The 144179-nt window shown below is 41.5% G+C and overlaps 2 protein-coding genes and 2 long non-coding RNA genes across 8 annotated transcripts; 2 read left to right on the top strand and 2 right to left on the bottom strand.

Annotated features, from left to right (window-relative positions):
• Window positions 1-21507: 21507 nt before the first annotated feature.
• LOC121103651 (procollagen galactosyltransferase 2-like) lies at window positions 21508-21774 on the bottom strand. Its single transcript, XM_040634500.1, has one exon. It carries the CDS (start codon window positions 21772-21774, stop codon window positions 21508-21510), a length of 267 nt encoding a protein of 88 aa, XP_040490434.1.
• A 15993-nt stretch (window positions 21775-37767) lies between these two features.
• TSEN15 (tRNA splicing endonuclease subunit 15) lies at window positions 37768-101009 on the top strand. 4 transcript variants are annotated; one of them, XR_005836386.1, is made up of 6 exons: window positions 37768-37947; window positions 40145-40226; window positions 40493-40628; window positions 84751-84915; window positions 90322-90410; window positions 100690-100747. XR_005836386.1 is itself a non-coding variant. In XM_008701222.2 (5 exons), the coding sequence occupies exons 1-5, from the start codon at window positions 37822-37824 to the stop codon at window positions 62041-62043; spliced, it is 507 nt and encodes a 168-aa protein (XP_008699444.2). In that variant the 5' UTR covers window positions 37776-37821; the 3' UTR covers window positions 62044-63229. The 4 variants fall into 4 exon arrangements, 2 of the variants coding, with proteins under 2 accessions (XP_040492224.1, XP_008699444.2); XR_005836385.1 differs by lacking the exon at window positions 90322-90410 and having other exon boundaries at window positions 100690-101009; XM_008701222.2 differs by lacking the exons at window positions 84751-84915; window positions 90322-90410; window positions 100690-100747 and adding exons at window positions 61367-61508; window positions 62023-63229 and having other exon boundaries at window positions 37776-37947.
• Window positions 101010-101181: 172 nt separating this feature from the next.
• LOC121104012 lies at window positions 101182-118969 on the bottom strand. Its single transcript, XR_005836389.1, has 4 exons — window positions 118333-118969; window positions 113901-113970; window positions 101501-101741; window positions 101182-101321 (listed from the first exon to the last, which is right to left on the bottom strand). It is a non-coding gene; the product is annotated as an uncharacterized LOC121104012 (long non-coding RNA).
• LOC103672408 lies at window positions 111737-123810 on the top strand. 2 transcript variants are annotated; one of them, XR_005836388.1, is made up of 3 exons: window positions 111737-113542; window positions 115163-115236; window positions 123339-123810. It is a non-coding gene; the product is annotated as an uncharacterized LOC103672408 (long non-coding RNA). The 2 variants fall into 2 exon arrangements; XR_005836387.1 differs by lacking the exon at window positions 123339-123810 and adding an exon at window positions 116453-116505.
• Window positions 123811-144179: the final 20369 nt, after the last annotated feature.

Genomic DNA, 144179 nt, shown 5'->3' with positions numbered 1-144179 from the left:
ACTTCCAAGCCATTGCACTGCATGCATGACATTTTTGTGTGCCATTTCAATTGGCGTGGCCAGACTTCATCAGATCAAGATGCATTATTAGGTCTGCTAGGACAGAATGGGAGCTTGCTGCCAGGCCGAACTCATGTCGTCCTCAGACACATGGCCAGACGCTTGTGCTCTTCGGACACAGCAATTCTGATATAGTCTATTTCACATGAAAAAGGAAAAAAGGAGCGTCCCATAGGGTTCCAAGTATATTCGTTTCTATTCACTGCATTATCACACATGTTTCTTTTTTTTTTTTTTAAAGATTTTATTTATTTATTTATTCAACAGAGATAGAGACAGCCAGCGAGAGAGGGAACACAAGCAGGGGGAGTGGGAGAGGAAGAAGCAGGCTCATAGCGGAGGAGCCTGATGTGGGGCTCGATCCCGTAATGCCGGGATCACGCCCTGAGCCGAAGGCAGACGCTTAACCGCTGTGCCACCCAGGCGCCCCTATCACACATGTTTCTGATAGAAGAAAAGTCTAGTTTTGCCCAGCAGCTGATGAGAACTAAATCATTGTTAAGAAATTTTCATGTCTGAAGATGGGAAGTAGTTTCTAGAGACAAGTTTCAATCGTTGTTTCTCCTCCAAACCTCGCTTCCTTCTGATACCAGCGGCACAACAGGGCCTTTGGTTCTTTACCTGTGTGTCAAGTAGACCATAAGGACAAGAAAATATATACACGGAAGCTACTCTAAACCACGTTATTCCCCTAACCCCAAACTAAATGTATCCCCAGGTCAGCTTCCCCTTAACCAGATCCCAGGAGCACACATGGCTGCTCCAATACCACTCAAAATGGCGGCAAGTGTGTTGGTCTTAGCCAACTGCTGATGAACTATTTTCTTTTGCACATTTTACCAAAACAGATGTTGCATACACCGCAATGGGCCCCCTAGTAAGAGGACTGGAGCTCAAGCTTCATTAGCTCCACAGTCAGCTTGCATTTGGGCCTGGGTCAGGTCACTGCTCTGCCACTGATCAGATGGAAAATCTTCATTTGTCTGGACTTCATTTTTCCTCGGTCAGACGAGGCTACTAATAACATTAGGTGTCTCATGCAGTTGTTGTGATCTCTACGTGAATTTACTCATGGAAAGTCCTGTGGAAATACTTGGTACACAGTAAGTATCCAGTAAATATTAGCTCTCATTATTAAGTGAAGGGTATTAGAGTGCAGAGTACTATATAATATAATAAACTCTTCAGAAAAATCTTTCATATATCAACAATAAAGACATTAAGCAGACACAACTGTCATATATTAATTAAAAATGATTTTCCAAGGATAGCAAAGAGCCTTATCCTAAATTACCAAGTGTATTTGGAAAAAATGAAACTACTTTTAAAAATTATATGTTGAGGGGCGCCTGGCTGGCTCAGTCGGTGGAGCGTGTGATTCTTGATCACAGGGTTGTGAGTTCGAGCCCCATGTTGGGCGTAGAGATTACTTAAAAATAATTGTAAAAAAAAATCACATTTTGAGAGATTTAAATCATACAAACTGAACACCCCTTCTTCCCATCTCACTGTGTTTGAACTGGGGATGGGTGATATGTTCCACTATTGTATTATAGGGGGAAGAAGGATATACCTTTTCCAATATTAATTATTCTAACTGATGTGTTATATTGCCTTCCCTAGGAAGCATATGAAATTTCCGTTCCGGAAATCAAGGTTTCAAAATATTTCAGAAGCGAAATAAACAAAAGGGAAAACAAATCTTAACAATTATTTCATTCATAAGAATCTTTTTATTGCTAATAAAATCAAGGAATAGTGCAAACCTTTTGCAGACTACACACATTCTTTGCTGCACTTTAAAAATGTAGATATTTGCTAAAATATACGTGGAGTTACTGCACACAAGAATATTTAAGCGAGAAGACCTAAGATATTTTAGAGCCAAATCTGACACAGAGGCCCTTACAAAAATAAATATGTGATCTTTCAAAGTCATAAATTAGTATTCTGGAAGATGTTCCAGACAGCAGGGATCAGAATAAATTGAGAAGGAAGAAATATTTTCTGCCAGTAGCAAGCAGTAAAAATGCCAAAAGTAGAGGAGTGGAGGAAGCTTTTAAAAAATAAATAGAGATCACTGTGGAACCATACATCTGCTTAAAGCAAACGAGATTACAATTATTATTTTATTAGAGATTAGTTTTTGAAACATCTTGAATGTGAACACTTGAATTTGAACAACTAAGATCTTTTCTTATAGTCCCTGTGAATATGCCCCTCCCTTTGAAAATAACGGAGTCGGTTCTCTCTATTCTGATTTGTGGCTTCTCAGTATCAACTCGCTTCTCGGTTGCACCATATGGAGGTAGAGAAAATGTCATTGACCTAAAGAATCTAAATCATAAGGGGTGAAAAGCAGCGTTTGTGAAAGCTCAGGTATGAGACAGAAAAATCCTGGCAGTTATCTTATTTTTCATGAAGAAACCAGAGCTGAGCTTTGCCAAGCAGACAGCTATGAGCTCACTGGTCTGAAATAATTACTCATTGAGACTTTTCCCCAGGACAGAACTAATGCGTTTATGCAGGAAACATAACTTGAATATTGGTTTATGGGGTTTTTCTCTTTAAATCGGTAATCAGTACCCTTTGTACTTGGGCCTCACAAAGTTTTCAGTTACATTAATTGACAAAGTAGGAGATTAAAAAGAAAATAAATATGCAACCAAAGCAGATTGTTTTTAATTCACATTCTTTGTTTGGTGATCTCATTCCTGACTTAGGAGATAAAGAAATCAAAGCCTCCAACAATAGAAACTGACGGAATAGTCGTTAAGGGTTTAACATCCCACGGTTGAAACTCAGAAACTAAGCATAAACTGAAGCAAACCCAAAACAAATTGCTCTGTGTAGCCCAGAGCCAATCTGAGAAATGTTCTTTTTAATCAAGACGAGATGTACTATGATGTCAACTAAGGGACCAGGGACACCGAAAGTGGACTGTGTTCAAGTGATTATTGTGGGAAGATGCAGAGCAAGATCTAGAACTCCGATCTCTATTTTTGCAAATTTGTGCTTCATGCCTAAAGAAAACAAATTAAAGTACAGCAAATAATTCATCTAAAACTCAGTGATGTCATGGTAGCAGATCCTCCCAACACCCTTAACCTACGCTGCAAGAGATGAATCAGGTCTGATGATGTCCAGCACTCACTTGCTTTTTAGACTCTTTGGATGGCTGTGTAGAATGTCCTCATTTATTGTTAGAATTGCATGTTTTGTTTAGTTTTATTTTGTTATTTTCAAGTAAAGCACTGAAATTTTTTATGAGTACTGGCTCTCTAAATCCTGTTAGTGGATGGCATGTCCACTGATGACAATAGAGGGGGAAAAAGGTCTTTTGAGAACATTCCACTGTGAAATCAGGATGCAGAGGATGCTAAAGGAATTTGCTGACATTCTGATTTACCGACCTTTGACAACACTCAAAGGCTAGTAGTACAGATAATACTTGTTTCCACTAACTAGTGGCACTTCAACTGTGTAGCTAAATGGATCGATAAGAATTAAAATAAAAGCATGTTATAGGTTTGTTGATGATATTGAAAACTGACCATATTTCCCCCAAGAAGAAGCCCAAAGAAGAACGGAGTGCCATTCAGAAGGCAAAACAGACATCTGTCCAAAATAGACTAGCTATACCGGCCTTCTTTGCTCTCTTCCAACAAGTGAGATCTGTTCTTAGAAACCTGACTGCTTCCCTTTCTCTCCTCTTTCCTCCCCTCTCCACCATCTTGACAAGGTAGCTCCCCATCATTCAGACTTTGGCTCAAATATCACCTTCCTAAAAAGCCCTTACCACCTTGTATGAAGTACTCTCCTAGCCAAGTCTTCATATATACCCCATTACCCAGTTTCACTTTCTCCTTAACACCCGTTTTTTGAAATCATCTTGTTTCCTTATGTACTTGTTCTCCAGGACAACAAAGCTCCACGGGAGCAGGGTCTCTGTCACACGCAGCACCTTCAACAATGATGTTCGTTGTGTTCTTAGACTGTGTGCATCAGGCGTTTATGACATTCTTTTTTTTTTTTTTTTTTTAAAGATTTTATTTATTTGACAGAGATAGAGACAGCCAGCGAGAGAGGGAACAAGCAGGGGGAGTGGGAGAGGAAGAAGCAGGCTCATAGCAGAGGAGCCTGATGTGGGACTCGACCCCAGATCGCCGGGATCACGCCCTGAGCCGAAGGCAGACGCTTAACCGCTGTGCCACCCAGGCGCCCCCGTTTATGACATTCTTACTTGGAGTCTCTCATGAGCTCCTCTTAGATGGCATCTGAAAGTCAGATTGGGCTGGAAGATCCACTTCCTAGGTAAATCACTCACATGGCAGCAAGATGGTGCTGGCTGTTGGTTATGGGCCTTACTTCCTCCTCACATGGGCTTCTTCTTGGGACTCTTTCAGAGTCCTCATGGCAGGGAGCAGGCAATCCATGAGGCCATGACAGAAAAGGCAACCCCTCTTATGATTGGTCTTTGAGAGTCACACACTCAACAGCCACCTGTGCTTTTTGGTCACATGATTCAGCATGGGAGAAGACGACTGAAGGGCTGACCACCAGGAGGCAAGGATCATTTGGGGCCATCATGGAGTTTGGTTACCATCCTGCTGGTTCCAGTATACTATTAAAAACGCAGGCCTTTAGGAGTGCCTGGGTGGCTCAGTTGGTTAAGCATCTGCCTTCAGCTCAAGTCATGATCCCGGCCGGGGTCCTGGGATTAAGTCCTGCATCGGGCTTCCTGTTCAGCAGGGAGTCTGCTTCTCCCTCTCCTTCTGCGCCTCCTCCCCGATCATGCTCATTCTCTCTCTCTCACTCTCTCTCTCTCAAAAAAAAATAAAATCTTTAAGAAAAAAAGCAGGCATTTAAGTTAAGGTAACAAAATATCCATGCACCTCATATTTTTACATAAGACTTCAATTTAAACAGTACTTTTAAAGACATAATCACGGTTTTCTACTTTTCTATGGACCCTGAAAAAAGTATGAGTTTCTTCTCAGTGACAGAATTAAATGAAAAGAATCATAAAATAACAACTGCTGTCCCTCTCACTTTTCGTTTCACAACAGGTTACTGGGTTTTGTTTTACTGTCTGCTTGGTTGTGGGTGTGCCTCACTCAAGCTCTCTGAAATGTAAAAGCAAGAGGAAGGCCAAGTTCAAATTAAGCTGGGAAGAGTTCAAACAAGTCTGTGGAAGCAGGTCCCCAGACAGGATCTGCAGCCCATGTCTCTTCTAAGACAATGACATATGCGATTCTTCTACCAAAAATGAGCTCACTTGTTAACAGTTGATTGTTCAGGGGTCTGGAAACCATAGTGTCTTATTTTACCACCCAGGGTGAAATTAACTACAGACTGTAGCCATGTGTAACCTTGGTCTTTTCAGGGATCAAAGGCCAAGGAAGGCAAACAATTTTTTTTTTAAGTTGCTCAAAACGAGAATTAACCTGTCTGGATTCTGTCAAGTCCTTATCATTTTTTACAGGGGGATATGAAGAATAGCTTCTTCTAATTATTTCAGATAAGATACCTGAGTTTCTAGTACCACCAACTCTATCCATAAATAAACAGGAGCAATTCATCAATAAATTAGCAAAAACCTACCTAGAAAAATGCCTCTTGAAAAACTAAAAAGGAAAGAACGGGAGAAGAGAAAATGGCATGAAAGGCACCACATTGGTAAGAGTGGGAGTAAAAGCAGGGAGGATTAATTAGAATGAGAACTTCAAAAACCTGGGACAGAGAAATGGTTTCAGAAGGTGAAACGCAGACCATGGTTTATTTATCTTCTGCTCCTTTGACATCCAAAAGATTAAGTATTCCCTTTAGGGAAACTATTTGCTTTCTAGTTCAAAGCTACAGAATGTCAATGCAATTTATTTTCTAAAACTTGACGGCTGATACACAGATTAGGGGAAGCAGCACCAAATCTCAGATACCTTATTACATAGACAAGAGGAAAAGCTTCAAAATCCACTTGACTTCAGGGCAGAAATTGTTTGACCCTCTGTCCCTTAAAATCACATTTACTGTTATATCAGAAGAAAAGCTTATTAGGGCATTTTATGCTACTGGGCCCGAGCCCCAGTGTTACTAAGGTATCCTAGGAGAGATGTATCAACTTCAGAGGCTCAAAACAGCTGGCACTAAATTGTAGGGAACCGGGGCAGCTAGCTTACAGTTTGAGGGTATCAACTGAGTAGCCAAGATCAGAGACAGCTGAGAGAGGCATCCAAAGAACCATGCTTTCTTAAGATAATTCTGATCCAGCGGAAGGTTTTGCTTTTTTGTTTGCTGGCTATAGCTCCGAAAAGAGTTTGATTTTAGAGACTGAACCCCAAGAACGTTAAGTCAAAGAATCACCAGTGGGAACATTCTTAGAAAAAAAATTTTTTTTTCACCTTCTTGATTTTATCTTTCTGTAGCGTATATATTCAAAATCAGGAGACAAGGAATTCTGTCTCCCCTGGGTCCAGTCCACTCCCCTCACTTATTCTGGGGCCCTTATACTCTAGCAGCGGCAGGGAAGGACACGGCCCCACCCAGCTTCATGTTACAGGCGCTTTTCACGGGTACTCATGTTCCTGGCCTCAGAAGACATCAATGCAGAGCAATCTTCAGCATCTCTGCCACACAATGACACCACTGTGCAGTAAAACCTCTCCCTGGGGAAGAGCTAACACTTCCGTGCAATAATCCCATAGCCTGGTGAAACTTGGTCTCCAACCAGCAGGTTCTCCCAAGCTCCCAAGTTGTGCTTTAAAGCAACTTTCGTCACATGATAGACTGAGAAAAATACACAGGCTCGTAGGCCGGCCAGAAGCCTCTGCAAAAATAAATATTATTGTTTCCCATCACGACGGCAAATGTCAAACTCCCATTTTTGGCTTTTCCAAAATCGGGGGACATTCTAGGGCAGACTTGAACTTACTTATTTTTGCAAGCATGAGAAAAGGCAAATTTAATGAAACATTTGCAATATGGATACTTATGCCACAAATACTCCACCCCAAGCACCCACAGCACTGATTTTCCCCGCGTTCAGGCTGGGAGCAATCTCTTCTGACATAATTTTCTGGGTTCCTTTCCTTCTTATCGTGGTTCTTATTTTAGCTGTTGTTGTTCATAATGAGATGGTATTTTCTTTCAGATTAGAGGTTATATTAGTCAAAGTTCATATATATATGTATGTATGGTAGAGAGATTTTAAGGAATTGGCTCACAATTCCTAGCAATGGTGGAGATTGGCAAGTTCAAAGTTCCTGTGATGGGCCAGCAGGCTGGAGAATCAGGAAGGAGCCAATGTTGCAGTTCAAGTCCAAAGTCAGTTTAATAACAAGCACAATTCCTTCTTGGTCGCGGTGGTCAGTCTTTTGTTTATTCATACCTTCAACTGATTGGATGAGGCCCACCCACATTATGGAAGGCAACTGAAAGGCAACTTTTATTCAAAGTTCACTAATTTAAACGTAAATCTCATCTAAAAACAGCCTCTTGGAAACATCCAGAATAATGTCTGACCATCTATCCAGGCACCATGGTCCAGCCAGGTTGATATATAAAATTAGCCATCACAAAGGGCAAACACTTTTTTTAATTTTATAATTTCATGTAACGACAAACCATCAGTCTGTGCACCAAGGATATGAGACACAGATAAGTCAAAACTACTGAATAAGTAAAATATAAGTACAAATAAAGAAACGAAGACTCAAATGGCATCCCTAGTAGTTTGGCAACAGAGTAAGTTACTTCATTTTACGTGGTGTCAGTGGTAGAACTACAAATACCTAGCAGGCTGTACCTAGAAAAGCTCTTCAAGATGAGGCTATCCAGCACTTATTATATAGATGAAGAGACCAAGGCAACACAAAGAATTCATGAAAATTTGAAAATATGGCAGGGCATGGCACAGACAGCACAAAAAGAGCAAACAGCTAAGAGGCCAGATACGACTGCTATTGGAATGCCTTGTGTGGAATGTGCCAGAATACCTTCCTACTTATTTTCTGAGCTGACATACAAATTTACTCTCTGTTGTCTAAACACGCAACTTCTGGGCAGCACAGAGAGAGACACGACAAAAGGGTGTGTTGGTGGATTGTACCAAACTGACCTGTTATCAAAAACTGGCCTCGGTATATCCAACATAGAGATAATCCCATCACGGATAACTGAGAGTCCAAATACTGCCTTTATTTTGGTAAGATGCATGGGAAAAGGAGGGTTTGGCCTTTACCATGCCAACATCAGTGACGACTGGCCAGTGCACCTGGGGCTTCGGTGTTTCCCAGAGGGATCCTTAATAATCTACCTTTCATGGCGGGGGGGGGGGGGGGGGGGAGTCCCATCAATATTAGTGAGTTCCTATCCTTTCCTCTTCAGACAAATGCTGGCACTTCTCCTTCAGTTCACTAGGATTGGCACAGGCCTTAGGAAAAGCTATTAAGATTCAGCACCATTATCAAAGGGGACTCGGCAGAATCTAATTTTCTTTGGGAGACAGAAGACTGGCCCAGAAGTGGGGCTGTAACCTTCGGTCACCTGCTGGCACTGCTGGAAGCTGATGCCTAAGAAATGAGGATCCAGTGTGTCTTTGATGCCCAGGCGAGGTTTTGGAGCTGAGTCAAGACCACTGGACAGAGGCAGCACTGTTCATGCAAATCGAGAAACAAAAGCAGCGAAAATCCAAAGCCATTAAAAGTAACATCAGAAATTCAATACCCAGAGATGATTAGAAGCCCTGCACAGTATGAAACAGAATGCCTAAAAGCAAGGCCTGGCAACACACCAAAACACATACTGCGGGAAGGAATCCTGAGCGGCCGGAGCTTGGCAAGATGTGCCTAGAAGCCTTGATATATGCAGCTCCCTTCGCCAAGGGACAGCATCTGTGCGCCACGGGCAGGAAGCCCTGGGCTGCGGCTGTCTCTGCACCTGGTGCACACGGTCCCTTCGTGAGAAGCTCCAGTGCGTGTCCCTGCAAAGCCAGCCGTCTTGTTGCTGTCCCTTGGCAGCTCGGTCATCCCGTAGCAACTGTCCTCTGCAGGAGACCACGCTCTCAGTGAACACCTTTGGGCACACTATACAACAGGGTGAAATACAATGAGCTTCAGAGAAGACTTAGATTTTTTCTTTTTAGGCTACCCCAAAAAGATCTGAGTTGAGGCAGAGGGTCCAGAAAACACCAATTGTGCAGAGCTACGATTCGCGAATGTTCTCCGGATATGGTCACTCCCATGAAGGGCATACTACTGTCAGATCAGGAAGGGATTCCAGAAAACTTCGCATCCGAAGGTTCTCAAGCCTGGCAGCATGTTGCCGCCCCTTGGGAAGTGTTTGTTTGTTTGTTTGTTTGTTTGTTTGTTTTAAAGATTTTATTTATTAATTTGACGGAGAGAGACAGCCAGCGAGAGAGGGAACATAAGCAGGGGGAGTGGGAGAGGAAGAAGCAGGCTCCTATCGGAGGAGCCTGATGTGGGACTCGATCCCAGAACGCTGGGATCACGCCCTGAGCTGAAGGCAGATGCTTAACGACTGCACCACCCAGGCGCCCCGGGAAGTTTTTAAAATATGTCACTTGCCCCGATCCTACCCCAGAAATTCAGACTTGAATGGTCTGGGGGTGGGGCCTGGGCATCAGTGTCTTTTCAGACTTCAGCAAATGATTCTAATAAGCAGCCACATTTGAGAAGCACAATTCTAGCAAATTCCTCTTTTGTTACAGGAGAGGAAACTGAGGCCCAGAGAGAATAAAGGGCTTGTACAAAATGACACAGCATAAGCAACACCTCTAGCCCTTTCACGAGGCAACACAAGTAACAAAACAATGATATATGCCCACCGCGGGAAAAACGGACGAGGCTGCTCTTGGCTGGGGCAACTGTCCCGGAGACACCCAGGTACAGCAAGCCACACCTTCCTCCCAGATGACTGTTATTTCTCGGTGGGAAGCACTAAATGATAGAACACAGCTCACATCTTTGAGAAGAAAAAGGACTAAAAAAGAAAATGGATGCGTAATTTGAGAACTTTTACAATGGAATTTTTCATAGACCTATCACCAAAAGAACACAGTAAAACAAGGATGTGGAACAGCAGGAGTTTAGAAACTGAGTTGAGATCTTCCCCAGAGAAGGCTGCCTGTGGGTGCGCTTATGATAACGCAGCTCCACGATGTTCGCACGTAACTTTGCGCAGCAGCGCCCAACTCAGAACAATCCTCTGTACAGCGGACGAGAACTGTGTGAATTTCCAAAAAGTTAAATTTTAATTTCATAAGTAAGGAAGACCGCAGGCTTCGGGACTTTATAATATCATATAATTAAGGCCGAACGGCCAACTACTGGAAGCAGGCTAATTTCACAGATGGTTTATACATTTCACAAATGAGGGGAGGAGGTTTTCATGATGTGCCAAAGAAAAAAATCAAAGGTAAGAAAATTAATCACAAGCAACAAAGGAACCAAGCCTCGGGAATATGAGGACTGAAGTGGCTCAAATGACCACTTTTTATTGAAAGAAAATGCACTGATTTGATTTCCCTCCACTCTATTAAGAGATGTTCATCAGCAGACGTCTTTTCTTTTATGAAACGAAATGCTTGATGAGCTCAAGATGTGAGAGACACTGAACAAAGAGAAGGGGCTGAAGGAGTGTCATTTTATACTGAGCCCCAGGGCAAGGCACTCCGTAGAGTGGGTAGCGTGGGGCATTGCCTTTAAAACACAAAACAAAACATAACTTGTTTAAAAATAGCCACTGTTGGAGGGACTGAGACCACATGCACTTGACTCAATAAAAAACACAAAGGATGCGTACCTGGCAGAGCCTCTCCCTTGTAATCCTGTACTTTACTACTTCTCTTAATAAGAAAACCCTTTGGCCCTCTTGATTGCTTAAGCATCTGGATCCTGAGTTTCGAAGATTCCATAGTACGCCAACTTTCCAAGTTCTGAAAATCATATGGCCTGTGCCTTAGATGGATACACAGCCTTCAGTCCTTTCAGGAGGGCCCCCCGCTCCACCCAGGGCTTTCTGGGAGGGAGCTCAGCCCTTGTAATTCCCAAACCCACACATACATCCAAATCATTTATATACAGGTTTAAGATACAGATTCCAGGCCACTCCCACAGGGCATCTGATTGAACATGGTTGTAAAGGGGCCCAGAAATCCACGTAACTATTAAAATCCCTAGGTGTTGTGGCCCCTGAACCAGTATTTAGGAACCACTAGTTAAAGCCCAGCAGCCTTCAACCAAAGGTCTGCAGAACAGTGATGAGGGCCATGTCCACTCATGGTCAATGAACTTGACCCGTGGGGGTGAGTCACTTTTAGGCCACCTCAACTACTAATTTCAACATGGTCACCTGGATTTAGCCACAGAGACCATCAGTGATGGCCAAATAAGTAAAAGGATGCACATAATATTTTTTTAGTCCATTGCTTTATACATTCATAGTTTATCTCAATAAAGAAAAATTTCTAGGATGAAAATCAATGTGCCCAATTAATCTTAAAGTCTAGCAAGACTGAGAAAAGGCAAAAAGATTTATAATTTTCTAAAATATTTTAGTATGCCAGCTGTTTCAAGCCTTCCATGCCAACCCCATAGAATCCATCTCAAACCCCAGACATGGTCTGACTGAATGCTCTCCCCCCAACCCAGCCCATGCTTCCAGCAGAGGGAATGCAGTACTATGGGGGCTGCATTAAGCTTACTGTTCAATGGTGTAGTGATGACATGAAAATTCCTGATTCCACTTGGCAGTAACTTTCCACTATCTTGGCGGGTCTCAGCCATAATCACTGTGGTGTGTGGAGCTTGAACAGATTATGGGGCTGGCTGGAAACCAAGAAACTAAAAAAGCAGTCCAGTGGTCCAGCAAGGGACTCCATGTCGGGAACACCACAGCCCCAAAAGTCCACGACCACATTTCTCACAGACATCCCAGTTCCAGTCTTAGTCTCCAGAAAATGTTGCCTTTCCCAAGACCCTGAAAAGCAGAAATTTCTCCCTTAACATGACTTTTTAGGGAAAATGCCAATCAATGTAACTTCATTATATCCCCTTTCTCAGAATCATCTCTACTCCTACGAGAATAGGAAGCTTGCCATAGCCCACTCCCCTCCCCACCTCCGAAATATATATGATCACTCTTGAAAGAATGAGGAATGGAAAGAAAGAGTCCTACTTCCCTGTTGTCTAAAATGTAGGCACTTTTAGCTACCTTCATGATTTTCTTGTATTTGACTGCTGTCTTCGTCTGTTCTAACAGACTTAGGCTGCTATAAGAACACCCACAGACTGGGTGACTTATAAACAATAGGTTTTTCATAGCTCTGGGAGTTAGACATTCAAGATCAGGATACCAGCATGGTCAGGTTCCAGTGAAGACCAGAATGCAGTCTTCTCTCTGTGTCCTCACATGGTGGAAGGGGTAAGGAATCTCTCTGGAGCCTCTCATTCCAAGGGCATTAATCCCATTCATGAGAGCTCCACCCATATGACTTAAGCACCTCCCAAAGGCCCCGCTTCATAATACCACCATCTTTGGAGTTTAGGATTTCAACACATGAATTTTGAGGCAGGATGAGGGGAACGGGGGGGGGAGGGGGTACAAACATTGAGACCATGACAGCAGCCAAAGTGGCAAAAGTTGCATTTTAAGGAACCTCCTCTCTCTAGTCTGACAAGTCCTTCAATAGACATTTAAATAATTCGACCTAGAGGGTAAAGAATTCTTCCAATGCAGCCAATTTATTACTTAAACCAGGTACTCATGAGAATGCTTTAACAACAGACCCGGCCCCACACTCAGCCTTCCACCATATTCTTAGGGCATATGCAGCCCAGGATCATTACTTATGTTATTATTTATATTTCCAAAATGCACATCTTCTAAGGGGTCTTGAAACATTAATCAGAAATTCTTGTGGGGGGGTGGAAGGGGTTATCTTTCATTATGTTTGCAGAGGAAGAAATCCCATTGGCCAAACCAACAAGTCAGGGACAGTCTTCAGCTTGATGAATTTGACAAACAACTAAAGTAATAACAATTGTTGCCGCAGTTAAATGAGATGTGTAACGAAGTCATAAGTTCAGCCCTGGCAGGATGTCACGAAGTTATTATTGGAAGTCTAAGTCTGAAAAGATTACTGTATGGTGCTCCTAGAGAGGAAAAGAAATACCCTCCAGACAGATCTAAGGTTTAATTCATGCAAGAGACTTGGCTAATGCCCCCAACCACAAACACTGCATTTTCCTGGATCTGAACAGCTGCATGTTCCAAGGAATTAATTACAGCCGCTCTATTTACATTCTGCATGGCTTTTCAATTATTACCTATAATGGGATTCTTTTTTACTTTTATGAACATTAACACACAGCTTTTCTACCAGTGGAATGGAGAGCCGAGGGAAAAGTAATATGATCTTTTACCACTAGGTCATTCGCTGGCAGCTTGCCAAGCCTGCTCGTTCTAGAAAGCTCGAGTCTTAGGGCTCCTGACGCTTCTGAGTAAGGGTCATCACCCAAATTTCTACAAGGGCCAGGCAAGCCACATCAAAGAGCCAGACGGCGGGGGCTAATAAAAATTGCACAGAGGATGGGCCTGATGGGGATGTGACTGCCTGGACAAAGGCCAGGGGACAGTGGCTACTCGGCCCCAACAATCACTGTTGTGTACAAATGCAGGCCTGGCGAGGCAGGTGCTGGTGTCACAGGCTTGTTCAGTTTGTGAAAAGTTATACATTTATGATATAAGCACTTTGGGGATGCATATTACACTTCATTCAAAAAGTGTTGTTTTGTTTATAATGGGCTTAGGGCTACATTTTCTAGGGGCCGGAGACACAAGGACAAGAGAACAGGATGAATGTAATCAAGGAAGTGTTTAGAGTAACCATCTGGAACGGGTGTTGTGTTAAACTGGCTTTTACTGAGCCATCCAGGGCATGAGTATGGGCTGGCAGAGTTCTAAAAAGCTGGGATTAGAGACATAGATTTTAAAACATCACACTTATGCAGAACAGGACATATAAAACACTCATATTTGGATTAACATTAAAAGAATATATGTACATGCATAGAAAGTTTCTAGAAGAATGTACAAGAAGCTGCTAACATTGGTTGTCTCCGGAGGGTGGCATAGAGTAGAAGGGAGATTTACTTTTTATCGTGTTTCTAGTCATCCTGTTTGAATCTTTATTATAGGAGGATATTACTATTTCAGTTGAAAAGAGAAAAAAATCAGGAAAGTTCTTAAAATAATTAAATTACTATTAAATAAATCTAGAAGGTCCCTAAGGGATTTCAGAATTTTTAAAATCAGTAATTTTTGATATGTTCACAGCATAAGTGCAGTGAGATGAACAAGTCACTCCTTTGAGAATAAAGATGTCAAGACATATACAAGAGACACATTTCATAATTCCTGGTGAATAATAGCTATAATTTAAACACATGTAGTGAACCGTCTTCAGAATATAGTAACTGGGGAATAGGACAAACAGCCATATTATAGGTTAATCAATTTTTGAATGATTATTTATTTGAGAGAGAAAGAGTGGGGGAGGGGCAGAGGGAGAGGGGAGAGAGAGAGTCTTAAGCCGACTCCATGTTGATCACAGAGTCCCACTTAGGGTTCGATCCCATGACCCTGAGATCATGACCTGAGCCAAAACCAAGAGTCAGACACTTAACTGACTGCACCACCCAGGCACCCTGATCAATCTTTTTCAGACATTAACTCAACTGTATGCTCTGTTGTTACATTATTTAAAGAAATGTGCAGAAACAAGCCTTAGAATAGTCCTACTATTATCCCTACGTAAGCCTTATAATGGTTCTACTATACTGTGCCGAAGACTCGAAGACAGTGCCACACAGTGATATGACCCATGTGTACACTTAAGCGTGGAAAAAGGGCCGGAGCATAACCAGCAGCCTCCCCAGTTACAAAGCTCCCATTGTTCTTTCCTACGACCACCAGAGACAGTCAACGGAGAGGGCCACGAGAAGCCTGCTTCTGTACCTGGAGCCACAAAGGAGCTCAGTGGTAGGATCACCTGGAAAAAGTCACTGAAGACAAATCTGTAAAAACCAAACTCTGCTTAGAATAACTGGCATATGCCTTTAAACCATGAGTTATATTTGTTATAAAATAATCAAGGGGCATCTGGGTGGCTCAGTCGGTTAAGCACCCGACTCTTGATTTTGGATCAGGTCATGATCTCCGCGTTGGGCTCCATGCTCAGCATGGAGTCTCCTTGAAATCCTCTCTTTCCTTTCCCTCCCCTGACTCGTGCTAAATGAATGAAGGAAGGAAGGAAGGAACGAATGGACGAATGAATAAGTAAATAAATAAGTCTTAAAAAATAATCAACATTAAAACAGTCACACTGGGCTTAAAATCTAGAAATCTGTTATCCCAATACTTAGTCACTGTATAATATATGAGGGGAAAATCCTTTAATTGCCCTATGTTTTGGTTTCCCCATCCATGGACATCAGTTAATAAAATAGAACCAAGGGAATTTAGGCATCCTTTTATCAGTCATTTCGGTTTTTACCCAAAGGAAATACATAATTCTGAGGACCAATCATGCTTTGAAATTGGAGGGTGGCGACATGACTGATAGTTTTCTCCAACCATTTGGAAGAAGGTTGAGTTTAAAGATCAACTAAGTCTAAGACCAGTAATTAAAAAGGCTGAAAAACTGAAACTGTTTCACCAGTATGAACCCAAGATGCTGCAGCCACCATGCCTATGAATAGTGCTGCCTTATTCATTTGCTGCTTACAACACTTGATAAATTTCTTTCTTTTGCTATGTAGCTGTGATCATAGCAAGCGATCTGCATATTTATGTACAATTCACATAGTTAGTCTCACTCTGTACCTATGAAATCCACCAACACAAAGCTGAGTTCAGTAACTAGAAAGTGGCTAAGCTAAGTGATGAAATTATCAAGACAGCGGAAGGGAACCACTGAGTCCCTTGTGTCAGTCAAACAGAAGGGGCCATTCTTGTTTAGAAGAAACACTGGCACTCTTATCTTCCTAAGTTGGGTCAACTGACAGAAGCAAAAACTAGAACTAATTGGTCCTTTCTTGATCTTAAACAGACCATCTGTACTCAGTCTGGGACATTAGCTGCGTGGGTCACATCCTGGCTCCACCAGGCACTAGCCTTGTGACCTCAGGGAGGTTATTTAAATTCTCTGTGCCTCAATTGCCGTCTGTGTAAAGTGAGGAGAGTCATAGCACCACTCATCCAGGGTTGTTGTCAGGGTTAAATTAGTTATCTTATCAAAGTGTTTAGTTTTCATTAGTAAATGAATGTTAGTTTTCATTCTGCTAGTAATTTTTTTTTGTTGTTGGAAAGAAGATAGAGCGCCTTGTGAATATATTGTTTTGAAAATCTTCATTTGGAAAGAAAAAGGTAAAGGAGATGGGACCAAAAGGAAAAGATGGATAGGAAATAGCAACTATTGTCTATTTAGTAGCATTTACATAAAAGACATAGTCCATACATTATTTCATTTGTTTAAAAACTTGTTTTAAAAAAACTCTTGGAGGTAGGTGTTATTACTGGTTATTTCCAGATGAAGGAGCTGGGCTTGGTTAGAGGTTCCCTGATGTGCCCACAATCACACAGGAGATTCAAACCCTAGCATACCTGACTGTAAGCTTGGATACTCCCTCCTTGGTACTACTAAACCACCAGGCTGGGGAAAAAAATAAGAAAAGGAAGGTGGAAAAGTGAGGAAAACAGACTAATGGAGAGAAAGGGACCAAAGTATCATCTAGTTTTTCACCCAGGAGCTGAAACTTCTATCCATAGCGATAACATAAGCATCGAAAGTCAAGACTGTAATGATAAAATATAACATTGTTCTCCTTGCTGGTGCTGAAAACTATCACTAATAGTAGTTTGAAACATTTTATAAACACACTTACATTAGTGTGTCTAGTTAAACATTCACCAAAATGCCACTGGTTGAGCATGAAAAGTGGAGAAAAATCCAAGGTAATCCCCCAAACACTGCAGCAATGAAGCAGTGTGCACAAATGTCGGGATCGGCACCCCAGAACAAGTAGAAACCCACCGATATTTATGTCGATGTCAACAGCAAACCATCTCTTGATTTAGAAAGCCATGCAATGGGGGCGCCTGGGTGGTGCAGTCCTTAAGCGTCTGCCTTCGGCTCAGGGCGTGATCCTGGCGTTCTGGGATCGAGCCCCACACCAGGCTCCTCCGCTGAGAGCCTGCTTCTTCCTCTCCCACTCCCCCTGCTTGTGTTCCCTCTCTCGCTGGCTGTCACTATCTCTGTCAAATAAATAAATAAAATCTTAAAAAAAAAAAAAAAAAAGAAAACCATACAATGGTTCCCAATGTAGTATGCTACTTTTCAAAACTCTACCAAATGAAATGCCCAATCGTTCTATAATTACATGGCAGTTACTGCCTTCTGACTACACAGACTCTGAATCCCCACTGTCTTCCCACAGGCAACAGTAGGCTCCAAGAGACAAACTGAATGCGTCTTCGGGGTCAAATGTTTTTCCTTGTGCCCTGCTCCGTTTTTCATTGCAACTTGGCACTGCTCCCCTTAATCACAGGTTGGGGAAGGGAGATGAGGTCAGCCTTCTCTCCGTTGCTAAGGCCACCGTTCATGGCTCCATTGAAGTAAAGTGCACCCACTGCACCCAAACGCTTCCCTTCATCTCGGCACAGCAGTGATTCCCATCAACTCAGTGCAAGTTTTAATTAGAACACAAAGAACATCTTAGTTCCTTATCACCATAATGATATTTGAAGGAAAACTATCTGCTTGATGGGGTTTTGAGATCAGACAGGTAAATGTGACAGGTATTCCCTCTGCCTGGTACAAAGTATTCTAAAACATAAACTTTCTTTAATTCAATCGAATCCAAATAAACTTAATGCTAACTGAGATAACTGTACTCATTCTCTGACAGTAAAAGTTTTGGGGGCAATTTATTGGTACTGACTACAAATGCAGTCCAGAACTTTCAGTGAGAAAAAACACATTACACCAATGGGAAGTCTGAATGTGCTCAATGAACCACACCTCTTACTCATACAGGAAAGAAGTCTTATCAGATGTTCCTCTAGCCAGTATCAGAGGTAAGCAGATGAATGAGAAGGATGAGTGTGCACAGAGCTCGGGAGACAAGATTAAATGGAAACTAGCAGCCCAGGCACTATATGCCACCTGGTTCTGTCGTGTAAAGTTCTGGGTAGCTAATGCCATTTTTGACATTGACCATCTTTGACATTAGTGTATGCTGGATTTGCAGAGTAGATACTAGTCAGTTTGGCGTCTCAGAATGTTGAGGAGAGCTTGAAACTGCCAGACTAAAAGGAAATACTTGGCAGGAGCTCTTCAAAGCTGTAGCATCCTAAATTGAGTTACCGCTTCCTCCTGGAGGGTAATATCCCATAACCTTCACAGCCAAATACTGGCCTAGTGCCAGTCTCAAAGTTAGCAGCTCCGGTGGTACAATGCAATGAGTTTGGAGATTCGCACTCAGTAAACCTGCCACCTGACAGGAAACTCTGGTTAATGTCCCAATGTCTTTTTCCCCCCTCACTGTTCCCTCTTTCTGGAACCCTTCTTACTTCCCAGGTTTTAGTGGATTCCTACTTGTCTTGCCAAACTGGGTTCCAGCTAAGTGTCACCTCTCCTCAAGAAGGCTTCCATGACCACATAACTACTCCACTCTGATCTAGAAGTCCTTTTGTCACTCCCTAAACCCTATAAATGCCATTCGGATCACCTTACACTGCCCAGTAAAAGGAGCCATATTTGTCTGTGAGAAGCCACACCTTACTCAACTTTTTTTTCAGCTGGACCCTAGCATAGTGTCTTGATCTCACAAAAGCTGGTCATTAGGAGTGTGGGCTTGCACAACCTCTCTGTGCCTCAGTTTTCTCATCTGTAAAAGGGTATGATCACAGTACATACCTGATAGTGAATGTAAAGTGCTTAGAATAACTGTGAGCTCTTATTATTAAGCGTTTGTGAAATTAATAAGTGTAATCTTAAGTCAGTTACTTTAGATACAATGTCTTCTATAAAACGGAGATAAGTTTATTTCTTTACAGAGTGGTAGTAAGGATCAATTGAGATGACATAATTAATGAAAGTACTTTGAGAGCTGTAGAGGACTATTTTTAAACTGCCCTTTTGGTTATTATTACCTAATAAATGATATAAGGCTTCTAAACCAAAACTCAAAGAGGAGTCTTTAGTGGCTAATGCAGTGGTTGCCCAAGGCCTATTCAAACCTTGGGTTTTTTTCCTTAACTTTGCAACACTGGCCATAAGGGACAAGGTACAGTTGCATGGACTATTAACAAGGTTAAGGGAAAATAGTTCCCAAAAGTCAATGAAGAATTGGAATAGTAGCCATCTGGAAAGAACATCAACATCCACAAAATATGGGACATCCAGAGGGCTTAGGATGCATAATCACTGCTGCTTGATTCTGATCATATCATAACATCCATGGAATTCAAGAGCTGGAAAGAATTTTTGAAATCATTTCTTCCAATTCCTTCCTTTTACTGATGAGACAACTGATGTCTGTGGACCCCAAGCAACTGGCTCAAAGCCACATATCAAGCAAGTGGCGAACAACTTTCCTCCTAATTTGTAGCCTATAGGTTTATACAAATTTTGTTTGTAATATGTTGCCACCACTATTTTTATAGGGCGGACTTTAGGGACAAAGTTGGGTTCTGATCCCAGTTTTACATTTTTTAATTCTGTGACTTCAAGGGAGTTATTGAACTGACGAAGTCTCAGGTGCTTCATTAGTAAAATAGGGATCCTAGTATGTCTTTTAAAAGTTCACCCTATGATAGAAGAGAGGAATGTCTGTACATCAGGTAGCAAAACCTGGGCCTTGTACCTGCTTCAGCCTTCACTGACTTCCTATGGTAACTTAAAACCAAACAATGTTCTTTTAAACCAAACAATGCATAAAGACCAAGACCATATTGTAAAACATCACTCTTGAAGAAAGCACCTAAGAACTGACATTTGTGAAATTTTCTTTGGTATTGAAGTGGTTAAAAAAAAATCCTTCTTCCTTCTGGTTTCAAACCTGGCTGCACCCCCGTTCTCCCTTTCCACATACCGTGCCTTTCACCGTGGCTGCCGTCACGTATGACGGGGTAATAGTAAAGCAGTGTATAGCACAGTGCGGCACTATATCTCATGTTTGCTTTCTCACCTCCGCACTTCCCCACCAGGTACCGTTAGGCTGCCAGTTCCAGCTCCTGCTCTATCCTCCCTTCTCTCGTTCTGCCCAACCGCGGCTTTAAGGATGCGTCTTGTCTGAGGACGGCTCCGTTTATCAACGCAAGATAGAAACTGCTCCGGAGTGACCTGGGCTCTGTCTTCCTCAGAGGACCAGCGTCCTCTTGTCCACGTTCCCGGTTGCCTATCTCCCGGGGCCAGCGTCTGCCTCTTCCTCCACAGGCCTCTTAGCGGCTCCCCTGACTACCAACGTTTCGCCCTCTGATACCCGCCTTTCTAAAAGGTGTGAGACTAGACCGAGTTCTCAAAGTTGGTGCGGGGGCAGCCACTCGCACTGATGTCCTGACCATCCCCGCAACAAACACACTACCAGGTGCGGGGCTCTAGACGGGGCAACAAAACTTGGTTGTCTGCCTTCTCGAAGGCAGCTCCGTCCCCAGGACACAGTACCCCCAGGGCACTCCGCGTGGTTTGCATCTGCGGCGAGGAATGAGCCCCAGGAGGATGCACCGGCGCGGACAGCCTGGAGCAGGCGGGGGCGACTGGGCCCACCATGGTTCCGCGGCTGGGAAGACAGCGTGGCCCCACCTAACTTCCAACTCTGAGTCCATATCCCCTCTCCACCCCCGAGCCCCCACCCCACCATCCCCGGGAGAACCCGGAGCCACTATTCTAGCCTCTGAGCTGGGAGAGCGGGAGCCGGGCACCGGGAAGCCAGGGAGTCTCACTGTCGGCCACCTCGCCACTCCGGAGCCCCCTGGCCAGCCACAGTTAGGCTTCACGCCGCGTCTGGAGGACTAGGCAGCGATGGGCACCCCTATTCCCTCACTCCAGGGCTAGGGTAAGAGGCGGGAAAAAGGAAACCTCGCGAGTTGGAAGGGGCGCAGCTAGCCCTCTTGCGGGGTCCCCACAAGCCCTTCTCGGGGAAGGGGACGAGGCCACCGCGATCCACACCCCCACGCACGCCCCGGAGCTCGGCGCGGACTGGCCATCCCCATGGGCACCTCAGGCGCACCCAGCCCGGCGCGTCCTTCCCCAACGCGACCTCCGCATCCCGTCCGCCCGGGAGCGGCGCGGTCTGCCGGAGGTGTGCTCACCGTGCGCCCCGCGCGCCCCACGGTCCGGGGCCGGGCGGCCGCCGCCTCGCGCTCTTACCAGATGGCCATCCTGCTCTTGGGGTAGTCCAGCCGCTCCAGGCAGCCGAGGAAGTGCGGCAGCGCGTGCGCAGCGTTGCGGGCGAGGATGGCCACTAGCACCGTGGGTCTCTGCACCGGCGACTCGGGAAAAACCTGCGTCTCCTCTGCGTCGTGCTCCGAGTCGGGCTCCGCGGCAAAGCGCGCCCGGCAGCCGCGGCGGAGCAGAGCGGCGGACAGGAGCAGCAGCGAGCAGGCGAGGGTGGCGGAGCGGCGCGCAGCCATGTTCGGGGCCGCGGCGGGCGGCGGGCGACGGGCGGCCCGAGGGCGCAGAGGCCGGCTGCGAGGGCCGTACGGCGGACGCGGCTTCCCGGGCCGGCTGGCGCGCGCGCACTGGCACCGGGCCCTGCAGCCCGGGAGCCTCCCGCCGCCACCGCACCGCCCAGGCCCTGACGCGGGGAGCGCACCGAGGACTTGCCGCCGCCGCGCTCGCCTGGGGCTCCGGCTCGCCGACAGCCGCGGGGCGGGGGGGGTGCTGTCCGTCCCGAGTCCCGCGGAAAGTTCCTCTAGTCCAGGCTCAGCTTGTCCAGCTGAGGTCTGTGGCTTCCCCCGGAGCCGTGAGGTGTGGCCGTCGCTGCCAATGGGCGTGTGAGTGTGTGTGTGTGTGTGTGTGTGTGTGTGTACATAACGGTGCAACTCCGAGAAAATTTATTCTGCTTTTGCAAACCGCAGTCTAAAGTCCTTCACAGTGATGCAATGTATCCAGTTTTGCATAATGCACCTATTGACTAGACGGGTAGAGTTCTAAAATGGAAAGTCACCCAGCTATCCATGACCACGGTAAACATTTTTTTTTAAACTTCCACAAAGGCAGAGTGTTTGCATTTCCCTATACACTCAATTTCTCTTGAAGTTCATCCTTGACTGAGTAGACCCCCATTACACCAAGCTCGGAGACTTGGAGAATTTGAGAGCCAGACTGAACCCTTGCAGTTAAAGGAAGCCCCTTATGGGACACTGTTCTGAAGCCCTCCTCCTCTCCCTTTCCCCACTAGGGTCCTGAGCTTCCTGACAGGATGGCATAAAAGACAAGCTTCATCTAAATGGTTTTATTTTTCCTTAATGACTCAAACTAACAAAGAGTAACAAATACAGGGAAAATTCATACCTGTTGGAGTAGAAGAGGGAGAGATAAGGAAGAAGAGAAGAAGGGCTGAAGGAAGAGCACAATTAGCACATAGAATGAAATTGCTAGGATATTCTGCCACAGGATATTTACTCTTGAACATAATATAGAAAGCTAGCAATGAAATCTGGAGTTCCTTCTTTGTGGGATTGTGTAGCCTTTGATCTATCTATGTGCAGGTTGGGTTGGTACCACTGCATACTCATGATCTCCAACCCCAATTCGCCCTCAGCCCTGTCCCACAGATTTCTACTTCTTTTGTGTCCCTCCTTCTCTGCAACTATTAGAAGTCGTCATCACTCTCTTCCACCCCCTTACCTCCTCAGAAGAATATCACCTCCTTTACTATACTCCCTCAACAGCCTGTCTCTAATATCCTTACCAGTGCCCTCCTTACTTGCGGGCACCTATTGCCAACAGAGCTTTTGACCCCATCCTCTCTGTTCTCGTCTATGACTTTGCTTTGCTCCATCTTTATCTTTACTCTACCAAATCTGCAACTGGTTCCTCTCCACCAGTTCCTCCCCCTAAAGATAAAAACGTAGTCCTCTCCTGCCCTTGAATAAAAACATTTGTTGTTTTCATCCTGTGTCTCCTTCTAGCAATCCCCTCTGTCTTGGCCAAGCTCCTTCAAAAAGGGGTCTATGTTTGCTTTATCCACTTCTTCATCTCCCACCTCTCCTTCTTTACAGAGGCTGTTCTGGAAAAGCCACAGATGACCTCATCATTGGAAGATTCAGTGACCCCTCTTCAGTTCTCACCATTCTGGACCTCTGTTTCTACTTGTGTTTGAGCTCCTTCACCAGGTGCCCCTTCACAATGTGCTACTCTTCTAGCACCGTATAGTCTCTCAGCATAATTGCATCTTCCAAATCTATGCCTCCTGCTCTAACCTCTTCTCTAACATTTAAACTTTTATATCCAGTGGCCTACACACATTTCCTTCTCCTCCATCCTCCTTTGGAAACTGCCATTGCTATCCTGCGTATAAGCCACAGGGACTGTTGGACAGGGCCCTTTCCCTGGGATGAGGTGGGATTGATGGACAGTTGCTGGCATCCCTGGAGCCTAGTATTGGCAGAGTGTATTCAGTTTTCTGAATGTTCTCCTTGCTGATTACAAAAAGAACCTGTTAATCAGTTATGGCCTGGCAAAGAAAATGAGATTTTCCCTGGTCGTGGCAGATTGGTAAAATACACATTCTGAGAATGCATATTTTATTAATCATAACAGCAGGTGTAAAATATGGAAACAGTAGTTTATATGTGTGAAATGTAGTATAGATTTCACTAGTCTGTAGACAAAGCTTGGTGCAGAAGTAGATTCAAAACCACAATGACATATCACCTCACACCTATTAGAAGGACTATGATCAAAAAGACAATAGGTAACAAATGCTGTCAAGGATGTGGAGAAAAGGAAACACTTAGTATACTGTTGGTGGGAATGTAAATCGAGATAGCCATTATGGAATACAGTATGGAGGTTTCTCAAAAAATTAAAAACAGATCATATGATCTAGTGATTCCCCTTCTGGTTTTAGATGTGAAGGAAATGAAATGACAGTCTCAAAAACATATCTGCAGCCACATGTTCATTGCAGCATTATCTATAATAGCCAAGACATGAAAACCTAAATGTCTTTTGGTGGATGAATGAATAAAGAAAATGTGGCATACACACACACACACACACACACACACACACACACACACATATATATAAAGAGAAGGAAATCCCTTCATCTGTGACAACATGGGTGAACTTTGAGGGCGTTATGCTAAGAGAAATAAATCAAACAGAGAAATCTGTTATATGGATATAAAAGCCAAACTCACAGAAACAGAGAGTAGAATGGTGGTTGCCACAATTGGGGAATGGGGGGAATGGGTGAAGTTGGTCAAATGGCACAACCTTCTGTTTATAAGATGAATAAGTTCTGGGGATGTAACGTACAGCATGGTGACTATAGTTAAGAATACTATATCATACGCTTGAAAGTTGCCAATAGAATAGATCTTAATACAAGGTTGGTTTAACGTTTTAAAAATCAATGAAAAGATTTTACAAAATCCAATATGCAGTCTCAGCCATGTAGGAATAAAGCAGAACTCACCAATCTGATAAAGGCCATACGCAAAAACCTAACATCATACTTAATGGTGAAAGAATGAAAGTTTTCTTCCTAAGATCAACAACAAGACAAGAATGTCCTAACTTAACATTTCCATTCAATATTGTAGTGGATGTTTTAGATTGGTCAATAAAGTAGGAAGGGAGGGAGGGAGGGGGAGAGAAGGGAGGGAAAGAGGGAGGGAGTGAGGAAGGAGGGAGGGAAGGAAGGAGAAGGGGAGGGAAGAGAGGAGGCAGGAATAGAGGAAGGGATGGAAGCAAACGGAAGGGACATTTGAAACAAGCTAAGTATGTTGGCAGGCATATTTTAACATGAATCTGTAGGGTGGATTTAGTCCTTTTATGCCAATGGCTCCAAATTCAATGATTTATTGAAATGGATTTTACTAACAGGATAAAGAATATGTTGAAAGTGGAAAAAGAAAGAAAAAACTATCACAAATCCACTACCCCACCACAACCTCTGTTAAACATTTTGGGAAAGTTTTAATATGGTATTTTCAATTTGGATATTTTAAGTGTGGGTTTGTTCTCATTCCTGCTAGTGAAATTCAACACTTATATGTTGATAGCAAATGTGAATACATACCTAGAGACAGAGATGGGATGTTTTTTGGACCAAGAATTGCTTTTGATGCCTTTTCACATTTACAAAGCCACGTATTACTTAACACTGTATATACACAGCTCTTTACATATTTTATATACAGAAATTATCAATTTATTATCCCTTTTAATCTAATTCTTAGAGACAGCTTAAAATAAAATATTTAATAAACATGGAATATATACCTTATCTATTTAATATATTATATATTTAAATACTACAAATAAAATCAAAGTCCATATACCCAGCACCCATCTTGAGGAACAGAACATGAGCAATCTACTTTGACACCCTCTGGGTGTCCCTTCCTGTCACAATACTCTGCTCTACTCCCCAGAGACAAGCACTAGACTGAATTTTGTATTAAGCAGTCTCTTAGTTTTATTTAGAACTTTACCTCCAGTGATGGTAAATTTTATGTGTCAATCTGCTAGGCTCAGTTACCCAGTACTTACGTCAAACCAACCCAGATGCTGATGTGAGGTATTTTTTTGGATGCGACTAATAACTAAAACAGTAAACTTCGAGTAAAACAGATTACCTTTCATCGAGTGGGGGCCTTCATTCAATCAGTTGAAGGCCTTAAGAGAAAAGACTGAGGTCCCTTAGGAAGGAAAGAACACAGCCTCCAGGCTGCCTTTGAACTCAGGACTGCAGCATCAACTATTCCCTGGGTATGAAGCCTGCCAGCCCGCCCTTCGACTTTTGGATTTGCCAGCCCCCACAGTTGCATGAGCCAGCTCCTTAATATCAAGCTCTCGCTCTCGCTCTCTCTCTCTCTGAGCGTGTGTGTGTGTGTACGTGTGTGTACACACACACACACATCCTATTGATTCTGCTCCTCTGGATAACCGTGGTTGATACACTTCCTAAATACGTATTAGTGTTGCCTAGCTTTGATTTTTTTCCCAATTACTATACAATTTGCTACTTAACGTATGCAATAATGGCTTTTAGTGTATTTACAGAGTTATGCAACATCACCATAATCAATTTTAGAACATCTTCATCACCCCAAAAAGAAATCTCATATTTATTAGTAGTCAATCCCCATTTCCTAGCCCTAGGAACACTTAACCCTAGCCCTAGGGAACAGCTAATCTACTCTCTCCCTATAGATTTGCCTATTCCAGACATTTCATGTAAATGGAATTATACAACATGTGGTCCTTCGTGCCTGTCTTCTATCCCTTAGCATAATGTTTTCAAGTTCTATCCATGTTGTAACACACATATCCAGTACTTCATTCCTTTTTATTGCTGAGTGATATTCCATTGTATGGACAAACTACATTTTATTTATACATTCATCAAATAATGGACCTTTGGGCTGTTTCTACTTTTGGGCTATCATGAATAATGCTGCTGTGACTGTCCATGTACAAGTTGCATTTAAATTTTACGTATATCAAATCACATTTTATGTATTATTCTGTGACTAATATTTTGACTGTACATTAGGGTTTTTTGAGATTCATCCAAGTTGTTGATTGAAGCTAGGGTTCATTATTTTGACATAGTAATATGTGAAATGATTGTATGATAATAGATGTATCTATTCTACTGTTGATAGATATTTGGGTTGTCTTAGTTTTTTCTGTTCCAACCAATATGTCCATAAATATTCTTGTACATGTCTCCTGGTCCACAGAAGATAATTTTTTTTTACCATAACCTTCTGGGAGAAATCTACTTGATATCATGGTATAGTACAAATATATATCTGAGACAGTGTTCCTAAAGCAATACTTAGTAACAGTTATTCTAACCACATGCACTGCACACTGATACTTTCTCTTCTATTTTAAGTAACTCATTTTTTTTTAAAGATTTATTTATTTATTTATTTATTTATTTGACAGAGACAGCCAGCGAGAGAGGGAACACAGCAGGGGGAGTGGAAGAGGAAGAAGCAGGCTCCCAGTGGAGGAGCCCGATGTGGGACTCGATCCCGGAATCGATCGCCCTGAGCCGAAGGCAGACGCTTTAACGACTGCGCTACCCAGGAGCCCCCTAAGTAACTCATTTTTAAAAACTGGGCCCAAGTCACTCAATTTATTTCACAACCTCTAAGGATCCTAGCCCTCCATTTGAAAAATACTACTTTAGGCTACGTACGAGGGCATAGGATTACCAAGTCATGGGATTTGTGCATCTTTCCTTTGCTCTACTTTTCGGCTAACTCTTGGCATTTGTTACCAATCTCATGGGTATTTTATGGTATCTTCTTGTCTCAATTTACATTTTCTCCTTCTACCAATGTGGTTGAGTACCAATTCATGTTTGCTAGCCGTTTATATCCTTTTTAAAATTTATTCCCATTTTTTCTATAGACTGTTTTGTTTCATTTCTTAATTGATTTTTAGGAGTTCTTTATATATTCTGGATGTGAATCCTTTCTTTCACTTATGTGTCACAGATGCCTTCTCCAAGTCGATGGCTTTTTTTGCCACACTATCTTTGTGTCAGAAATTCTTAATTGAAATACAGTCAAATGTAACAAACCTTTTTCATATAGTTGGTATTTTTTTGTTGTTGTTTTACTTAGGAAATCCTTTTCTATCTTGGAGGTCATAAAAATTCTTTTACATTTTCTCCTAAAATCTTTACTTATTTGGATTTCGCTCTAAGCCTTTAAGATATCTGGAATTGATTGTGTTTATAGTGAAATTAGGAATATAGTGCAATTAGGAATCCCCTATTATATATATATATATGTATAAAACTTCTTCAACTCCTCCCCACATCCACATCATCTCTGTCCATATTTGTATGACTCTGTATTTGGTTCCATTGGTTTATCTATCACATATCTGTACCAACATCACATACTCTTAATTATAGGTCTTTATAAAAGTTCCCTCTGCTTGAGAGGAGTTAAGATGGCGGAGGAGTAGGGGACCCCTTTTTCAGCCGGTCCCCTGAGTCGAGCTGGATAGGTACCAGACCAGCCTAAATAACCACGGAATCAGCCTGAGACGCAGGATGATGCATCTGGATCTCTACAAATGAACATCTCCAGCGCTGAGTATTGAGGTACGAAGAGGGGAGCTGTAAACTGTGCACGGATATCGGAAGATAAACGGAAGGGGGAGGGAGCCGCCGCGTTTGGGCTCCGGGAAGCGGCAGCCACCTGCACGGGGGGGCGGACTCACAGGGCACCGCGAGCGGACTGCGAGCGGGACTGAGACCGGTGAGCCTGAAGCGCGCCACCAGGCATCTCCCGGAACACCGGAATCCGGTGTGCTCACGGGATCAGACTGAGCCGGGAACTCCCGGAGCGCGCGGCGGCTGGCGGCTGGCGGGCCACCTGCACGGGGGAGCGGGCGGACTCGCGGTCGGCACCCGCGAAACAGCAGACTGAGACCCTGAACCGGGTGCGCGCGCCACCAGGCTTCTCACGAAACTCCGGAATCGAGGTGTGCTCACCGGGCATAGACTGAGACCGGGAGACCCGGGAGCGCGCGGGGCGGCCGGTGGCTGGCGGCATTAGAAACACAAAGGACAGAGACGCGCCGGCCCTGGAAGTGAGGGCAGGGGCGCCCGGGTGTGGGCGCACATCCCGGGCGCTGCAGGGTTGAGCAGCACCAACAGTAACAAGATTAAAGTGGCCAGAACATCAGTGGGAGAACGGGCCGCAATCCTCTGTTCTGCGACAATGCAGCCTCTGCTGCTCTGACTCTCAGAAGAGGCATAGCCGACCACCAGGGAAAGCCGCAGAAGACAAAAGCCTGGAAATACCGGCTCAGAGGTGCCCATCCCCATCCTCCCTCGCGGGGACACGGAGACTCCTAACCAAACAGGGTTGCCTGAGTATCGGCGCGGCAGGCCCCTCCCCAGAACACAGAAGGCAGGCTGAAAAATCAAAAGCCCACAACCCAGGCGCCTGGGTGCGCAGTCATTGTCTCCGGCGGGGCGTGATCCCGGCGTTCCGGAAAGGAGTCCCTCATCGGGCTCCTCCGCTGGGAGCCTGCTTCTTCCTCTCTCACTCCCCTGCTTCTGTTTCGTTCTTGCTGACTGTCTGTCTCCCTCTCTCAGATAAGTAAATAAATAAAATCTTTAAAGAAGAAGCCCACATCTCTAAGATCCCTATAAAACAAGGCAGCCGGCCTGGGACCCAGTCAATAATTTTGGGCTCTGGAAACCCCGCAACCTCTCTTCATCAGAATGACAAGAAGGAGAAGCCCCCCAGCAAAGAAAAGACAGTGAGTCAGTGGCCTCTGCCACAGAAGTAGTAGGATGTAACAAATTATCAGAAATGGAATTCAGAGTAACAATGGTCAAGATAATGAGTAGACTTGAAAAAGTATTCAGGAAAATATTACTGAGAATATACAATCCCTAAGGGCGGAAATGAGAGCGGAATTTGACAGAAATTAAAAATTCTATGAGCCAAATGCAGGCAAAACTAGAGCTCTGACGGCCAGGGTCACGGAGAGCGGAGGAAAGGGTTAGTGAATTGGAGGATGGGTTAATAGAGGAAAAATAAAATAGAAGATGGTCTTAAAAATCACGCCCCGAATGTTGGCTACGGGAGATTACTGACTCACAAGCGATCAATGTTAGAATCATCGGCTATCCCAGTGGGAGAAAAAAGGAGTCTAGAAGAGATTTTGAACAAATTGTAGCTGAAAACTTCCCTAATCTGCAAAGGAAACAAAAATTCGTGTCCAAGAGGCAGAGGAGGACCCCTCCCAAGCTCACCATGACAGACCTACACCACGTCCGTCATAGTGCAATTCGCAAATATGAGATCCAAGGAAACAGTATTGAAGCGGCGGGCAAAGAAATTTCTCACGTACCAAGCCAAAGGCATCAGAATTACATCAGACCTGTCTACACAGACCTGGAATGAGAGAAAGGGTTGGGGAGCATTTTTAAGAGCTCTTTCAGAGAAAAACATCAGCCAAGGATCCTTTATCCAGCAAGGCTGTCATTCAGAATTGATGGAGAAATAAAGACATTTCAGAATCGACAGTCACTAGCCAATTTCGTAACCACGAAACCAGCCCTACAGGAGGTATTGCAGGGGTTCTATAAAGTAGAAAGGCCCCAAGAGTGATACAAAACAAGAAAGTCACAGCCAATACAAACAAAGACTTTACTGACAACATGGCGTTAAAAGCATATCTCTCAGTACTCAGCCTGAACATTAATGGTTTAAATTCTGGCTTCAAAGCGCTCCAAGGGTTGCAGTGGATAAAAGAAATGACCCATCCATTTGCTGTCTACAAGAGACTCATTTCGAACCCAAAGATGCATTCAGACTGAGAGTAAGGGGATGGGTACCATCTTTCACGCAAATGGACCTCAAAGAAAGCTGGGGTAGCAATTCTCATATCAGATAATGGATTTTAAACTACAGACTATAGTTAGAGATGCAGAAGGGCACTATATTATTCTTAAAGGAAGTATTCAACAAGTGGATATGACAATTATAAATATATATCTAATAAGCAGGGTGAGCAGCAATGAACACAAGCCAACTCTTAACCAGAATAAAGAGACATATAGATAAAAATACATTAATAGTAGGGGACCTCAACACTCCACTCTCAGAAATAGACAGAACACCCTGGCAAAAACTAAGCAAAGAATCAAAGGCTTTGAATGCCATACTCGCGAGTTGGACCTCTTAATATATTAGAACCCTACACCCAGAACCAAAGAATACTCATTCTATTCTAATGCCCATGGAACATTTTCAAGAATAGACCATGTTCTGGGACACAAAACAGGTCTCAACCGATACCAAAAGATTGAAATTATCCCCTGCATATTCTCAGACCACGCTCTGAAATTGGAACTCAACCACAAGGAAAAATTTGGAAGAAACTCAAACACTTGGAGACTAAGAACCATCCTGCTCAGGAATGACTCGATAAACCAGGAAATCAAATCAAATTAAACAATTTATGGAGACCAATGAGAATGAAAATACAACAGTCCAAAACCTATGGATACTGCAAAGGCAGTCTAAGGGAAATACATAGCCATCACAACTCACCTCAAAAGAATAGAAAAATCTAAAATGCAGTTTTATATTCTCACCTCAAGAAGCTGGAACAGCAACAGAGGGACAGGCCTAATCCGCACAAGGAAGCAGTTGACCAAAATTAAAGCTGAAATCAATCAAGAAGCAGAAACCAGAAGTACAGTAGAGCAGATCAACAGGACTAGAAGCTGGTTCTTGGAGAGAATCAATAAAATTGACAGACCACTGGCAAGACTTATCCAAAAGAAAGAGAAAGGACCCAGATTATTAAAATTATGAATGAAAAAGGAGAGGTCACTGACGAACACCATTGAAATTGGAAGGATTATTAGAAATTTTTATCAACAGCTATATGCCAATAAACTAAGCAATCTGGAAGAGATGGAATCCTTCCTGGAAACCTATAAACTACCAAGATTGAAAAAGGAAGAAATTGATTTCTTAAACAGGCCAATTAATTATGAAGAAATTGAGTCAGTGATAAACAACCTTCCAAATAACAAAACTCTCTGGCCGGACGGTTTTCCTGGGGAATTCTACCAAACATTCAAAGAAGAAATAATACCTATTCTCCTAAAGCTATTTCAAAAATAGAAACAGAAGGAAAGCTACCAAACTCATTCTATGAGGCCAATATTACCTTGATCCCCAAAACCAGGCAAGACCCCTCAAAAAGGAGAATACAGACCGATTTCCTAATGAATATGGACGCCTAAAATCCTCAACAAGATACTTGCTAATAGAATCCAACAGTTCATTAAAAGGGATATTCACCACGATCAAGTGGGATTCATACCTGGGATGCAAGCGTGGTTCAATATTCGCAAATCAATCAGCGTGATACATCATATCAACAAGAAAAGACTCAAGAACCATATGATCCTCTCAATCATCGAAAAGCATTTGACAAAATACAGCATCGCTTTCCTGATTAAAACCCTTCAGAGTGTAGGAATAGAGGTACATTTCTCAATCTCATAAAAGCCATCTATGAAAAGCCTACTGCAAATATTATTCTCAATGGGGAAAAGCTGGAAGCCTTTCCCTTAAGATCCAGGAACACGACAGGATGCCCACTCTCGCCACTATTATTCAACATAGTACTAGAAGTCCTTGCAACAGCAATCAGACAACAAAAGGGATCAAGGTATTCAATCGCAAGAGAAGAATCAAAATGTCTTTCGCAGAGACATGATACTCTATATAGGAAAACCCAAAGAAGCCACTCCCAAACTATTAGAAGTTATAAGAGCAATTCAGTAACGTGGCGGGATACAAATCAAGTAGAAATCAGTTGCATTTCTGCCACGAATAACAAGAGCGAAGAAAGAGAAATCAGGGAATCCATCCATTTACAATAGCACCAAAAACCATACGTTACCTTGGAATTAACTTAACCAGAGGCGTAAAGGACCTTTATTCTAGAAACTATAAATCACTCTTAAAAGACATTGAGGAAGACATAAAAAGATGGAAAGATATTCCATGCTCATGGATCGGAAGAATTAACATAGTTAAAATGTCCATGCTACCCAGAGCAATCTACACTTTCAATGCTATCCGATCAAAATACGAAACGTTTTCAAAGAACTGGAACAAATAGTCCTTAAATTTGTATGGAACCAGAAAAGACCCGAATCTCAAAGGAACTGTTGAAAAGGAAAAACAAAGCTGGGGGCATCACAATGCAGTTTGAGAACTGTACTACAAAGCTGTGATCACAAAGACAGCATGGTACTGGCACAAAAACAGACACATAGACCAATGGAACAGAATAGAGAGCCCAGACATGGACCCTCAGCTCTTTGGGCAACTAATATTTGATAAAGCAGGAAGAAACATCCGGTGGGAAAAAGACAGTCTCTTCAATAAATGGTGCTGGAAAATTGGACAGCTACATGCAAAAGAATGAAACTTGACCACTATCTCACCACCATACACAAAAATAAACTCCAAATGGATGAAAGACCTCGATGTGAGACAGGAATCCATCAAAATTCTAGAGGAGAACATAGGCAGACAACCTCTATGACATCAGCCAAAGCAACCTTTTTCATGACACATCCCCAAAGGCAAGAGAAACAAAGATAAAATGAATTTATGGGACTTCATCAAGATTAAAAGTTTCTGCACATCCAAGGGAAACAGTCAGAAAAACAAGAGGCAGCCACGGAATGGGAGAATATTTTGCAAATGACACTACAGATAAAGGACTGGTATCCAAGATCTACAAAGAACTTCTCAAACTCAATACATGAGAAACAAATAAACAAATCAAAAATGGGCAGAAGATATGAACAGACACTTTTCCAATGAAGACATACAAATGGCTAACAGACACATGAAAAAATGTTCAAAATCATTGGCATCAAGGAAATTCAAATCAAACCACACTGAGATCCACCGCCAGTTAGAATGGCAAAAATAGACAAGGCAAGAAACAACAATTGTTGGAGAGGATGTGGGAGAAGGGGATCCTCTCCCATTGTTGGTGGGAATAGCAAGTTGGTACAGCCACTCTGGAAAACCGTGTGGAGGTCCTTAAAAAGTTAAAAATTGAGCTACCCTATGATCCAGCCATTGCACTACTGGGTGTTTACCCCAAAGATACAGAGCGTAGTGAAGAGAAGGGCCATATGCACCCGATGTTCATAGCAGCAATGTCCACAATAGCTAAATCGTGGAAGGAGCCGAGATGCCCTGCAACAGATGACTGGATTAAGGTTGTGGTCCATATATACAATGGAATATTACTCAGCAATCAGAAAGAATGAGTTCTCAACATTTGCTACAACATGGACGGCACTGGAGGAGATAATGCTTAGTGAAATAAGTCAAGCAGAGAAAGACAACTATCATATGATTTCTCTCATCTATGGAACATAAGAACTAGAATGATCAGTAGGGAAGAAAGGGATAAAGAAAGGGGTAATCAGAAGGGGGAATGAAACATGAGAGACTATGGACTATGAGAAACAAACTGAGGGGCTACAGAGGGGAGGGGGTGGGGAATGGGATAGACCGGTGATGGGTAGTAAGGAGGGCACATATTGCATGGTGCACTGGGTGTTATACACAACTAATGAATCATCGAGCCTTACATCGAAAACCGGGGATGTACTGTATGGTGACTAACATAATATAATAAAAAATCATTATTAATAAAAAAATAAAAATAAAAAAAAATAAAACTAAATAAACAAATTTACCTGGCAAAAAAAAAAAAAAAAAAGTTCCCTCTGCTTGTTCATCAGAAGGGTCTTCGTTATTATTGGCCCTTTTATGCTCACATTTCAGAATCAGCTTATCAGATATACGGGAAATCCCTGTTGGGATTGTGATTAGAGTTGCTAGAATTTATAGATCAATTTGGGGGGAATTACCATCTTTACAATACTGAATCTTTCTCTCCAGCAGCATAATACGTCTGTCCATTTATTTAGGTCTTCTCTAATGATCTTCAATAACATTTATAATCTAAAAAGTGTTGCTCCTCTTTATCCTTGGTACCTTATTTTTGTTGTTGTTTTTTTCCAAATGGAAGCAGTATTTTAAAAATAAAAATACTATATCCTGATTTTGTAAGTGAGGGGTTTAGATTGTACTCATAAATTTATGAGAAATTGGAGATAATACTTTGGATTACTCTAAATTCTTTTCTTTATAGTAGAGGTCCCTCATATATGCTCATACACATGAATGGTAAAATATCATAACATTCTAAATATTTTACTAAAGGTATAAACATCTCACATATTCTCAAATTACAGAGAATGGGAAATTGTATGCTTTACATGCAAAAGAGGGAACAAAATAAATATGAGCATTCTTACAACCAATGTATTAAAAGTTGATCCAGAATGCTAGCCTCCATTTTTCAGCTTGAGATCGTTGTCTTATACGATGTTATGTAAAAAGCCTTTTCTTTTTAAAACACTGAAAATTCACATCACAATCCAGAGTTCATTTTTTCCCTTGAGACTCTAGTTGAATTAAAATGTCTCTGCCTCGACATTACAGGGTTTTTTAATAGGAATAAAATGGTCTGGCTTAGATATCAAAATGGGAAATCAGTAAAGCAAGTGCCAGATTGCATTGAATTTGATTGCATCCAGTATACTCAGGAGAATTTTATTTGTTGTTACTTACCTAGCTTTTTTCCTAAGCACTTAATTTCTCTAAAATAGTGAAATATTAAAGCATTTATAAAAGGAGAAATTCTTCAGTTCGTGAGAAGCTGAAACTCTAACCAGTTCTCTGGTGGATTTCACTCTAGATGGCCACAATACTCATTTTGATTCTATACTTTAAACACTAAGTTTAAGTTTTCCCAAATCCTTTGTTTTCTATCTTAGGCATTCCCAATCGCCAAGAATTATTTATGTTTTCATTGTTTGAAATGGAAGCCAAGATACAGTCTACTTTCAGTCTTGAACTCTTTGTACTGGACAATGACATTAAAAGTCAGACACATTTAATATTCATGCTTAAATGTATCATGCATTTTCTAAGGTATAGAACTTCATTTATTTGCCAAAGGGTAGCATTAGCCTGTTTCTTTCTTAGTCTATGGTTCTTTCTGCATCCTTCTGGATTCCTCAACTCCCTTTCTTCCTTAAGCTTAAGCTGAAAATCTTCCCCTAAAGATGTTTGAGCCTTGTTCACATAGCACCTAATTCCACTGGATCTCCTTACTGATTTATAAAATTTTCCCCTATACTCATATTAGGAACAAACTGTTGTTAATGCTTCTATAAATACCATCATTGGAACTGATTGGGATCTTTAGAAGTCAGAGGGATTTATTTACTTCTAATTACTTGAATTAGTGTCGCTGTTCAGTGCTTCATGGAGCCTACTAATTTCAGTGTCATCTGCTTCTTTGGGGGTTAGCAGCTGCTTTGTGGAAATAAACTTTAATGGCCTCATTCAAATGAAATACATTCTGGGGCAGTTTACGAATCTTCATGTGTGGTTTTCCCTCACATTAGGAATAGATGCGCTTCTTTTGCCTGTATGGAAGGCACTGCTTTCTTTTTTCTTTTTCTTTTCTTCTTTCTTTCTTTCTTTCTTTCTTTCTTTCTTTCTTTCTTTCTTTTTCTTTCTCCTCCCACACTTCCTCCCTTTCTCTCTCTCTCTGATGCCTTCAAGCTTTTCATGTGGCTTTTAACAAGTTGACCTCAGTGTGGACTTCGCCATGTTTCTTTTGCTTGCTATTCATGTAACATTTTGTACCTGCAAATTTCTCTTTCATCAAATTTGGGGCAATTTTTTATTTCTTCAATTTTTTTTTCTGTCCCATTGTCCTTCTTTTCTCCTTCTGGTTTTCCATTTACATGTATGTTGGATTGTTTGATGTCATGCAGCAGGTCTCTGAGGTTCTGTCCATTTTTAAAAATGGTTTTTCTGTTTGTTGTTTACCTTGGATGATTTCTTGGAAGATTACTCTACCTTCAAGTTCACTTAATTTTTCCTCTGTAATTTCCATTTGGCTGTTAAATCCACCCAGTGAAGGTTTTTTTTTTTTTTCTGAAATTTTAATTTTTCAGAATTTCCATTTGCTCTTTTTCCTTTTTCTCTTATGAGATTTTTGTCTCCTGAGGTTTTCATTTACTGAAAACATGTTTTGTTTTACTTTACTGAGGAAAGTTCTAATAGTTTAAAATCCTTATCTGTCAGTTTCAACATGTGATTCATCTCAGGGTCAGACTAAAAAAAATGTGACCCATTTTCTTGATATTTTGAATCATATCTAAGTTGTAGAGGTTCTGGATTCTATTGCATAAATGCTTCAAATGTTCTTCTCTGCCTCTCGGAAACTTCTCATCCTTGGTTTCCAGGTCACATGCTCACGAGGATTTGCAACTTATTTTCTGACCGCTCATTCAGCAAATCGTGTTTACTCTTGCTCCTCTACTCCTGAAACGTGGGTCCCGCCTAAAAACATGGTTCTTGGCAGTCTGGTCTTTCTTCTCTTTCTTCTCTCCACTTTCTTCTACAGAGATCTCATCGACTTCCACACTTTAAAATTCACCTGACAGGGAACAGAACGAGGCTTTTCCTGTTATCAGGTTGAAGACCCAGGCGCCTTCAGTATTTCCCACTTTCTCAACAGGGCTGCAAGTAGCATCTACGGGAGGAGAATTAAGGGCTTCGGGCCTAAGGATACTCTTGAACTCTCCCCCTCTCCCCTTCTCTGCCCAGATTTGAATAAACTGGAAATGGGAGCGCGTTGGCTGAGGTTCTAGCTGCATCTGCCAGAGGGAGGAGCTCATCTCGCTTTCCTCGCGGTGTGTGCCTCCCTCCGCGCGCAGGCGGCGCGCGCCCGGGAAGCGGAACCCGGACGCGCGCGCCCCTGCTTCTGGCCGGGCGCGGGGCGCGGTGCACCACCCGCTCGCCGCCCTGCCCGGCATGGAGGAGCGCGGTGATTCCGAGCCCACCCCGGGCTGCAGCGGTCTGGGCCCGGGCGGCGTTCGCAGCGGCGGCGGCGCCCACCCATGGGCCCCGGAGGACGCCTGGATGGGCACCCACCCAAAGGTCAGCAGGCGCGAGAGGAGTAGGGCGCCCATCCGGGGCCCCTTCCCCGGGTGGAAGGCCGCCGCCGTCCCCTCGGCCCTTGCCTCCCTGCGGGGCCGGGTTGCAGAGTTTGCGCGCGAACCTCCCGGAAGGGGACCCGCGTGCACACTGCCCGTGGCGGGCAGGCTTGGTTTTGTTTGTTTAAAGGAGTTGAACTATTGTTCTGACCCCCTCTCATCCTCCCGCCCCAGACACACACCCACCCAAGCCTTTCCAGAGCAAGACGTTAAACCCAGCTCCTCTCCGGGCAGAGCCCAATAATAATCATTCCACCAATTCTGAGTTTTGCTGTGTGGGGCCCCTTCTGAGGATGGTCTCATTTAATTCTCGCTGTAACCGAGTAACCACAGTACCCACAGCAAAAAACAGCTTGCGGGCCATGGATAGGTAGAAAGATCAAGGCTTAGGCACAGCCACGTTTGCACTTAGCCTTGAGCCCAGAGTGTGCGTTGTGATTTTGCTGAAGTGCGATTTCCTGATTTTTCTAATTTCTTGTAAAGTTTGCATAGATTCTTCCCCAAAGCAGAGCTGCTGAACATTTGGGTGTGGTGTGTTTTTTTGTTGTTTTGTTTTGTTTTGTTTTGTTTTGTTTTGTTTTGTTTTGTAAAGCAGCAAAGAGGTAGAGTACCTTTGCTTGCTTCTGCTTGGCAAATTGCTGCCTTGGACCAGTAACTTCCCAAGCAATGAATGGACAGTGAATGGAGATGGGTGTTTTGTAGGAATCTCAGAGACTGGTCTAGTTATTTTAGTACAATAGTCTTCTGCTGGGAAGCAGTATTTCATAGATCATTATCTAGAAACAGCCAAGAAAATGAAAGGAGTTAACCCCTTTTCATGTTCTCTCTTGATTTTATCCTCCTCCTCTATCCCCTTATTTCCTGTCAAGGTGAGAAAAAGAAACAGGGATATGTCATTCGGTGCCATAAAAAGAAGAACCATAACACTGTTAAGGAGCATGAACCCAAAAGTTCTGCCTGAGGCTTTGACTGCTCGAGTTTGAAAACTCTGTTAGATCACCAGCTTTGTAGTTTTTTGTTTTTGGAAGTTTTAAGATCTCATTGTTCTTCAGTTTCTTCATCTGTAAAATACGGTAATAATAGTACTTACCGTAGAGGGTTGTGACAGGATTAAATCAGTTAATATTTATAAAGCACTTGATATATAGTAAGCACTATATAATTTATAAAAAATATATAGTAATGAACATTAATTTCATTGTTTTATTTTCATGCTTAGAAATCCTCACTATTTCTTTATGGGTAAAATTCAGACTTTTAGCTTAGCTATCAAGACCTTGCAACCTGGTCTCCAATTACCAATTAATTTCAGTGTCATTTTCAAACATTTGAGATGTGAGGGGGACAACTAATAGTACCCCTGTTCTCCTGAACCTGTCCATACTGATGATGAAGCTAGTGGGAGAATACGACTGCAGGTCTGTACCCATGCAGGTCTGCTAATGCCTCACCTCTGCATTAGGCCTCCTTACCCAGTGAATCACTGGGATAGCTAGAAAACCTCAGGCTTCCCTTGCAGGGGTAGTCCACTGAAGAATGTTCTCCAGTGCTGACCAGCAAGTCTGAAAGAAGTTGGGAGCGGCATTTTAGCGGACTTTCTTCATAGGCAAACAGAGACCATGGAAATAGTGGCTCTCATTAACGTGCTGCCGCAGAAATCCTATTAAAAGATGTCTCTACTCCCAGTAGATAGATTTCTTTATAGGCCTTTGAATACATGTGGCCTATTCCCACCTATGCGTGATTACTCACACTGTTATCCTGTCTTCTCTATTTACTCAGATCATATCCACCCTTCAGGGCCCGATCTGTATCCGCCTCTGCCATGAAACACTCACCAACCAACCCATCCCAGTAGAGCTCCTCTGACTTGTGTCATGTTTTTGTTTTTTTTTTTCACACACTGGTTTTTAATTACTGTTATGGGTTATTTGCCTAACAATTGCAAGTGTGCGTGTGTTTGCCTTAAAAATTGCCAAGTATTTTTTAGAGACGGGGATCAGGTAATAACTGCTTTCTATCTCCCACTGTATCTAGAAGAGAGTCTTCTACTTTTTATATATATTTTATGAGTAGTTGATTGAGTGAAAGAAAATATTAAGAGATTCTTCCTTCTCTGACAATTACATTTTTATTTTCAGTATTTAGAAATGATGGAATTAGATATAGGAGATGCCAGCCAAGTTTATATAGCATTCTTGGTTTACCTGGACCTCATGGAGAGTAAGTTATTTTATTGTTTTATTGTTGGGGTTATGGCGGGGGCATGGGGAGTTGGGTTGGGATATGGCATTTAAACATTTTCTATTTTGTCAGTTTTGTAATTTCTTCATTTACATTGGGAATTACAGGGTAACAGAAAATACTAGAAAAGTAAAGAGAAGATAACATTATGGGTGATGTTTGCTCAGTGGAGTATTAGGTAGAATTTATAATTTTGTCTTTTACTTTTGATAAACATCATTGTCCGTTAAATGATGCACTTTCAGGTAAAAGTTGGCATGAAGTAAATTGTGTTGGATTACCAGACCTCCAGCTCATCTGCCTTGTCGGGACTGAGATAGAAGGAGAAGGATTACAGACCGTGGTGCCTACACCCATCAGTGCTTCCCTCAGCCATAACAGGTGGGCAGGTGATTTTGGTCTTTAACAGGTTAGTTCCTTTCCACTAGGAATCATTAAATTCGAGGTAGTAATATATTTTTAAAGGAATATAGGGTACAGGGATCCTAACTTTACTCTTGGTAATTTGAGGAATAAGTTAAATATGAGCATTTAACAAGTATTTAGCACTACTGTATTGTCAGTACTTTTTCAGGAAAGGAATATATATGATAGAAATACTATCATAAAGAGAACAGAAAATGTTTTCGTTCTTACAAGGAGGCAAGACCATTATACTTGAATTGTGAATTGTGAATTGATACAAATTATACCAATTATGTTTGTTGGTGAAGAGTGTGCTTAACTTGCAAATTGAAATCAAAGAAAGTGTCATGGGATCTTTTTAAAAAACCTTTGCTACACAGAATTGGATTAAACATATCTTTATTTCATGACATGTTCTCCAAATCAACCTCACAAAACAAAACTAGATTCTTGACGGTAACTTACATCTAACTGTGCGGGTCCCCTCCTTCTTTGCTTCCACTGTCCTGAGGTAACTCATCCTGAATCCCATACTCATTGGAAATTTTTAAATTTTAGATCTTTTTAACTTTATAAAGAGCATATAATCTTTTGACCTGACTTTATACACTCAGTATTATATTGTTGAGATTTATCCATTATGTATTCGGTTTTGGCTGCCATATCATATTCCATCGTATGATTGTACCCTAGTTTTCACATCTACTTTCCTGTCAGTGGAGATCTATCACCATACGTAGTTACAGAATTTGTTTTATGATGATGAGAACTTTTAAGATCTACTTTCTTAGTCACTTTCAAATATACAATACAGTGTTATTAACTGTAGTTGCCATGCTGTACTGTATGCCATTGCATTGCCATAATTTATTTATTTTATAACTGGAAGTTTGTGCCTTTTGACTCCTTTAACCCATTTGCCCACTCCCCACCCCCTGCTACAACCACATGGAACCATCAAGAGTATCATTCCTCTGCCTAAAGCCTTTCAGTGACACCATCTACACAGCAGCAACTTTTAGTGTTCTTTGTGGAAAGCCAGGACTCAGTAGACATGCTTCAGGGGCAGGGAACCGCCTACATGCACAGATGGTGCCTCGCACGAGAGGGCCTGTTCTAAGCGGGTCTGACATCCGGCTGGTGCTGCTCGCCACGACTTCGACCCTGGTGAAGAGACTTTTTTTGTATATCTCTAAATCACTCAAAGGTACTCTCAGAGCTAGCTGTAGCCCTATTCAAAGAGTCACCCATAAACTAATACCTTCTTTTTCTCACACAATATAACAATGTAACCTGTCCAAAAAGTTTCTGCATAATTAAGACAAACCACGAATGAGCACATTTTATATTTCTACTTCCCTGATTACAAATGATTTGAGCCATTTGAGTTCCTTTTCTGTGAATTGCCTGTTTCTGTCCATGTTTTTTTGTTAGCTTGTTTTTCCTTGAGTCACAGAAGTTATTTATATACTATGAATTAATCTTTGTCAGGGCTACAGCTAGCTGTAGCTGTATTTTGCCTTTGTAGACAATGTTATAGTATTTCAAAGTACATTCCTAAGTGTACTCTCATTTCATCAGCACTAAAATTCTGAATGGCTTATAGGCTTACTTCTTTTATGTAATTTCACATAAAATGTGAAAAAATGTATCTTTATTTATACTCTACTGTTTCCAAAAGATTATACAGGATTAAGTGAATTGCATCAAAGTCTCATAGTAGATAACAAAGTATCATGGCTATTAGAGTTCTGTTTCTTTCTTTCTATTTCTATTGGTGTTTTTAAATCTTTTTTTTATTGAAGTGTAGTTAACATACAGTATTATTGAAGTTTCAGGGGTACAACATAGTGATTCGAGAGTTATATACATTACAAAATGTTCACCACAATAAGTGTAGTTACCATGTGTCACCATACAAAGTAATTATGATATTGTTGACTATATTCTCTATGTTGTACTTTTCATCCCCCATAATTTATTTATTTTATTATCGGAAGTTTGTACCTCTTAATCCCCTTCACCTATTTCGCCTTTCCCCCAACCCTCCTCTCTCTGGCAACCATCAGTTTCTTCTCTATTTATAAGTCTATTTCTGGGTTTATGTTTATTTGTTTGTTGTTTTGTTTTTTAGATTCCACATTTTAGTGAAATCATGGTATTTATCTTTTTCTGGCTTATTTCACTTAGCTTAATATCTTCTAGGATCACCCATATTGTTATGAATACCAAGATTTCATTCTTTTGCTGAGTAATGTTTCATCATATATATTTTATACATATATATAAATATGTGTATTTAAAAACATATGTTTATATATGTATATATGTGTGTGTGTGTGTATTTTAAAAGATTTTATTTATTTGAGAGAGAGAAAGAGAGAGCACGAGCAGGGGGAAAGGGCAGGGGTAGAGGGAAAAGCAGACTCCCTGCTGAGCAGGGAGCCCGATGCTGGGCTCGATGCCTGGACCCCAAGATTATGACCTGAGCCGAAGGCAGATGCTTAACCGACTGAGCCACCCAGGCGCCCCAGTTGTGCATTTTTTTTGTTAAGTCAGGCTTATTGAGGTAAAATTTATATACAGTAAAAAATCACTCATTTTACGGATACAGACATGTGAGTTTTTAGTAAGTGTGTAGTCATGGAACCAATACACAATTCCCCCAAAACTTCGCTCATGCTCCTCTGTCATCAATTCCTATAGTTTTGTCTTTTCCAGAGTGTCATATCAATAGAATCATAGGCTTTGTGTCATGCCTCTCTCCCTTAGCATGATGCTTTGGAGACTCTTCCGTGTTGTTGCATTTATCAGTAGTGTGCCCCTTTTCGTTGCTGAGTAGTATTCCATTGTGTGGATGTGCCACAGTGTGTTTAACCAATCACCAGTTGTTGGACATTTGGATTGTTTCTGGTTTTTGGCTTTTATGGGTGAAAGCTGTAAACATTCTCTTTAGGTTTTTGTGTAGACATATGCCTGCGATTCTCTTGAGTGAATGAATATTTAGGCACTGAATTACTAACTAGTTCATACGATAAATGTATTTTTAACTTTATAAGAAACTGCCAGACTATTTTCCAAAGCTGCTGTGCTATTTTCTGTGCCCACCAGCAAAGTATAGATGTTCTAGTTGCTCCACAGCTTAGCAACATTTTGGATGATCAGTTTATTTAATTTCAGCCATTCAGTTAAGTACATGGAGTTATCTCACTGTGGCTTTAAATTTGTATTTCCCTAATGACTAATGAGGTTGAGCAGCTTCTCATCTACCCGTTTGCCACCTGGACCTCTTCTTTGGTCAAGTATCAGTTCAAATCTATTGTTTATATTTTAAAGACTGTGTTGTGTTCTTAATAAATTGTAAGAGTTCTTTATGTGTTCTAGACACAATTCCTTTATCAAATATTCTTTTGAAAATAATTTCTTTCAGTCTATGACTTGTCTTAATGTCTTTGGAAGAACAGAAGTTTTTGATTGATGTTCAGTTTATCATTTTTTCTTTCACAGTTTGTAGTTTTGTGTTTTATGTAAGAAATGTGTGCTTAACCCACAGTCATAAAATTTGCTCCTATGTTTTCTTTTCAAAGTTGTACAGTTCTGGTTTTTACTTTTAGGTCTGTGATTAATTGGAGTTGAGTTTTATATATGGTGTGAGCAAAGAGGTTCAGGGCTCTTTTTCCTTTTTTTCTTTTTGCAAATGCATTCCAGTTGTTCCAGCGTAAATTAATTGCTGTGACACCTTGTTGAAAATCACTTGACCATGTGTGTACGTCTGTTTCTGAACGCTCTAGTCTATACTCTTGAACTGGGTGTCTGTCCTTTTGTCAGTGTCATACTATCTTGATTACTATAACTTTGTAGGAAGACTTGAAATCAGGTAGTGTAAGTCCTCCAACTTTGTTCTTTTTCAAAGTTTTTTTGGGGGGGCTATACTAAGTCCTTTTATTTTCCATATAAAATTTAAAATCAGCTCTATCTCTACAAATAGTTTGTAGAGTTATTTGTGTCTCACAAATTTTGCCTGTTAAAATTTTTTTTTGTTATAAGTCTCCATTAGTCTGTAGTAGAGATTGGCAAACCTTTTCCATAAAGCTCTGGATAGCAAAGATTTTTGGTTTTGCAGGCTTTTTGTCTCTATCATAACTCAGCTCTGCCATGTTAGTATGAAAGCAGCCATAGACAGTACATAAACATATGGGTGTGGCTATGTTCTTATAACTTTATTGATAAAAAATAGAGGGCATTTCAGATTTGGCTCACACACCGGTAGTTTACTAACCCTCGATGTATGGGTTCTGCCTCTTACAATTTTCCTGTTAAAGAACCTGGGCCATTTGACCTGCATCCTCTCCTGTAGTCTGGGTTTGCCAACCGCTCATTCACGGTGCATTGCAACGTGTTTCTCTCTCCTCTGCCTTTTCTGCAAATTGGCAGCTGGAACCAGAGGGTTGATAGATTTAATTTGATCACATTAGTAAGACCTTCATGTAGCTGGTGGTCTGTTCTTTGATCCATAGGCATATAATGTCTGGTTACCTCTCTCTGTGTATTCTTGGTAACCATTGATACTTAATGCCTAGCATTTACTGGTGGTTTTAACCTTTGTTACCGTTATTGTTCTGGCTTGTGATTCCAGTTCACTTCCCTTGGACTACAGCACAGTATTAGTATTATAGGCTTTGGTCATCTATTGTCCCCAGGACCTCTTACTGCTGACTTCCCCTTTGACTCTCACTCAGGAAAGCATGGTGGAATGTGAGTAGATGAGAATGATGATATATTATAGGGAATACTAATTTTATATTAAAACATAACCTTGCCAACTTTGGTACTTTATTGTTAGAAACGAATTACTTGTCACACACTGCAGCGTCTACTTGAATATAGCACTAGTGAATCACTGTCCTGTCCTGTGCTGCTTAGTGCCTTGATATATGGGCTGTGTGTGTGTGTGAATGCTCTGTTTCCCTCAAAAGCATTAAATAACATTGTTATTACTAGGGAATCTGGGTAGTATACAAAGAGTGAGAGCCAGAGGAGTTGGTAGTTTGCTGGTGGTGAAAGCTCATGTTGTTTACAAAAGACATACAGCATGTAAGGCATAAGAGCTGTCTTCTTTATTTAATCCTAAATTTTGGAGTCTGTTGTTTGTAAAACTGGACTAAACTGTATCATTTATGGAGGTAACTACAACTTAGCTATAAAATATTTCCCCGGTGATGACAATAAACAATCTCCCTGTATCTATTAAAGTTACTTCAGTAGCTGTCTTGCTGCTTGACTACTGAGTGTCCAAGTAGCATATATATTTGCATGGCTTTTTTCCCCATTATTTATTTTATGGTGTGTATATATTTGCTGACTCCTTAAAAGGTAACAGTTCTAGGCAGCATGTAATGATTTATCTGTGTGAGTTTCTAAGAATGCCTCAACAGTTTTTGTATCCATTTCCCACATGTTTTTCCAGGCTTTGGACCTAATTTAATTTACATAGTTTCTGGCAAGTGTGCAGGGTGAATGTGTATTTGAATGGAAGTTAGTGAATGCATTACTCTGAGCAAAAAGTATGTTCTGTGACCAGTGATATCTGTAAAGCAGTTATACATAATATATGTTCATAGTTAAAACACTTTGACATATATTTCAAGTCTCAGAAGGTCTTGTGTCTAATAGTCCCTTGTGAAAATATTGATTTAATACTAATTGCTGATCTCCAGTGGGAGAATAGAATTGGTAAAGAGCCCATATATGACTATCTAGTAGGAAAATTATGCTGATGGAGTAGGAGGTTGTGTTTCTTGAAGGGAAGGACACATCTCCTTTTTCTCTCATCTAAAAACACTTCTTAAAGCTAATGTAAAATGATTTTTAGCTTACATTTTAAAATACTATATTAAGTTATATATTTATATGGAATATGCATATGGAAAGTACTCTAGATTATTTCTTACTAAAGTTAATCTAGGAATCCATGCAGCAAGTTCGGTAAATGACTGTAAATGTTATGAGTACACTTTCCCCAGACAGAGCAATGGTATAAAATTATATTAATAAATTCATTGAGGTCAAAGAGATCTGATGAATTTAAAGATGAGACAACCAGAGGAATCCTAACGAAAGCCAGAGGACTTTTTCAACGCAGGGTAGCAAATGATGTCAGATAGTTTGATTAGTTTCTTTTTGGCCATTGATATTTGTTGAATGCCCCTAAATGGGAGAAGTATATTATAACAAAGTTAGGATAATAGTATTACAGGTTTCTGTAATAGTATTATAGGTAGTTGTAAATAGGAAAATATCTTAAGTAACTCACACAAGGGCACATAGCAAATTAGGAGGAAAAATTTTTTCATGTGTGGGTTTTGTTTTTTTTTTTTTTTAAAGTAACCTCTGTGCCCAGTGTGGGGTTTGAACTCACAACCCTGACATCAAGAGTCACATGCTCCACTGACGTTGAGCTGGCCAGGCACCTCTGTTTTTCTGTTTTTAACTATGAGGTTTTTTTCCTGGTAGAGCCTATGTCGTCTCTTGATTTCATTGTCAGTTTAGTTTCTTCAGTAATATATGAAAGATGTGCTGAAAACTAAAACCACAGTTGCCATATTTTAAGCTTATCTGTGTTTATAGATGTTACAAGTTTCAAAAAAAGCTGAGCGAAGTGTTTTGTGCAATTATGAAATCCAAGGACAGTTAAGATACTGTTTCTTGAAATGATCTATGAATCTCCTATGTTACAAAGGATCATAATTCCTTGCTTAGTGATACAAGTGAATCATTCATTCTTTTGAGACCTGACTAAATTATAAAGTCCTCTCCTCTTGGTGCCAGAGGATAGTGGATGGCTTGTGTGAGCATGGAGCCTCTCCAGCGGCCGTTGTATCCTCCCACTCCCACAAATTAGTAGCATTTATTGTGATTTATGGTGATTGATAACCTCTCTAAAATGGGAACCCTCAGCCTTTTTATCTCAGAGAAAATTTTTCTGAATGTTCTCTTTCTTAGCATCTTCCAATCTGAATATTACTCTAGAAACTTAGAAAAAGGCTCCAACATTCTGTATATCAAATTGGTCATCTGCTAGTTCAGCAGCCATAAGGCCAACAGTCTAAGAACTTTAGTCATTTGGTTTCAGGATCCTACAGTTAAGGAGAATTTATGTGGTAAGAAGTGAAAACAGTTCATTACACATAGAAATGAGTGTCAGAGCCAAAGTTAGGATTCATAGTCTGTGATTTTTTTTAATTTAAATTTTTTAGTGAACGTACAGTACAATATTGGTTTCAGGAGTAAAATTCAATGATTCATCACTTACATATAACACTCAGTGCTCATCACAAGTGCCCTCCTTACTACCCATCATCCATCTAGCCTATCCCCCACCCACCTACCTCCAGCAACCCTGTTTGTTCTCTGTTGTTAAGAGTCATTTATGGCAGGTTGCCTGGGTGGGTTAGTCCGTTAAGTGTCTTGTGTTCAGCTCAGGTCATGATCCCAGGGTCCCGGGATCAAGTCCCACATTGGGCTTCTTGCTCAGTGGGGAGCCTCTTCTCCCTCTGCCTGCCTCCCCCGCTTGTGCTCGCTCGCTCTCTGACAAATAAATAAAATCTTAAAAAAAAAAAAAAAGAGTCACCTATGGCTTGTTTCCCTCTCCTTTTTTTCTTTTCCTCCTTCCCATATGTTCTCCTGTTTTCTTTCTTAAATTCCGCATATGAGTCTAATTTTTAAAATCTGATGCTCGGCTTATTAAGCCATATCGACCTGTTTCCTACACCATTTTCAAAAGAATACGCTCTCTCTTCCTCCTACATTGAATCAAAAAAGCTGCAGTCCTTTTTTCTTTGTCAGAACTAATGTAGCGTTTAAATATTCTGTTTTAAAACTATTAATAGTAATTTTCCCTTTTTAAAGAACATGATTACTTTTAAAATATTAGCTGTTCATGTGTTATCACAGCAGTAACCCAGATAATAAAAATGGACTGATTGTTTATCTTTAAATATGTTATATCAGTGTTCTTACAGGGAGAAGAAAAAGAACCCATATTTTAAAACACTAAGATGTGTAGGGAAAATTAAAATTTTATTTATTGTTCTTATACCAAAATAATATGCCTATCAGTAAAAATGTTAAAAATGTATATAATTATACTTTTTATTTAAGCATTAAATATAATGAATATAAATATAATTATAGACTATCTAGAGGCAAAGTAGCAGCATGTTTTGGTTTTAGAGGTAGATAAAAAGGCAAATTGCAGATTACTCCAATATTTTCTAGGTTTCCCATTCATTTATTGGGTGCCTGTTGTGTACTGGACTTATGGGGTACAAAGCATCACAGTCCTTGCCCCCATGATGCTCACAGTCTAGAGCTGAGACAGACAGGCATTTATGTCCAGTGGGATAAATGGAACGAGAAGTAGGTACAGGGCACTGAGGAAGACTGCAGAGGGGGGAGATCCGACCTCGGCTGCTAGTGTGGGAGGCGGGGGAGACTGAGAAAGCTTCCTGAAGGACAAGTCGTTTGAAATATCTGTGGGCGTCCCATATGGAATGGGGGTGGAAGTGGATGTTCCTGACAGAATCAATAGCATGAGCAAGGTACTGAAGGCTGAGAGAGCCTGAAAATTGCAAATGGTTCATTATGACTCGGTATTAGTAACAGCAGAGGGAGTACCTGTGTGCAACTCGTGAGAAAGCCCTAGGACAGGGTGTGCGTGCTTGCCTCTGTGTGTGTGTGTGTGTGTGTGAGAGAGAGAGAGAGAGAGAGAGAGATGGGAACGGGAGAACGAGGAAGAAGAGAGGGAAGGAGGGACGGACGTAGAAAGAATATGAGGAAGTAGCCACCATCCCGGTGGGCAGCTGTAGATGAGGAGAGGCAGAATGGAATAAGGAATTCAAAGATAAGAGGAAGAGGAAGAGTTGTGCTGCTTTGATGTCTTTGAGGGACAAGGTATATCCTGAAACAAAGGTGGGGAGACTATGTGAATAGGAATAGTAGGAATTAGAATACTTGTGTCCATTTTCTCTAAAGACTCCAATTCAAATACACAAGTCTGAGAATGTAGGAAATGATCAGCTATTAGTGCAAGAGCACAACTCGGGGGTTTGAGGAGGTTAAGTCACTCTCCAGCGCTTGCCATTTCTTTGCCTCCTTTGCTGACTATTTTCAGGTTTCTAGCCTCTAAATGTTAAAGTGTGCTAAGGCACAGATCTCTGAGCTTTTTTCTCTTCTTCATACTCCCTAGACAGCCTCATCTGGTTCCATGGTTTTAAGTATCATAGATATACTGAGGACCCCAAATTTATGTCTCTACCTCAATCTCTCTTTGAGCCTGAGACTCATATTTGACTGCCTATTTGACATTTCCACTGAGATCTAAGAGGTATCTCAAATAATAGGTCAAAAAGAACTCTTGATTTGCCCCCTAAACTGGTCCTTCTGCAGTTTTCCCCGTGTCAGTCAGTGGGAACTCTATTCATTCTGAAACTCAGGCCAAAACCCTTGGAGTCAGTTTGTATATAGATTTATGGAACAATTTATTTTAGATTTATGGAACAATTGAGCAGATAGTACAGAGAATTCCCATATAAGCCCCAGCCCAACGCTGTTTTTAGTGTTTATTAGTGTTCTTATTAACATTGTGCATTAGTGTAGTACATTTGTTATAATTAATGAACCAGTATTGATACATTATTTTAACTAAAGCCCATAGTTTACATTAGGGTTCATTCTTTGTTGTACAATTCTATTTGTTTTGACAAATTCATAATGTCATGTATCCACCATGATGTACAGAATAGTTTCAGCACCCTAAAAATCCCTATGCTCCATGTATTCATCTCTCTGCCCTTACCCTGAACCCGCAGCAGCCCCTGAACTTTTCACTTTCTATACAGTCTTGCCTTTTCCAGAATGTTATATAGTGGAGATCGTACCGTATGAAGCCTTGGCTTCTTCCACTTAGCAGTGTGCATCCTCATCACCATGCATTGTTAGTTTTTTGAGTTTTAGCTGCGCTAATAGGTGCATAAGCAGCGTCTCAGTTTTTTAAATTTGCAGTTTCCTAATGACATATGATGTTGAGCATCTTTTCATATGTTTATGTGCCATCTGTATATCTTCTTTGGTGAGGTGACTGTTCAGATCTTTTGCCCATTTTTTATTTAGGATTTTTTTTTTCTTTTTGTTGAGCTTTAAGGGTTTATGTGTTTTGGATACAAGTTCTTTTACCAAATATGTGTTCTGCAAATATTTTCTCCCCCACTGTGGCTTGTCTTTTTATTCTCTTAATAGTGTCTTTTGCAGAACAGAAGTTTTTCATTATAATAGAGTCCAACTAAAAAATTTTTTCTTTCATGGATCACATTTTTGGTGTTGTATCTAAAAACTCATCACCAAACCCAAGGTCACTTAGATTCTCTCCCATGTCGTCTTCTCCAAGTTTTATGGTTTAGTGTTTTACATTTAGATCTGGGATGATCTTTGAGTTAATTTTGGTGAAAAGTGTAAAGAGTGTGTCTAGATTCATTTTTTTCCCTATGTTGATATTTGGTTGTTCCAGCACCATTTGTTGAAAAGACAATTCTTTCTCTATTGATCTGCTTTAGCTCCTTTGTCAAAGATCAGTTGACTGTTTTTGTGGGCGTCGGTTCTGGGCTCTCTATTCTGGCCCATTAATCTGTTTGTCTGTTCTTTCACCAATACCACATCGTCTTAATTACTATAGCTTTGTAAGTCTGGAAGTCAGGTAATGTCAGTCCTTTCACTTTGTTCTTCTCTCCTGTTGTGTTATTCTGGGTCTTTTGCCTTTCCATATAAACTTTAGAATCAGTTTGTCCATATCCACAAAATAACTTGTGAGAGCTTTGTTTGGGATTGTGCTTAATCTGTAGATCTCATTGGGAAGAATTAGCATCGTAACAATATTGAGCCTTCCTATCCAGGATTGTGGACTGTCTATTTATTGAGATCTCCTCTGATTTTTTTCATCAGAGTTTTTTAGTTTTCCTTATACAGATCCTGTACATATTCTTGTTAGGTTTATGCCTAAGTATTTCATTTTTTTATGCAAATGTAAATGGTGTTGTCTTTTTTATTTCATATTACAATTGTTCATTGCTGGTATATAAGAAAGCCCTTGACTTTTGTATAATAAGTCTGTATCCTGTAACCTTGCTATATAATCTCTTATTAGTTTTAGTCCACCCAGTGCTCATACCCCAAATTAATACATCAACAAATTCTGGCAGTTCTTTCTTAAAAGTATATCCAAAATCTGTCATTTCTCACCACTTCTGCTATACTGTCATTACTCTGGTATAAGCTCTATCGTCTCACTCCCTGTATAATTGCAGCCTATGAAGTAGTCCTCCTTTATAACACTTACCACATTTATTGCTACTCAATATATTATATATTTGGTTGTCTTTGATTGTTTCCTATCTTCTTTCCTCCACTAGAAAATAACCTCCATGAAAGCAGGAACTTTGTTCTTTTTATTGCTCTTGTCCCAGTGTCTGGCTTGGTACCTAGTACTTGGTCTTAAATAAGTATTTGTTGAATGAATGAATGAACTGTCTTAGACTACTCAGTTCCTACAGCAGAGACTTGCTAAATAACATTTTAAAGACATAAGGATATGCTACAAGCAACCTTCCGAGAGTTTCAAAGGAAAATTAGGTGTCTGCAAAATCCATCCACTTGCAAGATTTATCACTATTTCCCACACTTGACACTGTAACTGTATGTGCATCTGCAGATAGAGAACACTCAGGTCTGAAGAGGCACTCCGCCAAGGCTATGAATAGCCTCCTTACCTTTTAGTTCAAGTCTTTTTCATCTATATCCTCCCCACCTATCCCTCCAACCACTTCCCAACCCTTCTTTTTCCTTAGTGTCTTGGGCAAAGAACTTGTATTAATGGTGGAGTAAAGGGTTACCAGAACTAATTGCGTTCCCTTTGTAGGACATTTTTAAAGATGTTCTTAGTTGTAAGATTTAATCCTGAAGTGCTATGTATTTTTTTGAAGAATACTCTAGTATTTCGTGTAATCAAAAAATATTTCTTCTCTCTAAAGGTATATTCTTTATTACAAATGCATTTAATGACCATTATTTTATTTGAAGACTGAAGTCTAATAACTGGTAAAATAACTTCTGTCATTTGGCCTCCCTGCCTATCAAAGTGTGTGTCCTCATACTACCTCTGTTGGAAATCTCTTGCTGGTGAAACCCCCAGTTCCAGCAGTGTCTTGCAACTGACACAGCATTTTTTTCCTTAGCCTCAAAAAAAAAAAAAAAAAAAATGCTTGCAGTTTATTTTAGCAGAATGGCTTCCCACCGGGGTGAATGGCCACACAGGCACTTAATTATTCACTAATCCAACCCTGGAACTTTAGCGGCCTTGATTTTTTTTTTTTTTTTAAACTAGGAAGGCATTGGCATGATTCACAAGGAAGTGGTCTATTATCCTTGAAACTTTTCTTTAGGATTGAGTCTGTAGATGAATAAGGCTCCTTGATACCTTGGGCACCGGTTTCATTTTGCATTGTGTTCAGAGTTGCATTATGACGTGCTGTTCCCGTCGACCCTCCTGAGGCAGATGAAGCAGTGTTTCATCGCCGGGTCTACAGTACGTACCAGTTTGGCCACATTGAAGAGGACAGAAAGAGAGACTGCTTTCTCTGGGTTGAAATTAATAATAATTTTAACCCATGATGCATTTTAACAACATTTAAGTTAAAAATAATGTTTTCAACTTGCTTGTCCTCTGTACAAATCTTCAGAGATTACTTAGTCTCTGTTATAGGATCGTCACCAAAAAATGAATGCTAAGATTTATGGAAGGCATTTATGTAGCTTGGAGGGAGGCAGTAGCCAGGTGATGTTTCCTATGTGTTTGCCTCAGGCTTTTTCAAATGAGCTTCAGAATTATTCTGTGTTCGGGATGTTGAGCTTCTCTCTGAACAGTTATGAGGAGGAAAACCTGTTACAAACATTAACTTCTATTACTGCTGATCAACAACTATGATTATTACTGATTTCTTTCTTTAGGCTTTTCCTTTGAAATATAATAAACTTGAGAACCTGAACTTCTTATGATGAATACATAGGTTATGTTTTTCACATATGGATTTCTATCAAATATGAACTATAAATAGTTTTATTATCTAAGTTATTTTAGATTTGGGTGATAAAGCATCTCTACAAAATATTTCCAAGGAACTGAGCTTTGAAAAGTTTTACATGAGGTTTCTGAATTAAGACTTCAAGCTGTAAGCTTGTTAGAAGTTAAGCGAGATTATAGTATTTCAGTGGCACTTCATTGTTCTCAGCATATTTACAATTGAGTGTGATTTTTAAAGTAGAACTTTGGAACTTTTGGTTGTGTTCTTACTGTTAGATTGAGAAAGCACAATCTGTTGACTGAAAGGCAAACTAAACGTTTTTAGGAGTTTATCCGTGTCCTGTAAAGGAAACAAACAAGAAAGTCTTGAATAGGGAAAGGTGATGGCATTACTTTAAACATATGTTAAAAATAGGCCAGAAAAGATCCTGAGCAGGACTCTTTGTAAGACTTCCTTAGTGTGCTTTCAGTAGCAGAAGCAGATAAACTATTTTATTGTGTAATTACTGAGAAAATTCACTGGTAGTTTTCCCCCCACACGCAACCAAATAGGATAAACAGAGCTCTGAGATGGGAACTTCCATTTCATTTTTGACAGTGATTTCCCTCAAGTCTGAAGACAAAACCCCTTTTACAAGTCTGAGCTAATTTTCAAATATTAGTTTCCCACATGGATGTTTTAAGTAAATTTGGAAGTGTTTTGCTGTTTATATTAAAGAACTCTGAAAACAAATATGAATGAGATGGAAATTTCTATCCTAAAGTTTAGTATGTGGGCTAGAATTCCCAGTTTACCTTAGGAAAAAACCACACACATGCACACTCACACACACGTGTGTTTCTGATTTAAACAATATCATTTCTTAAGAAATGGAAACTATGTAAAAGTTGCCTTGATACTTTTTTTTCCTTCCATCTGTGTCCCATCCTTGTCAGACTCTGGCAGCTAGGGATAGGTAAAGAAAATTATTTTTTAAAGTTTTTAAATTTTAATTTCCGTTAGTTAACCTACAGTGTTATATTAGTTTCAGGTGTACAGTATAGTGATTCAGCACTTCCATACATCACCCTGTGTTCATCACAGCAAGTGCCCTTCTGCATCCCCATCACCTAGTTAAGCCACCCCCACCCCCTCCCCTCTGGTAACTGTCGTTCTCTAATTAAGAATCTGTTTCTTGGTTTGTCTCTCTCTCTTTTTTTTCCTTTGTTGTTTGTTTTGTTTCTTAAATTCCACATATGAGTGAAATCGTATGGTATTTGTCTTTCTCTGACTGACTTATTTTTTTAAATAAAGATTTTACTTATTCATTTGAGAGAGAGAGAAACAGGACAAGCGGGGGGAGGCAGAGGGAAAAGCAGACTCCACACTGAGCTGAGAGCCAGACGTGGGGCTTGATCCCAGGACCTGGAGATCATGACCTGAGCCGAACGCAGACACTTAACCATCTGAGCCACTCAGGCGCCCCTCTCTGACTGACTTATTTTGCTTAGCATTATACTCTCTAGCTCCATCCATGTTGTTGCAAATGGCAAGATTTCATTCTTTTTACAGCTGAATAATATTCCATTCTGTGTCTGTGTGTGTGTGTGTGTGTGTGGACGTATACATACATTCACCACATCTTTAGTCATTGGTCAGTGGACGCATTGGCTGCTTCCATATCTTGGCTATTGTAAATAATGTTGCGATAAACATAGGGGTGCATGTATCCTTTTAAGTTAGTATCCCTGTATTTTTTGGGTAAATGCCCAGTAGAGCAATTGCTCGATCATAGGGTAGCTCTATTTTTAACTTTTTGAAGAACCTCCACACTGTTTTCCATAGTGGCTGTACCAGTTTGCATTCCTAACAACAGTGCATGAATGTTCCTTTTTCTCCACATCCTTGACAACACCTGTTGCTTCTTGTGGTGTTAGCCATTCTGACAGGTGTGACGTGATATCTCATTGTAGTTTTGATTTGCATTTCCCTGATGGTAGGTGATGATGAACATCCTTTCATGTGTCCGTTGGTATCTGTGTGTCATCTTTGGAGAAATGTCTGGTCATGTTTTCTGCTCATTTTTTAATTGGATTATTTGTTTCTTGGTTGTTATGAGTTGTGTAAGTTCTTTATATATTTTGAATACTAACCCTCTTTCAGATATGTCGTGAATTCTTCTCCCGTTTTGTAGGTTGCCTTTTAGTTTTATTGATTCTTTCCTTCGCTGTGCAGAAGCTTTTTATTTTGATGTAGTCCCAGTATTTTGTTTTTGCTCTTGTTTCCCTTGCCTCAGGAGATATATCTAAAAAGAAGTTGCTATAGCCGATGTCAAAGAAGTTACTGCCTGGGGCGCCTGGGTGGCTCAGTCACTAAGCATCTGCCTTCGGCTCAGGGCGTGATCCCAGGGTTCTGGGATCGAGCCCCACATCAGGCTCCCTGCTCTGCTGGGAGCCTGCTTCTTCCTCTCCCACTCCCCCTGCGTGTGTTCCCTCTCTCTCTGGCTGTCTCTCTCTCTGTCAAATAAATAAATAAAATCTTAAAAAAAAAAAAAGAAGTTACTGCCTGTTCTCTTCCAGGATTTTTATGGTTTCAGATCTCACATTTAGGTTTTTAATCCATTTTGAATTTATTTTTGTGTGTGGTGTAAGAAAGTGGTCCAGTTTCATTCAAAAGAATGTTGCTGCGCAGTTTTCCCAACATCATTTATTGATGAGAACATCTGTTTTCCATTGGAAATTCCTTCCTGCTTTGTTGAAGATTAATTGACCATATAATTGTGGGTTTATTTCTGAACTTTCTGTTCTGTTCTATTGAACTCTGTGTCTACTTTTGTGCCGGTACCATACTGTTTTGATTACTACAGCTTTTTAATATAACTTGAAGTCTGGAATTATGATGCCTTCAGCTTTGCTTTGCTTTTTCAAGATTGCTTTGGCTATTCAGGGTCTTTTGTGCTCCTATACAAATTTTAGGATTATTTGTTGTAGTTCTGTGACAAATGCTGTTGATATTTTGATAGGGAGTGCATTAAATGTGTAGATTGCTGTGGGTATTATAGACATCTTAACAATATTTGTTCTCCCAGTCCATGAGCATGGATTCTTTCCATTTCTTTCTGTCATCTTCAATTTCTTTCATCAGTGTTTTATAGTTTTCAGAGTATAGGTCTTTCATCTCTTTGGTTAGGTTTATTGTTAGGTATCGTATTATTTTTGGTACAATTGTAAATGGGATTGTTTTCTTAATTTCTCTTTCTGCTGTTTCATTATTGTGTATAGAAATGCAACAGATTTCTGTACGCTGATTTTGTATCCTATGACTTTACTGAATTTGTTTATCAGTTCTAGCAGTTTTTTAGTGGAGTCTTTTGGGTTGTCTGTGTATGGTATCATGTTATCTGCAAATAGTGAAAGTTTTACTACTACTTTACCCATTTGGATGCCTTGTATTTCTTTTTGTTGGCTGATTGCTGTGTCTAGGACTTCCAGTACTATGTTGAGTAAAAGTGGTGAGAGTGGACATCCTTGTCTTCCTCCTGACCTGAGGGGAAAAGCTTTCGGTTTTTCCTCATTAAGGGTGATGTTAGCTGTGGGTATTTCATAGATAGTCTTTATTATGTCGAGATATGTTCCCTCTAAACCTACTTGTTGAGAGTTTTTATCATGAATAGATGTTGTACTTCGTCAGTTGCTTTTTCTGTGTCTGGTGAAATAACCGTATGGTTCTTATCCTTTCTCTTATCGACGTGGTGCATCACACTTACTGATTTGCGAATATTGAACCACCCTTGCAACCCAGGAATAAATCCCACTTGATCATGGTGAATGATTTGTTTAATATATTGTTGAATTTAGTTTGCTAGTGTTTTATGAAGAATTTGGCATCTGTATTCATCAGGGATATTGGCCCATAGTTCTCTTTTTTAGTGGTGTCTTTTTCTGGTTGTGGTATCCGGATAATGCTGGCCTCAGATGAATTTGGAAATTTTCCTTCCTTTTCTTTTTTTTGGAACAGTTTGAGAAGAAAAGGTATTAATTCTTCTTGAAATGTTTGGTGGAATTCGTCTGTAAAGCCATCTGGTCTTTTGTTTGTTGGGAGATTTTTGATTATTGACTCAATTTCTTTGCTGGCTATCAATCTATTCAAATTTTCTATTCCTTCCTGTTTCAGTTTTGGTAGTTTATATGTTTCTAGGAATTTATCCATTTCTTCTAGGTTGTCCAGTTTGTTGGCCTATGGTTTTTCATAATATCCTCTTATAATCGTTTGTATTTCTCTGGCCTTTGTTATTTCTCCTCTTTCATTTGTGGTTTTATTTATTTCGGTTTTCCAACAACTTTAGTTTTTCTGAAGGTCTTTTTATATTGACTTTTTGCTCTTGATTATTAGATACCTTTTCTTGCTTCTTCACATAGCTTAGACTTGTTCACTGTATCCAGATACTGTGTATAAATAAGAGACTGATGTTGATGCTACTCCGTGCCCCCGAGGAGCTCATTCTCTCCTCTCTCTGGCAAGTAGGGTCAGGGCCTGATTTAGTCAATCTAATCCAAAGTCAAGATGAGTCATGGCTGAGTTGCAACTTTAGTTGTCCCAGTTTTCTTCTGGTTTCAGATGTCTCGAGAATGGGATCAGACCTCTCTCTTCATCACGGCTTTGTGATTAGAGCTTGGTTGCTGTTTTCCAGTCCCTTCCCCAGCTTCTCATGCTGTCGTGCCGCTTAAATGCAGAATAAGTCCCATAAGGGAGAGTTGGTGAACTGGAGGAATTGGTGTCCCTTCAGATTTCAGTCCACCGTGCTAGTTCGTGTGTGGCCGTTACCAGTATTGATGGTTTCCCTTTGTCACAGTGAATTTGCTTGCCCATGACTGGCTCACTCTTCTAGCCACTGGGCCCACACTTAGCAGTTGCCCTCAGAGATAGAAGTGGCTTATCTCTTGGTCTCTACTTACTTGGGAAGGGCTCATTTCCCATTAGAATTTATTTCCTTTAACCTTCTTTGTGTTCATATTTCTTTTATTTCTTTAAAGAAAAATGTCATATTTTTAAGCAAATCAGGTGTTTTTTCTTTGTTGTGGGAGGAATAGTGGTCTTTGATTTCTTCTACATTCTAATTAGAAGTAGAACCTCCTCCTGCTCTGACTTTTGAATAAATTGTATTGGAAAAACACACACTGCCCTGGTGATCATTCTTACAATTCTTATTTTGAACCTTTTCCGTAGTATAGAGTAGGGGTCAGCAAACCTTTTCTGAAAGGGCCAAGTAGGAAATATTTAGGCTTTGTGGACAAAGTGGCAAAATCGAGGCTATCATGTAGGTACTTACATGACCATTTCAAGTGTACCACTGATAGCGTTTATAGATCTGGAAACCATTCTTAGCTCAAGGGCCATGAAAAAACAGATGACGGTAGTTTACCAAGTTCTGGTATAGAGACAAGTGATAAAATAATTAAAATGTTTTGATGGACAAAAAGCAAGCAAATATCAGGTACTTTTAAGAAATTGAATTCTAGGGAGTTCTTTGGTATACCATCTACCATGATATCTACAGTAGTAAGTACCAAAAATGATAATTCTGATCTGTCAAGAAAAGTTGAAATTTTTTTTGGTGTAATGGAATTGCATAATAAACTTCAGAGAAGTATTTGTCAGAAATATATTTAGCCATATGAAATCTTCATCCAGAAAGCCTCACTCATTCGTTCTGCCCAGGTATTCTACTACAATATTGGGCATATTGGGCATTTTTTTTTTTTTAGCTTTGACACTCAAAATGGGTACAATCCAGTGGAAAACAGACACTTAGAAGTATGAATGCAAGGTAGTGCATACCATAATGTAGGTCTGCACAAGCTTCCTCCATAAGGTAAGATACATAACTGCCTAGAGGTTGGGGAAAGGTGACAGGGAGGAGTTAGAAGAGATGATGATGCTTTGCTAACTCTTGAAAAGGAATTAAGATTTTGCCAGGTGGACAGATTTTATACACCCAATAAATGTTGCCTGACAGTTATGCTTAACAACTGAAGTATTATGATATTGTTGACTTGACTCACTCAAGGTCATTTTAGAAATGATTTGACTATGAGGAAAAAACTTGGAAATGCATTCTGTCCTTATATCGTTGCGTGCCTGTGTCAACTTAAACAAGAGGCGGTAGGTAAGCAGCCTTTTGTAACTGTTTAACAAGCCCGTTATCTCTGTGTGACATATTACAAAGTGATGAAGTGATAATTTAGCAAGAATAATTTAATTTCAGTTTGTCCAGAAGTTTATTGCTGCTTTTAAATCACTGAAATCTCTAGTCTCTACTACAGATTTTTTTTTAAAAAGCATTATAATTATTATAGTAAGAATACTTCAAAGCAGAGACTTTTCTTTTTAGATTCTTTATAGACTTAATAGCTAATAGGATGGGCGAAGAGTGACCGTAAGAATTTTTACTTAGGGATGGGAAGTAGAACTTCAGGGGATAACTTACATGTTTGCTGAAGAAAAGAAGAGTATTGAGTTATTTATGTATAGCATGTTAATATGCCAGTAAATCTTTTTCCAATTTCTAGAGAATTGGTTAGCTTAATGAAAAAAACAACTGATCATTTTTTATTTGCCTTTTTAAGAAAGCTCCTCTGGAGGTTACATTTTACTGAATTATTGAACACAGGCTTTATATCAAATAGGTAATAAGGATTTTTAGTTTGTGGTAAACAAAAGCTCATAGTACTTTGAAGTATCTCAGAGATACTAGATTTGGTAGATTATTTTCCATAGCAAGAAACTGAAACCCTTTATAACATTGATGCTTGATATATAACTTCATATAACTTTACGAGAAACAAAGTTTTCTCTCTACATTTTTCTCTCAGCTTCTATTAAGTATCACAATATGTATTGAGAACCATAAAAATATCTATATTCAACTAGGGATGTACTGTATGGTGACTAACATAACAAAATAAAAAAACATAAAAAAATATATCTATATTCATATCTAATAATTCCAACCTTGGAAAAACCGAACAGAAACAACTACCCATAGAAAGATCATCATCACATCTTTATTAGTACCCTTTTCCCTACAAAAGGCCTGAAAGAACTTTATAGAAATAGGGGAAATGATTGCACAAATTTTGAGTCAGTAGATAGCATATAGCCATTTAAAGGTAGTAATGACGAACACCATGTAGAAACATGGAAATGTTTATTATCTATTTTTTTTTTAAAGCAAACCTGAATACGACATTGTTCCACCATATGGTACCAAGTTGGAGAATGACTGTCCAGGATCCGTAAGGTGCACTGAACGCTGTTAGTGTGCCATTCTGTAGGTTCCTGAACACAGTCTGATTCTTTCATGTGTAATGATCAGGAGAGATGGGTAAATCCAAAAGAGGCCTGAAAGTCAGTAGATGGCTCTGATTTGCAGGATTTTCTATATGGGACAGCAACTTCAGGTGTTTATATTTGAGCCTTCAGACATTTCCTTAGTATCGTGGATATAATGTTATTGCCTACCTCTTCCCCAAGATTTTACAGTGTTTGATCTTATTATTAATTGAGTGACTGTGGATCCTAAATGTACTGTGGCTTTATTTTCAGGATAAGGGAGATCTTGAAGGCATCTCGAAAATTGCAAGGTGATCCAGATTTGCCAATGTCTTTTACTTTGGCCATAGTGGAGTCCGATTCCACAATAGTCTATTATAAACTTACTGATGGATTTATGCTGCCAGACCCTCAGGTCAGTTTTAAGGCAAATATCAGTAAACAGTGAAAAAAGAGGAAAATGATGACATGATTTTAAGTGTGAATCAAGCCATTCAGCTTCCTTTGCAATATGAAAATTCAAGAAAATAATGACCTGATTTTTATACCTCAGAAACTTGACTGTTTTGTTTAAAGTAATATGTTCTAGCTTCCATAAAAATAATTAGATTTTTTTTACTCTTCGGAGAATTTCATAGTTTCCCAGAGTACTTCATAAAGTTAGGATATTATTTGATAATTAACTGAAATGGAAGGTAAAGGCTTATAATAGTGTTAGCCAAAAGAATACTTCTTTAGAAAATGTTAAATTGGTTGACATTTTGACAGGAACCTTTTAATAAAATAAATGGGTTATGTATGATCTCTTTATATACTTTGTTGGTGTATTTGGGATAATTACATTAAATGTATTTCTGATTTTGCTTTTAAATTACCTTATTAATTGGGGAAAAAGTCCATCCTGATCTTTTTTTTTTTTTATGTTCCAGAATATTTCCCTTAGAAGATGACACCTATACTTGCTGATGCTTACTGTGGGATTGGATTTGAGATCCGTCAGCCTGGTTTATCTTTTATCTAAGAGATAGTTAGGGGTGACTTAGCTGGTCCCATTCCATAAGTTTTTCTTTTTGAAGAGTAAAACTTCCCAGATAGAAGAATTTTTTTGTTCATAAGTATCAGGTAGTTGCTCTAGAGCTTTCTTATCTAGAGACAGTTTAATTACCGTTATATATACAAGTTAATGCCTAGGATGTGTTCAGAGGGGTGGAACACATGTGTTTCTTCTGTCATCCCCCACTCATAGCTGCTTCATTGTTCATTGCTGCCACTGCTAGCACGTTGTCAAGACTGTCACCTTTCTCTTATTCAACCCTCTGAGTGCCTTTAGGACAATACAGCTAGCCTGCAATGGCATTTCATGGCCAATACCTATTAGTTACTTCCTACCTAAGTAAGGGAAGTACTGGGACTTCCTTTCCATTCTTATTACCACCATCCTTATTATATCATAGTTAGAATATTACAGAAGAGATAGTGAGGGACAGTGTCACCCCTAAAAATGTCTTTATTAAGTAGACCCAGTTATTCCACTTTTGTTAACACCTCCCACTTATGTTGCCTAAAGTATAAAAAATTAATGCACAAAGATATTCCAAGTGGCATTAATTGTAATGGCCCAAATAATAGACCACTTAAAAGTTTTAGGAAGGGGTCAGCAAAGTTTTTCTGTAAAGGGTAGAAAAGAAATATTTTAAACTTCACAAACCATATAGTCTCTCTTAAAACTTCTCAGATGTGCTGTTTGTAGTACAAAAATAACCATAGACAATATGTAAATAAATGGGTATGGCTGTGTTCTAATAAAACTTTATTTACAAATGCAGGACCATAGTTTGCCAACCCCTGGTACAAGGAAATAGTTAATAAACAGATATAGATAGCCGATGAATAGTACTTTATGTACTCATTAAAAATTAGTAATGAATAAATGAAAAACATGAGAAAATATTTAATTAAAAAAGCAAGATATGAAAGTGTATGAATGGGTAGGATCATGGCTGTAAAAAAAAAACTGTTCTTGTAATAGGGTGGCAGAGCAGTAAATGGATGACTTTGTCTTTCTTAAGTATTTAGTTTTTTCTTTGTTTGTATTACTTTTATAATAATGTTTTAAAATAAAAGTATCTTGAGATCTATATTAGTTATCTGTCATTGCATAATATTATCACAAACTTAGTAACTTACAACAACACACATTTAATATCTCAAAGTTGGGTCCTTTGTAAGGCCACAGTCAAGCCAATCTCCTCTGAGGCTTGTCTGGGCGAGGGTCAGCTTCCTCCCTCCTGTGGTTGTTTGCAGCTTTCAATTCCCTGTGGGCTGTTGGACTGATGGTCTCAGTTTCTAGGGGACTGTTGGCAAGAGGCCACCTTCAACTCTTTGCCGCGTGGGCCTTGCCAACACCACTGGTTTTTCCTCAAAGCCAGCAAGGGGGACATTTTCAGCAAGATGGATCTCATAATCTTATATAATCAATGTACAATACAATCAATCTACATAATCAATGTAGTCACGTACGTCCTGTCACTTTTGCCAGTTCATTGGTTAGAAGCAAGCCGTGGCTAACTACTCTAGAAGACAATAGGAACAAAAATGGAAAATTGGCAAAAAGTAGGAACATTATAAAATGGTGTAAAGCATCATTCTTGGTCTGTAGTAGTTCCTGACTCCTTTCCTTTGATGATATTTGAATTTCACTTTTATTCTTGATGGAACAGTCTTGGCAATTCCTTCGGACTCCCTCTGCTTTCCCAGAAGGTCTGAAAATGCACCCATTCAGAACTATGGGGTCTCTGCCATTTGATTCCTTTTGAGGCTTTTCATCACAGTGCGAGAAAAACAGTCTGCATTTTCAGAAAAAAATATAAGGCTTAATGAACGCTAGATTTGTATGTCCAATCTGGCGACCAGTGAGCCCCTAGGTAACTACAAGACCGGAAGTATCTTCTGGAGTTGACTCAAAAGGAGCATTCCCATAGAAATCCTTAAAACTAGGCCTCAATCTCATTGTATGTCCTGGGATCTCTCCTCAGTTTCAGAATGATCTCTGGGTACTTCACCAAGCTGTTCAGCCCAAAGCCAGCCAGATACCTGCTAATATGAATAATTGTGTGGAACAGTTTGGAAAGGGAGACTACCCAGCTGTGTCTGTCTCATTTTACTGAAAAACTAGGCAAAGTGATTTCTCTTGTATGATAAGGAACTGTGTAATTGCAGTTAATTTTGTCTCTCTTGTTAAACTGGGCCGCTTAAGAGCACAGCAAGGAACCACGTCTTTTTTTACATCTGTGTATCCCACCACCTACTACAAACTCACACACAGTAGGTTCTCAGAAAATATTTAGTGAATGAATGAATGCAGATTGCAGACTTGTTTAATTACATGGTAGCCTACTCTTTGCCTCAAGGCAAAGTAAAGTGATCCATTCGGACACCAGAGGGCAGTGCTAAATAAGCATCAAATTTTCAGACTCGAGTAGGCTAGCTTGAAAAGTGGTGCTCTTGAAAATTTATTTTCAATCTGTGGGAAATAGGCATAAATAAAAATATAAATAATTTTTATGGGCTCACATCCCCTCCCCCTTTTCCTTTCTGGCATGCCTCTAAAATTATACTCTACTGACATTAAATATGCAGCTTGATTCATGCTTTGCTCAAAATGTAGATCTATATTTAAAAATAAATGGGGAAAGGGTCGGTGGGATGGGTGTTTTTTCTAGACTGTGGTTTTGTTCATAACCATATGAAATGATGCATTCCATTTTTTTTCCTTGCAAAGCCTAACTTATTAAATAAACTTCAGGATCCTTTCACATAGCAAGAGACCCCAGCTCTGAAACACTGAACTGGCTGCATACCGGTGGTGAAAGACCTAGATTGCTGCCACCGTAAACAGACTTTTCCCATAAGAGGAGCCCTCACTGGGGGAGAGCAGGAAGGGGGAAAGGACATTGCTGACTTCTCTCTAGGGCTGTCTTTGCCTTTGCTTTTTGGAGTCCCAAGTCAGTGTCCCCTCTGCTCTGGGAGGGCTCAATGGAACATTGGATGCTCTAGGTCCGAAGAGTCCAGATGAACCTATTTTGCTTCCCAGGCCTCCGGGCTCTCTAGATGAATGTGTTCCTAAACAGCATTGATCTCTTGTGAAGAACACGAGGGCAGAGGCACTTTGGAATTCTAAGCTCTACTGAGAATAGCAATCTCTGACAAAGTTCATGTAATCTGCATTATGTTTTAACTGAAACTTTTATATGCCTGGAACCAAATAACTTAACCCAAACTTCATGGTGTGTCATCTTTTTCTGAGCCTTTCTGTTCTGAATTCCTCTCTGAGGTCACATTTTCCACTGCGGCCCTAGCAGGAGGCCTCTTAGTGGTGCAGCACAGTGGTTCCTGCCAGAGCCTAGAGTTCTGTATAGAAGCCCTTTATTCAGCAGCCGTATTTATGTTTAATGTGCAGAATGGTGTTGTATCTGAACAATTAGTACAATTCTCTTTTCTTTCAGACCGATAGCAGTTCCCGTCCTTGCCACTCTCACTCCTGCAGCCTAATCCTTTTAATGATCTTTGAATAAGAACTGCTTGTGCTCATGAAGGAAAGAGGATGGAAAAAATCATGTGACTTACTGGGGAGGTATACTCATAAAATGCTTAGATGATTCTGCAAAATTAAAAACCAACTTAACCAAAATCAAACAAAGATTGGCTTTTCAGGTTTCAGGGTGACTGAATGGAGGTAATATTAGGAAGTATTTAAGTGAAGTTCACTTCATGCCTTTATTAATTATCTGCAGACATTGCTGGGCTCCTTCTGTGTGCTTGCATGACTAAGGTAAACGTGGGATACAAAGGTTAATGAGCTATGAACTGTGCCCTCAAGGAACTCAGATAAGCAATTACAACTCTCCTTAACCAAAACTCTGAAAGGATGTCAATGTGAGTGAGGAAAACCTGTCATGCAATGTATGTTTATGAAGTTCATGCATTTTACTTACTTAGGGGTTCAACAACTTTTGGTAAATGCAACTGTTTTCAAACAATCCTGCTATGTATATTATTTGTCCCGAAGGACTGAACATTGGATAGCATACAAAGAGATATTACACAATGCACTTCTCAGGACTTATTATCTGGCTAGAGAGGAGAAAATTTATGTATACAAGATAATTTGAGAGCATTTCAAGGCAGTGTTATATATGAATGCTGAGTTACCATTGTGTAGCCCTCTATTTATGACCTAGTGCTTCGGTACTCTTTATTTTGATTCGCACAATAGAGCTGATATCATGCACTTGTTATTATTAACTTATTATCCTCATTTAATTAGATGGAGAAATTAGCGCACCAAGTCGTTAAGCAATGGCTTCATGTAGTAGCAGGTTGAGTAGGTAATGAGGGCTGGAACCACATCTCCCAACACCTACCTCATGGTTCTTTTCAGGATACCATACCACGTATGGTGCAGGGAAATATATTAACGTCAAAGAGCCCTTGGGAAGAAGAAAGTAGCTCCAGTTAGTCCTGAAGGGAGTTGGGGAGTGATTTAGGGATCGGTTAGATTAACTTCTTGTACTCTTGCACAAATGTGTCAAAATGTCAAGCTGTTTGTGGATAATTTGGAAAACCATATTGATAGGCAATGTATTCACAAAGTTTTATTCCAAAGAATAAATACATTGATGTCCATGCTTTTATGTCAGCAAACTTAAAATAACATTTAATATTAAGTGAGAAAGAGAAAGTGTTCAGGAAGGTTCTCTGCTTGTTGGCGCTAAATTTTGTGCTGGCACATAGAGTAAACTCTAGTAGCTTTTAAATGATGGCTTCACACTCAATGAGAAAGGGTCTTGCACCCTAAATATCCCCTAGTTCTGCTTGCTGTTGCTTGAAATCCTACCATAATTCCACTTCTTAATCATGAAACTTTGATTTAATTCAGTTTGACAGTTTTATGGCACCCCATGGGGTAAGGCACAAGACTAAAATTTGAAGAGACTGTAAGCCCAAATATTTTATTACTAGACTCAACAGATAAAATTAATCTGATAAATTGTTATAAGAATTTCTAAATGTTTATTCTCTATTTCTGTACTTACCTCGTTGCAGACCGGCAATATTTTGTGGATTGATACCGTGTGCAGACCACGCTTTGAGTAATGTGTTAGAGCTCAGGTGAAAAGTGATGAGGCCTGAACCCCACCAGTAGCCCAGGCATATTGGTCAGGATGTGCTAGCTTATGATGCTGTCGGTTTGCAACCCAAGAATTTCCCTGGGTGAAATCTGAAACTGGCCCATACACAGAGGGAAGGGAGAAAACAAAAGAGAGGCAGGCCACTCCAGATTGGTAGATGGCAGTTTTAATTAGCAAGGGAACTTATATACAAGGCTTATCTTGGGCGGCCACAAGATGAGTAGGTCTCCCCACCTACCCTGCCAGAATCTTAGAAGTTTATACAGAGGCCTTAACTGGAGTCAGTCACATCTACAGTTCAGATGGTTTCAACAACACATTGCTCTCTCAAGGTTGCATCCTTGAAAATGGTTCCCACCGCGGGAATGGTGGGCAGAGTGTACATGCCAAGGATAGGGGAGAAGGTGAGGAGCCTTTGACGACCTGGTCCAGCTCTTGGGTCAACTGCTGGTCATGTCCTCTTGATGACATGCAGTAATAACCAGTGAATTAGTTTAACAAATGTTAATTTCTTGCTCACATTACAAATCCATTGTACATAGGCTTGGAGTCCTTACTCTGGGAATCAAGTCAACAGAGCCTCTGCCATCTGGAATGTGGTCAGGTTTAGTGGCAGGAAGAAAAAGGTGTGGTAGTGTGACATACTGCAACTAAATACTTCCACCAAAAGCAACATGTGTCACCCCTGCCCACCTTCTCTTGGCCAAAGCAAGTCATATGACTGGCCATGATGAACTTCCAGAAGGAGAGGAAGTGCAATTCCACCACGTTCCTGGACCAAGGAGAAGAAATAGAGAACAGCATTTCCAGATAACGGGAAGGAGAGGAGGGATAGCAAGGAGATAGGTTTAACAGCTGGTTAGCTGTGGAAACTGGGTTGGGCGGAGGGAGGCATCAAACCTCAAGCTGTTCTGAATCTCTTGACTTTAATGTGAATGAGTTTCAAGTTATAGTGGGAAGATAGAGGACATTGCTAGAGGAACAGGGCGCTAGCCACAACCAAAGTGGGAAAAGGGCCAGCTTAGGAGGCTGGTGAGGAGGGGAGAGCTTGGAAGACAAACTTTTCTCCACTTTTCTACTCAGTTTCTGAATTTAGTATCTGAGCTAAGAAGGAGAGACATTGTGCGTATCAGGAACCTAGGATCACTGTAGACCTATTCTCCTTGTCCGTGGGTTGTTACACAGAATATGTTGCCTGGTCTTTTCTTCTAAGAATGAAAAAAAAAAAAAAAGAAGAAGAAGAACATTTGTGCCTGCAGTGTAGGGGGTGTTGTTGAACCCTGTGAGACTATTTCTGAAGGAAGCTAGTTAAACATGGGTGCATGGATGGGGCTGGGTTTGTGAGAAAGAACCCAGGAGGCTTCTTTTCTTGGGATGGAGAATTATCTAGTGGGATCATGAACCTGAAGTATTTATATAGATCTAGGGAGCTGTCAGGGTGCATGAGCATGGGATGGGGAGAGAAAGTTGGGGGGTAGACACCAGTCCTCAGGGTCTCTCATCAGTCCTCGCTGGCATGTGATGAACTAAGCATCATGCCGCAGTGACCGTTTTCCACACTAGTCAACAGTGTGTCCTCCCAGTCCCTGGCCACAAGATCTTCCGGCTCTGAGTTTCTCTCAAATATTCCTCTTGGGCACTTGGAAAATATTTATTTCTGTGGCATGTGGGGTAACTTTCAGTCTTTCTTGGGTCCTCTTCATCTAGACATGCTTTCCCAGCCAGGCTTTCTTCTATGCTGTCTTCCCAAAATGCGGGGTAAGTGACCGGAAGGGCCTGAGTTCTGTGAGGCTTTACCTGAGCCTGGAGGCAGCAGCCAGAGGAGAGAGGCTGGGTGCTGGCCACACATCCCCTCACGTGGGTGAGGGGTTTGCACAATTTCCTGGAGTATCTGTTGTTTCTCCTCTGCTCCAGGAACTCAGCCTGACGGGACATCCCGACAGAACACAGGTCTCTGCTTAGTTGTCTAACTCTTCTGCTTTCGCTCTTCCCACTTCCTGCAATTTTCCCCCTAGTTTTATCTTATCTTAGGGGTAGAAAAACTATAACCATTTCCAGATCTATTTTTCTTCCAAACATATTGTTTTTGCCAAGATTTCACGTTTTGAAATTCAAAAGGCAAGAATTTGCCTCTTTTGTTCTGTAGTATAATCCCATCCCTGAGGCAGCTTGCCAAGAAATCCTGTATGGGAAACGGCTCACAGGTAACAAGAATTACGGAGAAGGGAAAACATATCATTTAACATCTCAAAATATTATCCTACGACACTCACAAACAGAAGGTGTTAATTATCATTAACATGCATATTTATACTCACAAGAACTATTTAATTTTCTGAGTGTACATCTTATTTTACCCATCAAACTACATCCTACCTATCAATACTGCAGTACTTGGCTCAGAGTAGGAGCTCAGTAAATGTTTTATTTGATAGCATTCAGATGTTCAGAGACAAATTACTCCTTACCCTGTCCTAGTCCCGCCATTCGCAGGACAGGACACAGATTGGCTGCCCTGTCAACCCCACGTGGAAAGAGGAGCCCTAAGTTCCTTGGGCCACCAGAGAGAACTCATCCCATGCGTATGCTCTTGTAAACATGCTTATGCCATGAGATCTATTATATTTTGATCCTTTGCCTTAGTAATTTTGAGAAATCAAGACAGGGATTTCTAAACAAGAGTATATCTGCCTAAAAAGCTTACTTAATATTTTATTACACGTTCTGTTCTATGCGAAAGCTGTTCATTTTTATTTATCTAACAATTTTGGAGGGGAACAAAGACATGTGAATACTGCTAAATTTAGAAATTCTTCTTAGAAATGGTAATTTCCTACTCAACTATAAAATTATGGTGATTATACTTCTGTTGATGACTACAGATGGGGATACTGTGATTTTATAAATGGGCAAAAATTGGTCACCTCTTCTCTCATCCCCTATTAGAAAATGTGGTTCCTGTAAATATAATCATGTGGGGGTGCTTTTCCTAGATTGTAGGTTCTCAGCTTAATCCTTCAGGTTTAAGTGAGTGTAATTCCCCCACATGGGGCCTTGCCAGCCCACTGTGCAAAATGAAGGAGTGATGCAGGCACTCCCTGAGATAACAGTCTGTCTCTGAATCTTGGTGGGCCTCCTTTTTCATGAACACCTTCATCGCTCTCTTCCACCTCCACCTGGTTTTGAAAACTTTCATCCTGGGCTTTGATAATCCATCATCAGAAATGTGCTCCTTCGAATTTTTGAGGCTCAGGAGGTTTGTAAGGCAGAGCTTTGGCTTTCGACCCTCCAGGGCAATGTGGGAGAGTTATGTAATCTCCTTGCGCCTCAGTTTCTCCTCTGGAAAATGGTGGGCAGAGTATGTCTTCCTAGGTTGTGTTTTCCTCACACATTGAAATGCTTGTGGGAGATAAATGGAGCCGGTGCGTGATAAGCTACCGGTGTTCCCTTCCCTTTGCTGTCTCCAGGCCCTTCCTGTGGCGGGCCGCACTACCGCCTTAGGTGGGAATATGAGATACCCAGAGGAGAGCCAGACCTCCAAGAAATGGAACCCAGATGTGCAGGAGGGTAGGAAGAAGGTGCCGGATGAAGTGGGAGGACACCAAAGATAAACTCTGCCCTTTGAAAATGTTATCAGACCTACCCCTGCTGCTGCTGTAGCTGCTGCTGGTGGTGATAATGATGATGATGATGATGGTGATAAAAATTTTTGGCCCCATTTTGGGAAACCCTTTGAATTCAGATAAATTGCACAAGAATAAGACTAGCTATGTAGTTGGAAGCTTACATCAAGTAAGGGAAATTTCCACTGCAGGGAAGCTGTATTGGGACAATTCATGGGGAGTAAAAACAACCAAGTTAAACTTAGCTCAACACAGCACAAAAGCACATTGAAAAATTCCCTCTAAATAAAAGCTGGACTGTTCAGGGTGGGTTTAAGTCATGGGACCTGGCACAGAGCCTTCTGTTGATGGGGAGGATTAGGCCTCTTCTTGAAGGAATGAATAAGTAAAGAAAAACAAAATAGTTACAACTTATATCTGTATAGCATGCTTACATTAGAGTGGAGGATGTATGGGGTTTTCTTCTATTCTCTTCTGTGTTTCCAGAGCTTAGAACTGTGCCTGACACATAGTGGGGTTGCAAAAATATTTGTGGAAGGAAATTAAAAAAAAAGAATACATATAAAATAATGTGAAGTGATGATAATATTTGAAGAAAGTAAAGTAGGGTAAGGGAACAGAGTGCAACAAGAATGCAACTCCAGGTAGATTGGTCAGGAATGGCTTTTTTTGGCAGATGACATTGGAGCAGAGACCAGAATGCAGTGAAGGAGTGAAACATGCAAATAACTGGAGGATTAGCCTTTATAGGCAAAGGGAACAGCGTGTGCAAATGTCCCACAGTGAGAGCATGCTGAGTGGCATCTTAGAGTCTGCATTTCTAATGCTCTCAGGTGTTGCCAGTGTAGCTGATTCTGTGAACCACACTTTCAGCAGCAAGGGTTCAAACTAGAGCTTGACCATGGGGTCAGTAGCTAAAGTGAGGAGGTCATGGAACTGAGAGATGAGGTCACTGCATGAGAAAAAGAGGATAAAAAAACTGCACATGCAACATAACTTTATCTGTATAAAATATGTATGCAAAGATGGATATTATAAGTCTTAATAGTGTTTTCCTCAGTGAGGTCACATTTTAGCTAATTTAAATTCTCTTCTTTTTAGACTATTGCAAAATTTCTACCATGTGTGTTTATCACTTTTATATTCAGAAAAAAATTATTTTTAAAAACTTAATTTAAGAACTGAAATATGTCTTCTGTTAAGACCCTGAGTTCAAAATGTACACAAAATTTTCTAAATTAAAAAAATAAATATAGACATATAAGAATTGGCTGGTGTTTGTTAGGAAAGACTTCATAGAGGGGATGATTTTAAACCAAATCTTGATATTTAAGTTAGTGAAACATAAGTTTGGGCTTTTAGCAACTTCTCTCTTATTTTCCTGTTCTAATGTGGCAGTGGGGAGGGGCACGAGTAATATATTAGTTATCTATTGCCATGTAACAAAGTATTCCACAACTCATCTGCTTAAAACATGTGACATTTATTATCTTACAGTTTTTGTGATTTAGAAATTTGGGACCTGCTTAGATGGGTGGCTCTGGCTCAGGACCTCTCATGAAGTTATCTTGAAGACATTGGCTGGAACTATAGTCATCTGAAGGCTTGACTGGGGCTGGTCACGGCAGCCAAGATGGTTAGCAGGAAGCCTCAGTACCTTGTTGTGTGGAACTCTCCCTATGCCTATTTGATTTTCTCTATGATGTGGCAGCTGGCTTCACTGAGTCAATGATATGAGAGAGATAGAGAGAGAGAGAAAGAAGGAGAGGGAGAGAGAGAATGGAGGAGAAAGGATGCCTTTTATGACATACATGACACTATTCATTCATATAGATAAGTCACTAAGTACAGTCCATACTGCAGGGGAGGAAAATTAGAGTCTACCTTCTGGAAGGAGACTGTGGATATATTTTTAAACCACCACAGGTAGAATGGGGGTGTGATAGTTCAAGAGCATTCTAATTTTCATTTGAAGTGAACTGTATACGATTATAGAATACCATGGCCAGCTTTGTCAGCCATCTAGCATGCCTGATGTTTAGCAGAGTACAGGGTGGAAAAGGTGAAGGCTAGGAGGATGAGCAAAATATCTAGAAGGTAATGTGAGCCACAATGTAATCTTAACTTTTCTAGTAGCCACATTGAAAGATGTAAAAAGAAACAGGTACAATTAATTTTAATAATGTGTTGTTAGCCCAATATATACAAAATATTCTCATTTTACATATACTCAATGTAAAAGTTATTAATGAGATATTTTATATTCTTTTTTCTCTCTACTAACGCTTTGAAATCTGATGTGCATTTTAAACTTAGAGCACCCCTTAGTTTGGATTAGCACTGTTTCCAGTGCTCAGTAGCAACATGTGGCTGGTGGTCACCATATCGGGCAGCTTAGAGAGCTAGGCCAGAAACAGGTCACTGAGAAAGAACCTTGGGCACAATCCATTACGCAAATAGTGGGCCCAATAAAAGGGCTTAAGCTGAAGAGTAATATGATCAGACTTCTGTCTATGTTAGAAATCACTCTGCCTGTGTTTAGGACCTGGAGGAAGGAGCAGACATGACTGGCCTAAGAGACTGTTGGAATATTCTGTGTGAGAGTTTGAACAAGGCTGGTTACAATAAAGGTGAAGAAGAGGAGATGTAAGTAAGATAGATAGCAGGGAGGTGGTTTGTACTTGGTTCAGTGATCTCTTGGATATGGGGAAGTAGGTGGTCAGAAGAGAGAAGCCTAGAATATTTCCAAGGCTTTGGGTGATTGACAGGATATAAAAAGAAAATATACGACACAATATATTTTGTCCTAGGAAGATGGCAAGGGAAGATTATATATGCAGATTTGGAAGTTTTGATTGAGGTAAATGTGCAGGAGAGAGGTAGAGATATCTCACGGACAACTACATGGGTAAATCTGGAGCTTAGCAGAAAAAAACCCAGCTTCAAGTGGAATCATTACCGAGCTTCTTTCTTCTATGTAACATCCCTATGAAATTGCAGAGCACTTTGGAGAGTTCCAGTCTCTCAGTTGCTCCTGTGGAGGCAGAATTAGCTGAGGAGGAAGGGGCAGAACCACCTCAGGTATAGGCCTCTGGGCAGTGGGCACCAGTCTGGGAGGCCTGCTTTCCCAGCCCAGTCCCCTGGTTGCTGTGGGGCAGGAGAGACCCTATGGGAGCCACACCGAAGTGCTCCTCTCAGAGGAAGGCAGGAGCCTCTCAGCCTGAACATTGTGTTGTGTCACTGAGGAGGAATAGAGGAAGAGAAGGTGTCTGGATAAGGCACCAGAAGTTAAGAATTTGTCCTGGAATGTGGTTGTCTCCATCTCTGAGACAACCTATCCTGTGAGCGAAGTGTGTCCAACCACTTCCTCTTCATCACTAGACATGGTGCCTTAGAGCAGGGGTTGCAAACTGAAATGCCTGCTGGGGCCAAGCGGACCATCTAGAGAAGTGAAGTGAAGGTGGAGAGCGCACAGTGTGCTCAGTCGAAGGGAGCAGCTGCCACTCAGCTCCAGGAGATTTTTGTCAAGTGGCAACAGGAGTCTAGTTGCCAGCTATTCTGATTTTTTGTGCATGTGAATTTTTTTGTGAGGTTTTCTGACTTTTAAATATTGGATAAATTTTGTTTAAACACTGCAAACCAAACAAAATATGACTGTGGACGTAGCCCACAGTCCACCAGTTTTTGACATTGGTCTGAATGATTTATTTATATCATTTTATATCATGCTTTCTTGTCTTTTTCTGCTTATGTTTCCTACTGTAACCACCATTGTTTGTATGGATTGTTTGTTTGTTTGCTAGTTTGTTTTTATTCCCTGTCTACAATGGGTCAGACCCTATTTGTTGATTAATTTCATATTTGGAAGGTGGACAGAGCTACGAGAAGTATTGAGACCCTTTATTCTTCTGGGACCTAAAACAGCAGACCATATGGAAAATGACATATTCCCCCAGCAGATTCAGGCCTCAGAACTGGGGTGGGACAGGAGCAGTTAAACTTGCAATTGGCCATGTTTTGGTGATGACTCTTCTAATAAGCTGGAAGATAATTTAAAGCACATCTGTATTTAGGGCGCCTGCGTGGCACAGCGGTTAAGCGTCTGCCTTCGGCTCAGGGCGTGATCCCGGCGTTAACGGGATCGAGCCCCACATCAGGCTCCTCTGCTGGGAGCCTGCTTCTTCCTCTCCCACTCCCCCTGCTTGTGTTCCCTCTCTCGCTGGCTGTCTCTATCTCTGTCAATAAATAAATAAAATCTTAAAAAAAAAAAATAAAGCACATCTGTATTTAATAACAAAATGAAACATCAAAGTCATTTATGAGAATATTAGGTCTTGTGATGAAAACATGTTACTTTTTCCAGTGCTCAAAACTAAATATTTCTTTTTAAAAATTGTAGGAAGAATGAAGTAAAATAGAAAATACAAGAAGAAAACTAGTGAGGGAAAATGGGAGAGAAATACATGGGATGAAATGGATTTAATATGCATCACCCATGGATATTACGGAGCTATGTGCCTTAAGTTTGTAGAAGAGAAGTGATGCTATCTTGTCACACTCCTTATTCCTCCTCCCTCTTTCCTACCTACGGACAGAGTTGCTATAGATTGGTGAGATTCTAGGACACTGGACCATGTTTGACCATAGGTCCATTAAAAGATCATGGACTGTTCGTTAAAAGATTGTGCACATTGTCTACACAAAGACTTATACACAAGTATTCATAACAGTTTTATTCTTAATAACCAAAGCCTGGAAACAACTTGAATGTTCATCAATAGGTGAACAGATAAATGAATAGTAGTGTATACATACAATGGAATAGTACTCAGCAATAAGAAAGAACAAAAATTATGATACACAACAACATGAATGACTGAATGAATGAAAACATTCTGCTGAACAAAAGTCAGAGCTCAAAGAGTTCATACTATACAATTCAATTTATATGAAATCCTAGAAGAGGCGAATCTGATCTATGGTGACAGAAAATATATCCATGATTGCTTAGAGCTTGGGGTGGGGGTCATGGAATACAAAAAAAGCATGAAGGAATTTTGGGGGGAGGCGGTGGGTGACGGAAGTGATCTCCATCTTGATTGTGGTGAGGTAACATGTGCAGTTACAGTTTCAAAACTCGCCAAACTTACACTTAAAACAAGTGTATGTTATTTTATATAAATTATATCATACCGTTGATTTAAAGGGTCACGTACAAAGGTATCGTTCTCTCTGCTGCTCTCCTGTACCTTTTTCACCTGTGCTGCAGATGCAGTTACTGGACCTAGCTCTCCTTTCTGCTTCCATGTGGCATAAATGGGGAGAAAGGCAGGGCCTTCAGGCTTGGAACATGGCCAGCCAACCTTTGGCTCCCACCTTGAATCATCAAGCATTTCTTTTTTTTTTTTTTTTAAGATTTTATTTATTTATTGGACAGAGATAGAGACAGCCAGTGAGAGAGGGAACACAAGCAGGGGGAGTGGGAGAGAAAGAAGCAGGCTCATAGCAGAAGAGCCCGATATGGGGCTCAATCCCATAACGCCGGGATCACGCCCTGAGCCGAAGGCAGACGCTTAACCGCTGTGCCACCCAGGCGCCCCCATCAAGCATTTCTATCTCGTTTATGTCAGATGAGGTGTGGTGAAATCTTGAAGTTGGGTTTGGGCTTATGGGGAGAAAAAGTGTTCCTGCTCTGAGCTCTCAGCCTTGTGCAGGTGCTCTGGCCCAGCTTACAAAGGCTTTGCATCAATAGATGGATGGATAAATGGTGTAGGAGCCCAACTTCAGCTGAGAATAGGACACTTACTTTGCATTCCTTTACCTCTGTTCTGTTGGTAGATAGTTCTTCGGTGGCATTTGGGAGAGGGGTAACTAAGGGTTAGGACATGATTTGGGTATTTCTAGGACCCTTGGGTAAGTGCCATCAAATGTTGTAATTATTCCTAAGTCTTCCATAGACATACCATGTTCATTCAGGGCTCAGTACCTTTGCACATATTACTGCTTCAACCAGGAATGCCATTCTTCAGTCTTAATTCCTCTCTGGCTGGTCAAATGCTTACCTTTCAAAGGGAAAGGAACTTAAGAGTCATACAAGTCTGTGTTCACATTTGACCTGCCGTTCATTCACTATGTGACTTTGAGCAAGTTATTTATCCTCTCTGGGCCCCAGTATATATATATTTTTAAATTTATTTTTACTTATTTATACTTATATTTAGTCACTGAGGCTTAGTGATTGATATATATATTTATGTACTTTTTTCATTTCTAAAATGGTGATGATAATTCCTACTTTTTAGGGTTGTTGTGTATATTATATGAGATCATTAAAGTATACAATTTGCAAAATGAAAATGAAGAATATATCCTACCTATGATGATTATTAGACTCTGCTGGCAATAACAGCCACCAGCCTGTTCTTGCATCTAGGTGTGGACTTGTGACATGGAAACAATGGAACATGACTGCTGTGTGTCACTCCTGGGATAAGAATTTTAGACGAGGGCATGCCGTCGCCACCATCTCTGTCACCAGCAACGCCTGCATTGGAAGAAACAAGCTTATTTTGTGTTAGGTCCCTGAAATCCCATGGTTTGTTTATTATATCAGCTCATGTTAATTACTCTAGTGAATTTAGAAATTGGTGCTTTGAGGTGAGGGGTTAATGGAAGAGAACCCAAAATACGCTGCTTGCCTGCAGCTGGATGGTGGCTGGCTCAGACACTGGGAGGGAAGGCTGGGAAGGTGGAGACCCATGCAAGTGATGGCAAAGCATTTGGTCAATCTGCTGTTGGTGATGATTTAAAAGTAGGCCAAGTGCCCGAGAAGTTTTTTGTCCCCGGAGGCTGGTTGTCACTTACTGTGTTTAGCACAGTTTAACAAGACAGAGATATGCTCAGGCAAGATTTGGTTTGTTTGAGAATAGAAGTGAAAGAGACTAGATAGAGTCCAGAAATGTGATGATTCATGAGACCAGAAAAGAAAACTACTTATTGACCCCGACTAGTAGAAGATACACCTGAAAAAGGCTTTGAAAAACAGAGGTCCACTTAAAAATCTGTTTAGTAGGTGCCATGTTAGCTTCCACAGAGTTTGTAAAATAACTAGGGATTGTTCTCTACCCTCAAAGAGTTTGTAATTTACTAAAGAAGAAGGAGAAGGAGAAGAAGAAGAAGAAGAAGAAGAAGAAGAAGAAGGGGAAGGGGAAGAAGGAGAAGTCGTAGTAGATGTGTACAAATAAGTGTGGTGGAAGACAGTTATTGATTGAAACATGTTCCTTTAAATAATGGAAGAATTACAACCTTCTAGGAGTAGCCCAGAGTAGGGTTCTCGAGGGGAAGAGGGGGGCTTGGACCTTGGCTACCCATCAAGCCCTGAGACCCTTGAATGAATGAACCTCAGTTGTCTTTCAAATTCATTTTCATCTTTTTGAAATATGAAGGTTCATATTTGGTCTGTGGGGTAGTAGCATAGAGGGGGCCCCTCCAGCTAGCCCATGACTTCTCTACTGAATTTCTTCCCTAACTTTACAAGTAGTCCAGGCTGAGACTTGAATAAGTTCCCCTCTTAGAGCCTCATTTTTCTAAAGGCATAAGAGGACCCTGCTCTCCTCCTCCTTCTTCAACTGCCCCAAGAGTACGAGACGCCTCAGACCTTAACGCAGAGATGTGTTTGCAGAGATGGCTTGTTTTTATTGTTTCTGTTTTTTAAATAGTCATTCTCTGGGCAAAGAATGAGAACTTTCAGCTTCTTATTGTTTCCCGGCATGAGCCTAGGACCTTTCCAGCTTGTTTTTATTGTCTCTTTGGTGGCGCAGAGCATTTATCTAAATATAGAATGGTACAACACTCTGGACAGGACTGGAATAAGATAAAATTTTCTTTCCAATCAATTCCCTTGCATCTTCTAGTGAACACTAGGTACTGTTCTTTTGTCAGAGTGGTGAGAGTGGGCAGCAGAAATTGTATTGAGCCGTGGCACTTTACAAAGCAGAAGTCAATCACTGCAAGACCTTCCAAGGTAATAAGTCCAAGGTAGTCGATGCTTTGGATGCTGGCTCTCCTGTGACCTTGGGTAGACCACACAATGGTGGTCAGCAGCATATAGCCGCCCATTGGAGGCAGGGCAATGTCCTGGAAGGGGCCCAGGCATCACCAGACCCAGACTGGATCTCCTGCCCCACACTTATTTCAGGGTGACCTTGGGTAAGCTACTCAACCTCATCTAGAAACCAGGTGATACTAATAAAACCTGTCTCTAGGGTTCTTGTGAGGGTTAAAGGAAGTGAATATATGTAAATTATTCAGTACATTTTCAAGAAATGGTAGCTATTATTTTTCGTAGCCTGATATTTTATAGTATTAATGTTTCAAATATGACCACATCTTTAATTTTGTTTCTGGGAGAAATAATCTATATAAATTTATTTATGATATTAATAAAAAGCAGCTCTCACCTTTCTTGTGAATCAGATACAAGTCCCTTTTTACTTTCATTCATTCTGGTGAGAGGGTTTCATTACTGGAAGTGGTGCTGTGTAATGGTTAGAGCAGGGACTCTGGCACTAGTCTTTGGGGTTCAAATCCTAGTGTGTGATCTTGAACCAGTTGCTTAACTTCTCTGGGACATAACCTTTATCTACAATTCCAAAACAATACTTCCCTTGAGTGTTATCGCGCAATATAGATCTTCTTATTTTTGGTGCAGAAATATTGTGATTGAGTCTAGGGAACTCCTTCAGCCCTTGATGGGAGTTCTGCCATATATGTTACATGCACCCTGTTATCTTTATTACACCTGAATTCTGAATTCCAGAACGCATCAGGCTCTGAGGGTTTTGGATAAGGGATCAGTGATACACCCTCCTAAGGTTATTTTGAGTTACCTTAACTTCACGTAAGCCTCTTGGAACCTTACTGGTTATGACTGTCATCTTTGGAGCAGTCCTTTGAGAGATTAATTATTATCCCATTTTATGGCTGAGAAAACTAAGGTACAGAGAAGTTTAGCCACATAGCTCATATGTAGTAGAGTTGGAATCCAATCAAAACATTTCTGACTATAAATCCCATGCATTCTGTTGAAACAGATTAATTCCCAGAGCCTGTACACACCCTGGCAGAACCAACTCTTATCTAGTTAATGTTCCACTCAGAGAATTAGGGTCTATGGTTAAGGAAACACTGTAATCTGGGACTGCCCTCTCCAGACATCTCCACAGGAAGACCAGCTCTGGTGTGGGCTTTCCACCCTCTTTCTATAGCCATGCAGAGGGAGTAGGGAAGAATGGAGGGCAGCCAACCACATAGCATGACGAGAGAGCCAGTCCTGCACACTGTGCAGCTGCACTCCTGTCTCCATTTGGGTCTCTCCAGAAGCTGACAATAAGAAAAGGATTTTAATGCAAGTAGCTGATCTGTGAAACACAGGAAACCCCATCTGCTGTTTGGTAGTGGAGAAGTCATCCAGAGGAGGGAAGGCAGCTAGTAATAGGTATGTTAGTATGCTGTTTCCCACAGTAAGTGACTGAAACGCCACAGGGAAATGTGAGGTCACAGCATAAAACACGTGCCTCAGAATGATCCCACCCCAGGGATGAGGGGGCTGAGGTATTTATACTCCATCTCTGGAGAGTCATTGATGGAGGGTTACTCCCAGGGATGTCCTTGGCCGGCAACCAGAAGCAGCATGGCCTTCCTCATTCTGAAATGTGAGGTCTAAGCCATATGAGTGAAGCATTGACAGGGTTTATGACACACCCTTCAGCACAATTCTGTGCAGTAGCAGGAACAGCTTCACTCGTGAAAAGCCCAAGATGGATGGATGATGTCTCACTCACTGTGGGTTTGATGTCTACAGACAGATCTGCCTACCCTCAAAAAATTCCCACTGCTGCCTGCCATCGTGCCTGAGATGTGTGCTGTAAGTCCCCAGTTCTCCAGAGGCCACCAGCAAAATGTCAGTACACTACCCTGGGGAATTAACAAATGAGCTATGACCATTCCTTTCCTTTCCTAGCTGAGAGACTTGCCTCTAGGGAATGGGACTCGGAACAAAGATGTTTTAATGGAAGAAAAAAAAGTGTTCCGGACAGGGGTCAGAGAAAGGAAGAACAATAAGAAATGAGTCACCACCAGTGAAGACCCTAGGTCATCTGTGGTGTTAGCCACCATGTTGCAGATACACACAAAGGGGAGCCTCTAAGGAGAGTGACACCAAAGGGAGACCCAGAAGGGCCTCTCAGAGAAGGAAGGGGTCCAAAGGGACATTTTCTTATTTCCTAGTTTTATGTAGATCTGGGCCCGGGAAGGAAGGCTCCCATTCTGTGTGCTGAGATGGTGAGCTCCAGGAAGACAGTGACCATGAGTTCTTGTCTGTGTCCCCAGAGCTCAGCAAGGGGATCACCTGAGTAGAACTGCCATGAATTCAGTCCTCTGCTCTCCTTTTCGCCTCCCAGTTCCTTTCTGACTTTTGTGTCAGCAACCCTGCATTCATACCAACGAGCTCTCTGTATCACCACTTCTCCTTCTGTAAGAAAAGAAACACCACCATCACCAACATATTTATTGGCAGTGAGGCTTTGGACAGATTACTTCACTCTCAGTTTACTCAATAATAAAAAGTAGAGAATGCCCCTGACTTCCTGAATTTGGAGTAAGGACTCCGTGAGGTGGTTATGAACTGAATTGTGTACCCCCCCAAAATTCATATTGTTGAAGCTCTAACCCCCAATATGACCATATTCCAGTCAGGGCCTATAAGGAGATAATCAAGTTAAAATGAGGTTGTATGGTGAGGCCTTAATCCAATAGGACTGTTGTCTTTACAAAAAGAGGAAGAGACACCAGAGGTCTTTTTCTCTCTCCTTGTGTGTGTGGGCTTTACCGCTGAACCTGACACAAGGGGGAGATTCATTAAGTGCAGCTCTTGTCGTTATTATCGCCTCGAATAAGAATACCTGTCTTACTAGAAGAGAAAGAGAATCTGGAAATCCTGATACCAAACAGTTTGAAAATCCACTTTAAGCTTCTGAGGAGAAATCGAGGACATCCGAAAGAAGGCAAACAGCGCTCGCTGAAATTTTCCAATCCTGTTTCTGTGTAGAAGGCATAATAATTTGTGTCAAATAATATGACTGCATCTTTCCCCCGAGGAACTTAACGTGCCTATGCCAACTACTTATCCATCAGGCAAATGTTTGCATCCTGGGGGTGAGCTCAGGGAATATCTGAGATGGCCCGGTGCCTGAGGCCGGGACCGTGCACAGACGGGCACTAATAAAATAAGATAATTGTGTCTGTTCCACCCTCTCTGGGGTGTAGGCTGTGCCGTCTGGAAGCAGGCCAGGCTGGTCGGTGTTAGGAACTGCAGGCTTGAGTTTACAATACAAGACAGATTGTACTTCAAGTAGGCCTTAACTAATAATGGCCTTTGCGAAGTACAGCTATCTCTGACTCATGGGCACATCAGGGAGAGGGACCTCCTGAAACTCCATTCTTTCACTAAAACTCTGAGGTTCTGTTTTCTGAATGTTGTTTGCATTCCTGGGGCTACCTCTGTCAGGCCCGTCCAGGTGGGCTTCTGGGCCTCAGACCTCCTAGGAGCAGTTGGGGAGAAGGGAGGGAGGAAGAGACCTCTCAAGCAATTGCAGTTCTTTTTGTTTTCATCTTCAATCCAAATTAATGCATTGGAGATGGTACTAAAATCTATTTGGGAAAGCAGAACCATCTGGGATCATTGGTCAGAGTTCTAAATGGTGTAGAAAGAGGGAAAAAATGTGACTTCTGATAAATGGGAAGGGGGTTATTTGGCTTAATTGAAAGCAGTTGAAGAGATTCTTTTGTCCGTTTTTTCCTTCAAGTTTCTCTTTAGATCGGTGTTGTCCAACTGTCCTCAGAGACTACATAAGGCGCAGTCGAAACTTCTATTGTCATTTACTGTTACTGCCTCTCCGTCAACCCTGGCTTCACAGGGCATGATGTTGTTGTCTAGAAGATTTCTTGCCACTTATTTCTCTGTCACAGATGAATGAAGTGCTAAAATATGGATCATTAAACTCACTTCTTAGTGTATCTCCCAGACACTAAGTGTTTGTTCTTTGATTCAATGTTGATTCAATGTATTCATTAAATCCAAACATTTACTCAACACTCACCAGGTTCCAGGCCCTTTAAAGGCAGTGGGAATGTTAAGGCAAATGAGACACAGAGCCTGCCTTCAAAGAGCTCCCGTTTAGTGGGAGAGCAGAGAATTCATTCCTAAACACATGACCACAGAGGAGGACGGAGCATGGAGAAGGTCTTTGAAGAGAGTACCAAAGGATATGGAGTGACCTTCCAGGAGGAAAGAAAAAGAGAGGAGCATTAGTGGGGGGGAAGATGTAATGATGAAAAAATAGCAGTCAGCAGGTTGTTTTTGAGAGAATCGGTCTTTTTGGTGTGTGGATAAAGGCTGCTGGTGATGTTGGTGTCCATTGCAGACAAGTTTAGGTTGGGCACCAGGAAGGTAGCCCCAATAGGTGAAAGCCTGAATGGAAGAAGCTTTCTCATCTTGAGCTGCACTGCATAATCATTTGGCCAAGAAAGGGAAGAAGGAAGGAAGGAAGGAAGGAAGGAAGGAAGGAAGGAAGGGAGGAAGGAAGGGGAGAGGGGAGGGAAGGAAGAAAGAAAATCACCAGCTTGAGAAAATATCATATATGAATGGCTGCCTCCCTTCCGTAATTCCAACCCCTCTTCCCAGAAGGAGTTCCAAGATTGGTCTACCAGAGTTTCTCTTTAACATTTATAAGATACAACTAATAAGCACCAAATTCACTGTTTCCCTTCTTTTTCAGAAAATTGGGGAATGGACTGACCTTGCCTTAAATCCATGAGAGGTGCACTGACTTAAGAAAAGAGATGACAATGTGATGTCTTTCATTATATAGGGTGATATTAAGATGGATAAAATTAAATATATATTATAATCTGCTTTGAGCATGGTAGTGAATTAGCATGTAGCTTTGAATTTTTTATGCTGGTGGCCAAAATCTGTTATGAACAAGTTGGAATGCTGTTCAGATTGTGCCATTCCAAAAATAAGTTTCCAGAAAGTGTCCTAGCATATGCCTACACAGGTGTAGTACTGCCCACAAGGAACGGGGAGATGAAGGGCAGGAGAGAGATCTACTAGCTACTAATTAAAGCTCAGTTTAAGGATTGCCATAATGTTTTCACATGAATTGGGGTCAGTAGTAAATATAAAGGCCATTTGGGGCGGAAGAAGGGCCAGCAGGAGCAGGAAGTCTTCCGGAAACCACTCATACCCCTTCAGAAATACATGCCTTTTGGGGGCGCCTGGGTAGCGCAGTCGTTAAGCGTCTGCCTTCGGCTCAGGGCGTGATCCTGGCGTTATGGGATCGAGTCCCACATCAGGCTCTCCACTATGAGCCTGCTTCTTCCTCTCCCACTCCCCCTGCTTGTGTTCCCTCTCTCGCTGGCTGTCTCTCTGTCAAATGAATAAATAAAATCTTTAAAAAAAAAAAAAAGAAATACATGCCTTTGGTTTTCTCCTTTCATCCATTAGCTCACCGGGCTTCATGGGTGGGATCCGGTTTTGATTATGGCTGCATAGCTGTTTGTACATATCTGGACACCACAGATAATGGTAGTAAAGAAGTTCACTCAAACCTGCGCAGTCCAGAGATCAGGTGACTGAAGTCCTGTTCGTCTGTGCATCCTGAGTACCCAGACTAGATGCTCAGTATGTTCAGTGTCTCACAGGCTTCCTTGCTCCACCCGTTATACTGCGGGAAAATTGATTTCTTCAAGAAATATGTATTAATTATCTACTCCTTGGCAGGTATTGTGTCAAGCACTGGAGAAATAAGAGTGAGCAAGAGCAGGAAAAAAAAAAGAAAGAGTGAGCAAGAGAGGCATGACCCTGTCTTCCTGGAGCTTGTGGCTCATGAAGAGAGGCAACAATGAAATCAGAAATTATAAGAAGTTATGGTAACATCGTAACGTGGTAAGTGGGGTGCTGTTGAGGTCAATACCGGGGGGGACCATGTCTTCTGAGGAGGGAGATCAAGGGCTGCTTCCTGGTATGAGTGACTCAGATGAAGTTAGTCAGAGTTCTCAGCTCTAATGGGATTTATAATCTATTTGGAGAAAGAACACTGTCACACACGCACCAGTGAGAAGCAGTATGATATAAGATGCTCCAGGTTGGGTGCTAGAACACGGATTATAGATGGCAGAAAGGGTGAAACCAGAGGGCAGAGTGGGTGTGCAGGTTTTCCAGGAGGGAGGGGCACAGGAGTGTCCTTGAGAGATGGGTAGAACAGTGGAATAGAAGAAGAGGAGAAAAGGCAGGGACGTCTGGGTGGCTCAGTCAGTTAAGCGTCTGCCTTTGGTTCAGGTCATGATCCCAGGGTCCTGGGATCCAGCCCCATACTGGGCTCCGTGCTCAGCGGGGAGTCTGCTTCTCCCTCTCTCTGCCCCTCCTCCTGCTTGTGCTCTCTCACTGTCTGTCAAATAAATAAATAAAATCTTAAAAAAAAAAAAAAAGAGGAGAAAAGGCAGAGATGAGAATTGTACCAGTTAGGGAAAGGAGGCCTAGATGAGTAGAGGCAGGAAATAGAGAGGCTGAATTATGCAAGTCCTGGAAAGTCAGGCAGAAATGGAAGGATAGGCATAGTCATGTTATAGTTATTATTTTATATAATGTGGTAAAAGCTACTACCTGTCACGTCCCTGTCTGGGCTAGGTACTGGGCAGGAAATGTTTAGCAATAAGCCTGCAATCAACCCATCCTCTCCCTTTACCGGGGGAAGCCTATGGGAAGGACAGAAGGAAGGAACAATCAAATCTTCATGCAAACACGCTAATGATATTTGCTGTGTAGGGTTCTTATCTGTGAAATGCTTGTGGAAGGAGGTACCCGGCCTGCCTGGCCTGCTCATCTGTAGCAAACTTGGAATCCATGGATGTATTGGGCATGGGTCCTGGGAAACGGTGAAATACATTACGTGACTACCTGAATAGAATGTGAAGAAACTTGATGTGTAGGTGACGTGGCCACATATGTGGCTCAAAGGTTTTCCATGAATCTGGGCAAGAGAGTATCTTGCTGTGGCATGAAAGGCCTGGGGGGCTGCACTAGTCCCGGACCACTGGCTGCTTAACCTGAACTTTGTGATTGCTTCCTTCCCTGAAGCTATTAGCAAAGCTTGGTACTGGGTAAGGTCTTTATTTTTATGAGTCTGCTTTAACACGATGATCCTTTGTGCTTTCTTAGGTACATTACATGTATTGTCTCACATCAATCCCCTACAGTAGGTACTCAGAGAAATTAGTTAACTGGTCTACTGTCATTCGATGGGGAAGCAGCAGGCTCCAAATTTCAAAATAGAACTGACTCCACAGCCCATAGTTTTCCCATTGTTCTGCATTGTTCCCCATTTTAAACTTGAACAGAACAGGTTATGGGGCCCCAGGAAGGCCCGAGGGGACCATCAGGAAGCCCACAGGCCCTTTGAAAACCACTTCCCCAAAGTACAGTTTTAACGGGAAAAGTCTTTCTGGTATAAAACCTGATTCATTTGAGATCTAAAAGGTAGTGTTTGTGTCATATTTTCCATGGAAATTCCCATTTTCACCAGAGGCGAACACTTACATCCCCACTGGGACTCTGCGACTTATGGAGGGTTTGTGTGCTATCGAGGGAATAATACGATAGTCTTTGAATGCTGACAGAATGGCTGAAAGACTCTGCCCTTGATCAGAATCAGATGATATGAATTAGAATTTCTAGTTCCATCTTTAACTCTAAAGCAAGCTGGGCCTTGTGGGAAGACTCACTATCCCCTGATGGGCTGAATCAGCTGTATTTCACATGGGCTTCAGTGTCTGAGGACATTCATACACATTCATTTATAGTTCTGAGAGTTGTTCTTTTGTTTGTTTTTTTCACATGATTTTTTATGAAGCATTAGGATCAGTTTCCTGTTAGGAACTCAAGGTTCCCTTTCTAAAGAAACTGGTATGTAAATGTGAGGAAGGGCATAGGCCATATCAAGGAATCCATTCTTTCTTTTCTGGAGAAATGGTTTAGTTCTAGTTGCCTCAGGTTGAGAAGTCCCATTCTTAGGAGTCAGCTGACTGGTGTAATACCTTGGTTCCTGTTAAAAGTGCCAGGGGACACCCATAGCTGGGATGTGACAGATTGCCCCATGCCTGGACCTCTCTCTCGGGGCTGCCAGTGTTGTCAGTGGACAGATGGGGCGCCATCTTCCTTTCCTTGGCTGTGCCTGTTTAATCATCTCTGGAGGTGGCTATCATACCACCAGCTAACACAAGTGCTTAATAAATATCTAAATTATAATACCACCAGAAAGACGTTCACCTTGATAGAAAAATCTGATAAAAGAGCACCAGAGTAGGGTGTTATACACAACTAATGAATCATCGAGCCTTACATCGGAAACCGGGGATGTACTGTATGGTGACTAACATAATATAATAAAAAATCATTAAAAAAAATAATAAAATAAAAAAAATAAAAATAAAAAAAATAAAAAAAAAAAGAGCACCAGAGTATTTATTTCAAGAATCAAAGCAGACCCACATGTATCTGGTATCTATCTATAGCAGTATGTTGAGGGACACTTTACTTGGGTCTTTATAGGAAAAGCAGAAACTTAGTTGAAAATTACTGAAACACATAGAGCTTAGTCAAGAGAAGACAGTGGTCTGACATAGACTTAAAGTTTCTCTTTTTCTGGATTTCATTGATCCTCTTCTTAGTCTACACTAGTGTCCTACTCTGGTCTCCCCTGAGTTATTGCCTTCTTGCTTCTGGACCCTTCCATCTCCAGAGTCTTCAGTCTTTGTTTATGCTCTTATCCAATCTTCCCTTTATATACAACCTTTCTCGGTTGCAAAGGAGAATTTGATTCTTTCTAATGCATGGCAGAATACTGGCGATTTGTTGATTTGCCAGCTTATTTGCTGATGCTCCTATGTTTTTCCAAACCCAGCACTAAATGTTTTTTATGTCTTGGTGCCCTGTTCCTTATATTTTTTCTTTGGCCTTCTGTGTAATGAGGAAAAGAATAATAAACACCTTTTGCTGGTGAAGGGAAGAGTAAACTGCGGCTGAATATGGATTCCCTGCCACGTGCCATAGAACAGTCTTTGTAACACCGTAGTCCAGTGGAGTCATCAGATTATCTAACTAACTACTGGCTTAAACAAGGAGGTGTCTATTTTTTCAGCATGATGAATACAGTAACAAGTTATCAGGATTCCAGATCGACTTATCTGTTATTCTTTGTCTTCACACTACAACATCCAAAGAAAGACAAGGAGAAAGCTTGAGTTCCCTCCTTTTTTTTTAAATAGGGAGGAAAACTTTTCCAAAAATACGCCCCCTAACAAATTTCCCCTTAGTATCATGGGTCAGGATAGGGTCACAGGCCTGTGTGGTCAGTGATACAGCTGGAAGGGTTACTGGCTTCCATATTGGAAGTGGACTTTGTATGAAATGGCTATTGAGTAGCCAACTGTTGTTACAGACTGAATGTTCTCTCCTTCCCCCTACCAAAATTCCTATGTTGAAACCCTACCGTTCCATGTCATCATATTAGGAGATGAGGCCTTTGGGAGGTAATTGGAATGAGATGGGGTCACGAGGATGGAACCGTTGAGAGTCATGAGAGAGCTTGCTTCCTCTCTCTGCTTTTTCCACCACGTGAGGAGAAGTCTGCAACCCAGAAGAGGACCCGACCATGCTGGCACCCCAGTCTTGGGCTCCCAGCCTCCAAAACTATAAAAAATACATTTCTGTTGTTTATAAACCATCCAGTCTATGGTATGCTGTTATAGCAATTCCAACAGACTAAGACAGCCACAGCCATCAAATACTCATCTGAAGGGCAACAGCCCAGGGTTGTTTATGAAATCATTTCACGCTTGCTGTCATGTGAGCCACACATATAGTTAGTATGGAGTCATAAAAGAAGACACATCAAAAGTTGGGAAGTCCTGAGCTTTTGGCAAGCCTTTGTTTTTTAACAAAAACTCCCTCACCTGGTTGTGGTTTAGTATCTACTGGAACCCTGAGGATATCACACGCACATGCATGCACGCACACAGGCCTACCCGACACCTTTTATATGAACTTGATCACAGCTATGCACATTATTGAGTCATTTCTAAAATCAGAACAGGACTTACCAGAAAATAATCTAAAAAGTCTGGGGATTGTAACAAAATCTTGGATGTAGCAAAGGCTGGATGTGGCTCAGCGTCTGACTATTGCTGATTAAGTTACTAAAAAGATTTCAGCAACTAGGATTTTCTAGTGATGAAATACTGTTCTTGTGTGATTGACACTAGCAAATTTAACAGAAGTAATTCTAAGGAATGGTGATTATAGATGTATCCCAACCTAGTTTTCCTTCCCTAGCCTATACTAAAAGGCATGGAGCTCTAACCACTGGGGAAAGCTAGAAGCTGGGCCTGTATACTTTTGGTAAAGACAGCCAGGTTCCCTTCTCAGGGTGATGTGTCTGCAGAGTCATTTGGAGAAGCAGATGTGAGGGAGATTAATCTTCTAACTTAAAATATTCTGACATAGCAAGAAAATCAGATTTGAATCTCAGGAAGTTTATGAGGTAGTTGAGTGGGTTAATCAATATGTCATGTGTTGAACTGGCTTGTTGAGGGGCTTCTGGGGACACCTTTTCCTCTCCTCTGAAGAACCACAGAAATAACAGACTGGTTGGGTGACTCAAGGGTCACACCCAGGGGACCTGGAAGGGAACCTCTGTGGAAATATTTCATGAATTTTCTCTTTGGTTTGATTATGCTTTTAAAGGTTTGGGAAAAATCAAGAAATGTTAGGCCTGCTTCTGGTTAGCGTATGAAGCACTCACCTCATGGTGTAATCATGTTTATTGAAGAAGCTGTGTATTTTGCATACAGCAGTTTTGACAGCAAGTAAGAAGGAGCCTGTAAGTAACACAGTGTCATCTCCCATCAGAAGAAAGAGCGCGCTGGGACACATGGTATTTAGAAAGGAAGCATTTGATCCTTGAGCTTTGGTTAGCCACAAAGGGAAGCTTGTGGGGACAGAAAAGAAAAAAAAAATCTACCCTATGAGGGAAAAAAGGGTAAAGGGGACATTTAAAGTACGTTCAAAATAAGAATGTTAAGGAAGATAACATTTTCTCTTTGATAAGAGTAAGTAGACAGTTTTGGTCTTTTTATTTAGACCATAGAAGTTCTAGAAGTCCTAGAATCAGTGCAGTCTCACTGGAGAACCGCAGACGGGCCAGGTACTTTCATAATATTCATACATTATTCACTCATTTATTCATTCATTAATCATCTGTCCCAAATCGTTTATTAGGGGCTTCTTATATTTCAGGCACTGGAGCTAGGATGATGAGTAAGAAGTCTTTCTTCTGGAGGAATTCTAGTCGGCTGGAGGGAAGCGTATATAAATAGCTGGTCCGGGTAAGCATAATAAGTGCTGTACGAGATTTAACAACAGGTAGCTGTGGGCACACAGGAAAAAGAACCCCTACTCTCCTGGGGTTGCTGGGAAGGAGTTCACAGAGAGGGACATTTGGAGTGGGCTTTGAAGGATGAATGAGAATTCATCAGGTGAAAAGAACGAGAAAGGAAACCCCACTGGGGGAAAGGCTGTGCAACAGCACTGAGGCATGACTGGGCATGGAGAGGGCAGGGAGCAGGGGTAAAACGATGGGACACAGCGCTGGCTACAGAACGTGCAGGAGAGGTGAGGAGGAAGAAACCACAGTGCACGAGGAGGCCCTCTACCCTCCCCCAGGAGACCCTCCACCCTCCAGGGTGCCTCTGAGACTCACCTCGGGGGCCAGAAGTTACAAGTGCACCTCACGGGGTCCAGGCCCTCCTGCCGCACACACACACACACACACACAGGAACTGTTGCTTCGGGGAGCCCCCTCCTGCAAGCAGAGTGGACTTTCTCTGTTGCGTCCTCCAGAGCCCAGCACTCTGGCAACACTTGAAGGCGCTTTGGTAAAGAGGACCCAACAATGGTTTTTGAGCATAGGCTTGACACACACACGGTATCTAGGCTCGAAGTTCACTGAGTCAGGACTAGGTCTGACCTGTGCACTGCTCAGTCTTCTGGGAGGACTTGGCATGGAGAGGGTCCTCCCTAAATACCTGTTGCATGAAGCGATGAACTCAACGGATGAGGCAGAGTGGAGATGGACTGGCGAGGGAGACTGTTGTCAGCCCCATTAAGAGGCGGAGTAAGAATCCAGGTGAGGGACCACAGTGGGGTTAGAGAGGAAGGGCCGGTATTCAGACCAGCACCGTCCAATAGAACTTCTGCAGTGATGCAAGTCTTCAGTTCGCCACTAGTCCACACTAGCCACTACCCACGTGTGGCTCTTGAGCACTTGAAATGTGGCTAGTGAGACTAAGGAACTGAACCTTTAATTTTAATTAATTTAAATTTAAATCGCCACATGTGAACAGCCATATGGCACAGCACAGAACTAGAGTTTTCTGTGGCAGAATCAGAAGAACTTGTAACACACTGGATATATTCATCAAGCCAATCAACAAAGATTTATTGGTCATTTTCTGGGTTCTGGAGGAGAAAATGGGGGCCAAGTTATGGTGACTGTGTCTGCCATGCTAAGGTGTTTAGAATTTGTAATAGAGCGTGGAGGAGGCTGGACAGGCTATTTCGGCAGGATCGGTCAGGGAAACTCCCTGAGTGACAGGCTGAGAGTTAGATGATGAGAAAGTTATGTGGATTAAGAAAAACAAGAACAAACAAAACCCCCAAACAAGAACTAGAACCATCACTGATGAAGGAAAGCAATACAATTCAGCACGAAACAGCACTCAGAGCAAGAAGGGACCTGTACCATCTCTAAGTCTAACTCATTCATCCTTTCTCTAGGAAGGCAACAGAAGCCCAGAGAGGTAAAGTGACTTACTTAAGGCCACACAGCTACTTAATAACATAGTTGAGAACAGACTGAATCCTGACTTTCAACCCCACTCCCTATCAGGTTGAATCTATTTTAGCATCTCGAATCTCATTTTCCTTACTAGTAAGAAGGGTTATTGTGAGAAATGAAAAATGTAACAGAGACAAGGTATTTAAAATGGTAGCTATTTTCATTACTGGATTTGTTTTAATTTTACAGGGTCCCCTCAAGTACTTATGTTATTGATCACAACCATGTCATTCTTTTAGTAATAAAATAGCATAATGCAAAAAAAAATAGTAATTTGATAATTCAAAAGGCATTAAGAGAGGCGATGAGAATTCAACTCCTGATTTGCTTTGGTTGTTCTTTGGGGTGACTCGCAGCCTTGATCCTGTGCAGTCAGCATCAGTTACCACCTGCCGTTGGCCTAGAGGTGGCTGCAGGAATTATAAGATTCTGGAATTACGGCATTCTCTGTAGGAGAAGAAATCACCAGCCTCACCACGGCTGGCCTTACAATCCCGCTTGTTAAGTGGTGGCAAGTAGCACCGTCCTCAGATACTTCTGAAGAGAGAAAAATGAGGCTTTGGTTTTCCCAACAGCCACAGCTGTCATCAAGCTCTTTGTGGAAAGCTGCTGCAGACAGGGGCTGAAGAAGTGAGGGCTCGAACAGGGTGCGCGAGTGGAAATGATGACAAGAGTGCACTGAAAGCATATGGCAGGAGGAAGGACTTTCCACCTTAGCATTAGGCCTTCGTTTGCTTACTCGTCTTTTATACCTTCCTCCCTCTCCCACCACGTCTCTGCCCTTTGAGCTTATATTTTTGTAAATATTCAGACAAGACAAACAATATGATAAATAGGGTCATGTCTTTGCCAGAGTGACAGTCGGTGTTGACATATACATGTTGGCTCTCTCTGACTTCTCCGGGTGATTCGACTTTTCTCTAAATACTACTCAAATGAGAGCAAAGTATTATTCAGTAGTCTACACCACATGGTTACTTTTGTGGAAAAAATAAAACCTAAAGATTATTACATTGCATTCACATCATTTCATTCATTCACCCGTTCATCCAACCTTCTCATTCATTCAGCCGAGTTTTATGAGACAAGCCATCTGGGCCAGGCGCTGTGTCGTGCTGGATAGATACACAATCGTGAACAGCTCAGATATTATTCTTCATGGAGCTGACAGTCTATTTAGGGAGAGGGGACACTGTAACCAATAATCATGCAAATGCATTTGTAATTACAAAGCATGCTAGGTGCTGGGAAGACATATATACAGCCACAAGTGAGGAGAATAGCAGAGGTACGTAAATACGAGCCTTGGTTGAGTTGACCGCCTTGGGACGAGGGCCCTCAAGGCAGCAGGAAGACCACGGGGAAACCCTTGAGAAAGGAGAACACTTAGCAAATTCAAAGACCAAGAGGCCAGTGTGGATGGAACACAGGAAAGAAGGAGCATGTTGCCAAATTCGGGCAGGCAGATCAAGAGTCACAGATGTCTCCCAGGATTCTCTTATTGGAGAGCTGGGAAGTTCGAGCCACTGGAGGAAGTACAGAGCAGTTAACAAGACTGGGAAAATGAACTTACTAGAGAAATGCAGTCATAGGGTTGTATGATCCGTTTAAGTTGAGATAGGATAAACTCATAAAGATTCTAATCTCTGGGGTTGTGAGTTTTTTTATAGCCATGGTCAGCACTTAAATGCAGTCCTATAAATTAATTTTGACATTGTTAGTTGTGACTTTCCACTTTGTACCATTCTATATAAACATTTCTACGTGTTTGCAGTCCATAAACTTGTTCTGTTTAATAGCTGTATGCTCTTCCATCATGGTTTCCATCAGGATGTTTCTGGCCCTTCCATACACTGGTGTAGTGTGTAGTTCTTTATATATATATTTTTTTTCCTTAAAAATAGTGCTGCTGGGAATCATTTTGTTTTCTTATGAGTTATTTTCTTGGGTTCCATTCCCCTCGTGGGTCACTTCTCTGCATGTCAGATGGCCACTCTGATGCTCCCAGTCTTCTGTTGTCTCATGCTTTTGTTTGTCTGGATATGAGCAAATTCCCCTGGTTCCAGCCACTTTGGGGAGTTGCAGGGGAGGGGCAGGGGCAGGCGGGAAGAGGGCCATCCTCATTAGAAGTACAGAGAATACAGGCTGTTGCCTTAATATGCTTTATCCTCTCGGGTGGGGCCTGTGTCGGGGGCTTGTTCTGTGCTCAGAACCTCCAGGGCCCATAGCCTGACAGGTAGCTCATTCACCTCTCTCGCTTTGCAGTGTCCCTGCAGGGCCAATGACGTTCTTGGGGTGCTGCATGTGGAACAGAAAAGTGTAAGGTGTGGCAATGAACAGAATTGTTAGCGGGAAGTGCTTGTGAGAAAAGGCATAAAACCTCTCTGACTGTAATTAACTCACAGTGATAATTCTATCATCCAAGGCAGATGGTTCGCTGAGTGTCGACCTTTTAATTTATTTCTTTTTTTTAAAAAATATTTTATTTATTTATTTGACAGAGATAGAGACAGCCAGCGAGAGAGGGAACACAAGCAGGGGGAGTGGGAGAGGAAGAAGCAGGCTCCCAGCAGAGCAGGGAGTCTGATGTGGGGCTCGATCCCATAACTCCAGGATCACGCCCTGAGCTGAAGGCAGACGCTTAACCGCTGTGCCACCCAGGCGCCCCTAATTTATTTCTTTACTTAATATTTCATTCTGAGTTTCGAGATATTGTTTAGAAATTGGTCAGGGACCAACTCACCAAATCAAGAGATACCAGGGACAGTCATCCAACAACCGTCTTTTTCTTGCCTGATCATTGCCCCCCCGCTGATTTGACCCAGTGTGTCTCTTAAGCATTTACTTTTAACGTTGGTCAAAAAGTTAACGGAACAAAACAGAGTAGCTGGACTCATTGGATTTGGGATAAAAGTTTAAGTTCAGTTCTCTGGGGGAAAAAAATCCAATTCCCTGAGTCAAACATAGTATCACATAATAACAAGTTAGTCTAAAGTTTTTGAAAACTGAAGAATAAGTCCCAAAAGGTTTCTCTATTTTATCAGAGAAAAAAAAAGAAGAACGAAAGAAAAATGGAATATAATAACCATTTTGTCCTATTACTCAAAAAAGGTATGTAGTAGACAAGACAAAATCATTGCCATTTTGATCAGAACCACCATGGCTGACTGTCAGGGATATCTACAGTTTTAATAAAACATAAAACATATGGCATAAAACAACTATAGAGTGTTCACTGTGTGCCAAGCACAGCGTTTTACATTTCAGCCTTATCTCACCCCCATGAAGCAGATTTTCTCAAGGTCACACAGCTAGTGAGTGATGGACTCAGGATTCCGAGTGTGATCCCAGGACTAGTGCTCTTTACCTCCTCTCTACCTTGAGGCTACGACGGTGGGAGGCGGTGTGGGTTAGCAGGACAAGCCCATGCTGGGGCCGGAGCATGGAGATCACCAGTCCTGTTAGCTTCCAATCTGTTAGGTGAGTTTAGGCAAATCACACAAACTCCTTGAGATTCCACTTGCTATGAAGTGGGAAGGACTCCTGTTTTTTTCTAACTCCCACTGTAAGGGCATGCTAGGTAATGGCTGTGAAAGTTCTTTGATAACCAATCATAAAATCCTATAGAAACAGGACTTACTATTTTGTATGGTGATTGCGATGATGATGTGGCAAGATTCTCATCTTTAAAATATGAGGCACGCAATAGCTGCTGTGGGGTTAGGTTGCCCAGTGGGGTCAAATTTGAATGTCACATCCAGTGAGCTTGTGGTTCAAAATTAATCATCTCGTATACTGACATGCCAGAGAATCAGAGGATATACACCCAGGCGGCAGCCGGAGTCATGTATGTTGTGTATATGACCTGACTGATGTGGTGACAGATGTATTCAAAGCATCACCAGGCTCCCTAAACAGACCTCCTTCTAGGAAACCTGATGGTCGTGAGAGGCTCCCTCCAGCGGCTGCAGGCTGGGAATTGATCATAACAGGTCATGAGGTAGATTTCTAGAACAAGACTGAGGGGTGGAGCAGGAATCAGATATTCTTTAGAGTGATTTTGTTGACCTTATCCTGACCCAGGCTCCACCATGCTTCGAGAAATCAGCACACCTCAGGTCTTGGGTTTTCTAGATGATGAAAAATACATTCCATAGCTGACCCAGGCAGCAGGACATCGAGGCCAAGGCAGACATGTCATCTGTATTTCATGTAAACCCAGCAGACTAGTGGATCTCAAACTCCAGGGAGACTAAAATCTCTTAGGGAATTTGTTCAAAGGCAGATTTCTAGGCTCCATTCCTAGAGACCACTATTTCATCGGTGTTGGGTGGTGCCCAGGACTCTGCATTCAAACAAACACTTAAGTGACTTTGATGCAGATATGTACAATTTCTATCTTTAGGAGGAAAATGCAGTAGAAGAGAAGAGAGCTACTGTGATCAAAATTTAAAAGCTAACATGTATGGAGTGCGTGGGTGGCTCGGTTGAGCAGCCAACTCTTGATTTCAGCTCAGGTCATGATCTCAGGGTCATGGGATCGAGCCCCGAGTCAGGCTCCACTCTGAGCATGGAGCCTGATTAAGATTCTCTCTATCTCCCCCTCCCTCCGCCCTTCCCCCCGCTTAAGTGCAGGCGTGCTCTCTCTCTCTCTCTCTGAAATAAATAAATAAGGTCTTTTTAAAAAGCTAATGTTTATTGACCATTTACTATGAACCAGGCAGTCTCCTATACATAAATTACCATAAGACATAAAGTGTTGTGTATAAAGTAACTCACTGAACACTTACCACGATCCCATGAGCTGTACAATATTTCCTCTACTTTACAAATAGGGTAACAGAGGCACAGATTGCTTAAGAAGACCTGTGATATCACATCCTGGTTTCATGGTAAAATCTAAAAATGTTAAGGTCTCAGAAGAACTTTGCAGGAAAGGGACAGATTGCTCAAATCCCACCCAGAGGGAGAGCCATTACTCTACTGCTTGATTCTAACATTAAAAATTCATGCCAGCCTGATAACTTAGGCTAGGGATCTTGGGTGAAATTGCTTGCCATAGAATCTGTTTCACAGGATGCAAACATTGAGACCGGGGACCATGAAGCCCCATTAGTCCAGCTTTGTTCATAGGGCCCAGCCTCCAGTGAAGAAGTTGCCCTTCTCCCAACCAACTTTTTCTTTGGCAGGGTCCTATTGAAATGCTGCAGGCCTCATACTTGCCTAACAGGTTTATAGAAATAGGAGTTTTTAAGCCTCTACTAATTAAAAGTGTAATGGTAACGATCTATGGTCAGTTAGCTCATTTAATTAGCGTCGACTTAGAATAAGGGTGAACTCACTGAATTTACTCTATTATAATAGAATTCATTAGAATTTCTTTTATTTCCTTGGCTAAGAAGAACAAAGAAGAGGGAGACTTGGGGGACCCCCTTAACTGGCCTAGTGACTAGGACAAATCAGCCAGTCCAAAGAGGAGTTTGTATTTGAATGGTTGGTTAGAAATGCTCTTTTCTGATTTCATTATTCTTATACTATGATTTTAATAACATTGAAGTTGGCTGGAGATTGTTTAAAAATGTAAAGCTTCAGAGTTCCAGACCTACATTTCTGTCTGACTGCTAAGTTCCATTTGACTGTTCTGCCAGCATCCCATCCCCAAAATATGTCCCAAAGCAAATCCATCATGTTCCCCACCAAGTCTGTCTTCTCTGGATGACACTGTTTCTGTTCACGATCACATCATTCTCCCAGGCTAGGCTCAGAACCACAGCCATCTTTGAATGTACCCTCCCTCATTGGCTGTGAGAGAAGTTCACAAGTTCTCCCAGCTCTGCTTTTATTCTCCCAATACTACCACCATTATCAGTACCAGAGTTCAGATCCCATTCTGGAATCTTCCTGATTAATGTCTTCTTCCTTTGTTCATCCGTGGCTTTTTCTTACAGTGGCTCTGGGAGGTTGAAACCGTATTATTCTTTAGCTCAGAATCTTTCATGATTTTTATTGCCTGCTGAAAGATTCTGCACTCAATTCCAATGTGTGTGTGTGTGTGTGTGTGTGTGTGTGTGTGTGTGTGTGTGTAGGGGGCGGGGAAGTTCTTACCCACACCACCAAGGATTCCCTAAAACCAACTGGGTGTCCTACAATTCAACTCATTTCTAACACTGTCTACTCAGAGACAGCATTAGACTCCACAGGTTGAGGACTCAGTCCCTCAAGACGGCTCTCCACGTCACACGCCAATTGCAAGTCCAAATTGTCACCTGTACTCTGACAGACTGGCTACAAATATGAGGTTCTCGTGACTTCCAACTTGCATTTGACTAATTTGCTAGAGCAGCTTACAGAACTCAGAAGACCAGTTTACTCACTAGATTACCAGTTTATTACAAAGGATATTAAAGGATACCAGTCAACAGCCAGATGAAGAGATATAAAGTACAAGGTCCTGAACAAAGGAATCTCAGTCCTTGTGGAGTTTGGGGCCAGACGTTGGCACCTGGAAGTGTTCTGATTCATCAACCCATAGATTCTCTGAACCCCATCCTTTCAATTTTTTATGGGGACTTCATTACATAGTCATGACTGATTAAATCATTGGCAATCGGCAATGAGCTCAATCTCTGGTCCTCTCCCCTCCCTGGGGGAGGTAGGGATGGGACTGAAAGTTCCAACCTTCTAATCTTGTGGTTGGCTCCTCTGGCTACCCAACCCTATCCTTTGGATATGTAGGACTTTCTAAAAGTTACCTCATTAAAGTAATAAAAATACCTTTATCGTGTTCATCACTGAGGAAATGTCAAGGGTTTTAGGAGCCTTGCGTCAGAAACATGGAGGAAGACCAAATATGTATTCCCTATTATAAAGTACAATATCACACCTATTAAATAAAGTTCAAATGTATAAAATTCAAAGTCAGATGTACGAGACCTTCCATAACCATATTCCATATTATTTGTCTAGCCTTGCTACCTAATAATCCTTTGAAAAGGCTCTGCTATTCACAGGGCTGACTCATCTATTGGGCACAGGAGGCACAATGCCTAGGGCCCACAAAGCTTTTTGGGGTCCATAAAATGTTTTCATTTCTTTCGAATCAGAACAACAAAAAGTATTTTCCAGCTTGGATTATATTCATAGTTATATCAACACAGTTATAAAACATAATTTGACATATATTCTGTGGAGGAAGGAGCCAATGAAAGCTAAAGTGCCTAGGGATCATGAAAGCCATAAAGCTGCCCTGGCTCTTTCATTCAACCAATGAATATTAATTAAGCTCCTACTGTTTTCCAGGCACCAAGCAATGGTCTCTGTCATCAGAAACTTTAGATGCAACTGCTAGAGACAGACAAGTAAACATATCAACATAATGACTCTAAACTATGATACGTGCTATAATTTAAAAGAAGGGACACTGAGAGAGAGAGAGAACAGTGGCAGGAAGGAGTCCACTTGCAGATGTGGTGGTCAGAGAGGGTCTCTTCTGAGGAAGTGATGTAGAACTTGGGAGTTGAAGGGTGAGAAGGAGCCAGTCCTCCAGAGAGAAGTGGGAAGAGCATTCCTGCAGAATCTCTGGGTGAGACGTGGAAATCCGCGTTGTTGCTGTTTTCTGAGTGCTTCAAATGAAGGAGCCTCTGGTCTTGATGATGTCCTGTCCTTGTCAAATGACAAGACAAAAACAACTTAGGAACGAGTTTGATGTCCTTTATTCATGGGGAAACAGTCCGTGGACTGGGTCAGTGCAGTGCCTCACAAGCAGTGGAATACGCTTCCCAAGAGATGTTGGGCGAGAGCGGGTGTTAGAGAGCATCGGAAGAGGCAACTCAGAAACAGGCCATGATTGACTAGGAGTTTGGGGATTCCCTGATAAGGGTACCAGGTCTTCTTTTCTAGGGGAAGGTAAGCTAGCTAACGCTGAGTCAGAGGATGGGGCTTGGTGTATGTTAGGTTTCCTTGACAGGTGTTTCCCGTAAGTGCGGGCTGACTTAGGTTTAGCCTGGTGATGTGGGCAGGGCTGCTCGCGTGGCCTCCGTTTGGTGGGTCCCCATATACAAATCAACTTTATCATCCTCAAGCACAATTTAGGCCCTTCTGCTTCCAGGGTTTGTTCGTACTCCTCCCTCCTCTTAAAATTCCTTCTCCTCTGCCTTCCTTTCTCTGTTTTTCTTTTATTCTTTTTTTTTAAGATTATATTTCTTTATTTGACAGAGAGAGAGTGTGTGTGCACACACAAACAGGGGGAGCAGCAGGCAGAGGCAGAGGGAGAAGCAGGGTCCCCGCTGAGCAGGGAGCCTGATGTGGGGCTCCATCCCAGGACCCTGGAATCATGACCTGAGCTGAAGGCAAACACTTAACCGACTGAGCCACCCAGGCGCACCCCCCCCTTCTCTATTTTTCAAAGCTTTATTCATCCTGCAAGTCCCAGTTCAAATGCCACCACCAAGCCACTGTCTCCATGAGACGTCCTCTCACTAGACCAGTGGAAGAGATCTTGCACTCTCTGGAAGCCCCAACTCACTCGGGTGTATATGGTCAGCCGCCTGTCCCTTTCATCTCCCTCTCATGTCCGCTACCTGCCAGGAAATTCCTTGAAGGTAAAGAGTTTTGTATCTTAGCATTTTTGAAGTACCTCCATGGGGACCTTCACAAATTAGTTAGTAACTTACTACCATTTTCGGGCTACATGGAAAATGAATGCTGAGTCCAAGGCAGACTGTCTTAACATTGTATTCCTGCCGTCTTTCCTCTATATCCTTTTGCAGACTGGGACAGCTACGACTGTAATGAGACCTTGCATATTTAACGCGAGGCAGAGAGAGGAGGAGGAATGATGAATGGGCTCAGGAAGACGTGTGGCTTCTGCAGTGACACTAATAAATGGAATGTGGACTCCACCTCCAACATTTGGGACTGGAAACTAGCTACAAACAAGCAAGCAGAAAAATGAACATGGTGGGGGGCAGCGTATGCAATAAATGTAAAGATGAAAAGCTACATGCTGCTGCCGGGACAGAAACAGGGTTTGTAGGGTTTTCCAGTAGGTTTGTTCTGTTTTTCTTTTTCTTGCCTTAAAAAAAAAATTAATGGGAAACCAGTCTCCGAAGATTTTTACACAGTCTGGGAGTGTGTGGGTGAGACAAAGACCTTGACCTTGTAGGTGGTCCCCCAGCAGGCCTGGGATCCGAATCAGGGCTGTTCCGCGGTGAGGGTCAGGCTGGGGGCCGCTGTCAACAGCGTCTGCGGGAGCGCGGTGGGGACGAGAAAGCCATCCTCCCGCTGAAACATGCGTTTAAAACATATCGTTGTCACGCTTTTGGTTGCTGGATTCTTAAAAGATGGCAAGTGAGAGACACTTCATTCTTCAGTCAGAAATGCAAAGGAACAGAGCCCAATTCTAAAGACAAAGTAAAAAAAAAAAAAAAAAGCCGTCAGCACAGCAGGAGCCGAGCGAGTGGGGTGACTCCCAGGAGGCGTTCTTGACCAACCTGTTTCAAGGTTGAGCTCTCACAAGCTGTTGGGATAGGCTGCAAATATTGCCTGGTCTCCAAAGGGTGGGAGATGGGCGTCACTTACTGAAACACGCAGCCCGAGGTGCGGTGAGCGGTTGCCGGTGGGGCGGGCCTGGGGTGGGGGCGAGCGGGGCTCCCTGGGTGTAGAAAGTGACTCAGGTCAGAGGGCTCGAGGGCAACACTGTGAGCGTCCTGGCTTGAGCGCCGCTGCTTTCGGTCCCCTGCTGTCAGCTGCTCGTTCCTGCACCGGTATCGCTGATGGCCCCGCGGAAGGACAGATACTGTCACTGACTCTGGGTGAACGGCTGTGAATAAACAGGGCAACAGGGTCTGCCCTCATGGAACCTGCATTCTGAAGGGTTAAGAATATATTCGTATATTCTAAAGATTCTAAAGACAGTCTCTAGATTATCAACTAAAGATAGAAAGCTAGCAGAGAAGAATGCCTCCTCCTAGGTCAGATGGTGGTGAACAGTATGGAGGAAAGCAAGCAAGGGAAACTGGAGGAGTTATAGGGATACAATTTTATTTTATTTTTTTTAATGTTTTTTTTATTATATTATGTTAGTCACCATACTAGGGATATAATTTTAAATGGAGTCAGCAGAGAAGGTCTCACTGAAATGGCGGTTTTTGAGTCAAATCCTGAAGAAAGTGAGAGAGTTTAACATAATGGATACTTGGGGGCAGAACGTTCCAAGGAGGGGAAACAGCCAGTGCAGCTGCCCTGAGGCAGGGCATGGCTGGTGGGTTACGGGAATACCAAGCAGAAGGATGTGGCTGGAGCAAGAGAGGGAGGAGTGTTAGGGGATGAGGTTGGAGAGATCATGGCGGACAAGTCATGTAAGGCCCCAAGGACTTGGGGGCCTACATGAGGACTTTGGCTGTGCGTGAGATGCCCTTGGACCCACTGAGTTACCTTGTAATGATTTATAAAAAGTAATATATCTTTCCTCACTCCCTCTTTCAGAGGACTCGAGTCCTCCTCCTGCAAACACTGTTTCAATATCCTCCAATTAGAGCCATCTTCTGACTTTAGTCAAGAGACTAATATTAGAATCCAAGGAGAACTTACTGCATTCAAGTGCCAGCTTACTCAGTTTCACGCCTGAGGACCCCCGTCGTGCCAAGGGTCTTCGTCGTGTATGAATGCAAATATTCTCCTTATATTTTCCCAGAATTTCCTAAGAAACAGAGATCTGCAGTAACGTCCATGGTGGGGAAAGAAAAAGCACAGTTATTGTTTTTTAGCAGTATGTTGATCTGTTGCTTTTTCTACACCTACAGAGCTGACCGTGTGGGTTTTGTCTCTCATTCTATTAATGTGGCTATTACGTGAACTGATTTTTGAGCGTTAAGCCAACCTTACATAAATTCCACTTGGTGATGGCTTATCATTCTTTTTATATGTTCCCAAACTCACTTTTTTAAAATTCTAAGGATTTTTTAGTCTATTTTCATGAGAGATACTGGTCTGTGGGTTTCTTTGCTTGAAATATCTTTGCCTGACTTTTAAATCAGGGTAAACTGGGCTCATAGTATGTGTTTGGAAGCGTTTCCTTATCCTCTGTTTTCGGTGTTTGTGAGTCATTAGAATTATTTCTTTTTAAAAACATTTGGTAGAATTTACCAACAAATCCACTTGGGCCCAACTTTGTCCTTAAATTAAATTTTTAAATTTAAATTCAGTTTAGTTAACATATACTGTATTATTAGCTTCAGGGGTAGAATTTAGTGATTTATCAGTTTCATACAACACCCAGTGCTCATCACATCAAGTGCCCTCCTTAATGCCCATCACCCAGTTACACCATCCCCCACCCACCTCCCCTCCAACAACCCTCAGTTTGTTTCCTGTAGTTAAGAGTCTCTTATGGTTTGTCTCCCTCTCTGTTTTCCTCTTATTTTTCCTTCCCTTCCCCTATGTTCATCTGTTTTGTTTCTTAAATTCCACATATGAGTGAAATCATACGGTATTTGTCTTTCTCTGACTGACTTATTTCACTTAGCATAACACCCTCTGATTCCATCCATGTCATTGCAAATGGCAAGATTTCATTCTCTTTGATGGCTGAGTAATATTCCATTATATATCTATTATCTATACGTATAGATACGTATCTATCTGTATATCTATATGTATGTATATGTATAGATATAGATATATATGTGGGAATATATTAAATTACTAATTCAATTTTTTACTTAATATTCTATTCAGATTTTCTATTCCTTCTTGAGTTAGTTTAGGTAATTTGTCTCTTTCTAGAAATTTGTCCATTTCACATAAGTTGTCTGATTTGATACAAAGTAGTTCATAATAGTCTCTTAAAATCTTTTAATTTATTTGTAGGTTTGGCAATAAAAATTTTTCCTCTGTTTTTCTGATTTTGATAATTCCTGTCTTCTCATCCTATATCTTGGTCAGTCTAGCTAAAGATTTATCAATTTTGTTGATCTTCATTGATCACTCTTCATTGATTTTTCTCTATTATTTTTCTGTTTTCTACTTCATTGTTTTCTAAATATTTGGATTTAGTTAATTCCTCTATTTCTTACGGTGGATGTTTAAGTAATTAATTGAAGATCTTTATTCTGTTATAATGGAGGCATTTATAGCTATATATTTCCCTCCAATCACAGCATTAGCTACAACCCAAAAATTTTTATATGTTGACTTTTCATTTTCATTCAGCTCAAAATATTTTTAAAATGTCCTTCTGGTGTTTTTGTTTGGCAAATGAGTTTTATTAAAAAGGGTTTTCTTTAATTTCCGAGTATTTGCTAACTCCCCTCCCAATTTCCTTCTGTTGTTGATTTCTAATTTAATTGCATTGTAGCTAGAGAACACATTGTATGATTTCAAACCTTTTAAATTTATTGAAACTTGTTTTATGGACTAACATACAGTCTAACATAGGTCCATTCTGGAGAATGTTCCGTGTGTGTTTGAAAAGAATGTCTGTTCTGCTGTCATTGGGTGGAATGTTTTATAAATACCAGCGAGGTCAAGTGTTATTTACATTTTCTATATGCTTGCTGATTTTCTGTCTAATCGTTCTATCAGTTATTGAGAGTGGAGTATTAAAGTGTCCAACTGTCATTTTTGAACACCGTCATCTCTTGCTTAGGTTCTTGTAATAGCTTAGCACTCCCTGTCCACCCTCCCTGTCTTATTTTTCTCCATAGCACTTACCATCATCTAACCTAGTATGTATTTTATTTACATGCTAGAATATATAGGTCCCATGATAGCAGGGATTTTTGTCATTTCTCATCACTGCTGTGTTTCTGGCACCTTTAACAGTGCCTCTAACACATATTAGTCACACACAAATATTGGTTGGATGAATAAAGACATTACAAAATAAATGGCACCCCCTATTCGCTTGGACAAGTGCAGAACTCATCCCCACCATCTGGAGATCTGAAATGGGTCAGTACTGGTGGGAATACTGAGATAGATTCAAGGCAAAGGGTGGGAGATATAACGGGTACCTACGCTTTTGGCCACAAGTGGAGACTCTCCCTCTCCCCATATGCTTGTCCTTTGGATTTATCCCTCCTTGCATTTCCTAGTCATAAAATTGGTAGGCACTCGAGAATCAGGACTACGTGTAGGTTTTGAGGAACTAGGCCACCGTGCTTGATTTCGATCCTGGCTATTTGGCTTCCTTCTCCAGGCAAGTGAATCCCACTGACATCAGGTGGCCCTATGTAGCTCATTGCGGGTTAATTCCCAAGTGGAGAGGGCAAGGTGGGGCTAAAACTTCAGAGGAATAAACAGAATGGTTTTCTCCTCATATAGGTTTCCGTCCTGAAGCTGGGAGAGGTAGGTGGCTGGTCCAAGGTGGGGTATTCAGGATCCCAGCCAAGTACCATTCCATCCTGGCATGATTGAAACTATCTCCTCGGGTGTACACCTGAGACAGCTTTGAACTTTCATGTTTCTCCGGCTTTGGAGGGCCATATTATACAACATAAAAAAAAAGACACCCAATATTTATTGAGTGCTCGGCATATGATATAAGATGTTTTATATGTATCTGGCATATTAGATACTTTACATGTCTACATGCTTAATCAGTGCAAAATAAAAGATTGACTAATATTTTTTTTCTTTTACTCATTAAAGTTAGGCCTAAGTTTTGTGGACTGTTCTTATAGCCAACAGGAGCTCAGAGGAGAGGTCTGGGCTGGAAAAACCAATTTGGGCACCATGTATAAATACATGATAATTAAAGCTGTAAGAATAGGTAATATGCCTGAGAGAATGGGAGGAGGAGAACACCTAGGTCAAAACTTTGAGGAATTTAACTCTTAATGGCTGAGTAGAAGATAATGAGCCTGAAAAGAAAGAGGGGCATCCAGAAAGGTAGGAGGGCAGGTGGGAGGATATTATATACAGGAAAATATTTGTCAGCTTTCTGAAAACTTACCGTTCTCATGACACACCTCGCTTTGGGGGAGTCTAACTCTTAGGAAAGTATCTGTCATTTCATTGTGCGTTCTCATTAAGTGGATGATCTTGAAATTGTTCTAGATAAATAGTTCAGCCAGAGGTATCTAGAACACTGGAAGGATGAAGCGTTTTGTGTTATTAAGATGCTGTGTATTCATCAAAATTACTTTACTCCAATTCTTGTGTCCCCCTGTAAGTGGGACATACCCTTTCCATGGCCCTATTATCCATCTATGACTTTGGCATTCTAGTACTAATCTGAATGCTTGATATCAGTGAAACATGACAGACAAGGATTGAACAAATAAGGTTGATTTATTAGTGCAGCATTCCCAGTAGTCAAATTATTTCTTACTTTTGTTTTTAATGTTTGTAGCAGTAAATTCTCAATGAATTTTTATTTTATTGTTTCTGACTCAGTAACAAATGTCTTTATAAGAGTACTATTTTATTTGGTTCATCCACTCACTCCTCTAGCCACAAAATATATATTTAGTGCCTACTACATGCCAGATGCTGGAAGAGTTAAAATACACCAGGCATAGTTCTCCAGCTTTGGTGTGCATCAGAACCACCTGACGAATGGTTAAAAATACATGTGCCCCAATCTCACCCCTCATATTCAGCAAGGCCACGGTAGTTTCCAGGAGCTTCCACAAGCTCTCCATGTGATTATGAGGCACAAAAAGTTTTAGAACTATTGGTCTATGTAAAAAAATTTAGTGAGAAACTTTAATGTAAGAGAGTGTAAGAGGTGTCAAATAGAAGCGTGCATGGGGTAGAGTGTCTACTACATTTTATTCTATTCATATCTTGCTATAGCAGTCGACTGTACATTCAACAATATTATTACAATTTTCAACTATAATGGAACTTTGTGTTAGGGCTTTAAAGCCTTAGAAGTATGATTTAGTTTCCTTAATATTGGAGAAATGTTTAATGTCTTGATAAATGATCATAAAGGTAAGAGAATGCTCTACACATAAAAGTGTCATGATATTTGCGTATGTAACTTACTTTAGTAGGAATGAGGAAAGCATCTGGCAGTTCCTACTTGAATCCCAGGGAGCCTATTAGATGGTCGTTATGGGATTGGGCCCCTCTTAAATCAAACTGTTCTTTCCTTTTCTTTTTTCCCTTGTCTACTACACTCTTTGGCAGCCTGTTGATACAACAGGTTCAAACAGCATTGCGGGAATATTCATAGCAGTTTCTACTAAAACCCCAGCAATGATGCCATGTGCAAAACTCTGAGTCTTACATTGAGGGAAACAAGCTTTCTTTTAAAGAATAGTTAGTGTTTTCTTCTTCAAAGAAGGTGCTCATTCACCATGCCGCTCACAAGGAAACTTAGACTGTGGGAGACAGATCAGCTCTGCTTTTATTGTAGGGAACCTGGGATGTTCTTTGATTGCAAAACTTAATAGGAGTGCCTGGGTGGCTCAGTCAGTTAAGCATCAGACTCCTGATTTCAGCTCAGGTCATGATCTCAGGGTCATGAGATCGAGCCCAACATCGGGCTCCGTGCGCAGTGCAGAGTCTGCTGGAGATTCTCTCTCCCTCTGTCCCTCTCCCTGCTCTTGCACAAGCACCCTCTCTCTAAAATAAATAAATAAATCTTTTAAAAAAAACTTACTAGGAAGAGATGTGGATTAGAAGCAACTATTTCACAAATCTAATTCAAAAATTGAGTGAAAACAGCACAGAGAATTAGAAAAAAAAAAGTTCTATAATTTCTTCAAAATGCTGCTTCAAAAGGTGTCTTCGTTTCTTGAATTAGCTTCAAGAAGTGTGATACAGCGCTCACCAACCGCCAACATTCCTGCTCTTCCTCTCCTCCTTGGGCACACAGATAGGCTGCGCTTTTCAGCCTCCTTTGCAGGCTATATGGCCATGTGACTAAGTTCCAGCCAAGGGATTGTGAGTGAAAGTGACACAATATACACCTCTCCTAGGCTTGACCTTGAGAACGTCCCACCATGGTTCTCCATGCACCTTCTCTGTTAGCTGGATAATGACACCCAGGCAACCTTGAAAACCGCAAGTTGAAAACTGCAGGGCCTCTGTTAGCCTGGGCTCTTAAATAACTGTATGGAGCAAATAAATCCCACCCCTACTCTTCCCATCTCAATACCAATGCGCTTTGAGAGAGAAATAAGCTTCCACTCTTCTGAGCCTCTTAAATGGTGGGGCTTGTCTGCAACTGCAGTTAGCCTACTTTAACTAATATAGGACGTAAGGATATAGGTAAGTCTATACTATGAGAGCATGCACTGGCCTATTATTTCTGGATCCAGCAGAGGTGGTTTTTACCACAATCCCCCACTGAGAAAACCCTCTAGAAAAGAATCCTCTGACTCCAGGAGGCAGTACTTAGGCTGTTGGGACTATTCTAGTTCTGCAAAGACAATTCAAAAGCTAATATTTCTCTTGGCCTGTGGGACATGGTTCTAGCAGCACACAGAATAAAAAACTACTGAGAAATTCTAACTCCAGAATTTGGAGCAAACAAAATTGGATAGAACGAAACCAGGGGCACAGACACAACAGAGTCCAAAATGCAGCAGAGACAGAACCAGAATGCGGGACCATCTTCTAGGCCCCTTACTTTCACCTGCCACAGACTGGCATATGCTGTCATTAAAATCTAAGAGAAAATCCTCCTGGTGTTTAAATGTTTTACTGTATGGAAGTCAGATAGCAAATTTCACAATGTTCAAAGTCCTACTCCTTATCAGTTAGGGAGAGAGAGTTTTGCCTTCCCTTTTAAGATGATGACGGAGCTCTTTCTAAACATCTCCTCTCTCCCATGGAAGCCAGCCTCTCACACACCAACACCTTACCCACTGAGTGATCACTTTCCACCGGGTAGTTATTTATAGTAATGCCCATTCCAAATATAATCTCAGTGGATATAGAAACTATTTAAGAATTTGCAACCCGACTTTATTTTTAATTTTGCTGTCATTCTTATCCAAAATATCCCTCTGTTAAAAAGAGACAGTAGGCCAAAATGGAGTCACTTATGCTAAGCCTCACATCACCAAACCCAGAATTACTACTTAACTTAATTAAGGTTTCAGCCTCTCCCCAGAATGAAATATTAAACCAGTCAATATGAAATTACCTGGTCAGCACAAGTGGGCTAATCTGCCTGATAGTTCCCTGCCATCCCGTAAAGAAAGGTGACCTTAAAATAAATTTGGGGGGGGGGGCGCCTGGGTGGCTCAGTCAGTGCAGCATCTGCCTTCAGCTCAAGTCATGATCTCAGGGTCCTGGGATCGAGCCCCGCATTGGGAGTCTGCTTCTCCCTCTAACCCTCTCCCATGCTCTCACTCCCTCTCTCTCTCTCTCAAATAAGTAAATAAAATCTTTCAAAGAGGAGATCTTTTAAAAGAAAGATTTTAAAATCTTTTTTTTAAAAAAAGGAGCTTAAAAAAATAAAATAATTTTTTTTTTAATCGTGTGAAATGGTAACCAAGCTGCAGATGAGACTTCCAATTATTATTTTTGAACATTTGGCCATTGACAAGTTTGAAAAACTTAAGCAAGTGCCCTGTGGAGCACTGGTTCTTAATCGGTCCCTTAAGAAGCTGTTTGGTGATGCACATTAACTTTTGCAACAGAAGGGAAACAAAGGAAAAGAAGGGTGACCTGACCCAACCATTTTGCTCTGTGTTAGTCTAGCTAGTCCGGTCCCTTCTGCCTGTAAGTGCCTTGCACTCTGTGCAGCTCCTTGGAGCTCCTTTCCGTCTGCTAGGTGGGATGCCGCCTGATTCATGAGTCAGTGAATAAAGCCAGTAAGATCTTCAAAATTTACTCAGTTGAGTTTTGTTTTTTAACACCTCCAAGCCTTAAAACTCTTCAGCCGTTTTAGGCACCTCTCTCTCCTTCCTAGTCCGTTAAATAAAACAGCTCCCATCCACACAGCGGTTACTCAGTACCAGGCTTTGTGCTTGGCCTTTACACACATTAGGTGATTTAATCTTCTCAAGACATAGACAGTGTTATCATCCCATTCTGCAGACAGTAAAAAAAAACCAAAAAACAAAACAAAACTGAGGCACCAGAAGGTTAAGTGACTTGGCCAAGCGCATATAGCTATTAAGGAGCAAAACCAGGGTTCAAGGCTGGGCACTCTGAACCCCCAAACCTCCACTGTTAACCATTGTATTATACTGCTTCTACTTTCAGTCAGCAAATTTTTGCTCATGAGCGACACCTCTTGGAGGAGTAGTCGATCCTCCAGAAGGTCTAATAAATTCCGGTTCATCAGACCGCGTCTGCACACTTTCCTTCATCCCAGCACTTGTGGCATGCGGGAACCTCTTGCCACCGGGCTGGTGTTCGCTCTCAGAGCTACCTCCCTTCTCTACATCTTCGCAGCTCCCTGGCATGGTGAGATCCTGGGGCTGTTGCCACAATCTTCCGGAAAAGAGAAGCTTCTTGGCTCCAGCACGTTCTTAACGCTCGGGGGAAGAGCTGTGGGGCCAATCTGTCACCGTGTCTATATTTAGCCCCATCTGCCAGGAATATTTCAAGCTGCCTATTTTAGTATAAGCCGTTTTGTGCAAATGCCACTGTTCCACCACCAGTTCGTGGGAAACCAAGGGCATTAAGTGGATTTTCTGGTGTTTATGTTGAGTGTTGTGAGTTGGCCCTTCAGCCAACCTTCACATGAGCTAGGGGAGAGGATGGAGGCGGTGTTTTCCCAGGGTGTTAGTCCCAGGGGCCCACACTTTTTAGTGGCTCAAAAGTCATCCAAAAGTGGCAACCGCAGAGGCGGTGGTGGAAGTCCTGGCAGGGGGAAAGGACTATAAAAGGCCCAAGGCTCTTCCCCAGCATCCCTGAGGCAACATGATGGTCGAGCCCATTTCAGAGCTCTCTACTCCGGCTCCATAAATTACTGTATAGACCCTGACAGCCTTAAGCAACCCCCTCATACAGCCTCATGGATCTGTGTCAGTGAAAGACAAGGGCTCCCGTACACTGAGGGCTTCCCTTGTGCCAGTTTTCAGCTGGCTTGGACATGCACCATTCGTTTTGTCCATATGGCATCCCTGTGAGGGCAGTTCTAGGTCCAGTCCTAGTTCCACTTCACAGCTAAGGAAACTGAGGCTTAGACAGGCTGAGGGACTTGCAGAGGCAGATTTAGAACTCAGGCCCACTTAAAGCCAGACCTCAGGATCTTAACCGTTATCATCATGCCGACCCATTCTATCTATCCTACCCACCCAGTCTCCCGGTTTTCTTCCCCCAGGTATAAACACTGGAGTTTTTCGCATATATTTCCACCTCCATCTTATTGTCTAGACACAATGCTTAACTGTATTTGAGGGGTTCTGACCACAGGTTTGTTACCCAGCCCACTGTGACTAAATACCCACCCCCAGGGTGGGCCCAGCGGCAGCCCAGTGAGGCAGTGGGGCTCCGGGACTTGCCCCTGCGCTTGAGTAAATACTGGCTGGAAGAAGCAGTTGAGCAGCCTTAGGAGAGGGCGCCCCCGCTGCAGAGGTGAGTTTGATTGGAGATGTACGGAACCTGGTTTTCATCTGACTGGGGCTGCTGGGAAAGGAACTGCCCCCAGGATTGGCAAGGGGCTGGGACTGAGAAGACGGACATTGGAGTGAAGTTCATTAATCCAGCTGTCCTGGGTAACTTATTAATCTTCAGAGTGGCTGAATCTAGGTGAATTCTGAATTGTTATAATAGGAAAATCTTGATGTGTGTGTGTGTGTGTGTGTGTGTGTGTGTGTGTGTATTTTTCTTTCCTAAGCACAATTCCTGAAAATAAGTATGTTTCACTAAATCACCCTAGCATGAAGGTTGGAAGAAAGTGGCTACATGCCTAGCCTTAGAAGTCACATGGTGTCCCATTGTAATCCCATAATAGTTACAGACCGGCCTAGATTCAAGAGGAGAGAACATGGACACACTCCTCAAAGAAGAAGGATCAACATCAATTTGTAAGAGGGGCACATGAAATGGAATATACGTTACGGTGCCTATCTTTGAAATATACAATCTTCCATACCAACTGCATTGGACTAGGGGAAGAACTTGGATTTGGAAGAAATTGGGCAAAGTGGGGTAGCTAGTATTTGAGTGCTAGAGGGCTAGCATGGCAGTGGAGAACCAAGGCTCCAAGAAATTCATTCATACAGTCAACAAATGTTGAGCCTCCTTGGGTACTCACCATGAGCCAGAAACTGGGGATACACAGTGGGTAAGACACAAGGTCCTGGCCTTCATGTAGGTTACAGTCTGGTAGGGAGACAATGACTCAAATAAATACAGAAATGTCATTAGGAGCTACAAAGTTGGAAAGAACATTGACAATATTGGAGAGAGTGTTTATTTTAGAAAAAGTGCTTAGGGAAGACCTCTTTGAAGTGGGGACATTTGAGCAGAGGCCTGAATGAATGGAGGGAGGGAACGAAGCATGCAAACATCTGAAGGAAGGGCAATCCAGGCTGAGGAAAGAGTAGGTATAAAGTCCCTGCAGAGGGATAAGCTTGGCGTATTCAAACAGGAAGCCCAGTGTAGCTAGAGCATAAGGATTGAGATGGAGAAGGGTAGGAAATGCAGTACGAGAAGTTGCTATTAGTTGTCCTTAATTTGAGGCAAAATCCATTCAAAACCTTGCTTTTGTTGGTATTTGTTTCCCTAAGTGTTAGGATGGAAGGACACATTCTCATTAGGAAGTATCCATCATTAATACAGGCTTCCTGTTTTCTAAATGCAAATGACCATGTTTCCATTGAGGGCAGAGCTGAGTGAATACAAATTTCAGAAAAATGTCTCCGACATGAATGTAGAAGCATCTGGCCACCCTCAGGGTACCTTCCCACCACTTACCGCAGCCAATCTGGTCTTTGTCAGGGCATCTTGCTTTTCAGAGAGTAACTATGACAATGGAATGTGATGCTGGGGGTCTACAGCAGCCCTCTATTTGCCCACAACATGTGATAACGGAACACAGAATTATGAATCAGGAGAGCGTCAGCCTCTCCCTTTGTAGTAGACGAGTAATCTGCTATTTGATTCAATTAATGTTTTGTTATTGGTTTTGTTTTTCTTATGACTCTCTCATAACAAGATGAGTAAGATGTTCTATAATCTATAACACCATTTCCCAAATTAATTTGATGAAGACCTCTGTATTAGTTTTCTATTGCTGCTGTAACGAATTATCACAAACTTAGCAGCTTAAATAACACAACGGTATTATTATATAGTCTGTGTAGATCAGAAGTTTGATGGCGGTCTCACCAAAATAAGATCAAGTTGTCAGCATGGCCATGTCCTCTTCTCTAGGTTCAATGAGAGGATCTATCTACTTCCTTAGTCATTCTGGTTCTTGGTAGAATTGAGTTCCTTGTGGTTACAGGAGTGAGATTGTCATTTCCTTGATGGCTGAGGGCCATTCCTAGCTTCTAGAGGCTTCCTGGATTCCTTGGCTCTTGGGCTCTTCCCTTATGTTCAACGTCTGCAATGATGGATTGAATCCCTCTCAAACTTTGACTCTATCCTCCTTCTTCTGTCTCATCTCTCTTGGACCACAGCCAAAGAAGATGTTCAACATAAGGACTCATGTGTTAGATTGGGCCCACTCGGATAATCAAGGACTATCCCCATTTCAAGGTTTGTACTCTCAGTCACATCTGCAAAGTTTCATTTGCCATGTAAGCCAACACAGTCACGGGTTCCAGGAATTAGGGTGTGGGCATCCTGGGGGAGAGACATTATTCTGCTTACCGCAACCTTCATTTCCTAACCTCCACTAACCTAGAGCTGAATGGGCTACAGTTTGGGAAGCATTGCACTGCTCAAAGGTGTCAAAGGGCTTACTTGTAGACAGGAAGGCACTAATTCTTTAGGGGCAATGACAACAGCCAAGGCCCTGGGCGAGCAGGAGACCACATGCAGGTTGGATTTCTCCATGTGGTTGGGGATGCAGGTGCAGAGGAATAAGGTTTCAGTGATGGGTTTACCTTCTCACCTAGCCAGAGTATGAATCAGGTAGATTTCTGGATTGGCCCAATTTGTCAAGAACTTCTGCCTCTTCATGCCTGAAGGGAGAGGAAGGGACAGTTACTATACCAGGTATTTTCCCAATCACCTCCTATAATGGTCATGCTAACTTGGGAAGGTGAACTCTGCATTTGAACCTATGTGTGATGGATTTATTTGGTGTCCCACCCCAGTCCCTCCTACTGGATGGGTGCATCCATCCTATAGCAGCAGTGTGCTAACAGCTCACAGCGTCCCCTTTCTCTAGAAACCACCCTGACAGTTGATGGGAGATGCCTCAGCTGTGAGGTCGTGCTTCTGCCAACACACACACACACACACATACACACACACACACACACACACCTTCCCAACCCACAGAAGTCTGGCCCCCATGCTTGGTGGTGGGAACATTTCTGTGATACCACTTATGCCCCAGAGTCTTCTGTGGATCATGTCTGGCTTTTTCTGAGACCACAGCCTTGCTCTACTCTTCCCTTCACTTTTCTGCTTCCCTTCTTCAGTTCCAAGTTTTTCCTGAATAAATCAATAAATCACATGTCCCCAGAACTTCGTCTCAGGCTCTGCTTCCAAAGAACTCAACCTAAGATGTGATAAAACTAATGCATATATCAGGACCCACAAAATGGAGGCCACCTCCATGGCCCTGCCCACATCACAAATCTGAACCTAAGCCCGCAGTTCCAGGAAGCACTTGTCAAGGACACTTAACAAACACCAATCACAATCCCCCAACTAAACTTCAGCTAACTTATCCTACCCTAGAAAATAAGACCTGGGGTTGTCTGGGTGGCTCAGCTGATTAGGCATCTGCCTTTGGCTCAGGTCAGGATCCCAGGGTGCTGGGATCGAGTCCCACATTGGGCTCCTTGATCAGTGGGGAGTCTGCTTCTCCCTCTGCCTGCTGCTCCCCCTGCTTGTGCTCTCTCTCTGACAAATAAGTTAATAAAATCTTTAAAAAAGAAGGAAAGAAAGAAAGAAAGAAAGAGAGAGAGAGAAAGAAAGAAAGAAAGAAAGAAAGAAAGAAAGAAAGAGAAAAGAAGACCTGCTTGCCTTACCAGGAAATCCCTGGCTTCCTAGCCAGTCGTGCCCTGTTACGCACTGACTCTACTAATGCTCCCTAACACTTGATCTTGCTTGAAATCCCTTGGGAAGACTGATCCGCTGCGGTGAGGCACTGCACTCTCCCAATCCATGGCTCCCTAATAACAGAGTTCTTGCTTTTTGCAGGTTCCTGGCCTAGAATCAGGCAGCACCGAGAAAATGTCTAGAGAAGATGATGCACTGGTGCATGACCCTTCCAGGTATGTGGTTGAACAAATCGAAGGAATCTTGATGGTTTATTTGCAAAAAGTCAGGGTGGGAATTCCATGCAGGATTCTGAAGACCTGGTCTGTGGAAAAGGATGCAAAGTTGAGAATACATTGAAATACAATGGTCCACGCCAGGGCCGGTTCCTTGGGGGCAAGCACTGAGCCCATCACGCTCGTGCTGTATCCCTGTGCTGGTGCAGGAGCTGACACACGGCCGATCGGCTGCTCGTTGAATAAGTGAATCAAGTCGAGAGAAGCAATAGAAGGTGAGGTCTCTGAGTCAGGAGGTTAAGCAGGAGAAAGTTGGGAAAAAGAGGATCTGTTCTCAGTAACACATGCGCCTTTGAACCCTTCCAAACTCCTCTGTGATCACACTTCCTGGAACCTGCTTGTAGTTCCCAGGAGTCTGTGGCCACAAGCCACAGGAAAAAAAAAGTGAAAAAAAGTGGCATTTCCGGTCAGCCCTCCCTCCACACCCAGGCTGGAGTTCCAGCAGCCTGCTCTGGTACCTGGGCCATGCCCTGTCTTGAAGAGATCTAGCAGAGCTCTCGGTTAGGCTGAAGTTATTTTTATTAATATGTTATTCCAACTTGTACGATAAAACACCAAGTATCAATGCAATTTACTTTAGTGCTTAATAAGCACCAAACACAAATTTCTGATTCAAACACCAAACAACCAGTAAAATTTACCAAATCAGTAAAATTAAAATTAATAATAGGAATGAAATGTGACATGAGATTGTTTTTGCTAAAACCCAGTCTCTCTTCATCACACAATATGGTACTGACTGTCCAAGCCCAGGCTCTTTCCAGATCAGCCCATCCCCTGGCCAGGTGCGGACAACCGCTCATGCTCGGCTTTCCTCAATTCAAACGACTTCTAGACCTTCCCTCTGATAAAATGCACCCTGCTGCTTCCTTTCGGCTTTCAGCAGATACGAACGCATTTATACATTAAGTCCACCTCTCTTCTTTCCTCATTAGGGGAACATAAATAAAGCAGCTTTACTTGGCATTAATGTGATCACAAACACAAATGTGGCTGAAATCACGCAGGGATTGGATTAGACACTCAGATGTATAAGCTTGTGAGAATGTATATGTATGATGTATACATACGTATGCATATATCTATATGAAATAATCGTCGATGCTTAATTTTATTTATTTTTTTTTTAAAGATTTTTTATTTATTTATGTGACAGAGAGACAGCCAGGGAGAGAGGGAACACAGCAGGAGAGTGAGAGAGGAAGAAGCAGGCTCCCAGCGGAGGAGCCCGATGTGGGACTCGATCCCGGAACGCCGGGATCACGCCCTGAGCCGAAGGCAGACGCTTTAACGACTGCGCTACCCAGGCGCCCATCGATGCTTAATTTTAAAATAAAAAACTAAAACATGCTCTTAGAAAATGTGTGAGTCCCGGAGGAAACACGGCTGCAGGCCCAGCCGGGTCTGGAAGCCCGCCTCTGTGTGTATACAGCTTCATTTCTCCCTCTGCATGTTCTCCCGCCCAGAAAGAAATCAAGCTCATTGTCCTTACCCCCCCACTTCTTATGTAACCATCAGATTTATTTATCCATCTCTTCTGGAACAGTCGGTCACCAACATTTATTGAGCATCTACCATAACTGCTTCTCGGCGTCTTAAGAACTCTGTAGATATTACTGTTATTGTGATTCTGTTTTTAAGGTAAGAAATCTGGAGCTCAGTGGGCTTAGTTTAAGAAACTTGCCGAAGCGGCGCCTGGGTGGCTCAGTCAGTGAAGCATGTGCCTTCGACTCAGGCCATGATCCCAGGGTCGTGGCATCGAGCCCCAGGTCAGGCTCCCTGCTGAGCGGGGCACCTGCTTCTCCCTCTGCCTTGGCCCCGTCCCCCAGCTCGTGCCCACTCGTGAGGACGCTCTCACTCTCCTCTCTCTCTCTCAAAAATAAATAAATAAATTCTTTTAAAAAAAGAAAAAAGAAACTTGCCTAAAACAATTACTTACATCGGAGGCAGGGTTTTGATTCAGTGCTATCTGACCTCAGACCCCACATTCCTGTTCCTCACGATATCCCCAGGGTATCGAAAAGTGCACATAATAGGTACTCAACAAACATGTTTTGAATGAACACAAGAACAGTGACCTGGTTGCATTGTGCCAGTCTGCCTCTCCTCATAGCCTGTAGGAATTGGTCTCCCCTATTGACCCTATATATTGTTCCCCTATAGGCAGCAAGGCCTTTAGAGTAGAGGCTATGGGTCCCCACCTCGGACCCCCCTCCCCATCGTGCCTGGCATAGAGTAGATGCCCAAATAGGTATTCATCTGAATTGTTTTGAGCTCTCGGCCCAGCCTGGGATCTTTCTTCAAGGACCATCTAGAATTAGAAAAAGAGACTTTGAGGAAGAGAGTGTTTCTGACAACACGTGTCACTGGCTAGCCTTGGGAAAGGAAGGGGAGGCTTTGGCAACCTCCTTCTGAGGCTTGGACTCCCAAGCCCCACTACGTAATGTAGGTAAAAGCATGTGATTTAGAAAGTAGCAAAATCCTAGAGCAGCGTGCCAAGTTCCGAGTCACTGAAGCAAGTGGTGTAAATGATGAAATTTCAAAGACAGAGACCTTTTTAGAAAAAGCCCGGGTATGCAGAAGTGACAGCACTGAGCCCTGGGTTTGGGGGGAAATGACAAGTCTTCCTCCACTCCCCCTTGTAGGAGGACCTTGGTGAGTGGCTTTTAAATGCCCTTTTAAGTCTCTGAAAAGAGCTGCCTGCTGGATCAGCAAAGGCTGGAAGTTCCTCGTGATCATTTGTAACATAATTGAGGTTTGCACATTCTTTCTGCTCAGGCTGCTCCTGGGGTCAGAGAGAATGCCCCGAGGGGTGCTTTGCAGATCCCTTGGGTTCACATTTTCCCCCATTACTGCCCTTGTTCTCTTGCTCGACCAGAACCGCAAGGCTCTTCTTGCTCTCGCCTCATTGAACAGGAAACTTTGTTTCCTCCCAGACTCTTTGCTGCTTCCTCTCTGTGCTGTTTTCCAGCCAGTGAGAAGCCCAGGCCATTGCTGGTTTGTGGTGGGCGCTGGGCAGCCGACAGCATGACTTACCCTGTGTTCTCTCCTCACCCACTTGCCTGAGAGAAGGAGTGCTTCTGAAGGAGCGCCCAGATGTCTGCTATGTTGCAAGGCGTTTTCAGGGACCGGCACCTTCCAAAGCTGGGGCATCCTTCCATGCGTCGGTGAGGCGGGGTGGAGGGAGGAAAGGAGTTGATACTTACACACGCGCCAGCCTTGCCAGATACTGGACTAGGAGCCCCGAGGAATGGCTGGAATTATCACAGCTCACAGCCCCCTGGTGGGCTCAGTACTGTCCTGGCTTTGCAAACCAGGGGCCCCAGATTTGCCTGAGACACAGCTAGGACAGTAAAGAGCAAGGGCTCAAGTCTAGGTCCCTGGCCCCAGTCTCCAAGTCCTTAAGCACCCCAGAGGGACGTTAGCTTCTCTGCCCACACCCCCGCCCTGCAGAAGGGAGCTTGGTCTCCCCACTTCCCCTCCCCCCCCCAACTCCTGAGTCATGAAGAAACTAACAAATTCATGATTTGTAAAGAGTTTTGTTCCTTAGCTCTGCTCAGATAGGCTTCAGTTCAAAACACAGTGTGCATTCATGCCGGATTCTCCAGGACACTTCCAATTTCGTATGATGTTATAATTTGTAATAAATCCATTTCGTTACATTTACGATCAGTATGATTTCATTTTACACCATTTTAAGGCATTCCAAGTACAAAAATTTAGAAACCGGAAAAAAAAATTTTTCTCAGATGCCATGCCCTGATTTTTGAATCAGAAAATGCTTCTCTCTGCGACGCGCGCCCCAAGAACGTGATCGTCCTCGTTCATCTATCGGCATTTTTTTAGGGAGGCAGTTCTCTGTTCCAGGTCCTGGAAGTGCTGTTGTGCGCCCCTCATTGCAGCACCGCCCCAGGATATTCCAGCCCCTTCTCCAAACAGATCCTTGACCACGCGTTCTCAACCTCCCCTCCCATACGGAGACTCAAGATGCTTTTCTCAGTCTTGCAGCAGATGCATCAGCTGTTCCTGCCCTCAGACTCCCTTCTCCAGCCGCCATTCCAGGGGCACGTGGGGCAAAACCCTGAGCAGACAATGAAGCTGGTTGCTTTGTGTTGGTGCCAGAAAGAAAGTCCTGCCCCTCCCAGGTGTGCCCCCCCCTCCCCCGGCCGACTCCCCTCCCTCCCTCTGGATGGGGCTATACGTGTTGCCTCCAGCCCTGCTGGAGCCCACTCTTTCCAAACCATTGAGTCATTTCCTCTTGGGGACTTTCTCATTAAAACCTTCCTGTTTGCTTTGCTCTGGAGCTCCACTCCGAGTTGCTGTTTCCTTCCCTGTCCCCACTGAGCTGTAATTAATGGCCCCGCACCTTTCAGCTCGCCCTCCCGTTGCAGTTTTCCTTCCCACGCTCCTCTCTTGGCTGGAGTCTCTCCACTTGGTGCACACTTGTGCAAAGCCCCAGAGCTTCTAAAGCTGTGAGGGCAATGGGGGAAGCCGCTCCTGTCCTGCAAAGTGTTGCCTGAAGGATAAATTGGACAGATGAGTGTCTACAAATAGGCAGCAGGGAGAAAACCCTCTGACCAACAGCCTGTCCCAGATCTAACTGACACAGCAAGCAGAGCGGTGGGGAATAACCCTTGATTAATGCCCTCTGAGCTGCTCGACCCCGAGCAGCTGCCGGATCCCCCGGAAGACGGCTGTGGTCTCTGTGAAGCCCTAGTTCGGAGTGTTTGTGTGCACATCTGAGACCCGCTAACCCAGGGACAGTTTGCTGTTGTGGTCAGCAGCACCAGGGCGGGACTGGGTGGGGCAGAAGGGGCCAGAAGACACTGGGGTTTTCTGATCGAGTGATGGGGCAATGGGAAGAGAGCACAGAGAAGGAAAGGAAATGATCAGACTGAATATTGCAACTTTGTTCTTTCTTCAGGCTTATTTTTTTCAGGGAGGTATTTCTCTGATCCAGGCCCACAAGAACTGGGGTATATTTCTTAACGCAGGCACAGTCCCAGAATATTCCAGCCCCTTCTCCGAACAGATTCTGGATCAAATGAAATGTCATGGGCTGTACAGAGAAGAGTGCCCTTTGTACCCTGTGGGTATTTGATAAATGTTTACTGAAGCAAGTCAAACTGTCAAAAAGTATATGTGACAGAGGGGATGGATGGTAAAGTCGTCTGCGCACCCCAAATCGTGCACTGTCTGTTCACTTCATCACACCACCGGTCATTAAGGAAAAACCCTTGGGAGATATTCCCAGGGTAATGGGCCTTCTGCCACCCCTCAAATCCCATCATGTTGGCAGCCTCCCGCCTCAATAATGTGTGAGGCCCGCATGACCTGGTGCCTGCTAACGGGGCTTTGCAGAGCTCCAAAGCCAGCACACTGCCGCTTGGAAATCTGCTTTCCAAGTATATTTATCATTGGTAATCCTCACCAGTTTGGAGACTCAAACAGAAGCCGAGAGTCACCTGGTTTGGCTCCTGGCTCCTGAACATTCACTCTGATTCACAGGAGACCTGCCTCAGTCCCGCGCAGGCTCATCGGCCTCCTCTGCTCTCCACCTGGTTCCCTGCTCTGTCGCCTGGGCATCATCCTGTGCCGTAAACGATCCTTCCTTCTTCTCTTGGGTTTTCAATGTCTTCATTCCCACTGGCCTCCAACTCTTCCCTCCGCCGGCTTCATAGAGCCTTCCCTTTCCATCCTCCAGGGGGCGCCACTATGGCTGGATAAAGGAGTTGGAGGGGGGGTCCTTTACCTGGAACACACCTGAGTGGCAACTCGTCCCTGCCCACCTCCTTGTGCAAAGATGGGCACTGCTGCTTACCTCCGGTTACTGTCTTGTGTCCCTCCCCGCATTACCAACTCCTCGCAGGAACCGTCTGTCGTTCCTTTTACCTCCACGTGCCTTGACTTAGTAAAGTGAGCGGCCTCTTCCTCCTCCTCCTCCTCCTTGCTCACCCTTAGCACTTGATACACCTGACTATCCCCGCCTTCTGGAAACACTCTCCTTCCCTGACCTTCCTGCTTCTTCTGTTCCCTCGTGGCTCCTCCTCACTCTCTGAGCAGCTCTCCTTCCCCAGTCTTCTCTCTGAAATCTTGCTGTTTCTGAAATGCCGCGTTCTTAGCCCTCTTATTCTTTATAGCCCCTTCCCTGGGGCATCTCACTTACTCCCATGGCTTAGGCTAAAACTTATATACTGATGACTTTCCTTCCTTCTTATTAAAGTAAAAATCTCTTACAATGACAAAGCATCACATGTACAGGTAAACAAAAATAAGAAAATAAAAACACTGTTTCCACCATCTATTGCCAGTGTTAATCTTATTGTATATCCTTCCAGAATTTTTATGTATTTTTACATCTTTTCCAAAATGAGAAAAATATAATTTTTTAAGTTGTTATAAACTGTTTTGTAACTGCTTTCTTTTTTAGGTTAATAATCTGAAACTTTCCATGTCAATACATCTTATCTAATGCCCGGTCCACATCTGACTACCTAAATCATCCCCCAGATGTCCTGTCTAGCTGGTTTGTCCAATTAGGGACAAATATAAAACTCCGGCATAAATATATATCATTATCGTTGCATGGGTATTTCTTAAGCTCTTTTGCCAAGCATAGACATGATATCATGCTTGTTAAATGGATTTGGGCAATTATCTATAAAATATCCCAACTTCTGGATTTGGCTAGTTGCTTGTCTGTGGTATTATTTAACTTGTTTCTCTAGCCCACTTATTTCTTATAAACTGGAAGTAAAACACAAAGGCATAATGAATCCAGGTTAAGCCTTGTTAGTTAGCTTGCATCATAGGAGATGTGAACTTCCTTCTGCATTTTGTCATAAGATACCTATGTTCTGATTGACCTGCCATGAGGGATCCCAGCACTGACCACTTAAGGCAAATGGCAGTCTTAGCCTTCCCTTGTAGCCTTAAGTTATCAACCTTGTGGCTAGGAAGTCAACAGTGGTGTTATTTTGGCAATACTATACAAGTGTCCAGTGCCCCAGTAACCATATGCCTAAAGCCCTTACCGCCAGTTTATACCTGAGTCAATAGTTTCATTAAGAGTTTAAAGTGATTATCGGTTAGGGTTCTTCGTAGGATATGGATGACACATTTTAATTAATTAAAAGTTAATTAAGAACATTTGTTAGGAAGGACCTATTTCCTGAGGTGTGGGCAGGACTACCAGTGTTTAAAGCCATGAAACAGTAACAATCGTCATTCTACTGGTTACGGAGATCCAGGTTCAATGATATAAAGTAGATAAGAATGGGTTCTAGAGTCAGAAAGACCAGAGCTCAAAATGTAGGTTCCGCACATCACAGATTGTGTGAAATTGGGCAAAGTCAGCTGGTCTCTGAGCATCAGTTTCTTCGCCTATAAAACAAAGAAAGTAATAGGACTTACCTCATAGGTGATTTTAAAGATTAAATGCTGCGAAGCACTTAGCATGATGACAGGGTTTTGTTATTACTCTCAGCTGTCCTAGCTGCCCGAAGCAGGCAGGATCCCCCGTGATGGCCCTTATAATCCCCTCGAGTGCAGTGGGGCCTCTGAATAGGATGGGGTGTCACCCCCGCAATTCTGTTGTGCTGTATGGCAGAAGGGAGCTTATCAGGGTGGATCTGACCTTGTCAGGTCAGCCCTTTCAAAGCAGAGAGCTTTCTCTGCTGGTCACAGGGAAGAAGTCAGAAAAGTGCATTCCAGCTGGCCTTGAAAAATATAAACATCCATGTTGTGAACGGCCTATGGGGACCATGTCGCAAGGAAAGCCAGTGGCTTCTGAGAGCTGAGCATGATTCCCGGCTGATGGCTAGCAAGGAAATGGGGACCTCATTCCTGCAGTCACAAGGAACGGAATTCTGCCAACAACCTGGACAAGCTCAGAGGAGGACCTCAGGTGAGAACTGCAGCCCAACCTCACCTGCAGCCTTGTGAGACCCTGAGCCAGGGTCCAGGGAAGCTGTGCTCAGACTCCCGATCCACGAAACTGTAAGATAATAAATTCGTGTTGCTTTCATCTGCTTCGTTCACAGCAACAGAAGATGAAAGTCCTAGCTGGAGTTGCTCATCTCTGCTTCTGTGTTCTTGCTGGGCTCGTTTCTGCTGCTAATGGCTGTCCTCCAAAGCAATACTCGATTGCATAAATCATGACAATGCAAGAATGACAAGAGGGAGGCCACTCTTCAACACAAACCCCGTAGGATGTCAATATTCTCTCCAGCTTCTATTGCTAATGGACTGATGGTGGTCATGGCGAGGAGTGGCTTATAGACCTTTGTGGCTTTAGAGAGGAACAAAAATATCATCGGGACTGAGCTTTTCCTGGAAGACTCAACTCGTTATGCAAAAGATCTTTTCTTCATGGGTTTCCTGTTTGACACTGCAAGTCTCTCAACTACTAAAGGCTTATCTGAATCTGAGGCCAAACTTAGCCAAATGACCTGGTCCTTACTGAGTTTACAGTATGTTGGGAAAAGCAGACATTAAACAAGTTACACAAAGTTACCATTATCAACTGTGTTGTGTGCCTTAAAGAAAAAGCATTGAATTATGAAGGCTTTCCCGAGGAAGTGATCCTTGAGATGAGATCAGATGGATGAATAGGGGTTGACTAGGCCAAGGGATGATGTTGAGCATTCCCGGGGATCCAGAACAGCTTCTGGAAAGGTCCCGAAGCAGGAAGGGTCATGGCAATATTAAGAAACCTTAGGACGGGGAAGCGAGCAAGGAGAATGAGAAGAGCATGTGTGAGTTGCAGATGGGAATGGAGGGAGGAGCTAGGTCTTGCAGGTCCTATTTGGCAACGCTAAGGATTTCAGTCTCAGGTTTTCTCTTTTAAAAGAGCACCCTGGCTGCGAAGGATTGTATGGAGCGGGGACAGATGCAGAAAAACTAGTCAGGAAGCAATTGCAGCAATCCAGACAGAAGCTCGGGGGGCTGTGACGAGGGTCATGGTGGCGGAGAAGAAGAGAAGTTAGATTAAGGAAATCCAATTAAGGGATTTTTACTTTTGCCAGTTTTTAAAAATTAAACCATTTTCTGATCACCTCTACCATTCCAGGGAGAATTCACATTCATTCATTTGCTTATTTGATAAGTATGTATATTGTTTTATTTTTATGTGCCAGGCACTATTCTAGGCATGGGGATACCGTAGCAAATAAAAACTGGCCAAAATCCCTGCTTCCAAGGAGCTTGCGAGGGAGTGAGACAATAAGCAGGAAAGATGAGGGATATATAACTAGATTCAGTAACAAGTGCTAAGGAGGAAGTTAAAGTTGAAAAGAAAGCATAGGCCGTGCTAGAAGAAGATTGCATTGATATGTTCAGATGAGAGCTCACTAAGTAGGAGACATTCGAGAAAAGATCTGAAGGAGCTTCGGGATCGAGGCACGCGGCTATTGGGAGTGAGGTGGATCAGGGAAGAGGATTCTAGCCCGAGGAAATAGCAAGTACAAAGCGTCCGAGGTAGAAATGTGACTGGTGTTTTCTGGAGGGCTGTTATGGCTGGAGGAGATCGAGCAAGGGGAATGTATCAGTCACCTATCCCGCTAGAAGGGCGAGTAACAGGCAACCTCGGTGGTACACAATAGCATTTAGTTTTACTCATGAGTCGAAAGATCGTCTGGGTGGTTCTGTTGAGATGAGCTGAGCTTGTCAGGGCTCACTCACACCTATGCAGTCAGCTGCAAGTCAGCACAATTTTGCTGACTTTGCCTGGGCTCTTGGATGAGACAGCCGCGTTGACTTAACTCTGCTCTATGTGCTTCTGTGCCGCTCATCCCCCAGTAGTGTGATGTTCCGTTCTCATGTCATAGCAGGAGTATGGAGGGAGAAGGGAGAGGAGAGAAAGGAAAAAGAGGAAGAAAGAAGAGAGGAAAGAGAGAAAGAGGAGAAGAGAAGGAGAGCGAAAGAGAGAGAGAGGAGATGGGGAGGAGGGAGAATACACACAAGACCTCTTAAGGTCTGGGTTTAGAACTGAAACAGTGACACTTCTACCACATTTTATTGACTAAAGCAATTCAGGAGACCAGCTTAGTTTCCAGGGATGGAGAACAAACTCCACTTCTTAATGGGAGACTCTTGAAGTCACACTGCAAAGGCTGTGAATATAGTGAAGGGTGGAAAATTAGGACCAGTTTTTGTCATGTGTCTACCACATTGAGCTAGTGGGAGATAAAGTCAGAAAGGAGGTAATGAGAATCTAGAGGATGTAGGGCTTTGCAGGCCAGTATAAGTCCTTTGGCTTTTACTGTGAGATGAGAAGCCATTGGAGGGTTTCCAGAAGAGTAAGACCACCTAACTTCTATTTTAATGGAATCCCTGTGGCTGTCAGGTTTAGAATAGACTGAAGTGGGGAAGCAGACAGGGAGGAGACCACAGCAGCCATCCAGGCAAGAAACAGTGGTGGCATGGCCTGGAAAATAGTGATAGTAGTGTTGAGAAGTAGTCCGATAATGGTCATATTCTGAAGGTGGAATGACCAGCATTTGCGTACAGTGCTAATGTGGGAAATTAGAGTAAAAAGATGAGAAATGCTTGACTCCAGGGCTTTAGCCAGAGTAACTAGAAAAACTGTGTTTCAATGTACTGATGTGATTAAGGCTTCGGGCGGAGTAGGTTTCAGGGAAAATCTTCTTCGTAAATCCCTAACTGCCCGCAGACCTTTCTACCATTTTAGACTTGGATTCTCACAGATTCGGAGCTGTATCCACCTGGAACATACGATATAGCCTGATCAACTGTTTCCAGCCAGCATCCTTGCCCCTCTCTGTGGCGTCTGTTCTGATTGGTTGTAATACCCATTCTTATTTCACAATCCATTCTGATTGGTTGGAGCCAAACTTAATTATCTTTCTCCATGGCAAAGCCAAGGGAAGCACAGCAGGAGAGGAAATGCCCCCCTTTTGAAGAGGCGGACTTCTTATACGACTTTGTACTTCTAAACGATAGTGGATAGATCCACTTAGATTCACTCCATTCATAGCAAAAGCATGTCAAGTTGCACACTCTGCTGAGGGGTGATGTATGACTTTTTTTTTCTGTGAAAAAAGGCACTTTGAAAGATAAAAATGGTTCTATGTGATTAGCATAATTTATGAATTAGTAGAATTCATCAGTACAATTCAACAAACACTGTGCATACTTCTTTTTAATAAAACCGTATTGGATAGGTAAAGGTAAAAGTAACTATTGGAAGGGAGGACGTTTGTATTCCTTTTGTCTCCCTAAATTCCCATCTTGGCTCTGAAGGAGGGAATTAGCACTAACATTTTGGTAGTTTCTTCTTATGAGGAGAAATGCAGAGGAGGAAGCTTTCAGCTCTCTCTCTCGTCCCCATTGCTCACTGCTTCTCAGACAAAAATGGCAAATGTGATTGGCAAAAGTCTGACATTCACTAGGACATGTTTTACTAATGGGCAGGGACTTACTCTGTCTGCTGAGCAAAACCAGTCCAGAATGTTCCCTTCACTGGAAGTGTGCTGCCAGCTAGTGGGTTTCTACTCTACCCTTTGGTAGTTGAGGGTGTGAGGCAGCCCTGGTCCTCACAGCTGCCTGGTAGGTGAACTTGGGTTGGCTCTTCACACCCAACTCTCAGATACGCACTGGGTGAGCAGATCCCAAAGTCCCGTTGCCATGGGAGTAGGACCTCAGCCATATTCCTTCGCATTCAGAATCACTGGGCCAGTGCCCCACTTGGCTCCTTTTGGGTGAGTTTCCCAGTGGAGATGAGAGGTGAGTCACAGAACCTGAAGCCCTAACACCAACATCAAGCTCAACTGAGAATTTGCTGCCATGTTAATCCTCGGCGTAGTCTTCCTTCCTCTCTTTTTCCTGCCTTTAGAGTCATCTTTCTTTGCCCCTCTCTCCCTTTCACTGAGCCATATTTGAAAGCATGTGAAACTACATCTTTATCAGTGATAACGCCCTTGGTTTTGAGTAACAGAAACACACTTAAGCTTTCCTAAAGACAAAAGCTTAAATTTATTTTAAAGGAACAAATTTGTCTCGGGAAGATAGTAGTTAGTAAGTAGATAGTAGATTTCAGAAATAAACTAGCGCCAGCGCTTCAAATGCAGTCAGGACTTTCCCTCCCGTCTCTAGAGAAGGCAACCGCACACTCTACTTTGTGAACTACCCTGGTTTATATCTGCCAGATGTAAACATCAGGCAGAAACCACACCATGACTTAAATAAGGGAAGTTTAATATAAATATTTTAAAAATTTTGATAAAAGAATGCTTGTAAAATAAAGAGAACTTTATGGTACCCTAGGGCTGAGGGAGAGTACCCAAGGAGGAACAGATATAAAAGGGGACCCCCCCCTCCTAAGGCTGGGATTGCAACCACTGGATGGCAGAGAGATTTACCCAGACCAGAGCTCGTCTGCAATCAGTGGCAAGCAGGAAGCAGTTTCCTGGGGCACAGGTGGAACATAGAAAAACTGCAGCCAGGGGTCTGGCACATAAGCACACAGAGAGAGTAGGTACCATTGCAGACAGGAGGCCTGGAATATATGGTGTCTATGTCAAGATGGCCACGGAAAGGTAATCATTGGCCAGATTGAGGCTGTAAAGTCACCAAGGGGCCATGAGTTCTGGGCCAGTGGCTGGGTCAGAGTACCACCAACTGACAATGTGGCTGCCAGAACCAGCAGAACGTACCCTCCTCCTGCATTATCCCTCTAGTACCCTCTGCTGAGAAAGCTTAACAGGTGCTCTTTGTAGAGGAGAAATGCTTAAAGGAATTCCATCCATTATTGCAGATCCTGTATTAGATCTGAGAGACAATAAATTGCTGACACAGCTTTCAACAGTACCCTGGTAAGAATGATTAATTCCCAGAATAGTCAGATTCAAAGAGAAAGAATATAGAAGAGAATTTACTAAAGGCTGGGCGTATGGGGGAAATGGAGAAGTATTGTTTAATGGGTACAGAGTTTTGGTTTGGGACAATGAAAAAGTTCTGGAGATGGATGGTGGTGATGATTGTACAACGATACAACAATGTAATGTACTTTATGCCCCTGAATTGTACATTCAAATGGGGGCGCCTGGGTGGCTTAGTCAGTTGAGTGTCCAATTCTTGATTTCTGCTCTGGTCATGATCTCAGAATCAGGAGACTGAGCGCCGTGTTGGGCTCCACACTAAGTGTGGAACCTGCTTGGGATTCTCTCTCTCCCTCGCCCTCTGCCCCTCCCCCACTCACATGCACGTGCACAAGCACGCACTCTCTCTAAAAAAAAGAAAAAAGGATTACACTGGTAAATTATACATACTCTAGCACAATCAGAAAAGGTCAATGCATGGGCACTACATTCATCTCTCACCTCCGCTCCTCTCTGTATGTCGACTTTCTTCTTCCTTTCTCTGTTTCTCAACCACACGCTAGAAAATATGGCTGCCAATAGCTCCTGACCTTAAACAGCTCTCCTTCTCTCAAAAAAACAGCCAATTTTAGTCTGGCTCTCACAACTCCCTCTTTGAAATTCTCATGGAAATTCTGCAGCTGTTTTGGTCCTGTGCTCACCTTGGCCATTGGGCCAGTGTCATCTGATATAGACCAGTTTTCAGAAGTGTGTGTCTGTGATTTTAGGAGTAGGATGGAAGAAGGAGAGGAAAAAGTACTGACAAAACAAGAGGAATCTACTATGCTCTTTTAATGGCTTCCCTTCTCTCCCTTCCAGTGTTTTAACTAAATAGGATGCCAGGCAAATAAATAAATACATATTGTAAAATGCATGTCAAGAGTGAAATCAATAAATAAAATGATCCAGATCAGTCAAATATTTTTCCTCCTTTCCACCTGTGCTAGTAGTCTGAATTAATAATAGAGGCATATGGCAGAATAATCACAATTAGTCATCAAGCTAATTAACCATATACTTTCCTAAGTAGCCACAAAATGGCAGAAATCTTTATATATACAATGAGATTTAAAAATTAATTGTGGCTGTGACAGTGATGGTTATTTTTTATCTTTGCAGGCACAACTTCTTGAAATGATATATATTCCCATCAGGTGCTTCAGAGAAGCAATGGCCTTTTTCTTGACCGGCAATGTGCATTTTGGTACCAGATTATCAGATGGAAAAATACAGACATTTTCCAAGCCCTAAACACAGAGTGTGCCATCTATTAGTTTGGCTTTCTTCCCTCCTACCATCATACTAATATGTGGTGGTTTTTCCAAGAAGAAATCAATCCAAATCTATCTTTGGCCTCAGAATCCGGGAAGCCTGGGTTTTATCACTGGCTGGTCACAGATGCACTGAGAACGGGTAAGTCACTTCCATCTTTGTCTGAATGTCTCCATCTGGAAGATGTAGATTCTGACACTCACCATCAGATAATGTTTGCAAAGTGTTTGGTGGTCCTTGCTGGTAGACGGTATGTAATCGCAAACAGTTGCATCATTTTTTCTGCCCTAAAAATTCTTCTCTTTTCTAGAAACTATTTTTATATTAAAAATATCACTTTTAAAATATGGCCACATGGCAATAAAAATTCAGTTGGTACTAGAGAGTAATTTTTTTTTAAGTAAAGGTCTTTCTCAATAGCATTCCCCAGAAGTAACAGCTTAAAAGTTTTCTATTTTTAATCCTTCTGAGGTGAACCTCCACAACAATAATTTATTACCCTTTATTTTTGATGTATCAACTTCAAAGTGTAGCTGATGGGCCCCCTTATGAAAGATGAGGATCTTGGCTCATTTACACTTTCCTTCAACAACCACGGCCAGATATATTTCATTTCTTATTATTCCTTTAGATACGTCCAATATATTCAACCCTCCATTTCTCAATCCATTATTTTTAGGCAGGATCTCGTGACTCTCCTCTAAGGTAAGGAGAGCTTTACTAGCCCTCCCTTCCCCACCTCCTCTCATGGTCATGCCCAGTGTCACAGCTTCAGCTCATCACAGAGTTCAGTTACATTGTCAAAATTCATAGAATTTCTTCCTTCTGATATAATTATTTTTTCTGTGTTTTGGCTGTTTGTTAAGTCTAAAAATCACCAGATTTTATAATGTGTTAATTAACTGAATACTATGGATTATACGATTTTATTTTATTCAAATAAAAAATATGTTTATTGATTACATATGCTTTACTAGCACTGTGTTAAGTGCTAGGGGATATATCAATGAACAGAATTGAGCAAAAAAATCCCTGCCTTCACAGAGCTTACATTTTAATGTGTATGTGGACTCAGAGTAAAAATTATGAAATTGTTTCATTTAACCTGTGCTAATAGAAAAAGAAATGCACATACGTAAACTGGGAGGAGGAAGTAGAGGAAGCAAGGTATTGAATTTTTATAATGTATTATTATCATATAGTTTCACCTTCTCACTAAAATAATAATCTAGACTCTGCAGCACTTTAGAGAAAATTTATGTCTTCTTGAAGCCATTCTTTCCAGGGCCTTCTCATTTGCTAACTTAATTTGGGTTGCTAACTTTTGAATCCTACTTCTCAATATCAGTTTTCTGGGGGTTTTGTTTATTATTTTTTATTGCATGAATTTTTGTGTTGGTTTTTTTTTTTTTTGTTCTTCCAGTTTTGTCTGTATTAAGCAGCTGGGCTTGGCCAATTGCTATTTGAATTGCTGTCTCTCCCTTTTCTTTATCCTGCTGGAATAAATTCTCAAATCACTATTTCAAGAAGCATCATATATTCAGATAAGGACTTTATTTTTACCATCTTACTCTCCCATTTCATTGACAGTTTTTGATGGGTATAGAATTATTTGTTCAAAATCAATTTCTATCAGAACTCTGAAGGTGTTTCTCTCTTATCCCAAAGGAAAAGTTTGATGCCAACCTGATTTTTACTCCAGCAAGTCTAACTTGTCCTGCCCACTCACCACCACATAATCATGAAGTATTTTTGTCTGTAGCCTTGGCTTAAGACATTTTACAAAGGTATATTTAAGTGTGAGCATTTTTTATATTAATTGTGCTGGGTACCTTCTAAGCACCTCCATTCATACGATTCTTATTTGTCTTCAGCTGTGGAAAAATTTCCTCCATTGTTTTTTTTTTGGATAAATTCTTGACCTTTTGAAAATCATACTGAGTATGATTTATGCTCTTTTATATTACTTCCCCATATTTTTTCATTCCTCTCATCATTCACTTCTCTGTTTTTTTGCTCTATGTTCTGAGATACTTATTTAACCAGATGGATTCACTGGTGAATTCTACCAGACATTTAAGGAAGAAATTATACCAATTTTCTACAATCTTTTTCAGAGAATAGAAGCAGAGGGAATACTTACTACCCCATTCTATTAGGCGGTATAACCCTAATTCCAAAATCAAAGACATTACAAGAAAAGAAAACTACAGTATTTCTCATGAACATAGATGGAAAAATCCTCAGCAAAATATTAGAGAATTCAACAATATACAAAAAGAAATTATAAACCATGAACAAATAGGATTTATCCCAAGTATGTAAGGCTGGTTCACCATTTAAAAATGAATTAATGTAACCCATCATATCAAGAGGCTAAAGAAGGAAAGTCACATGATAACGTCAATAGATGCAGAAAAAGCCTTTGACAAAATCTAGTACCGGCTTGTGATAAAAATGCTCGGGAAACTAGAAATAGAGGGGAACTTCCTCAGCTTGATAAAGAATATCTGCAAAAAAACCCTATAGTTAACATCATATTTAATGGGGATAAACTTGAAACTTTCCCACAAAGATCAGAATAAGGTAAGAAAGATAGATGGGTGATGGGTATTAAGGAGGGCACTTGTTAAGATGAGCACTGGGTATCGTATGTATATGATGAACCACTGAACTCTGCTCCTGAAACCAACATTGAACTGTATGCCAACTAACTAACTAGAATTAAAAAAAAAAAAAAGAACAAGGTAAGGAAGTTCCTACTCACTACTGCTTTTAAACATTGTACTGGGATTCCTAATTAATGTAATAAGACAAGAAAAAGAAAAGATATATAAATTGGGAAGGAAGAAATAAAACTATCTTTGTCTGCAGATGACATGATTGTCTATGTAGAAAATCAGAAAGAATCAACAAGAAAAAAAACTCCTAGAACTAATAAGTGCTTACAGCAAGGCTTTAGGATACAAAGTTAATGTTAAAAAGTCAATCACTTTTTTATATACCAGAAATTACAAATGGAATTTGAAATTAAAAACAATGCCATTTTTTTTAGCACTCCCAAAAATAAATACTTAGATATAAATCTGACAAAAGCTGGACAAGATCTTTGTGAGGAAAACTACAAAACTCTGATGAATGAAATAAAAAAACTAAATAAATGAAACTAATTTAGTTTATAAACTAAACGAATGGAGAAATATTCAGTATTATCAAGATGTCAGTTCTTCCCAACTTGATGTATAAATTCAATACAATCCAAATCAAAATCCCAGCAAGTTATCTTGTGGATATGGATAGACTGATTCTAAAATTTATAGAGAGAAGGGCTACTGGGTGGCTCAGTCAGTTAAGCAGCTGCCTTTGGCTCAGGTCATGATCTCAGGGTCCCCCACATCGGGCTCTCCAGTCAGCGGTGAGTCTGCTTCTCCCTCTCCCTCTGTGATCTCTCTCACTTTCTCTCTTTCAAATAAATAAGTAAAATCTTTAAAAATATACATATAAAATTTATAGAGAGAGATAAAAAACTCAGGATAGCCCACACAATATTGAAGGAAAAGAAGAAAGTGGGAGGACTGACGTTATCTAACTTCAGGACTTACTATAAAAGTACCATAATCAAGGCAGTGTGGTATTGGTGAAAGAATAGACAAAGCAATGCAACAGAATAGAGAGCCCATAAATATATCCAAATAGATACAGTTAACTGATCTTTGGCAAAGGAATAAAAGCAGTATAGTAAAAGATGGTCTTTCCAGCAAATGGTACTGGACCAACTGGATAGACACAGGCCAAAAAAAAAAAAAAAAAAATGGATCTAGACAGAGACAGTACACTCGTCACAAAAATTAACTCAGAATAGACCAGAGACGCAAATGTAAAATACAAAACTATATAACTAGAATATAACAGGAAAAAACCTAGATCATCTTGGGTATGGCAAGGACTTTTTAGATATAACACCAAAGACATGACCTATGAAACAAATAATTGATAAGCTGGACTTCATTAAAATTAAAAACTTGTCCTCTGTGAAAGACAATGTCATGGAAATGAGAAGACAAGCCATAGCCTGGGAGAAAATATTTGCAAAGACATGTCTGATAAAGGACTGTTATCTGAAATATGCAAGGAACTCTTGAAACCCAACAATGAGAAAACTAACAACCAGATTAAAAAATGGCCAAAGACTTTAACAGACACCTCACCAAAGACGATCTACAGCTAGCAAATATGTACATGAAAAGATGCTCCACATCTTATATTATTAGGGAAATGAAAATTTAAAAAACAACGAGATACCACTGCATATGTTTTAAAATGGCCAAAATCCAGAAACTGACAACACCAAATGCTGATGAGGATACAGCGCAACAGAAATTCTCCTTCATTGCTGTGAGTGCAAAACGGTACAGTCACTTTGGAAGACAGTTTGGCAGTCTCTTACAAAACAGACTCTTACCATATGATCCAGCAATCATGCTTCTTGATATTTACCCAAAGGAGTTAAAAATTTATGTCCACACAAAAGCCTGTACACAGATGTTTATAGCATCTTTATCTTTCATTGCCAAAACTTGGAAGCAACAAAGATGTTCTTCAGTAGATGAATGGATAAATAAACGATGGTACATCTAGACAACAGATATTACTCAGTGCTAAAAGGAAACAACCTATCCCGCCATGAAAAGACATGAAGGAAACAAATGATAGTCCTAAGTGAAAGAAGCCAATCTGAAAAAGCTACATGCTGTATGGCAACTATACGACATTCTGAAAGAGGCAAAATTATGGAGACAGTGAAAAATCAGTGGTTGCCAGGGGTGGGGGCAGGAAGGGGGGGATGAATAGGTGGGCAGTGAAAATACTCCGTATGATACTAGTATGATGGATGTATGTCATCATATATTTGTCCAAACCCAGAGAATGCATATCATTGAGAGTGAGCCCTAATGTAAACTATGGATTTGAGGTGATTATGCCATGTCAGTGTAGCTTTATCAGTTGTAACAAGTGTGCCAACCTGGTGGGGGATTGAAAAGGGGGGGAGGATTTTATTTGTAGGGGCTGGAAGTATACGGGAGCTCTCCGTATTCTCGTCTTAATCTTTCTTTCTCTGAACACCTAAAACTGCTCTTAAGAAATTGTCTTTATTTAAAAATTATGCGAATTAAAAGAAGCCAGCCACAAAAGACCAATATTTTATGATTCCATTTATGTGAAATGTTCAGAGTAAGCAAATGTGCAGACGGAAAGTAGGTTAGTGGTTGCCTAGGGCAGGCAGAATAGTAGGTTTGGGGGTGTTCGATAAAAGGTACACAGTCTCTACTCGGTGATGAAAATATTGTAAAATTGATTGTGGTGATGTTTGTACAACTCTTGAATATACTAAAACCCACTTACTTGTACACTTGAACAAGTAGGATTGAGTCAGGAGGCAGCACGGAATAGGGTTTAAGAATATAGACTCTGGAATTAGGCTGACCTGAGTGCAAATCCTGACTTTACTACTTACTGGTCGTGTGATTCCTCACATAGTTCTCTCTGAACCTCCATTTCCACAACTGGAAAATACAAATAAAGATATCACACACACACACACACACACACACACACACACACAGGGTCCTCAAAGAGTCTGGACAGTGTCCTGAGGAACCAGGGCAGTGGAAGCCAAAGGTTCCCACCCCACTCCCTGCTCTGCAGCAGCACTCACCTTACTGACCTTGTGCCTTGGCCCAGAGCAGCTCCCTGTTGCCACCCCTGCCTCAGGGAGGGAAGACAGATCAAATTCAGTGAGACACCAACTAATCATCACCTTCTCTTCTCCCTTTCTTTTGCTGTGAGTTTTTGTCAATACCAGTCCCACATCCATAAAGACCCTCCCTTAAATTTGAAAAATGGAGAGAGGAGGAAAGACAGCAAGAAATTAACTTCAAAAATTCCTCACCACCCTGATGTTATACCAAAGGTCCCAGGTATACTGTAGACAAGGATTGGACATTTATCAAGTACAAACTCCAGGCTAGGATGAATTACTTCATTGGAAGTGGAAACTACAAGTGGTACTTAGATGCTAGCTGATTTTGGCACAGACCAAGTGGATTAATCATTGTGGTGTAATATAAAGTCCAGATGAAACAAAGTCAGCCCAGCAATTTTAGCTGGAGAGGGCAGTGTAAACACTTCAAAAGCAACCAGGCAAAAAAATATAAACCATGGAGAGCAGCCATTTCCAAAGCCACAGCAAACGCAGGAACCAGTTTTCCAAGAGAATGTTTTATCTCAAGCCAAGTGGACCTAAGATTAAACCCAACATTAAAGCCTGTTGTATCTACGAATCTACAGTTATCAATAAAGGACCACTGATCCAAGGGAAAAGTATCCCAACTCCTTTTTTTTTTTTAACTTACTTCACTCTGATCTATAATTGACTCGTAATGAGAAGACAACAAGGAAGCCATGACTAATATTTGGGCAGGAAGCAAATCTGCCCTACATGACAGTACAAAACTAGAACTAGCCATCAGGGGTGGTTAGTTCTAAGCAAGATGATAATGATGATATAGAGTCATGAAATTTCCAAGCTAAAGGGAAAACAAGAGTATTAAACATGATGATGATAATACAATGATTATAGCTGACATTTACTAAGAACTTATTATGTCTAGGAAGTATTCTAATAATTCATATGCTTTAACTCATTGAATCCCAAGCATAACCCTATAAGGTAGGTACAATCAATATTCCCACTATTCAGAAGAGAAATCTGAGGATAGAGACCAACTCTTTCACTGGGCATTTCTCAGTATGGAGGCCAAAGGAAGTGAGGGGAACTCGCATATGGTTATTGAATTTTGTTGTATTTGCTTGACTTCAAACTTCCTTCTTCATAATTCTTTATCTTCTTCCTCTTCACTCCATTTCAGGTGCTCAATTCTCTCTATCTCTCTCTTTTTAAACAAAGAAACCCATTTTTAGGGGTGCCTGGGTGGCTCAGTCGTTAAGCGTCTGCCTTCGGCTCAGGGCGTGATCCGGGCGTTATGGAATCGAGCCCCACGTCAGGCTCTTCTGCTGGGAGCCTGCTTCTTCCTCTCCCACTCCCCCTGCTTGTGTTCCCTCTCTCGCTGGCTGTCTCTCTCTCTGTCAAATAAATAAAATCTTTAAAAGAAAAAAAAAAAGAAACCCATTTTTAGGAAAATATCCTATATCAGCCATTTACCCCTCAATTGTCAAGACTACCGACTTCCAAATGATAGTGCACCGTTCTCTCTTAAATTTCCTTCTACCTCAGTGGTTGCTATTTCACTGTCTCTTTTACTGGTTCCTTCTTTTTCCCCAGGATTTGGTTATTGGACCTCTTCTCTTCCATAACTACACTCACTCCCTTGGTGGTTCCTTTTAGTTGCATGGCTTTAAATATGGTGACTGAAAGCGTATGTTCAGTCAGAACTTTGTCCCTGAAGTCCAGACATGCATATTCAGTTATCTACTTGACATCTCCACTTGGATATCTAAGTGACGTTTGAAATATACATGACCAAAACCAGAGGTGTGATTTCTCCTATCAAACCTGTTTTGCCCGCAGTCTTCCCCACATCCATAAATGGCAACTCCACCCTTCTAGTTGTTTAAGTCAAGAATCTTGAAATCATCCTTGATTCCTCTCTTTATCCCAAATTCATTTGAACAAATTCTGTGGCTCTACTGTCAGCTACATCTATAATTCAATGCCTTCTTACCATCTTCACAACTACTGCACCGATCTGGTCCAAGACTCTACCATCTTGCCTGGATTGTTATAATGGTATCCCGATTGCTCTGGTTTTCCAACCCTGCTCCACTGCAACAGCTAGAGGGCTCTTTTAAAAGTATTAGTAAAAATTCTCCAGTGGCTTCATATGTCACTCAGAGCAATGACCAAATCCCTTCATTGGTTCATAGGCTCTGTGGGCTTTGCAAATGTTTTAACTTCACCCAAATATTTCTCTGCGTTCTCTCTCCTATAACTTCTCTTAGCTTACCTGCTTTTGGTCTCTTTGCTGTTCTTGAATTGAGTTATATCCCTTTGCATGAGCTATCTCTCAGTCTGGAACACTCTTCCCCAGATATGTGCATAACTGGCATCCACTCCTACTTTACTTCATTTTTACTGTGCTCAAAACTCACCTTATTAAAGAAACCATCTACTATAAATAACACAGCATTTCTATATTCTTGACACCCTATATCTTGATTTATTTTAAGCCTTAGCGATTATAATACTTGATTATTATATTTAGTTATTTATTGTTGGTCTCTCCCAAATAATTATGAGCCACATGAAGTCAGGGATTTGGTTTATTTTGTTCACTATAATATCTCCAGCACCTCAAACAATACTTGACATTATTGAATGAATGAATGAATGAATGAATGAATGAGGTTAAACCAAACTGTTACCTATTGCAGGCCTACTTATAATTAAGACTTATTGGTCATTGGAAAAATAGAGGCATCTCATCTTCAGAACTTAGATATGGTGAAGGTGAATGTATCCATGAAATTATTCCCCCTGGGGTCCCTGATTCTGCCTTCATATGGATTTATCCTGCTACTATTTCTTTAAGAATTTTATCTAAAAATTTAAATTAATGATAAAAGGATGACTATATTGCTTTAGTTTGGGCAGGATTCTTTCAGGCATTAAAATAAGTTGATCATAATGGCCATTGGCTGGACTAGCCTTTGTGCCACCTGTATGCTATAGGAAGTCTTCCCCCCACCCCTTCACATCCCTTGGGGCAAAACATGAAGAACTGAGAGAACAATGGCCACAACTAGTCTCTGGGAACAGACTTAAGGGCTATGTCCCTTCCTTTAAAAAGCACACTACGTATACCCACTGCTAATATAAATACAATAGCCATGAGTCGGACTGCCACGGAGACCCAGCTGCACCACAAACCTTATGCCAGATGAACAGAAGGTTAAAGGAAGAAATCTGCTGAACAGCCCAAACGTTTGGTTTGCTTACGGGCTATGTTTTGTTTTTAAGCTTTGCCCATTCAGCAACTGTTAGTGACTGTTTTGTCTCTCTCCTTACCCAGCAGTATTGTTCAGGGTCAAGCGTCCATCAGTGACTTATATTACCCTTCGTTTTTGGTGTTTAATGTGGTTGTGCTTGTTGAGGGTAAACAGAAAAGGAGATTTGAATGAGTTTCCTGTTTCCAAGGAAAGGGGGAGCCCTGATGATGCCCCACCCATATCCCTTCATCCACCCTGAACTTCACCTACCAGCGGTTCCCACACACTTTTGGTGGATTCCTGTGGCTCTGCCTGAGAGCATTGTCCAGCTTTAGGACTAAGCTTAGCTATGTTCCGTGATGCTGGAAACACTGGAGCAGACCAACAATGCTGGGAGCCAGTGCTCCAGGAGCCGCCCTCAACCAATGAGGAAGGGAAGTAGGTAAATAAAGAATTCAGCTTTTTGTTCCCTCTCCGGAACAGTTCTCAGGTGTGTTCCATCCATTTTCTTATAATATTCTCAGAAGTACTAAGCCCCAGCCCCCTACAATTCATTAACTCACAATTTATTGGCTTTATCCCCTTTATGTTATTTTCCTATTCCCACAATGTTCTTCCTAGAATCACTTCCCAAATAAATTACTTGTACTGAAAGTTCTTTTCTCAGATTCTGATTTGGGGGAATCCAAACAGATAGGGACATATTTTGCTACCTGCAATGGCCTGGGCCTCCATTTGCTCTTAAAAAGAGCAAGCATTTGGAGCTACAGAATTTCTGAAACCAGCGGCTGCTGCTGCTGCCACCTGGAAATTGTCGCTGAGCTACATGAATTGATATGGCAAAGCTGAGACTGAAAATGTACTTTATCATTTGGATAATAATAAAATTACTTGTCAGTTAGTAAATACCGAAGAAATACTTCATTTCTTGACTTACGTTATTGACTGAAGTATACGTAAATTATCAATGAATAACATCGTCATGCATGTTATCCTCTGAATGATAATCATTGGATTCATTGTTTGTTGTAGGGTACTTTTAAGAAATAACGATCATTTATGAATTCAATTTATTGAACGTTATTAACATATTCAGGAATGAGGAAACTTTGGGGGAAAAATTTCCAGAAATCTGTATAAAGATTCCTTCGAATCTTTGGTAAATCCTGGGCTACACATGCACAGACTGAAATTGCACAAACCGTTCGAAGAATGCTGAGAAGTAGTCCGCTTGCAGGGAGATGAAGGGTTTCGACCTCGACCATCCCTGGTGGAGAATCGTTGGCGATCACTTGGAACATTTCCTACTGAGTCTTGAGAGGTCACGCCTTAGAAGTGGGACTAAACTATTCCTGGAGTGAAAACTATTTTAGCAGTAATTAGAAAAGCTTAAAAACAGTCTTCAAGAAGTTCAAATGACCTCAAACAAGATATCACACCCACATACAGAGTGACATAAGACACATCATAAAGTGCTGAAAACCAGTGATAAAGAAAAATATTTTAGGGGCGCCTGGGTGGCACAGTGGTTGGGCTTCTGCGTCGGGCTCAGGGCGTGATCCTGGCGATCTGTAATCGAGCCCCACATCAGGCTCTTCTGGTATGAGCCTGCTTCTTCCTCTCCCACTCCCCCTGCTTGTGTTCCCTCTCTCGCTGGCTGTCTCTATCTCTGTCAAATAAATAAAAAAAAAATCTTAAAAAAAAAAAAAAAGAAAAAAAAAGAAAAATATTTTAGCAGCTGCCAAAGAGAAAAGAGAGTCTACATGGAGAAACAAAGCTAAGAATTATTAATGCCTGTGGTCAGAAACTAGGTAAACCAGGAGACAACGAACTGGCATCTTTAAAATACCAAAAGGGGAAAAATATTGTCATCCTATAAATCTGTATGTAACTAAAATATTCTTCAAAATATAGTCAATTTTTTTAGACAAAAGCTGTGACAATTCATCATCAAGAGAACTACATTATAAGAAAGTTAGAAAAAGGGGAGCCTGGATGGCTCAGTAGGTTGGGCATCCAACTCTTGATTTTGGCTCAAGTCATGATCTCAGGGTTATGAGATTGAGCCCTGCATTGCGCTCCATGCTTGGTGTGGAGTTTGCTTGAGATTTTCTCTCTCCCTCTCCCTCTGCCTCTCCCCCGCCCCCCCACTAGTGCACTTTTCTCTCTCTAAAATAAATGAATAAATAAAATCTTTAAAAAAAAAGAAAGTTAGAAAAAAAGTTGCTCCAGCAAGAGATAATGACACAAGATGGAAATGTGGATTTATTTAGAAGAATTAAGAGGATCAGCAATAATAAATATGTAGATAAATATAAAAGATTATTTTCTTATCTTTAAATTTCTTTAAAATATAATTAACTTTTATTAATAATAATAATGTGTTCTCTGCTTTATAACAGATGTAGAAATAATACAAATGACAATAAGCACATAAAAGAAAGGACGACAGAAGTGAAAACATATTGTAAGGGTCTCATATGTCAATATATTATTTGAGGGTAGTTTTGATAATTAAATATGTATGACATAAACCCTAGGACAACCAATTTTTCTTTAAGTACAGGTAATAAGATAGTAAATAAATAAAATTGATAGGCTAAAATGGATAAGAGAGATAAAAGTCTCTTTTAGGCAGAGAGAAAATAGATAGATGATAGATAGATAGAACCCTTATACACTGCTGGTGGAAATGTAAATTGGTGCAGCCACTTTGGAAAACAATATGGCAGTTCCTCAAAATGTTAAGCATGGAATTATTGTGTGACTCAGCAACTCTACTTCTAGGTATATATTCCAAGAGAAATGAAAACATATATACACACAAAAACTTGCACATAAATATTCATAACATTATTCACAATAGCCAAAACAACTCAAATATCCATCAAATAATGAATGGATAAATAAAATGTGGTAAGTCCATATAGTAGAATATTATTTAATGATTAAAAGGAATAAAATACTAATACAATCTACAACATGAATGATCCTTGAAAATATAAGGCAGACACAAAAGGCTACATATTATATTAGTCCATTTCTATGAAATGCTCAGAATAGGAAAATCTACAAAGACAGAAAGTAGATTAGTGGTTGCCAAGGGCGGGTGAATCAGGAAAATGGGAGTGACTGTTAAAGGATATATTGTTTCTTTCTAAGGCAATGAAAATATTCTAAAATTGGTTGTGATGGGGGTGCCTGGGTGGCTCAGTTAGTTAAGTATCTGCCTTTGGCTCAGGTCATGATCACAGGGTCTTCGGATGGAGCCCTGCATCGGGCTCCCTGCTCAGCAGGGAGTTTGCTTTCCCCACTTCCTCTGCCCCTCCTCACCGTTAGTGCTCTTTCTCACGTGCACTCTCTCTCTTTCAAATAAGTAAATAAAATCTTTTTTAAAAAGATAAATAAAATAAAATTGGTTGTGGTGATGGTTGCACAGCTGTGAATATGCTAAAAACTATTGAATTGTTCATTTTAAAATGAGTTAATTGTATGATATATGTATTATATATCAATAGAGCTGTTATAAAAAATAGCAAAATGATAGAAAATATGCCATGCAAAAACTAATAAAAGAAAGCCAAAGTAGACTTTGGAACAAAAATATTACCAGGGATAAAGGGAACTATTTTATGACGACAGAGTCAATTTACCATGCAAACATAACAGTCCTAGTGTATTTGCACCCAAAAATAAAGCTCCAAATACATGAAGCAAAAGTTGACCGAACTAAACGTGAAATAGGAAAATCCATAAGTATGGTTGGAGATTTCAATTTTTCTCTCTCAGTAATTGACAAAGCAACTATATAAAAAATTAAAGAAGATATTAAAATTTTTTTCCAAAGATTTTATTTATTTATTTGAGAGAAAGAGTAAGAGAGAGAGAGAGCACAAGCTGGGGAAAAGGCAGAGGGTGAAGCAGACTCCCGGCTGAGCAGGGAGCCTTGATGTGGGGCTCGCCTGGGGGTTCTACTGGGGGCTCAAGGAGGGGCTCGACGAGGGGCACAACGAGGGGCTCAACCCCAGGACCCTGGGATCATAACCTAAGCCAAAGGCAGATGCCTAACCCACTGAGCTACCCAGGCGCCCCAGAGGATATTAAAGTCTTGAGCAACTTTGTCAACCAACTTAACCTAATCAGCATTTATAGAATACTCCACCTAACAGCAGAATACGCATTCTTTTCTAGTGTTCCTGGGACATTCACTAAAATAAGCTATTTTCTGGGGCATAAAGTAAATCTCAGTAAATTAAAAAAATTGAAATAAAAAAATCATGTTCTCTGTCTATAATGGGAATTAAATTTAAAAATTATAAAAAGAGAGTATCTGGATATTTGGAAGTTAAATAAGCATTTCTAAATAACCCCTGGGTCAGAGAAAATCACAAGAAAATTCAGAAAATATTTAGAACTGAATAACAATGAAAATGCAACATGTCAAAAGTTGGGGGACACAGCTAAAACACTTAGCTGTTTAGTGTGTAAAGCATTCTTAGAGGGAAATTCATAGCTTTAAAAGCTTATATTTAAAAAGAGGAAAGGACTAAAATCAATTATTTAAGCTTCCAGTGTAAAAATCTAGAAAAAGAAGAGTAAATTGAAATAATGTTATAGAACATAGATAAAAATTAGAAAAAAATCAATGAGATCAAAAGCAGTTTCCTTAATCAATAAAATCGATAAACCTCTAACCAGAATTATTAAGATTTAAAAAAGAGAGAAATCACAAATTACTTACATCAGCAACAGCAGGAGGCATCACTGCATATCCTTCAGATATTAAAAGGATAATAAGAAAAAACCTTTAGAAGGAAATAAAGGCAACCTTCTTCATGGCTTTCAGATAGTCAAAGATTTCTTCATTCAAAAAAAAAAAAGCATAAACCCTAAATGAAAAAAAAGATCAATTGGACTTTATCAAAATAAAATAACTTCTGTTCTTTCAAAGACACCTTCAAGAAAATGAAAAGACAAGCCACAGACAGGGAGAAAATATTTACAATACATTTATTTAACATAAGACTTATACCCAGAATACACAAAGAACTTTCCAGAATATACAAAGAACTCTCTCAAATCAATCAGTACACACATACAATGCAAGAATCCTCAATAAGCACATGAAAAAATGCTTAACATCAATAATAAATAAGGAAATTAAAATTAAAACCACAATTTTATACCACTACAAACCCATAAAATGACCAAAAATACTGACGAATGTTGGTGCAAATGTGGAGCAACTGTAATTCTAATATATTGCTGGTGAGAAAGTAAAGAGACACAACCACTTTGGAAAACAGTTGGCAGTTTCTTATAAAGTTCAACATACACTTACCATACATACAAACCAACAATTCTAGATATTTCCCTAAAAGAAATGAAAACATATCCCACAATATACACAACTGTATAAAATGTACACAGATCTTCATGGCAACTTTATTCATGTAGCCAAAACTTGAAAACAACCCAAAATGTCCATTAACAAGTGAATGGATAAACAAATTGTGATATATTTACACAATGGACTACTCAGTAATAAACAAAAATGAATTTTCGACACACAGCAGCATAGATGAATCTCAGGAACATTATTCTGAAGGAAAGAAGCAAAACACAAAAATATACATACGGTATGATTCCTTTTTAAAACTTGGTATGTGTTTTGAGTGCCTTTTAATATACAGGTTATTAGTCCTCCATCCTTCTCTTGAAGAAACT

Source organism: Ursus maritimus, unplaced genomic scaffold (assembly GCF_017311325.1).
Source record: "Ursus maritimus isolate PB19 unplaced genomic scaffold, ASM1731132v1 scaffold_2, whole genome shotgun sequence".
Classification (NCBI taxonomy): domain Eukaryota; kingdom Metazoa; phylum Chordata; class Mammalia; order Carnivora; family Ursidae; genus Ursus; species Ursus maritimus.
This window is presented reverse-complemented; position numbering and strand designations above follow the sequence as displayed.

What these genes read in the sequence shown, in the direction of transcription:
- TSEN15 (XM_008701222.2), top strand. Translation starts at nt 37,822, where the DNA reads ATGGAGGAGCGCGGTGATTCCGAGCCCACCCCGGGCTGCAGCGGTCTG. An exon ending in TTACCTGGACCTCATGGAGA is followed by an intron (nt 40,227 to 40,492) that starts GTAAGTTATTTT and finishes ATGCACTTTCAG; the next exon opens with GTAAAAGTTGGCATGAAGTA. An exon ending in TTATGCTGCCAGACCCTCAG is followed by an intron (nt 61,509 to 62,022) that starts GTCAGTTTTAAG and finishes TTTATGTTCCAG; the next exon opens with AATATTTCCCTTAGAAGATG.
- LOC121103651 (XM_040634500.1), bottom strand. Translation starts at nt 21,774, where the DNA reads ATGGCTGCGCGCCGCTCCGCCACCCTCGCCTGCTCGCTGCTGCTCCTG.